This window comes from Nerophis lumbriciformis, linkage group LG11, assembly GCF_033978685.3.
Source record: "Nerophis lumbriciformis linkage group LG11, RoL_Nlum_v2.1, whole genome shotgun sequence".
In the NCBI taxonomy this organism is placed as follows: Eukaryota; Metazoa; Chordata; class Actinopteri; order Syngnathiformes; family Syngnathidae; genus Nerophis; species Nerophis lumbriciformis.
In genome coordinates, this window is record NC_084558.2 from 6998241 (window position 1) to 7130827 (window position 132587).

Consider the following 132587-nt stretch of genomic DNA (forward strand, 5'->3'; position numbering starts at 1 on the left):
TCCGATTGCAGATGTGTTTCCTCATTTCCCCGGTCTAGATTCCTGAAGAAGCGGACCATGTCCTGACTCAGAGACTGGAGCTGCACCAGCGTCAGGTGGGCGGCCACCTGAACCTCATATTCCCCAGGGAGGCGTAACTTCACACTGGGTAGTGATGTCTGCATTGCGTGCTCCGTCAGGAGCATTTTAAGCATCTGTAAGGGAAGCATACACAAGCCTATTAAAGAGACGCAACAAGGCAGAGCGGACACAGTACGCTATAGGTGTTGTTTGTTTCACCTTGTTAACTTGTATGGCAAGATCTCGGACGTCATCCATTAGGTTCGTCGCTGTTTGTGTGTTTTCTAGCCGAGGAGAGACGCAGCTCAGCAAGGCTCGATGCAGCTGGAGACCCTCGTGCATGTGCCTCAGGCTGTTCTCCTGCAAGAACGTCAGGTTAGGTTCATTAAGAACAAGGAACCATATTTGGTACAGTACCTCACCAAGGTGAGTACTCCAATGACATTTCTATTACAGTTTAAGGGACAATATTTTATATATATATATATATATATATATATATATATATATATATAAAATGTACTTTAGAGTAGTCCATGTACAGCTTATGTTGTTTTATAAATTAACTAACCAAAGGAGAGTATCAAATATGTCAACATTTTGAAGTTTATCAGGTTATCTGTGAAAGAGTCTAACCAATTGAAAACTCCAAACTTGGAGCAGGCTTCATCAGTCTGAGAGGATGGTGCTGGAGCACATGTTTAAATTCTATAAAAATGTAAACCTTCCCTGTCTGTACATGTACCCATTTTTACAGGATACACATGTTGGATCTAGCAACGTCCTCTCAGACTTGACCTGTCATGTCTAAGTCCGTGAGCATGCACTGATAAGGCCTGAGGGGTAATAAGTCTTCAAAGACCACCTGAACAGTCCGTTTAAGATCGATTCAATGATCTTGATGAATGGAAAATATTCCAAGGCATAACGTTGACGAGGGTGTTTTAGCACATCCAGTTCTATAGCCATGTATGATGATGCCGGAGTGTCTTTACATTCATGCAAGCATTTTATCTCATTTCTCTAGAAACATGCAAGACATGTTTAAGTCAAAGACCATCCCTGGGGGTCGTCTGCTGTCCCGTCTTGGACTCTGTTAACCACAGGTTAGTAGTGTAGTGTTTTAGAGCCCCTAATTTAGTGTAATAGAGGTCCACTGCTTACAGGACTGACGTGCGATCTAGCTTGCACAACATGGAGAACATTTTCTTCCTCAAATAATCAGATCCTACAAACAGCTGGCAGCCCTAGCGATGTGGTGGTATCGCCATAGCCTGGGGCTGCATGAACGCTGCTAGCATTTGGGAGCTGCAGTCCATTGAGGGAAACAAATTGGGGCATCCTCAAGAGTAAGGGCACTTTCTCATATCTACCAGCTCCACCAAGGATGTCATGTTCAAGAGGTTTAAAGCAATGCTAAATAACAATGGTGCTTGCAAACACAATTATGACGTGCAGTTCGACAATACTGACTGCGTACTGTATGCAGTCACTTCCTATAGATAGTACATCTATACTGCTATACGAGCTGGACACTGACTACTCTAAAGTATGTTCAGTTCTGTAGTATTGTCCCCATATAATGAGAAATGTTCCTCACTCACCAGTTTTTCCGACGTGATCCTCAGCACAGGAGTAGCAGGAATGTTGATGCTGGATGCTAATGTGCTGAACTTGGCGTTTTCAGAGGAGTTCAGCTGAAGAGACTGGAAGGTGAGGAAAAATTATTAGAAAAAGGTTACTACATTTTAAATATAATATTTGGCTCCAGCGACCCCAAAAGGGCCAAGCGGTAGAAATGGATGGATGGATGGGTATTATAATTGATTTCTTCATGACTCAATTATAGGCTGATACAAATTAATATAACAGAGTTTTAGGTTAGATTAACCTTTTGATTTTGATTGGGAATAAACTCAGTCAATGTGCTTTTTTATTGAGTACGACTGCAAAATAAGCCACAATGGGGCCAAAGAAAGTTGCAAGTGCCAGCACTTTGACTAAAAAAAGGTGAGAAACACTATTGAATTCAGGAACAAACTAAGTACTAAGTTGGTGTCTTTGTGGCTCTCACCTTTTTTCTCTGCTTTAAGTCTTCAATAAGGTAAAAGTAATTAATTATTCGTCATTCATATGTATGTTGCATTGTTTTCTGCATGTAAAACTAGAATGCTCTACAAAATAAGCTCTGGGTTCATATTTTTGGGTGTTTGGAATAAATTAATGAAATTTACATATGGGAAAAGTTACTTAAGTTTTGTACGATTAGTTTTTTTGTCGGACCTTTTGCAACGGATTGCTGACAAAAATCGAGTTATAACTCCTATTGTCTTTGCCACAGCTTATATTTAAAATATTTTTTCTCGAGCTGCTGCTGTGCTGTACCTCGCACTCGGCTTATATTACAACATGATTTTATACTTGGACACAAGCTGCGTATAAAATAAGCAAATAACTACAGTGGCACCTCAACTTAAAGGTGCCCCAATGTAAGAATGTTTTGAGAGAAGAGCTGCCTTTTCGGCTAATTAAGTTGCAAGCAAAAATTCGAGAGACTGTACAAGAATCCCCACCATTACTGGCTAGCATTAGCTTATAGCTAGAGATGGACGTAACTTTTTTTTCCAAACGTGGGAAGGAAGAAAATGAGTGCACAAGGCAGTGCTGAGAAGAACAAGTGAATGATATTCACTGAATTAAAAAATGAAATCAGCAAAAACATGACAGAGCGTAAAGCAAATTGAGCGTACCCCTGCCAGTCTGCACCTTATTAAAGCACAATGAGTGTCAAGCCAGCCAAGAATGTTAAAATTATATGTAAACGTCGAACATGTATTCATGAAAATATGGAAAAGCTGCTGATGGTGTGTTTGACGGATAATCAGCTGGAAAGCGATACAGTCTATTTTCCAAGGTAAATGTTGTATATTATTAATACATTACTTTGTAAAACTATCCATCCATCCATCCATTTTCTACCGCTTGTCCCTTTCGGGATCGCTGGAGCCTATCTCAGCTGCATTCGGGTGGAAGTCGGGGTACACCCTGGACAAGTCGCCACCTCATCACAGGGCCAACACAGATAGACAGACAACATTCACACTCACATTCACACACTAGGGCCCATTTAGTGTTGCCAATCAACCTATATGCGCATGTTTTTGGGAGGAAGCCGGATCGAGTACCCACGCAGTCACGGGAAGAACATGCAAACTCCACACAGAAATACCCCGAGCCCTGGGATCGAACCCAGGACCTTTGTATTGTGAGGCACATGCACTAACCCCTGTGTCACTGTGCTGCCCACTTTGTAAAACTACTGTAGTTATTTATACTACATTTCATTGTTAAGTTTTTTCATACAATATTCATTATCTAAAAGTTTTTTAAAGGCATTTTACAAGTTAAAACGGTGCTGCCTTTGGGGGTAAGCACCAATTAAATTAATTTCTATTGATTTCAGTCAGAGACGTTGATTTAAGATACGAGTGTTTTAAGTTAAGAGCTCTGTCACAGAACCGATTCCGCTCGTAAATTGAGGTAATACTGCATTTAAAAGCCACATTTATCATTTTAAACAAGTAACAGCAACATGCTTTTATTTTGAAACATTTGTTATCTGTCATTTTTGATGGTGGTAGTTTGCTGGCATCACTTGGATTAATCGATTGCGCTCGATTCTTATTGTTTAGCCCTATTATCCTGTGCTAAACCAATCAGACAATCTTTGAACAACAACAGTATACGTAAAGTAGGAAGAAAAGCTGACCTCGATGTGGATGCAGGACGTGTGCATGTAGGACACGGACAGCAGGATCTTCTCCGTTAAACTGCGGCTCCACCGGACCAAAGCTTGAAACTGCTGCTCGTCAACAAGTGCGCACTTGTCGGCGCACAGCTCCGGTACAGGCACGGCTCCCACAATGCTCGCCATGGAGAGGAAAGAGAAGGCAAAAACTGCGGGAAGATGGGAGAAAACGGGAGGATTAGCGACGGTATGCAGCACAGTGCTGAGCTAATCTCCACTGTGTCTAGACTGGACCTGCCTCCCTCCTCCGGGCAGAAATAGCTACTTAACTTGATCTTACATCACGTGAAGGAGATCGACTATTAAGACTTTGGGGACGTATTGTTAACCAAAAAAAAGGTACAGATATTCTCTTAAATAACGTGCTTCCCTCTTTTGTAAGACTTTTTTTGAGTTGAGAGAGATGAGAGCAGCATATTGCACCAGCATGACGTCACTACTCACCAATCAGGATGCTCATGGCCCCCACTGAATAGGAATGTCTTACAGTATTGACCTCAAGTGCACACTCACCATGATTGATTGAGCACAGCACTCATATATGTTTATGCCCCGTGTAGATATCCTGGGCTTTCCCAATACTTGACTGCTAAAGAGTGTGTCATGACTAGTTCCTTGTAATCGCGCCTCATTTTCAACGAACAAGCCCAATTCTAGAATTGATGAGCGTGCTCAGATTGACATATTTATTAAACAGTGTGGGTAATATTGCGCCATAAAATATACTGTACTCAATTTAACTCTGAGGGGACAAAGGCTGACTTTTTGTCTTTTCAGTATTTTTTTTTTCTGGATTTTGTTACTCCTTTATACATGATACATTGTTAAATTTAAAATGTTAATCTGTAAATCCTTTACAGGTGTATGATACTTTGGAAGTTATTCCACAATACCCTTAAGTCAAACGGGACATTAAAGTCCTTCATTTTTCATGATTTTTTTTTTTTTTTTTTGGCTCAAATCTCTCAATCAACTTCATTCCTAAAGAAAAATACCACTCATTTAATTGTTTTTTTTATTGATGTTGAATGAAACATTTTAATCAGATTAATCACGCTTTTGAATTTGGATTAATCATGATTAATCAAATCAAATCAAATCAAATCAACTTTATTTATAGAGCACATTTTAAATTTACCACAGGGGTAGCCAAAGTGCTGTACAATGAGCAGGTTAAAAGATAAAACGAGTACCAAGCAAACACAACACAACACAAACAGAACACGATAAAAAATAAATAATTAAAATAGAATTAATAAAAACATAAAAACAGGATCACAGCAGGTGTATTATGGGGCGCCATTGCAGGATGGATATCACTCAGTGTTAAAAGCCATGGAATAAAAGTATGTTTTTAAGAGAGATTTAAAAACAGGAAGAGAGGAGGCTTGTCTAACACTCAGGGGTAGGTCGTTCCAGAGCTTGGGAGCAGCAACGGCGAAAGCTCTGTCACCTCTAAGCTTCAGCCTTGTGTCAGGGACCGTCAACAGCAGCTGATCGGCTGATCTTAAGGATCGGGTGGGGCAGTAAGGCTGAAGGAGGTCGGAGAGATAGGTTGGCGCGAGGTTGTTTAGACATTTAAAAACAAATAAAAGGAGTTTAAAATGTATTCAGTAACGCACAGGGAGCCAGTGAAGGGACGCTAAAATAGGGGTGATGTGCTCACGTCTGCGGGTCTGTGTTAGCAGACGAGCAGCAGAGTTCTGCACGAGCTGCAGGCGGGCGAGGGAGGCCTGGCTAATGCCTACATACAAGGCATTACAGTAATCAAGACGAGTCGAGATAAAAGCGTGGATTAATTTCTCAAGATCATGTCTTGATAGAAGCGGTTTCACTTTCGCTATTTGGCGTAATTGATAAAAGCTTTTTTGAACGACGCTGCTGATTTGTTTTTCGAATTTAAAATCTGAGTCAAACTTTACCCCCAGGTTTGTGACAGAGTCGCTGAGATACGGGGTCAGAGTGCCGAGGTCAACGTTGGGGGAGGGAGAGCGACTTGGACCGAACAACATAACTTCTGTTTTATCTTCATTTAGGCTCAGGAAGTTAGCTGAAAGCCAGACTTTGATGTCGTGCAGGCAGTCAATAAGACGTTGAACCGTGTTATTTTGTGCCATGGGAAAATAAATCTGGCAATCATCGCAAAATCACAAGGTTTTACTCGTTTGCTTGATTTTATTTGTACACAAATGTGTTTATTTTATCACACAAAACCATTTTTTAAGTGGTTCACTTGAATGCACTACATTTATTGGCTCAAAACTTGTTTAATCTTGAATCCAGTTTATTTAGAAGTGAAATTCGCAAGCAATCACAGCAATGTCCTCTTTCCGTTAACAATGCACAGTTAATGCAAAACCAACTAGTGCTGTTGGGTATTTGAACATTCATAAGTCTTGAAAATTTGAAATCAAACCAAGTAGGCATTGTGGAGTTACTTACAAAACAATCTTGCAATCCTAATACTTTTCGCCAAATGAGCCTTTTAAAATTTGTGACGTTTTTTCCTGGTCAGGAGATTATCCATATATGTCGTAAATTTACTCAAAGTACTTTGCACGAGTCCGCCAATGCAGTCCAATGATGTAGTCAATAAGCTTTTTCTTTTTTGCTGTCCTCTGTTGTGGGGCAGACTGGCTCGTACATGCACATGCATCCTCCACTGTTGCCATTTCTAATACTAAGTAGTGCATAGTTTGAATTCATATCTGTCAGTAGACTTGATATGGAATTGGTAAAAACCACAACATGGCTGACGGGGAGAAGTCGAAGTGGAAGCACGCAATAAGACCGCCCACAAAAACGACGCATCCTAAAGAGACGGTTAGAAAGCGGCTTGAAGATGGTCTGCAAAACAAAATTTATGCAAAATTGTCACTAAGGAACCACCATTACGTGTTATGTAGACCACAAGGAAGTGTTTTAAATGTAGAAAAAGAATCTTAGTATGACCCTTTTAAGGTAAAGAAGCATGTGCGGTCAAAATTAATTGCATGATTACTCTGTGTATATACTCTACATAATTATTGCCTTATTTTTTTTGTGTTTAATCACATGAGTTGACTTATTTTAAAACTTGCACATTATCTGATCAAAAAACCTTCAAAAGTATCCAAACAGAAAAAAAAAAAAAAAAAAGTTTGGTATTTCAGAATGTCAAATATACATAAACTTAAGAAACATGTTATACCTTTAAATACCTAGGGACTTTTATGTTCTGTTCGGCTTTAAAGATAATTCAAATTAAATATATTGCAGTGGAACGGCCACATTTTGCCTTTAGAATGAATGTGAAGGGAACTGATTTGAACTTTTATGAATTGCACAGACAGCCATGGTGCTTTTGGTGTACACGGTTCGATTCCCAGCCAGGATCCCAACACTCCAGCTATAGGAGATGTCTGGTGTCGGTCCCAAGGCGTAAAAACAAAACCAAATAAAACGTGCGATTAACACGCTGTGGCGACCCCTGATGGGAAAAGCCCAAACAGTACAGACAATTTTAACATCTTAACAAGTGTAACAGTGTGCGTCGGTCGGCCTGCTCAGTCCAACACACGGGGCTCGAACTAGCGACCGCAACTTCCTGCAACGAATGGGAGTTAAGGGCAACAGTGCGAGGCTAGGCAATGAGTTTAAGGTGTCAGCTCATTGTCCAGCACGACTCTTAAGGTACATCCATTTGCGTTATAGCTGGCATTTGCTACAAGAATAAAGACAAGTTAAGTCATTCTTTTGTAACTGGTACAATCTGTTCCAGTGTCAAACTGGTGCTTTTATAAAGCCTAGTACAAACGCTCATACAAGTGTACAAATTAAATAAGCAATCGTTGCAAGTAAAGTTTCACTTTTCACCTTGTCTAATGTGATCGATTATTATTAAAATATTCCAGGTGTCAAACTATTGCCATTGTAAAGTTAAGTGTAAAATAGCTTTACAGTAATACAAGAGAAATTATGAAGAACATTGCTTTCTTTTTGACGACGGTCATATATTTTTTACACCACTATCTCCCACATTAAGTTCCATTTCCTCTTCTATGGTTATCATCACACATTTCGTTTTTGACTTTATTAATACTTGTTGGTCATGCTTTTTGACTTTTTATAAACTTAAACATTTTTCTGTGGTCTCATACGATTGAAATAGCCTGTTCCAGTGTCAAACTGTTGCCATTATAACATTTTTATGTAAAAAAAAAAAAAAAGTTAAATAAAAAATACAATTGAATAAATTAATAAAAAGATTAATAGAATAAAGCCTTTACAAACTGTACATTCATAGCTGCCCAACAAAAAACACAGCTTAACGATTGTACAATTATATTCATTAAACTTGCCCTTTGATGACAGCAACAAAAATGTCTGTTACTCATTGTTTTATAGCAAAAATAATCCATAAACTGTCATCATTGTGAAAACGTTTTTAACTATGAAGTAAAAATGTAACTGTCATCATTGTGAAAACGTTTTTAACTATGAAGTAAAAATGTTAGCTGTCATTACAAGTGTAAAAATAAGATTATCATTACCATGTATAATGAGACGAAGTGATGCATTAAAATGACAAAACTTTGAATGATGCGAACAAATATTTTATAATAACTTTTATTTCGGGTTTTATGGTTACGAAACATAAAAAAGAAAAATAATTTGGGGAAAAATCAACCTTTGTGCTTTTGTATGTATGCATCTATCTATCTGTATATATACTATATTCTGTATATATATATATATATATATATATATATATATATATATATATATATATATATATATATATATATATATATATATTCTGTATATATATATATTCTGTATATATACTATATTCTGTGTATGTATATAAATACATACTGTATATATATACTGTATATATTTTTAAATATTTTATTATTTTAAATATTTTGTTGCATAATGGTTAGCATGCCGGCCATACAGTCAGGAGATATTGTTTTATTAAACATTATTATGTACCCTACATATTATCATGTAATTTGTATTTCTGGATTATCTTCATCATCACCATTGTTCATTGAGAAATCACATGACTGCCTCCTTTAGAGTGAGAAAAATGTTTCCCAAATACATTATGTTTCCATTACCAATAAAAAAAAATACCGGTACACTTGGACATTTTCCAAAAGTTCCTCACAGCAGTAACAAGGAACAGGACAACTGAAAGTCAAACACAGTTTAGTTTAGTTTTTTCTTTCAGTGCGGAAGCTGTTGTTTCTGTTCTTGTGATGTCTGACTTTTGACCACTTGCCATGCAGGCCACACAGTTTTGCTATGTGTCAGACGTCTGGTGATACGGGTTTAAATCACTCCAGGGATAAAGACACTATTTTGGCATGAACATGTGTGCAAGTTACAGTACTTGCAGTCATACAAAAGTTAGGATGCACTTCTTCATTCTTCTTCATAAAATTAGAAATTATTAAACTTTTGACTTGTACTGTACAAACATTCACAAACTCGTTCATCCCAGCATCATTTGTGAAGTTAAATGATTTGATTATTCAATTTGAATGATAAATTATTTTATTATTCCAAAAAATAATTTGGTCTAACTGTTACAAGAGTGCCATCTAGTGGAATAACGTTTATTACATGCTGAAGTTCAGCTCAAACTGTATATTGTCATTTTAAAAACCTTTGCACTTGTAGTCATAATAACTTTATCAAATTCAAAAAAACATTTAAACTGTTTAACTCCATCCCCTTGAGGCACCTCCATCACCAGCTTTTATTGGGCTATACACACATCATGATGGACATTCAATTTATATTGAAAAAAAATGATTTATTTGCTATCAATATGACCATGTATGCTGTTGGGAGCATTTCTTATATGCTGTGTGACATCAGTGAAATATTGTAGGTCATGGGTGTCAAACTTATTTTCACTGAGGGCCACATTGCACCAATGGCTGCCTGAGTTCAATCCCGGTCTCAGGATCTTTCTGAGTGGAGTTTGTATGTTCTCCCCGTGACTGCGTGGGTTCCCTCCGGATACTCCGGCTTCCTCCCACCTCCAAAGACATGCACCTGGGGATAGGTTGATTGGCAACACTAAATTGGCCCTTGTGTGTGAATGTGAGTGTTGTCTGTCTATCTGTGTTGGCCCTGTGATGAGGTGGCGACTTGTCCAGGGTGGACCCCGCCTTCCGCCCATGTGCAGCTGAGATAGACTCCACCATCCCCCGCGACCCCGAAAGGGACAAGCGGTAGAAAATGGATGGATATATATATATATATATATATATATATAACTAAATATATATATATATAACTAAATAAGAGAAATACTTGAATTTCAGTGTTCATTTATTTACACATATACACACACATAACACTCATCTACTCAATGTTGAGTTAAGGGTTGAATTGTCCATCCTTGTTCTATTCTCTGTCACTATTTTTCTAACCATGCTGAACACCCTCTCTGATGATGCATTGTGCTTCGTCTCCTTGTTGTGTGCGCAGTTGTGCACTGCACTCTCTAAAAGCCTGAGATGTTATTGTACATGTTATGCATGTATAGTAGATGGCAGTATTTTCCTGTTTAAGAGTGTCACAACATTGCTGTTTACGGCAGACAAACTGCTTTACGGTAGACAAAAACGTGATTTCTGTTGTTGTGTGTTGTTGCCGCGCTGGGAGGACGTTAACTGCCTAACATTAAACCCACATAAGAAACCAAGAACTCGCCCTCGATCATTCTAAAGTTATAACGTGATTGGACAGGCACACTGTTTATATTGTGGGAAAGCGGACGTGAAAACAGGCTGTCGACACGTCACTCAGGTGCCCCTGAACTTCGGGAGATTTTCGGGAGAAAATTTATGCCGGGAGGTTTTCGAGAGAGGCGCTGAATTTCGGGAGTCTCCCGGAAAATCCGGTAGGGTTGGCAAGTATGTGTATGTGTGTAACTTATTTCTTGTGCTGAGCAATCATAAAACTGCTGCGAAGACGCACTGTGTGAGGCTCGCAGTAATCCCGCCTCCTGGTGCCGGTTAATGCACCCACGCCGCAGAATGCACCCCCCGACGGGAGCGCCACACCAACCAAAGCCCACACCCAAATCCTCCACGTGCAAGACCGAATCCACCCAAAAAAAGTCACTTAACAAGAAGCCAAAAAGTGCAAAAACAACAATGCTCGCGCCGGAGGAGCCGTGAACGACTGCTGGGACACAACATTAGGTACACCTGCAGACTGCAGCACGGATTTCATATTTCATTCATTCACAACTCCTCCAACACAAACACAGGGTTCATATGTTTGTAAATCTGACTGTGATGAAGTCAGTGCCTCACCAGCCATCAACCTCACCGCACGTCACTGATATATATATATATATATATATATATATATATATATATATATATATATATATATATATATATATATATATATATATATATATATATAATTATTTATATAGATAAGAGACAAGCAGTAGAAAATGGATGGATATATATAGATACTGTACATATGTGTATAATATATGTGTATATATATATATATATATATATATATATATACAGTGGGGCAAAAAAGTATTTAGTCAGCCACCGATTGTGCAAGTTCTCCCACTTAAAATGATGACAGAGGTCTGTAATTTTCATCATATGTACACTTCAACTGTGAGAGACAGAATGTGAAAAAAAATCCAGGAATTCACATTGTAGACATTTTAAAGAATTTATTTGTAAATTATGGTGGAAAATAAGTATTTGGTCACTTCAAACAAGGAAGATCTCTGGCTCTCACAGACCTGTAACTTCTTCTTTAAGAAGCTCTTCTGTCCTCCACTTGTTACCTGTATTAATGGCACCCGTTTGAACTTGTTATCTATAAAAGACACCTGTCCACAGCCTCAAACAGTCAGACTCCAAACTCCACTATGGCAAGACCAAAGAGCTGTCGAAGGACACCAGGAAAAGAATTGTAGACCTGCACCAGACTGTTAAGAGTGAATCTACAATAGGCAAGCAGCTTGGTGTGAAAAAAAACAACTGTGGGAGCAATTATCAGAAAATGGAAGACATAGAAGACCACTGATAATCTCCCTCGATCTGGGGCTCCACGCAAGATCTCATCCCGTGGGGTCAAAATGATCATGAGAACGGTGAGCAAAAATCCCAGAACCACACGGGGGGACCTGGTGAATGACCTGCAGAGAGCTGGGACCAAAGTAACAAAGGTTACCATCAGTAACACACTACGCCGACAGGGAATCAAATCCTGCAGTGCCAGACGTGTCCCCCTGCTTAAGCCAGTGCATGTCCAGGCCCGTCTGAAGTTTGCCAGAGAGCACATGGATGATACAGCAGAGGATTGGGAGAATGTCATGTGGTCAGATGAAACCAAAATAGAACTTTTTGGTATAAACTCAACTCCTCGTGTTTTGAGGAAGAAGAATACTGAGTTGCATCCCAAGAACACCATACCTACTGTGAAGCATGGGGGTGGAAACATCATGCTTTGGGGCTGTTTTTCTGCTAAGGGGACAGGCCGACTGATCCGTGTTAAGGAAAGAATGAATGGGGCCATGCATCGTGAGATTTTGAGCCAAAACCTCCTTCCATCAGTGAGAGCTTTGAAGATGAAACGTGGCTGGGTCTTCCAGCATGACAATGATCCCAAACACACCGCCCGGGCAACAAAGGACTGGCTCCGTAAGAAGCATTTGAAAGTCCTGGAGTGGCCTAGCCAGTCTCCAGACCTCAACCCCATAGAAAATCTGGGGAGGGAGTTGAAAGTCCGTGTTGCTCGGCGGCAGCCCCAAAACATCACTGCTCTCGAGAAGATCTGCATGGAGGAATGGGCCAAAATACCAGCTACTGTGTGTGCAAACCTGGTAAAGACCTATAGTAATCGTTTGACCTCTGTCATTGCCAACAAAGGTTATATTACAAAGAATCGAGTTGAATTTTTGTTATTGACCAAATACTTATTTTCCACCATAATTTACAAATAAATTCTTTAAAAATCCTACAATGTGAATTCCTGGATTTTCCCCCCACATTCTGTCTCTCACAGTTAAAGTGTACCTATGATGAAAATTACAGACCTCTGTCATCATTTTAAGTGGGAGAACTTGCACAATTGGTGGCTGGCTAAATACTTTTTTGCCCCACTGTATATATACAACACATATATATATATATGTATGTATACTGTGAAAATATATAATCTGAATTAGTGTCTTTGGTTGTAGCCTAGATAGTTTCGATATGTTTGACCTTTTTTTGAATTCTGAGATGCCACTGTGTGTGTATATATTAGTAAAATGCAGTCCAAATTAAATGAGTATCGTGACAATTTATATACAAATCTTGAATTGCATTTCATTCTCGGCTTTGCAGGTGTACCTAATAGAGAGTAAGACATTATCTATATATGTGTCTGTGTGTCTCCCTCAGTCCAAGGCTGATTGAAAAACCCTATCTGTCTCTTTGTGTATGCTTTCTTCCCCTGTCACTGTGAAGCTCTCCTCCTCCTCTTCAATCACACCTTGTTGACCTGCAGGTCCATGTTTTCGATACATGTCTAATCTGAGCTCGCCTTATTTAACAGTTCTGTCGGTCACACATTGCTATGGTCAAACAGTGCTGGGTAGGAATGAAGACCTACAGCACTGGTGTCTAACTCAAGACCCGGGGGCCAGATGATGTGGCCCACCTCTTCCTTTCATTTGGCATGTGAAAGCCTGGAAATAATGTCAGTCATTAAAGCGTTTCATCTGTATTGCTAAATGTTTTGGACAAAAAAAAGGTTTATATAAGGTGTGATTAATTGAAGGGGATGAGAAGAGCAGTAGAGGAGGAGAAGAGCAGTAGAGGAGGAGAGCTTCACAGTGACGGGCGGAGAAAGCATACACAAAGAGACAGACAGGGCTTTTTATTCAGCCTTGGACTGAGGGAGACTCACAAACACATACGGTACATATAATGTTACTCTCTATTAGGTACACCTGCACAGCCGAGAATGAGATGCAACTTATTGTAATTCCATGCTATTGACAGGACTATTAATTTTAATGAAGTTAGCTTACCATGTTTACAGTATGATAATTGTGATAGAAATGTGAATTTTAGGCACAGAATATTTTTTACAATTGAACAAGGCAGTAGATTATACAAGCTTGGACAGAAAGTTAATAATGACACCAATTATTTTTTTTATGGAATTGTTTAGTACTGTTTTACCATTTGTTTACTGTAAAAAGTGTTTATACTGTTTATACTTTCAATTAACAAATTGAAGTCTTGTGAAAGGTTGACAGGATAACTGGCATTAACTGTCAAAATAATTTCAAACTATTGAAGTTAGCTTACAGAATAAACATGTCAATCAACCCATATGATTTTTGCTGTAATATTTTTGTTTTGAAAAGTCACTGTGACTGATAGAAAAGTGATGGTTTTAGCAACATTTTAACCTGTCTGAATGCTAATAATCATTTTGCGTCTGGGGGGCGAAGCCTGAACCCCCCACCAGGACTTTGTCCTGGACCTACCGGGGCCTGCGGCCCCTGGACCCTGGCTACTAGGTTTTTCTGATTTCAAAAGTTGGCAGGTATGCTACGGCGCCAGTTGTCAGTTATTGATTAGTGTACCAGTTCTCAGCTAGCGATTGGCGTGGTAGGTGTCAGCTAGTAATTAGCGCGCTAGTTGTTAAGTGAAGTTTTATGCGCCAGATGTCAGTTAGTTATTAGCGTGCCAGTTGTCTGCTAAAAAATAGCGCGTATATTGTTAGCTGTCGATTACGGTGCCAGTTGTCAGCTAACGATGAGTGCGGCAATAGTTAGCTAACACTTAGTGCACTAGTCTTCAGCCAGCGACTAGCGTGCCATTTGTCAGCTAGAAATTAGCGCGTTAGTTAGCGATGACACCGCCCGTTGTCAGCAGTAGTCAGCTAACGATTAGTTTTCAGAAAGCGATTAGTGCGCCACTTGCCAGCTAGCTATTATCGATAATATACTAGACCAGGGGTCGGGAACCTTTTTGGCTGAGAGAGCCATGAAAGCCAAATATTTTAAAATGTATTTCCGTGAGAGCCATATAATATTTTTTTTAACACTGAATACAACTAAATGCGTGCATTTTTGAGTAAGCCCAACATTTTTAGAGTGTAATAGCATTGTTATTCTGAAGCTAACCAATAATAAATAAAATACTTATTAACAATAATGCGACTTCTTGAACAGGTGCGGTAGAAAACAGATGGATGGATTAAAATGCATGAGAATGTTTTATATTTTAAACACTGTGATTACCAGCGGAATTATTCATTACTTATCACGTTAAGCAATGTCAGCTAAGATTTATCTGAGAGCCAGATGCAGTCATCAAAAGAGCCACATCTGGCTCTAGAGCCATAGGTTCCCTACCCCTGTACTAGACCATATAATTTTAATATCTTAGGATTGATTCTGTTCATAACTTTTATGGACAGAATTTCTAGGCGCAGTCAAGGCGTTGAGGGGATCCGGTTTGGTGGCTGCAGGATTAGGTCTCTGCTTTTTGCAGATGATTTGGTCCTGATGGCTTCATCTGGCCAGGATCTTCAGCTCTCACTGGATCGGTTCGCAGCTGAGTGTGAAGCGACTGGGATGAGAATCAGCACCTCCAAGTCCGAGTCCATGGTTCTCGCCCGGAAAAGGGTGGAGTGCCATCTCCGGGTTGGGGAGGAGATCTTGCCCCAAGTGGAGGAGTTCAAGTACCTCGGAGTCTTGTTCACGAGTGAGGGAAGAGTGGATCGTGAGATCGACAGGCGGATCGGTGCGGCGTCTTCAGTAATGCGGACGCTGTATCGATCCGTTGTGGTGAAGAAGGAGCTGAGCCGGAAGGCAAAGCTCTCAATTTACCGGTCGATCTACGTTCCCATCCTCACCTATGGTCATGAGCTTTGGGTTATGACCGAAAGGACAAGATCACGGGTACAAGCGGCCGAAATGAGTTTCCTCCGCCGGGTGGCGGGGCTCTCCCTTAGAGATAGGGTGAGAAGCTCTGTCATCCGGGGGGAGCTCAAAGTAAAGCCGCTGCTCCTCCGCATCGAGAGGAGCCAGATGAGGTGGTTCGGGCATCTGGTCAGGATGCCACCCGAGCGCCTCCCTAAGGAGGTGTTTAGGGCATGTCCGACCGGTAGGAGGCCACGAGGAAGACCCAGGACACGTTGGGAAGACTATGTCTCCCGGCTGGCCTGGGAACGCCTCGGGATCCCCCGGGAGGAGCTGGACGAAGTGGCTGGGGAGAGGGAAGTCTGGGCTTCCCTGCTTAGGCTGCTGCCCCCGCGACCCGACCTCGGATAAGCGGAAGAAGATGGATGGATGGATGGATCTTAGTATTGAACAATAACAAGGTACTTTTAGGAGCAGTTTAATTTGAAACACAATTTTATACAACATATATAAGTAGGGGGTTCCCAGTTTGGGTGTCCTTGGCCTGGACATATTGAAACCCCCTGTCCTAGAATGTTTGTACTAGAGTGAACTCCATAAAGTCAGCTATGCGCCACAAACATGATATGGTGCTGCCTGTTTATTCATTTGTGTGCTGCAGTTAGAATTCCATTAGGCAAAAAGGAGAAGTGAGTTAGTGTTGTGATGCACACATCCACCAACAGAGGGTGCTGTGTTTTTGCTAAATGAACCAAGCAACATAGCATAGCCTACATCCTGTTTCAATGTGTTGGTTTATCTTCAGCCAAAAACACTTTCCATCATCCGCCTTCATGTCCAGAGCCATACAAAGGCAGTTAATCACAAGGCCCCCTCCAGTTCGCTTCAAACTGTAAGTCATAAACTATCACTAACACCTACCTACTGTAACTATTGGTAGTTTTTGTGTTGCTACCTGCAGATCAGCAGAATAGTACAAATGATGTAGTGATAGCCACAGAACAGAAAATAGCACCTTTTTGCAAAATAAAAAGTAGCACATAAGACACTGTCCTGGCTGCTCAGTACAATATGGCACACATGAAGAGACTCACCTCTCAGGCACCTGCAGTAGTTCCTCTGCACATATGTAGAGTGATGATATCATACAGCGGTTAACTTCTTTCTGGACGGTCCCGTGTCTCTGCTTTCTCATACGCTTTGTAGCCATCTCAATAATTGATTGTTTTATGGTTGGAAATCCAGCGGTAAACTTATTTTGACGCTTTTGGATCAGTTAGGACAGTTACGTTTCTCCACTTTCTTATGACACACGTCTGTCAGGTTAATGGTGAGTGCATCGTTTTTTGTTTGGGGTTTTTATATAACTTCTTTTCACACGTGTAATAATGCTAAAATGGTACTAAAACATTGCCTGTACAGTTATCCATGCTCCTTAGGTGGTGATAGTTTGACGCTGGAGCAGATACATATTGTTTTATGGTGGGGTGTCCAAACTTTTTCCCAGCGGGGGCCGCATAAATAAAAATGTAAGGATGCAGGGGCCACTTTGATACATTTTGCACATTAAAGATACTAAAACCAGTACATTATAGGTCAATAAATATATGCTAAACTATCTAAACCAGGGGTGTCAAACGAGGATCAGGCCCGTGAACAGGTTTCATCCAGCCCGCGGGATGAGTTTGTTAAGTATAAAAATGATCCTGAAATTTTGGAATGAAAGAAACAGCTGTTCTAAATGTGTCCACTAGATGTCGCAATAGCAATTCTTTGTATCTTTGTAGATGATTCCACATATGTACAAAATAAACCACGTTAGTGCACCAGTCGAGAAAAATTATCAAACTACATAAATAACATCCTGTAATTTGATTTTGATATCATTTTTTTTTATCTTGATAGACAACAATGAGTTGACTGATGAACAATATCACATCATTTATGTAGAAAATATAAATAACGACAAATAAATGATTAACCGCAACATGTAAGTGTAAAAAAAAAAACAACAACATTATGATTTGTACATTTTCAGAATGTGCTTGTTCTTTTTTTAAACAAAGAAAGCCATCTGAAGTTGTCTTTATTTTTAAGTTATCGTGCCGTGATTTTACCACTCCGGCCCACTTGGGAGTAGATTTTTCTCCATGTGGCCCCCCCCCATCTAAAATGAGTCTGACACACCTGATCTAAACACAACACCCATATCTTAGATTACCCAGCAGGCACAAGACATTGATTATACATACATGTTCATTAAAAATGACTTTGAAACAACTTTGCAAAATAGTTGTAATTGTAAATTGAGACAATGTTGGATCCACGTTGTTGGTTGGGAAATGACCAAATTTCAAATGTCAAATCAACGTCACAACTTGTCATTGAATAAACGTTGTTAAACAGCATGTTGTTTCAACAGCATGTTGTTTCAACGTTGTATTTGTGTTTTAAAATATTGTTTGGGAAATGACCAAAATTCAAAGGTCATATCAATGTCGGAACCCAACATTGATTAAACGTCGTCAAAAAGCATGTTGTTTCAACATTGTGTTTGAGTTGCTCAACGTCAGGACCTAATTCAACAAGTTCTCAACGTTGTTTTAATGTCTTGTGCCTGCTGGGATTGTGTTATCGCTAACAAATCTTATTCTACGTAATTCTGTCCTAAATTAAGCATTTTCAGCATAAAAATGGCTGAATTGACTAAAAATACCACTACTACAGTACCGTATTTTTCGGAGTATAAGTCGCTCCGGAGTATAAGTCGCACCAGCCGAAAACGCATAATAAAGAAGGAAAAAAACCATAAATAAGTCGCATTTTTTGGGGAAATTTATTTGATAAAACCCAACACCAAGAATAGACATTTGAAAGGGAATTTTAAATGAATAAAGAATAGTGAACAACAGGCTGAATAAGTGTACGTTATATGAGGCATAAATAACCAACTGAGAACGTGTTTGTTAGTTAACGTAACATATTATGGTAAGAGTCATTCAAATAACTATAACATATAGAACATGCTATACGTTTACCAAACAATCTGTCACTCCTAATCGCTAAATCCCATGAAATCTTATACGTCTAGTCTCTTACGTGAATGAGCTAAATAATATTATTTGATATTTTACGGTAATGTGTTAATAATTTCACACATAAGTCGCTCCTGAGTATAAGTCGCACCCCCGGCCAAACTATGAAAAATAATTGCGACTCATAGTCCGAAAAATACGGTAGTATTGGCCATTTGATGAGACCACAACAATCAGACTGTATCGTGGCCACTAATTGGCTCGGCCTCAGGCAGCATTACTGACATCAACGTGCAAACTTTTTTAGCCAATTTAGCAGACGAACGCCTCAGGCTCTTATGACTTGCTACTTGACACATGCTAACGTTAGCATTCTAGCACGCTCATTTTTTTTTAGCTGATTTTACAACCGAACACCTCAGAGTGACATAACTTGGTACTACACACGCTAACTGTTAGAATGCTAACATTTCATTTTAGCACACAAACATTAGGATGCTAACTTTTTAAGTACATTTTACAGCCATACACCTTAGAGCAGGGATGTCAAACTCGTTTTCATTGAGGGCCACATCGCAGTTTTGGCTGCCATCAGAGGGCCACTTGTAACAGCGAATAATGTATGATCTTGCCTCTGGATTTCATTATCAATTATATATACACACATTTTTTTTAAAGTAGACTTTTTAAGTACATTTACAGTAAAAACTTTACATTTACAAAATCCATCCATCCATCCATCTTCTTCCGCTTATCCGAGGTCGGGTCGCGGGTGCAGCAGCCTAAGCAGGGAAGCCCAGACTTCCCTCTCCCCAGCCACTTCGTCCAGCTCCTCCCGGGGGATCCGGAGGCGTTCCCAGGCCAGCCGGGAGAGATAGTCTTCCCAACGTGTCCTGGGTCTTCCCCGTGGCCTCCTACCGGTCGGACGTGCCCGAAACACCTCCCTAGGGAGGCGCTCGGGTGGCATCCTGACTAGATGCCCGAACCACCTCATCTGGCTCCTCTCGATGTGGAGGAGCAGCGGCTTTACTTTGAGCTCTCCCCGGATGACAGAGCTTCTCACCCTATCTCTAAGGGAGAGCCCCGCCACCCGGCGGAGGAAACTCATTTCGGCCGCTTGTACCCGTGATCTTGTCCTTTCGGTCATAACCCAAAGCTCATGACCATAGGTGAGGATGGGAACGTAGATCGACCGGTAAATTGAGAGCTTTGCCTTCCGGCTCAGCTCCTTCTTCACCACAACGGATCGATACAGCGTCCGCATTACTGAAGACGCCGCACCGATCCGCCTGTCGATCTCACGATCCACTCTTCCCTCACTCGTGAACAAGACTCCGAGGTACTTGAACTCCTCCACTTGGGGCAAGATCTCCTCCCCAACCCGGAGATGGCACTCCACCCTTTTCCGGGCGAGAACCATGGACTCGGACTTGGAGGTGCTGATTCTCATCCCAGTCGCTTCACACTCGGCTGCGAACCGATCCAGTGAGAGCTGAAGATCCTGGCTAGATGAAGCCATCAGGACCACATCATCTGCAAAAAGCAGAGACCTAATCCTGCAGCCACCAAACCGAATCCCCTCAACGCCTTGACTGCGCCTAGAAATTCTGTCCATAAAAGTTATGAACAGAATCGGTGACAAAGGGCAGCCTTGGCGGAGTCCAACCCTCACCGGAAACGTGTCCGACTTACTGCCGGCAATGCGAACCAAGCTCTGACACTGATCATACAGGGAGCGGACCGCCACAATCAGACAGTCCGAAACCCCATATTCTCTGAGCACTCCCCACAGGACTTCCCGAGGGACACGGTCGAATGCCTTCTCCAAGTCCACAAAGCACATGTAGACTGGTTGGGCAAACTCCCATGCACCCTCAAGGACCCTGCCGAGAGTATAGAGCTGGTCCACAGTTCCACGACCAGGACGAAAACCACACTGTTCCTCCTGAATCCGAGGTTCGACTATCCGGCGTAGCCTCCTCTCCAGTACACCTGAATAGACCTTACCGGGAAGGCTGAGGAGTGTGATCCCACGATAGTTAGAACACACCCTCCGGTTCCCCTTTTTAAAGAGAGGAACCACCACCCCGGTCTGCCAATCCAAAGGTACTGCCCCCGATGTCGACGCGATGCTGCAGAGTTTACAAAATGTTACTGTAAAATTGTGTTTTTTTGTTTCTTACAACATTTTACGGTAAATATACAAACAGTACCACTAGTTTTTTTGTTGTTTTTTTTTACAAAAAAAGCGAGCAGCTTAGTTGCCAGAATTGTACTATTACATTTACATTGTTTTTTACAACATTATATTGTTAATGGAGAAACAATCCAAGTTATTTTTTTATTCTGGCAACTTAGCTGCCAGTTTTTCTACCGTAAAAACTAATGTATCGTTTTTCCATCTATAGTAATAGACCGTTTAAAAACAAGATTTCACAGTAAAAATATGGCAGCTCAGTCAACAGAATTTTAACGCTAAAAAATTGTAGTTTTTTTCAATTTACAGTAATATGCTGTAAAGATATATATATCAATCAATCAATCAATCAATCAATGTTTATTTATATAGCCCTAAATCACAAGTGTCTCAAAGGGCTGCACAAGCCACAACGACATCCTCGGTACAAAGCTATATATACCGTAGTATATCAGTAAATATAATATACTGGACATATATTACGTAAAATATTACGTATATATGTTATATTTTATATTGCTATATTTAGTCTAGTTATACCTGCATTGTCCTTTCCATCCTTACACTTTGCATCATTGTAACTGAGCTACTGTGTGGAACAATTTCCCTTGTGGATCATTAAACTTTGTCTAAGTCTAAGTCTAAAGAACACCGTAAAATGTATTGACATTTTTATTAATTTGATGGGTAGTTTGCTGTAAAATCATAAGTCAAGCAGTTTTGTAAGTATTTATTTTTATTAACACAAAACATTTTTGGAAAGTATGATAATATACTGTAATATTTGTTGCAATAATGGATACTATTAAAGTTTAAAAGGCATGCAATTTCAAGCAGTACATATATTTTTTTCTTTCAAAGTGAAAAAAATCAATTACATTTAGTGAGAAAATATTAAGTGCTTTATTGACACGTAGACCCACTCGACATCCATTGCTTTCGGTCTCCCCTAGAGGGGGGGGGGGGGGGGTTACCCACATATGCGGTCCTCTCCAAGGTTTCTCATAGTCATTCACATCGACGTCCCACTGGGGTGAGTTTTTCCTTGCCCGTATGTGGGCTTTGTACCGAGGATGTCGTTGTGGCTTGTGCAGCCCTTTGAGACACTTGTGATTTAGGGCTATATAAATAAAGATTGATTGATTGATTGATGGTATCATTTCCAGGTGTTGCGGGCCAGATAAAATGATGTCGTAGGCCAGATGTGGCCCCTGTGCCTTGAGTTGGAGACCTGTGCCTTAGAGTTATATAATTTGGTACTTGATGCATGCTTACTCTTAGCCAGTGTTGGGACTAACGCGTTACAAAGTAACTAGTAATCTAACGCGTTATTTTTTTATATTCAGTAACTCCGTTACCGTTACTACATGATGCGTTACTGCGTTATTTTACGTTACTTTTTATGTAGTATAAAGTGTGTTTTATCGGAGGGCTGCTGTGTCGTTCTGATTCTTCTTGTGTCACAAGCCGGAGAAGAGAGAGAGACATGCGCTCTGTGTGGGTGTGTGTGAGTGTGAGTGTGGGGAGCGAGGGGGGGGGGGGGGGGGGGCGTGTCTGATCATGGCGGAGCCAGAAGTCGAGTTTGCTAACATGGAGATATTTTCACTACTTTTCTTTTGTCGAGCACAAAGAAAATAACATTTTAGTTAAATGTAAATTGTGCTTTGGATCAAAGATGCCATCTACTGCCCAAAACAGCAATTCAAATGTGCTGAAACAAGCTACATAGCAACATGCTTCGACGAAGCTAGTAAAGAGAGACAGAGACTCTGATGCCACTTCACCTCCACCACCACCACCATTCACCGCTGAAGGTACACACTCTGTCAATCAATGTTCCCTCTAATTGTTCATGTGTGAGCAAATGCAAAAAGTCCCTGAGCATTGAGTGGAGTCCATGTGAGCAACTTTAGACGTGCACACTGTGGCTACACCAGCAGCACACCTGTCCCAAACCTCACTAAATAACAACTTACATCTCCATCCATCCATCCATTTTCTACCGCTTGTCCCTTTCGGGGTCGCTGGAGCCTATCTCAGCTGCATTCGGGCGGAAGGCAGTGTACACCCTGGACAAGTCCCCACCTCATCACAGGGCCAACACAGATAGACAGACAACATTCTCTTATTATTATAATCAAATGACAGCAGTCATTTCCATTTCTAATATAAGTGTTTAGGCCCACTTATAATGACAATAACAACAAATATTGTTTTTCATGAACTGTGTACTTGTATTGTTTGTCTGGGTGGAGGTCCTGCTTTGGAAATAATTTGTACCCCTTTCAGACATTGCATTTAGTTCCCATTAAAACATTCACATGTTGCACAATGAGATGTAAGCAGGGGATCATGTGTACATTCCTGCAACTTCCTGTTTGTAAAAAATATATTTTTATTAGTATTTATTTAATATACTAACAGCATTTAATGATTAATATTTATAAATTAAGATTCCTAATAAATGACACTAGAATAAGCACACATTTGATTGGTAAATCATAGTGTAACGACCTGGAATGACACTTTATGTGTGGTTTTGGAGTTGTCCGACTTTTTGTGTGGCTGTAAACGCATCACTGGCTAAGTGCCATATGTGCAAGTGTTGGCGCACGTGAGAGAGCGAGCGGCTGCTGTTGATATAACAAAGTTGCTTTTGGTCTGGTTTGTACTGCAGAAAATGACCAGTTTTGCTAGATATCATTTTTTTTTACTAATGTTTTGGTGATGTGTTTATGGCCGACAGTAAAGAGTTTTGCTCAGTAAAGTGATGGATGGAATTCATGTCCTCAAAGCGTCTCGACAGACGTTACAATATTTGAACAATGATGACGAAAACGGTTTTCTCTGTCGTGTCCGTGTAGTGTCGAAAATTGTTATGCGCTTATTTTTTTATTTGATTTTGTGCGTGGCATAGATTTGCCGTGCGCAGAGGACGCTTGAGCAGTGCGCAATTGCACATGCGCGCTCCTGAGAGGGAACGTTGCTGTCAATTCTCTTACATACTCTTTCATTCTAGACTTCTAGAGTGTTTGATTATCACATCACTCTAAATGTATAGACTATAAAGTTCACAAACATAAAGAGGGATCCTAGTGGGCCAGGCCAATCTTTCCTTATCTCTAAACTAAAACTGGGGAAATGTGTAGAGTGTTCTGGGTTTCAGACATGATTTTGTATAAGAATTACTTGAGGAAGAAAATGCCTGGTTAGACTTTGTGTATGTAGTGTGTGGCTTTCTTGGTTTACATCTATGCTGTTATTATGCTGTTTGTTACTTATGTACGTTATGTTGCAGCTATTTAAAATAGTTTTGTCAATTTGTTCTGGCCAGAAACAAATTGGCCTTTGTAACATATCTTTGTCTTTGTGTGTTGTATGTAGACCACATTGCTTAGCAGAGTTGAGTGATGCAAATGCAAGTCAAGTTGATCAACAGATTGTATTATTCTCCAGTGCAATAACAGTACTGAAATGAAGGCTAAAAGGGCATTAATTGGAGCTTTAAAAAAAAAAGAAAAAAGAAGTAACTAAATAGTTACTTTTCGCAGTAACGCATTTTTGGTGTAAGTAACTGAGTTAGTAACTGAGTTACTTTTGAAATGAAGTAACTAGTAACTGTAACTAGTTACTGCTTTTCAGTAACTAACCCAACACTGCTCTTAGCATGCTAACTTTTTCATCACATTTTTCGTGCATGTGCTTCATAGCCATATGACTTGGTACTTGAGCCATTCCAACTGTTAGCATGCTGATTGATTGATTGATTGAAACTTTTATTAGTAGATTGCACAGTACAGTACATATTCCGTACAATTGACCACTAAATGGTAACACCCGAATACGTTTTTCAACTTGTTTAAGTCGGGGTCCACGTTAATCAATTCATGGTTGCTAACATGAGCATTTAAGTTTGGTTTGCGCATTTTAGCATTCACGTGCAATTCCTCCCAAAATAGCATAGTATTCTCTTTTTCGGGTGGGGTAAACTTCTTATTTTGTCTTTAGAATGTGTGCGGTTTCATAAAAATAAGCTGCGGGCCGCAAATGTATTGCATATTTATTCCCTTAAATGTGTGTCCTTTTGGGTTAGCAACATGGAGTTTTTAGGCTTGAGCCAAGTGCAATCCTCTGCTCGTGTCATGCAGGTGACTTGCACGCATTTTCGCCAGAAACCTAATCGCACGGCGCGGGATTTGACGTGTCACCTTATCCGCCACTTTGTGTGCCATTAGCCTGCAGGTGTAGTGCTCACACCAGTGCACCTCGTCTAAGGTAGCATCCGCTGCAAGCTGATAGGGGCCCGCGTTTTAAACGAACCCACCCCAGTGACATTTATGTCAGGGGTTACATTACCGACGCACACCTGTTGTGTGCAAAGACAACTGCAATGCACATTATTTGAAGTGCAGTGTATATTCCTTACATTAGAATACTCCTGGTACACGGGCTCCATCTAGTAGTACTCTGGAAATGTCTTTTTTAAATAGTTAATCGGAGATTTGCTAACAGTGTATTTAGAATATTTAGTATTTTAGAGATGGCACTAAAAAGTGTTGTTTTTAACGGAGCAAATGAGGCAATAATTGGCTCCCCCATGAAAGCGATTCGGTGATGTTGGTTCATCCTAAAGAAGTTAATTCTGTCTTAATGTCATGACTTGGACTATGGCTTGGTTTGTTCTCCCGTGGTGCAAATGAACTGGACTGGTCAAGGCTTGAAGGTGGGTACATGATTTATTTTAAACTATCAAAAAAGGAATAAACAAAAGGCGCGCACAGTGGCGGAGAATAAAACTAGACTTTAAACACAAAACTTGCACATTGGCAGAAACTATGAACAATCAAACAAAACACTAACTGTGGCTTAACAAACAAAAACTTACTTGGCATGGAACCGGCATGAAAAAAAGAGTAGCAAGGGTCATCAGGGTGTGGAGAGTGTGCAGGAGCATAAATGTGGTGATGTCGTCAGAACGAACAACAGAAAATGAATGAACTTAAATACTATGGACATGATTAGTGAAAGCAGGTGCGTGACTCGAAACGTGAAACAGGTGCGTGACGTGACAGGTGAAAACTAATGGTTGCTATGATGACAAGAGTGCACAATGAGTCCAAACGTGGAACAGGTGCGTGACGTGACAGGTGAAACTAATGGTTGCTATGGTGACAAAACAAAACAAAAGTGCACAAAAAGTCCAAAATTTAAACCGAACATTACTAAAACAAAACATGATCACACAGACATGACACTTAATGAGATGATGATTTCATCTCCTCCATAGTTTTTGAATCTAACTGTATATAATTGATTCATTCATGTAGTTATTATTTTTCTCTTTCTATTCATTCATGCAAAATTGTTAATGTACCGTATTTTTCGGACTATAAGTCGCAGTTTTTTTCATAGTTTGGCCGGGGGTACGACTTATGTGTGAAATTATTAACACATTACCGTAAAAGATCAAATAATATTATTTAGCTCATTCACGTAAGAGACTAGACGTATAAGATTTCATGGGATTTAGTGATTAGGAGTGACTGATTGTTTGGTAAACGTATAGCAGGTTCTATATGTTATAGTTATTTGAATGACTCTTACCATAATATGTTACGTTAACATACCAGTTGGTTATTTATGCCTCATATAACGTACACTTATTCAGCCTGTTGTTCACTATTCTTTATTTATTTTAAATTGCCTTTCAAATGTCTATTATTGGTGTTGGATTTAATCAAATAAATGTCCCCAAAAAATGCGACTTATATATGTTTTTTTCCTTCTTTATTATGCATTTTCGGCCGGTGCGACTTATACTCCGGAGCGACTTATACTTTGAAAAATACGGTAGTTGTTTTGATTAATAATTAAAATATTATTTATTTATTATTAATTACTACTGGTTATCATTTTATTTTTAATAAACCATCAGCCAATTGTTACACATTGTCTTTTTTTCCTCCCCCCGATTAGAAAAAATAAGTCGCATTTAAACCCAGAAAAGTGACCATTTATCAGTAATTGGGGTAGGATTGAATCAGCTCTACTTCTTCTTACTCCTTTTCGACATGCAAAATGTGATGTGATGTTCCTCTATGAAACTGTTTGACACAAACAATATCGATACGGAAATCTGCAAACATGATAATCTATTGACATCCAAAACAGGATCTATAGTCTAGACTTGTTATAATTAGGAGTGTCCTAGTACAACCTTTTTGCTTCCAATATGATACCGATATTGGTGCCTTGATTATTGGCCGATATCGATATTGATCTGATACAAGATCAGCACACATCATACATACTTTTATCATTTTGTTGTGTGGAATGTTAGAAAAGGTTTGATCAAATGAAATTAGTCAAACAGAGTACAATGGTCGGTATTAAAAACATTAAACCTTTTATTATTAATTATTATTATTATTATTATTATTATGACATCTTTACACCTGAAGTTGATGCAGTTAGTTGAATGATGCGGACACGTTTGTCACTGGATACTTTTTAATACGCTTCTGCCTTGGAGACTTTGTATATGTAAGTAATATGCAACTGTAATTATTAGTATTTGTAAATGGGGTGTTTTAGACTGCAATATTGTTCAATTATTACGTATGCCTGGCTTGTGTGCTATTGTGTGCTGAGGTGTTGTGTAGCTGCTGGCTCTTCGTAGCCTACAGCCTAGAATGTTTACCTTTTGTAAATGACGTCACTAAAATACAACTGTAGAACTGCTTGTATCTGAGATTTTGTATGCAAGACGATAAAATCCCATACTTGTTTATTTGCTGATATCGGACCGATATCAATATCTCACCGGGACACCCCATAATGACAGCTAGGTATAACTTTATATGTAATAATATATATGTCCATATAGGAAGAAGCAGCTTCAGTATCGATAACAACCGTTGTTAAATTAGAGCGACAGAAACTGAGCGGTGTTATGATTTTTAAAAAAAGCAAATTTTCAAAAACATAATTTTTATATTGGATACAATGGAAACACATGTTTGTTTCATTGACACAGTAAAGCCATTATTAGTATTGTACCCGAAAGGTGTTTTAGGGAGCTTTATCCCTAATAGCCAGTGTTGGGACTAACGCGTTACTGTAACGCCGTTAGTTTCGGCGGTAACTAGTAATCTAACGCGTTATTTTTTATATTCAGTAACTCAGTTACCGTTACTACATGATGCGTTACTGCGTTATTTTTCGTTACTTTTTATGTAGTATAAAGTGTGTTTTATCGGAGCGCTGCTGTGTCATCGTTCTGATTCTTCTTGTGTCACAAGCCGGAGAAGAGAGAGAGACATGCGCTCTGTGTGTGTGTGTGTGAGTGTGGGGAGGGGAGGGGCGTGTCTGATCATGGCGGAGCCAGAAGTCGAGTTTGCTAACATGGAGATATTTTCACTACTTTTCTTTTGTCGAGCACAAAGAAAATAACATTTTAGTTAAATGTAAATTGTGCTTTGGATCAAAGATCCCATCTACTGCCCAAAACAGCAATTCAAATCTGCTGAAACAAGCTACATAAGCAACATGCTTCAACAAAGCTAGTAAAGAGAGATAGAGACTCCAATGACACTTCACCTCCACCACCACTTAAGGATTAAGTCTGCCTCTGCTCATCATTCACCGCTGAAGGTACACACACTCTGTCAATCAATGTTCCCTCTAATTGTTCATGTGTGTGAGCAAACGCAAAAACTCCCTGAGCATTCAGTGGAGCCCATGTGAGCAACTTTAGACGTGCACACTGTGGCTACACCAGCAGCACACCTGTCCCAAACCTGACTAAATAACAAGTTCAATCTCCATCCATCCATCCATTTTCTACCGCTTGTCACTTTCGGGGTCGCTGGAGCCTATCTCAGCTGCATTCGGGCGGAAGGCAGGGTACACCCTGGACAAGTCCCCACCTCATCACAGGGCCAACACAGATAGACAGACAACATTCTCTTATTATTATAACCAAATGACAGCAGTCATTTCCATTTCTAATATAAGTGTTTAGGCCCACTTATAATGACAATAACAAAAAATATTGTTTTTCATGAACTGTGTACTTGTATTGTTTGTCTGGGTGGAGGTCCTGCTTTGGAAATAATTTGTACCCCTTTCAGACATTGCATTTAGTTCCCATTAAAACATTCACATGTTGCACAATGAGATGTAAGCAGGGGATCATGTGTACATTCCTGCAACTTCCTGTTTGTAAAAAATATATTTTTATTAGTATTTATTTAATATACTAACAGCATTTAATGATTAATATTTATAAATTAAGATTCCTAATAAATGACACTAGAATAAGCACACATTTGATTGGTAAATCATAGTGTAACGACCTGGAATGACACTTTATGTGTGGTGTTGGAGTTGTCCGACTTTTTGTGTGGCTGTAAACGCATCACTGGCTAAGTGCCATATGTGCAAGTGTTGGCGCACGTGAGAAAGAGCGAGTGGCTGCTGTTGATATAACAAAGTTGCTTTTGGTCTGGTTTGTACTGCAGAAAATGACCACTTTTGCTAGATATCATTTTTTTACTAATGTTTTGGTGATGTGTTTATGGCCGACAATAAAGAGTTTTGCTCAGTAAGGTGATGGATGGAATTCATGTCCTCAAAGCGTCTCGACAGACGTTACAATATTTGAACAATGATGACGAAAACGGTTTTCTCTGTCATGTCCGTGTAGTGTCGAAAATTGTTATGCGCTTATTTTTTTATTTGATTTTGTGCGTGGCATAGATTTGCCGTGCGCAGAGGACGCTTGAGCAGTGCGCAATTGCACAGGCGCGCACCTTAGAGGGAACTTTGCTGTCAATTCTCTTACATACTCTTTCATTCTAGACTTCTAGAGTGTTTGATTATCACATCACTCTAAATGTATAGACTATAAAGTTCACAAACATAAAGAGGGATCCTAGTGGGCCAGGCCGATCTTTCCTTATCTCTAAACTAAAACTGGGGAAATGTGTAGAGTGTTCTGGGCTTCAGACATGATTTTGTATCAGAATTACTTGAGGAAGAAAATGCCTGGTTAGGCTTTGTGTATGTAGTGTGTGGCTTTCTTGGTTTACATCTATGCTGTTATTATGCTGTTTGTTACTTATGTACGTTATGTTGCAGCTATTTAAAATAGTTTTGTCAATTTGTTCTGGCCAGAAACAAATTGGCCTTTGTAACATATCTTTGTCATTGTGTGTTGTATGTAGACCACATTGCTTAGCAGAGTTCAGTGATGCAAATGCATGTCAAGTTGATCAACAGATTGTATTATTCTCCAGTGCAATAACAGTACTGAAATGAAGGCTAAAAGGGCATTAATGGGAGCTTTAAAAAAAAAAAAGAAGAAAAAAAGAAGTAACTAAATAGTTACTTTTCACAGTAACGCATTACTTTTTGGTGTAAGTAACTGAGTTAGTAACTGAGTTACTTTTGAAATGAAGTAACTAGTAACTGTAACTAGTTACTGCTTTTCAGTAACTAACCCAACACTGCTAATAGCAATGTGTTGACAGCAGTGTATTTGCAATGAAGAAATCAGTGTGTGAATGTGTGTGTGAATGGGTGAATGTGGAAATAGTGTCAAAGGGCTTTGAGCACCTTGAAGGTAGAGAAGCGCTATACAAGTATAACCCATTTACCATTCATACACACACACACACACACACACACACACACACACACACACACACACACACATACATACACACACACACACACACACATTCTTGTATTTGTTACCTTCTTGAGACCTCTGAAAAATGCCAACCTCCTTTTCTAGATATATAAAGATTTGTATTTACAACATTAATAATATATACATACAATGCACATATAAACAAGGTAAGCTTTTAGTTAATTTATTTTGTTTTTTACTTTTTATTTGTAATTCTTTTTTAATCTTCATTATTTACTTCAAGTTATTACAGTATGTCTCTATATACATTTTTTTTAAATTAATTTTGGCCAAAGGGGGCGCATTTCAATTTCTTACACACACTTGTTATTTCATATGTTGGCCAGAGGGGGAGCACTTTTAAAACCGACATAGAGTCATTTTGAAAAATCCCTCCTTTTTGGGACCACCCTCATTTTGATAGATTTCACCACCAAGGGTGCAAATGAGATCTCTATTTTTTTGTTTTTTGAAACTTGCTTAAGGCCGATGACATACAAGTCACGTAGTGTGCCGCACTTTGGGCAACGCAGCTGTAGAAGCTAACTGTGTATTTGTTCATCCTATGGTCACATATTGTACGTGGGTTGTCTTATATCAGCACTGGAAGTCGTCAAATCAGCTGTTCACCTGGCGGGTTTTTTCAGGGATGAATAGGGAAGCCCTTCTTTAGCTGCCGTTTTGTTTTATCATATATTGCTGCCTTTGCACCAATGTCAATATTTACTTTTGTATGCACATTAAATCAATTTAAAAAATCCTGACTTTGGAGCAATGTTCACAGACTCTAGTATTTGGCTCTCTATTAGATGCAATGGTTTTCCGTATTTGGACCATGATTTCGGTCCTAACTTGTTCACTGGTCCTCATATGGAAGGTACTTTTCCTTGTTGCTGTCTCAAGAAGGGTAGAAATACAAGAAGAAGAAAAACCACACATACACATACGACCATGTGTGCATTCCCAAGTCTTTTAAGTGTTTTTTATGGTGGTCATGAATCATGTATCAGCCTTGCTTTGCACTGCGAGCGTTTTTGTGTGTGGGACACAGGGATACCCTTGTTGACAAACCATTTCCCACATCTCGAACAGCAAATTTCATTATTCAGCAGGGCCGTCGAGCTATTCTTACCGCCCCTTCTGTGGAAAAAAATAACATATCAACGCGGGAGGAAAAGGATATCACGACCAGGAAATATTTAGTCTTTATTCTGAAATCGGATATTCCTATTCACAGCTTTTTATTTTTTGAGGCAGACCTGCAGGTCACGGCGCCATGAATGATGTTTGGAAAGCACGGTGGGTGTTCCAGCATTCTGCTGTTTGCTAACAGGCATCCACAATGTACCCTACCAGGCATTCTCCAATTATTTTTAATGACACCGTGTCCGTGCGTGACAAAATCGTCTAACTGCAGGTAGAGCTTTGCTACAAGTATGACTAACCTGTGTTCTGCACACAATCAACACGGGTGGAATACAATAAAAAAAAACATCTTGCGCCTATATACACAGTATAACAAAGTCAGATGGTTTTGTGTGCTGCATAATTCCTTTCCCCATGCCAACATGACTATGGCATGACTGCCCGCATTAGCATTTTTATTGGAACGTTGAGGAATTCAGCTTGCATCATCATTCCATACAGGCAACAAAAAATGCAAGCACTTTTTAAAGCCAATATCTTTTGTAAACATGACCACAGCTCATATCAGCAGTGTTGCGTCACCAAAAACATCCCACAGCTTTTAAAATGCACCGACCCAATCATCAAGGCATCCCTTTTTAAAAGGTGTTAAGTGCAGAGATAAATAATTCATCAAGGACGTTTCCCATCTGCCTGTTTTTTCATGCCCAGCAACATGTCACCCACAATTAGCTCATTTAGCACAGCTGATCATTCTTAAATAGAGGGGATAGCTGCAGGTTTAAGATGATTGCTGCAGTTCCGGTCAGTAAAACACCCAGTGGCTACACTTTCTAAGATTTCATTCATAATAATTAATACAGAGAAATGTTTCCGTTATACAATTCGCAATAAAGTCCTGTTATACTTTAAGTGCAAGGCTGACTTTCCTGTTCCTGCGCACAGGCTTAATTTGGGATTAAAACAGCCTGGTGGTTTAAGTGCAATAATCTGCCTAGCAACAAGTGGTCACGCCATATTTGTGTATTTTAGTGGTCTCTGTGGAGTCATGTTGTCATAGTGTGGCCCTGCGATGAGGTGGCGACTTGTCCAGGGTGTACCTCCCCACCAGGGCCGGCCCGTGGCATAGGCCGTATAGGCAAATGCTAAGAGCGCCGTCCATCAGGGGGCGCCACGCCAGTGCCACAAATGTTGGAGAAAAAAAAAAAAAAAAAAAAAGTTGGTATTATTATTTCTAAATACAAAAAATAATCCCACGTTAATTAAAATGCAAAGTAAAGCCTACTTAATAGAAATATTATTTGTTACAACACCGCACGGTGCGCCCCCTCCCTTCCCGTATCATGACTCTTTTTGGACGTCACCACATCAAAAAATCAACACAAGATGTCAAAACGGCCAAAACTGTCAGGTGCCCAGGGAAGAAAAAAGAGAAAAGAAGAGGAGGAGAAACGAGAAAAGACAGAGTTAGCAGGTAGGTAACGTTAGCCTACATGAAATTATTTGTCTGTTACAGAATGTGATAGTAACCTGGCTTTTTAGCATTAAGCTAATGTTACATGATTCGGCAATTGCTAATCAATAAATAGCTAGTTCTGTTTTAACGTCGGGTTAATATTGTGGAGGGGGCTAAATTGTTATGGAAAATAATAATGTAACGTTAGGTAATTACAGTACTCACCTTACATTCCTCAGGGACATTTGTATTAGATCTTTTAAGCAGGTGTTTTTTGTTTACATTGTTATTGCCTTCTGGTTAGCTAATGTTTGCCCTGCAGGTAATAGTCACTTGTCCACCCCTTTATATATTAGGTATAGTTGTAAGTAAAAAAAAAAAAGGTCAAAGACAAAGCTATTCGGTTTCTTGTGAGTATATACACTTTACTGCCGGTGTGGGGGGGCGCCACCTAAAATCTTGCCTAGGGCGCCAGATTGGTTAGGGCCGGGCCTGCTCCCCACTCCTCGTCATTTACTTAGTGCGTTGAGTCCTGTTCCTGTGCACTGTAAGCATTTTCATTGTAAACTCACAAATTACTGGCTAATAATTGCATACTTTCACAGTAACATTCACAGTAATTGACTGTGAAATATCTTTACAGAAATGTTACAGCTGTGATTTTGCACCTAATTACAATAAAGTTACAACTACATGCTGTAACTTCACTTTTGTCATTTTATAGTTGATTACAAAAAACTACCATATTTTTTGGAATATAAACCGCTGCTATTTTCCTACGCTTTGCATCCTGCAGCATATAAAACGGCTTTTTCCATAATGTTTTGCATTCAACAAATAGTTTTCAACGCAAAGGTGTGTTATTATTTGCGCTATTGCGCCATCATTTGGACGAGTTGGCTCAATGCAGGTACTGCGGGTTAAAAGTATACTGTACTTCCTGTTTCGTGCCTTGAACCAGACATATATCCCGTTCTGTCTAGTATTTGTCTACGGCGTTTTCCAGTCGAGAGGATTCTTCATTCATCACTCCAAGCAACGTTTCTAAGTTTTGCAATATAACTAAAACAATTTTTACTTATTAAACCGTCCCATGTGTGATGTCTGTAGAAGCGTTTTAATGCGTATTTGTACGTCCTATCGTAATGTAATCAAGCTAGCGTCCTTAGCATTAGCGAATATGCTAATTCGTGCCTGTGTGAGTATTATTAACTTACAATAGAATTTTTTTTGTATTGTTTCATTTTCGTAAAATCACCAAAACTTATTGAGTCTGTTTCGCTGATTGGAGAGCTAGCTTCCGCAGCTCGTGGGCCCATGACCATGACTTCTGTTTTATTTAATCAGCCATTTTACTGCTGTGTGGCAGGCACTGTTTGGAAACAGTTAGGGTATGTAAATAAACATTTACAAAATCTTTCGTACTGCTTATAGTCGGGTGCGGCTAATATATGTAAAAATATTAATTCCTTCTAAAATTTAGAGGGTGCGGCTCAAAGACCGGTGTGCACTATAGCCCGGAAAGTACATTATATGTTGTAACAACACAGCTGTGATTTTACAGTTGATTACATTGTTTGAATGCAGAATTACAGTGCATGCACAGCTGTAGTTTGACATATAACATGATCAGCCTTATGGTCAGTCAGCCACGAGTGGACATTTTTTGTCATCGGCTAACGGGGTAGTTCTGATTAAGCCTGATGAGCTCTGCCTAGCAACAAGCGACTCCTCTATATATTGTACAGTTCTGTTTTCAAGACTAACTTGAGTCCTGTTCCTGCAGGATACTGTCAGTGGAACATCCATTTACAGACTTAATATGTTTTTGAACAGGGTTCGTAAATAGGAAAGTTTATATAATGACGCACATTTCTCCATAAGAAACAATGTAAATATGAATAATGGTTTCAGCCTTGACAAAAGTCCACATTTTAGTAAAGGTTTGTACACTTTGAACACAATATAAAGCGCTATAGAACACTATATATCAACTTTTTATTCAATACCAAAGCTAGAAACAGCAACAAATAGCTGAACTGTCCTCATTTTCAGCTGCCCTGCCGACACGCACACACACCGTTACTGGCCCTCTGGTGCACTCACAGTTTGAAATCACAGAACTTAACTTTAACAGCGAGGTCGCTACAATCATTGAGGAATAAAAACATCAAATCCAATTTACCTTCTTGGTTGATCATTGCATGCAGCAGAAGGGAAGTAGAGAAGGGAGGAAGTGTCAAAAACGCTGTGGATACTTCTCGAATGTTTCAAACCACACATCACTTGTCCATTACTTTCTTTGGACTCATAATGAGCTATCGAAACTAGGAAAATATTGTAAAAACGCTTAAAAACACTTTGAAAATGCACACAACCAAATCTCTACAGTAGTTAAAGGGGAACTGCACTTTTTTTTTTAAATTTTGCCTATCGTTCACAATCATTATGAGACAAGAAGACATTTTTTTTTTTTCCCTTTCTAACATATCCATCAATCAGTCAATCAATGTTTACTTATATAGCCCTAAATCACGAGTGTCACAAAGGGCTGCACAAGCCACAACGACATCCTCGGCTCAGATCCCACACCCGGGCAAGAAAAAACTCAACCCAATGGGATGACAATGAAAAACCTTGGACCCCAATCCCCCCCCATACCCCCCGTGTGTTCTTTTCTCTAGTAATGATTGTGGACGATAGGCAAAATTCCAAAAAAAAAGTGCAGTTCCCCTTTAACGACAGCACTGCTGTGCTGACTGAATGAGCACCAGAGATCGATCTGCCCGCCCACAATGGCTGTGCTGCCGGGCACAAGATGGATGGATAAAATGTTTGTACACTGAGACAAGTTCCGTCTACCAAAGCATATTTTTATTCGATCTGTGGTTCGTAAATCGAAAAGTTTATGCAATGAGAGGTTCGTAAATCAAGGTTCCACTGTACTTACTGTTTGGAGTTCTGTTTCCATATGGTCTGGACATGTTTTTTTTCATTTGGCTGGTGGGGCAGTTATGATTAAGCCTTATGAATTCTTCCGAGCAACAAGTGACTCTGCTATATTTCGTATAGTTTTAGGACTAATTTGAGTCCTGTTCCTGCAGGGTGCCGTCAGCCTTTTGGGCGTGACTTGACATTTTCTATCTTTTCATTGGCTAGTGGGGCAGTTATGATTAAGCCTGATAAACTCTGCCTCGCAACAAGTGACTCTCCAATATTTTGTATAGTTTTAAGACTCATTTCAGTCCTGTTCCTGCAGGGTACCAACTTGACAGTTGACATTGTTTTCATTGGCTGGTGGGGAAGTTATGGATGATCCTTATGAATTCTGCCTAGCAACAAGTGACTCTGCTATATTTCGTATAGTGTTGGGACTAATTTGAGTCCTGTTCCTGCAGGGTACCGTCAGCCTTTTGGGCGTGACTTGACATTTGCTATCTTTTCATTGGCTGGTGGGGCAGTTTTGATTGATCCTTATGAATTCTGCCTAGCAACAAGTGACTCTGCTATATTTCGTATAATTTTAGGACTAATTTGAGTCCTGTTCCTGCAGGGTACCGTCAGCCTTTTGGGCGTGACTTGACATTTGCTATCTTTTCATTGGCTGGTGGGGCAGTTATGATTAAGCCTGATAAACTCTGCCTAGCAACAAGTGACTCTGCAATATTTTGTATAGTTTTAAGACTAATTTCAGTCCTGTTCCTGCAGGCGACCAACTTGACAGTTGACATTGTTTTTATTGGCTGGTGGGGCAGTTATGAATGAGCCCAATGAACTCTGCCTAGCAACTAGTGGCCGTGCCAGCATGCATATGAACAGGAAGTAGAATCAGCCAGGCACTCTGAGTTGTGAAGTTTTCTAATGACTCGCAAATTATTTAAAATGTTGCTCTTGGAGATGAAAGTGGAATAGACAAGAAGCACATCAGTCAGAAGAGAGACAGTTTTCCTAGTATTTAGTCCACCCAAGTTTTTGTTGTCATATAAAAGAGCTTACACAACAGTACTTATGGTGGACGACTCCTCCGATTTTGCTTGCCTACTGGGCAAAGACTTTAGATACTCCAGGTGTCTGCGGGCGTCCTCTTGGTTGGCCCTGACGTAGTAGACCAGGTAAGAGATGACCATTGTGAACCATCCAAACATGACCACCAGCATGGCCACGTCTGTAGTCCTTTTCATCACCACACATAGGTCAACGTCCGGCTCCAGGAGGAATGCCAGGCCCTGTACGCTCATCTCTTCCGGGTCTGAAGTCAGGCACACGATGCCAGTCAGTGACACGGTCTCCAGGTCCACGTGGAGCATGGCCATCTGCAGGTTGCAGTCGCAATGCCAGGGATTGTTTGTCAGATTTGCACGAGCCCGCAAGCCCTCGAAGGCATCCGGATTAAAATGGACTAACTTGTTGGCAGAAAGGTCAAGGAACTGCAATGAGGACCCCAGACCTCTGAACGCTCCCGACTCCAGCTGGCTTATGTCATTGTGCGATAGGTCCAGCTCCACCAATTGGGACAGACCATTAAAAGCGTTCGCCGGGACTGAGGTGAGGAGGTTGAAGTCCAGGTAGACCCGCCGTGTGTCGTTGGGGATGTCCTGAGGGATCTCGGTGAGCTGCTGATTGCTGCAGCGTACCGTCTTGCCGCCGCCTTCGCTTTCCGAGCAGTAGCAGCGCTTGGAGCAACTGGTGGCGGCGTGGTGGAAGCAGAAGGTCATTAGCACCAGGCTGTGCAGCAGCAAACACATCACCACATAGTCAACCAGGATGGACATGTTGCGACGGATGCGGGCATGCTCTGAGAATGCATCAATCTCCCCGCTAACTGATGAGCCTGTGACATAAGAGCAGATATTAGTTGATGTACGCTCATTTAAGCACGTCGACTATCAGAAACTGTGCCTGTTGTATTTCTTTGGAAGTCTACGGATCAAACACTCTTTTTTCTTTTACCCAGCACAGTAAACAAGGCAAGATCATCCTTTGGTGTCACTGCGCATCGTCTGTAATTGACATACCCGCAGTGCAGCACGGCTATTTTGGTGCACGCACACTGCCATTAACACAGTGATTATGGCACCAATTGTTCACACTAAACAACTCATTAAACTGAGTGACATTGAAATTAGTGCCTATTGTTTTATGATAAAACTAATACAGTAGTAGAGTTGCATTGCAAATACATAGCATTTTATTTGTATATTATATTTTTATTAGTGTATGAGATTATTTAAAAAAAAAATACAAAAAAATAATAGAATTTGTTTTAATTATTAATTATTAAAAAATATATATATTTGTATTAATTAATTAATTATTATCATTTTCAGGTTATTACATGCTTGCATGATTGACGTTGATTTAAAAAAAGACCCCAATATTTTGACACCAATTTTCTAAAATGTTTTACTTGAATGCACGTCTCAAAACTTATGTCAGACCCACTCGACATCCATTGCATTCGGTCTCCCCTAGAGGGGAGGGGTTACCCACATATGCGGTCCTCTCCAAGGTTTCTCATAGTCATTCACATCGACGTCCCACTGGGGTGAGTTTTTCCTTGCCCTTTTGTGGGCTTTGTACCGAGGATGTCGTTGTGGCTTGTGCAGCCCTTTGAGACACTTGTGATTTAGGGCTATATAAATAAACATTGATTGATTGAGTGACATTGAAATTAGTGCCTATTGTTTTATGATAAAACTAATACAGTAGTAGAGTTGCATTGCAAATACATAGCATTTTATTTTTATATTATATTTTTATTAGTGTATGAGATTATTTAAAAAAAAATACAAAAAAATAATAGAATTTGTTTTAATTATTAATTATTAAAAAATGTATATATTTGTATTAATTAATTAATTATTATCATTTTCAGGTTATTACATGCTTGCATGATTGACGTTGATTTAAAAAAAGACCCCAATATTTTGACACCAATTTTCTAAAATGTTTTACTTGAATGCACGTCTCAAAACTTATGTCAGACCCACTCGACATCCATTGCATTCGGTCTCCCCTAGAGGGGGGGGGGTTACCCACATATGCGGTCCTCTCCAAGGTTTCTCATAGTCATTCACATCGACGTCCCACTGGGGTGAGTTTTTCCTTGCCCTTATGTGGGCTTTGTACCGAGGATGTCGTTGTGGCTTGTGCAGCCCTTTGAGACGCTTGTGATTTAGGGCTATATAAATAAACATTGATTGATTGATTGACTGATTGAAAACTTGGGAACAGTTTTATCTAAAGGCCTTCCACGGTTAATGTATAGGAGCTAAATAAATTGTGTGATTAATCTGCTTAGATACATGATTAATGCAATTTTTTTAATGAATTTATTACATTATTTAAGTCATTATTTTTGACAGGCCTGTACTCTTTTATTTTGTTTACTACACTTCTTTTTAAACATGTGTTTGAGTCTTGAAGCATGACTAATGTTAGTAGTGCAATCACATATCAAAAAAGAGACAGAAATAACAAAAACAAAAAGCAAATAAAAAAATGTGTTAACATACGACCACACACAACCATATTCAGTCACCTGATGCCCCCCAAAAAGGTAAAAATAATTTTAGAAAAGCTTATTAGAAGGCATTTTAATCTCTGTTGAAATGGAGATCAGTCTCTTTTACATATTTAACCCTTGGTCCCGGGAACCTGAAAGGGTTTCAGCCAAAAGTCTTAAAAGTAAGTCATGTATATTACAATTTTTTGTACTTTAAACGCTCACATCTCTAGAGCAACTTCGGATCCATCAATCGATATAATGTTTTAGTATTTTTTTTTAAATGTTTTATGCCCTTTTTGTTAAAGATTTTCTCTCATGGCAAAACCAGAAATTATGCAATATTCGTGCACACGTAGCAGTTCTGAGTTGTGTATCTGATCTTCCCGTACTTCCACCGCTCCGAACTGGAGGGTGAACCCACGTCGCCCGATTGAGAGGTAAGTGTGCTGGCCACTGGGCCAAAAACTCGAGTTGCCGATGCAGAGGTCAGCACACTATTTCAAAGGGAAATGCTTAAATTAATTCGGTTTTCATGGAAAACATATTATAAAATAACATGCAGGTTTACATCCCTCCATCCATTTTCTACCGCTTGCCTATCCCAGTTGCACTCGGGCAGAAGACAGTAAATGAAAAATGGTCATTATGAAAGGGAGTCATTTGGGGACAAAAGGGTCCCGGGGAAATCCAGTATACTCACTCAATAGTTTGTGCGGGGAAAAAAAATCTGGCAAAGAATGGACAGTGCAAATTTTGAGATGGATTCTGATACAACTCCTGTGGCCATATTTCATCCCGCTAACCTTTAAAATGAACATTCTGTTGCATGATGTCATCTTCAAAGGCAATAACAAGACCCGCATAGGTCCCAGATCTCTTAAGTAAAGGGCTCCATATTTCTTTCAATTCTGGAGAACAACTATTCAGTCTCAATCTTCAAAGTGATTAATCTCCATTTTTAAACACTTTTTTTTTTCTTCGTGTTTCTGTTTTTCTTTTTCTTTCATCACTGCATTTATTCCCCTGAATCTGTACCATTTGCATCCCCAGGAAATAAAATGCATAAATTCAGGATACAATTAACTTCTTTTTTTTATCAAGCAGTGAACTGATTAAATATTTAATAAGTACAATTTATAAAATAAATCTAAACTACCTTAAATGCTGGGAAAATAGCATGAGTTGCCTGTCTGTCGCGTCCTAAATTTGATCTTCCCTGTAAATTGTCATCAATCAATCAATCAATGTTTATTTATATAGCCCTAACTCACAAGTGTCTCAAAGGGCTGCACAAGCCACAACGACATCCTCGGTTCAGATCCCACATCACGGCAAGGAAAAACTCAACCCAGTGGGATGACAATGAGAAACCTTGGAGAGGACCCCCCCCACACACACACACACACACACACTCTTGTGGCTCTGCTCCGACGTTGCTGTGTAGTATTAACTGTTTCCTCTCCACAGCTTTTGTGTGCAATTTCTGTTTCTCTACACATTCTGTGTGCATCTTTGGTTATTTTCCCTCACTTCTTTTTAGGTGCGCTTTTTATTATTACTCCTCTTTATTTTTGCAATGCGCTAGTGACAGAAAAAGAATCATTTAAATCCTTCAGAAATGCTGCTTGTGTTACTTCTCACCACAACAACACCTTAAGTTAATTTTATTAAAACATTACAATTTTGTCAAAGTTAAGATTTTAGTTGTGTGCCTGGGTTTTCACTCAGTCCTGCTCTTCGGAAAAATGAAAGCCAGCAAATAGAAAAAAGTACAATAAGTTCAAAACATTTTCTGTATCTTTGATGCTATTTTTTAAAATATGACTTAGGGCAGTGTTTTTAAACCTTTTTTGAGCCAAAGCACATTTTTTTCACAAAAAAAAAAATACAGAGGCACACCACCAGCAGAAATCATTAAAAACTCAAACTCAGCAGCCGATATTGACAGTAAAAAGTTGTCGCAATTGTTGGATATGACTTTAGAGCATAACCAAGCATGTGTCAATATAGCTCTTGTCTCAAAGTAGGTGTACTGTCACCACCTGTCACATCACACCCTGACTTATTTGGGCTTTTTTTTGCTGTTTTCCTGTGTGTGGTGTTTTAGTTCTTGTCTTGCGCTCCTATTTTGGTGGCTTTTTCTCTTTTTTGGGGATTTTCCTGTAGCAGTTTCATGTCTTCCTTGACCGCTATTCCCCGCACCTGCTTTGTTTTAGCGATCAAGAATATTTCAGTTGTTATTATCCTTCTTTGTTGGGACATTGTTGATTGTCGTGTCATGTTCGGATGTATTTTGTGGACGCCGTCTTTGCTCCACAGTAAGTCTTTGCTGTTGTCCAGCATTCTGTTTTTGTTTACTTTGTAGCCAGTTCAGTTTTAGTTTCGTTCTGCATAGCCTTCCGTAAGTTTCAATGCCTTTTCTTAGGGGCACTCACCTTTTGTTTATTTTTGGTTTAAGCATTATACACCTTTTTTACCTGCACGTTGCCTCCCGCTGTTTCCGACATCTACGATGCAATTAGCTACCTGCTGCCACCTACTGATATGGAAGACTATAACGTGGTAAGTCTGCCGATCTCCAGACAGTACAGACACTCAACAACAACACATTATTTGCGGATTACTGGTTTGCAAAAAATATTTTTAACCCAAATAGGTGAAATTAGATCATCTCCCACGGCACACCAGACAATATCCCACGTGTGCCGCGGCACAGTGGTTGAAAAACACTGACTTAGGGCATGGTCGTGTTATGAATGGTATTTTTTATTTTATTTTTTTTGTTTATCCATTGCATCCATTGCAGGTGACCGGCTGCATCTGCGGCCCCTTTTCTTCTTTTTCCCATTTTGGGCTTTTGGAGTTTTTCCCTTGCCCTGATGTGGGTTCACATTAGGAAGCCCTTTGGGGTTCTTGTGATTAAGGTCTATACAAATAAATATTGATTGGTTGATTGTAGAAATACATTTTGTTTTCAATCATTGCCATGAGCTAAGTGTCATCTTGCTATTAGCATTGGTTATATTTACCTAAATGTTTACTTTTCAAATGTATTTTATTTATGTATATGTGTATATGTGTGTGTATTAAAACTTGCTGCTTTTACGTTCTGTCCTGTCACTCAAATGATTCAACTTCACCATAAAAACCTTGTAAAAAAAAAACCACGGTTGTTAAAATGGACCAATAAATATTTGAAATCTGATTTAGCTTGAAACATTTCAGTTAATTTTGAAATAATTAGAATTTGGCGAAAAGGCCCACAAGCATGATTTTCCTTTGTGTTAGAAACGTATCATATACACAGAAAGTGATTAAACATGTGACATTCCTCAATGAACCATATTCAAATAAAACCATTACTGTTACCGTTTTTGGCCGCCTAACCCAGTCGGGGTAAACTAATGCCAACTTGTTGAGGAACCACTACTCACCCGGGCGTCTTAATTCCTTTTAAAATGTACGGCCAATGAGCACAATCCACTTACAGAGATTAAAAAATGTCATCGATCTCTGTGTAAGTATCAAATAGCGTTTGGAGGGGGGTGGTGGTGGGCGGTAGAAGAGGCAGCAGTGGTGATACTGTGTCCTCCTCTGTGAGCAACAGCAAGGATTTCCGAAAACAAAATCCATTAGTAACGTTTAATTAGGAGCTATCTAATAATAAGTCCTGTTTCCATCAAGGTGAATACTCTTATTATAACCAGGGCATTTGTTCACTAACTAAACTGCAAAGAAGATATTAAGGGCCTCATCTACTAAAATCCCAAATAACGAGTACTAAATAGCGTGTGCAAACTATACATTTTGTGTGCTATAAGTGGGCATTTTGCGGGTGATCTACTAAGACTGCGTATACAAATGGCAACAAGTACAAAAGTGGTGAAATGAGGAGTTTGTGTGCATACTGGCTATCACCATGGAGACACTCATTTCCCTCCACATTCATGACAGCGTATGGTCCAATCTGTGTGTTTATGTACCTTCGTTTGTTATGTTGTTGACATGCACCACACAAAAATAGAATCACTACCACTTTTTCAAGGCTATATAAAAGCGTGATCCAGACAACAGAACCATGATCCAGATGCAAGAAAATGTACATTGCAAGAAAAGTTTCTCAAATATTTCCCGTATAAAAAAAACCCCGCCAGCAGCCGTATAAAAAACCCCGCCAGCAGACACCAAAACGAATCAATTGAATTTTCTTTAATCAGGAACGAAGTGCTGACCGCACAAATTAACACTAAGCACAGGAGAACTATGGCAAAACTAAAACGAGACATGACATACAACAACAGGCCATGACACCTCAAGTCACAGGTGTCAAACTTAAGGCCCAGGAGCCAGATCTGACCCGCCATGTGTCAATAAAGTGCTTCATCATTGTGTCAATAAAGTACTTCATCATTCTTACTAAATGAATTTGCTCTTTCCATTTTGACTTCAATATTGCTTTATTATATAATCATACATACCGTATTATATATTTGTTTGTGAAAAAAAAAAACTTAACTTAACTGCTTGTCATGCTGACTAATGATATATATTCATAATTACTAGTGGCCCTGCCATGACTGAGTGTGACACACCTGCCTTAAGTCATCCAGCAGCCAGAGGTGTGGACTCGAGTCACATGACTTGGACTCGAGTCAGACTCGAGTCATGAATTTGATGACTTTAGACTCGACTTGACAAAATGTAAAAAGACTTGCAACTCGACTTAGACTTTAACATCAATGACTTGTGACTTCACTTGGACTTGAGCCTTTTGAATTGACATGACTTGACATGACTTGCTACTTTCCCCAAAACCCAAAGATGAAAAAGTTATTCGGGAGCGCTCCGTATTTTTCATTGTGTACTTGTCTATCAGCGTTGCGTGTGTCAGCTGGTGTGCTCTCAGTACAACAGCCAATCAAATTAGATCTACTTTGTTTTCATCACACAGCATTCATCCAATCAAATTGCAGGACAACCAACGAAGAAGACATGTCCAAACCACACGCCAGTGAACAAAAAATGATACCTAAAATAATTTTGTTTGGGTATAAAAATTACGAGGTGGTCAACACAAAACGGTTTGCAGTATGCAACACATGCGGTTCGAAAATTACTGATGGAGAGGCAACAACTTCCAACTTCGTCCGGCATTTGAAGTTGCACAAAGAACGGTAAGTTTTGAATGTAAGATAACGTTTATTGGCTAAGTAACGTGACTTTTATTTGCTGTGTAGTTAAATCAGTGAGGCTGTAAACTCACTGCTAACGTTATAACGTTATTGCAAACACGGGAATCTGTTGCAGTTCACTACCTTATTCATACTTTTTGTTCAGTGATTTTTTTTAAGCAGGGTTACGTTAGTCAATATATCACACGTAACGTTAGACGGCGGTCAGCAGCACCGCGTATTTTAGCCACCTAAAAAAAGACAAAAATAGTAAAATAAAAGTCAGTTAAAATGTATACTATATTATGAATATGTGTACCATTTTAGCTAGCTTTCTGACATACTGTTGGTTGTTTACCTCAGTGGTCCCCAACCACCGGGCCGCGGCCCGGTACTGGTCCGTGGATCGATTGGTATCGGGCCGCACAAGAAAAAAAAAATTTCTTTTTCTTTTTTTAATTAAATCAACATAAAAAACACAAGATACACTTACAAGTAGTGCACCAACCCAAAACAACTCTCTCCCCCCTTTTGTTCTGGGCATTGAACATGAAGACTCTTCCTTCACTGTTCCGAGTGGCCATGAGAGTCTTGGCAGTGCCTGCCTCCAGTGCTCCAGTGGAGCGAGTTTTCAGCCATGGTGGCATCATACTACGCCCCCAACGTGCACAAATGACTGACAGACTCTTGGCTAATTTGGTCTTTTGCAAATGCAATGCAGCATAGGGCCCTGACATATAAAAAGTACAACTTTTTTGTTATGTTCACGTATATGTCATGTTTTTTCAATGTTAACACTTTTGTACAAATAAGTACATTTGCACTTTATTTTTCAATGTGTTTGTTCTGTAAATGAATGAGTTAATGTTTAAAATGACTGGTTAATAGTGCTATTATAAAGTGCAATGTCAGCACAATTTTCTTTCCTGCAATTTAAAATGCACTTGTTTTAATAAATAAATACAGCGTTTGAAAAGCATACACAATCTGTGTTAATATATTAGTCTGTGGTTAAAAGGACTTGAAAGGACTCGAAACTCAAAATGCAGGACTTAGGACTTGACTTGAGACTTTCCAGTCTTGACTTTGGACTTGACTCGGGGCTTGCCTGTCTTGATTCGGGACTTGACTCGGACTTGAGGGCAAAGACTTGAGACTTACTTGTGACTTGCAAAACAATGACTTGGTCCCACCTCTGCCAGCAGCTATAAAATGTAATTGCTGATGAGAAAATATGTCTAATATTTCTATTTCTGCCAGTCCAAATATGTTGACACGCACACAAACGGAATAATCTCTTTCAACTGTCTGTCATTGTGGCGCGATTGCCTCCTTTCTCATAGCCATTTGTGCGTAACTGTGCCAGTTCGCCCGAACATTCCAGAAGTGCTAAATATAGACGCAAAACAGCCTTAATCTTTTGTTAAATCGTTGCTCTGTTCAAAACGAATGGCCGCAACCTACACAGACCCAGAGTTTTAGAGTTGGTATAGCTCGGTTGGTAGAGCGGCCGTGCCAGCAACTTGAGGGTTGCAGGTTCGATCCCCGCTTTCGCCATCCTAGTCACTGTTGTTGTGTCCTTGGGCAAGACACTTTACCCACCTGCTCCCAGTGCCACCCACACTGGTTTAAATGTAACTTAGATATTACTATGTAAAGCGCTTTGAGTCACTAGAGAAAAGCGCTATATAAATATAATTCACTTCACTTTTGTATGAAGAGAGTATGGCCAACTCAGGCCCTGTCTACATTAAGCCGGATAACTCCTTAAACAAATAATTATTTATGTCAGCCACACTAAATCATCGTTTAAGGTTCCCCTCCTTGGATACATTTTTACACGGGTAAGTGCGCCGTGTATTTCTTGAATCTCCGGCACTTAGCTTTGTATGGACTCATCGATCATTTACAAACTGAGTTTGGTGAGGAAGTAAAGTCGGAAAGACCGCGCCCCACACCGTAAGTGACGTCAGAAGGAACGCGCCACAGCGAGCTTCATAACAAGCGGTTTCGTAACTCCGAGCTAACCACTGGAAATATGGAGGCGAGTCATCCAGACATGTCCGTGTTACTCCTTCCGTCTGTACAGACGTTTGTGGAAATCACACATGAATATCTTAAAAGAAGAAATCTCGTGATTGCAGCTATTTCGGATACAACACATCTCAGACGGCAAGATAACTTTCAAATGTCCAGGTCAGCTGTGATTCTACTTACCGAAAAACTTTGTCCATTTGTAGGAGGAGAGACAACGAGAAGGCAACCTCCAGTGCATGTGATATTCACGCGTTCGTTACGTCTCGTCTCGACTACTGTAACGTATTATTTTCGGGTCTCCCTATGTCTAGCATTAAAGAATTACAGTTGGTACAAAATGCGGCTGCTAGACTTTTGACAAGAACAAGAAAGTTTGATCATATTACGCCTATACTGGCTCACCTGCACTGGCTTCCTGTGCACTTAAGAAGTGACTTTAAGGTTTTACTACTTACGTATAAAATACTACACGGTCTAGCTCCGTCCTATCTTGTCGATTGCATTGTACCATATGTCCCGGCAAGAAATCTGCGTTCAAAGAACTCCGGCTTATTAGTGATTCCCAGAGCCCAAAAAAAGTCTGCGGGCTATAGAGCGTTTTCTATTCGGGCTCCAGTACTATGGAATGCCCTCCCGGTAACAATTAGAGATGCTACCTCAGTAGAAGCATTTAAGTCCCATCTTAAAACTCATTTGTATACTCTAGCCTTTAAATAGCCCCCCTGTTAGACCAGTTGATCTGCCGTTTCTTTTCTTTTCTCCTCTGCTCCCCTTTTCCTTGAGGGGGGGGGGGGGGGGGGGGGGGGGGCACAGGTCCGGTGGCCATGGATGAAGTGCTGGCTGTCCAGAGTCGGGACCCGGGGTGGACCGCTCGCCTGTGCATCGGCTGGGAACATCTCTACGCTGCTGACCCGTCTCCGCTCGGGATGGTGTCCTGCTGGCCCCACTATGGACTGGACTCTTACTATTATGTTGGATCCACTATGGACTGGACTCTCACAATATTATGTCAGACCCACTCGACATCCATTGCTTTCGGTCTCCCCTAGAGGGGGGGGGGGTTACCCACATATGCGGTCCTCTCCAAGGTTTCTCATAGTCATTCACATCGACGTCCCACTGGGGTGAGTTTTTCCTTGCCCGTATGTGGGCTTTGTACCGAGGATGTCGTTGTGGCTTGTTCAGCCCTTTGAGACACTTGTGATTTAGGGTTATATAAATAAAGATTGATTGATTGATGATTGATTGATTAAAAAAAGGGAGTGTGTGCTTTGTATTACCTGGCTGACGAGGGAAGACTACGGAAAACAGCGAATGCTTTTGGACTGGCAAAGCAGACTGTATCAGTTATTGTCCGCCATGTATGTCGTGGACTCAACGTCTAGGTCCAGAGTATACAACGTCACAAAAAACGAAGGGACAATGAAGGTGAAGGCAAAAGAGTGAGGAGTGTCCTGACCAGATATCTAGATCCCTAGATTGATTGATGTAAAACGTTCTTTATCACATTGTTTACATGTCTAATAAAGATTTGATTAATTTATGATGTCTCAGGTGTGATTCACTACAATAGGGCCCCACAGCACACTGGATTCCAGTTAATTGAAATATCACAACACTGGATATTGCTCAGATAAGTTCAATTTAATTTAAGAACTCATTCATCCAGGTCATTGTCATCTCAGAGCATTCAATCGATCGCAACTAGACTGCTTGGTTTGTCTTGGAAGACGTTTCATCCGAGTAGGCTTCATCAGTTCGTGCTCATAGACTTAGGTTTGTCAGATCTAGTCCAGCGGCTGGTGCCAAAACCCCAAATATTTATACTCCAAAAACAGGAGGGTGTGTCTGGGCAAGGATTCTTTTTCCCTATCGTAGTGAGAAAAACAACTGTTTTGATGCAAACGAGCAATCCTAAGTGTCAAAGCCAACGACAGTCGTTGAAGTGTAATTTTCCCTCGTTAGCTTTGAGGTAGAGGTGTCCGATAATATCGGCCTGCGAATATTATCGGCCGATAAATGCGTTAAAATGTAATATCGGAAATTATCGGTATCGTTTTTTTAATTATCGGTATCGTTTTTTTTTGTTTGTTTTTTTTTAATTAAATCAACATAAAAAACACAAGATACACTTACAATTAGTGCACCAACCCAAAAAACCTTCCTCCCCCACTCATTCACACAAAAGGGTTGTTTCTTTCTGTTATTAATATTCTGGTTCCTACATTATATATCAATATATATCAATACAGTCTGCAAGGGATACAGTCCGTAAGCACACATGATTGTGCGTGCTGCTGGTCCACTAATAGTACTAACCTTTAACAGTTAATTTTACTCATTTCCATTAATTACTAGTTTCTATGCAACTGTTTTTATATTGTTTTACTTTCTTTTTTATAATTCATCTTATTTTATTGTATTGATTTTTTTAAAAAGGACCTTATCTTCACCATACCTGGTTGTCCAAATTAGGCATAATAATGTGTTAATTCCACGACTGTATATATCGGTTGATATCGGTATCGGTTGATATCGGTATCGGTAATTAAAGAGTTGGACAATATCGGAATATCGGATATCGGCAAAAAAACATTATCGGACATCCCTACTTTGAGGTAATGTGGTATTGTGCAGTGCAGTAAAAACATACATTCAAAAAAATATGAAAAACCTAGCTAAAATTCGGACATAAAAATAGCTCAAATAAAATGATTTCAAACAAGCTAAAAAACTCCAATGAAGTCATCCTTCCTCATCTTATTCACATCTGTGTGCGAGTATTTTTTAGTAGAGTTACCACTGTTGGATAAAAGCTGTTTTTTAATCTGTTAGTCCTTGCTGTAGCGCCTCCCTGATGGTAGCAAATGAAACAGCGAGTGTGTTGTGTCTTTTAGGACGCATTGGGCTCTCTTAAGGCAGTGGGATCTGTGTAGCTCTTCCAGTGGGAGGAGAAGGGCAACCGATGGTTTTCTGGGCCGTCTTCATGACCCTCTGAAGTGCAGTCCTCTGAGCCACTGTGCACTCTAACCCTCTGGCAAAGAGTATCTGGACGTAATTCCCCCGCTGCTCCAGATGGGATAATGCGGCTTGAAGAGTTGTGGTTCCGGCATCCCCCGCGGATCTCTTACCACTGTAGGCAAACTGGTGGGAATCAAAACCAGGAGGCAGAAAAAATATAATGTGAGTCCGAACCAGTTTCTCAAAGCACTTCATAACCACTGCTGTGAGTGCTACCGCCGGTAGTCATTCAAACTGGAAATGTGGTTTTTTTTTTGGCAAAGGAATTGTAGTGAAAACAATTGGGGACTTGGCAAAGATTGCAGCCTAAAATAGAGTTCCTTCAGCTGCCTGACACTTTATACATAACTTGCTCTCTACTGTATTTTAACAACTGGGAGGGTGTAAAATACAGCCTATTCAAGATGTTATTTTAATTGATCTTATTGCCATTTTTCCAAATATCTTTCCATCATGTTTTTTTTCTACAATCTTTAAATTATTTATGATTTTCCAAACGCGCGTCATTTGCATTCCTAGTATGATGTTCATTTATTATTCCATTAAACCTTTAAAAAAAAATTACATTTATATCCTGGTTAAAAAAACATATCCTCCAGTTTGTGGCTATTCATCATCATCAATGTCCGGCCGTAGCCGAGAGACCTTGCACAACCCTCCGCCAGTAGTCGGGGTCACCCATGGCAGAGCCCAGCTCTGAAACAAGGATCCGAGTGTCCCGTGTGATTACTTCAGGGTATGTGAGGCGACCCCCTGGTAGATTGTTTCCAAAGGAGGAGCTGTGATATCAGTTCCGTCTTGGCAGGGAAGCAGTGAGCAGCAAACTGTGCCCGAAGTTGGCTCAGACGGGTGCTTGCTCGAGGTAGGTTGCCGTATATTAGGTCCAAGGTGGGATGGGACTACCACGATAAGCCTTGAACCCTTGGAAGCAGGTTGGTATAGCAACAGCAAGGCGTTTATGAAGGCGCGCATTGAGGGTCCAGGTCTCTGAGCCGTACATGAGGATGGGTTCGATGGTAGACTTGAAGAGGTCCAGCTTGAGTGAATTGGGCAGGTTGGAGTGCCATATGCTGTCCATTTTATTACATGCTTTCTCGGCTTGGGCTTTCCTGGTACGGAAGTCATTACCGGAATCCATGATCCAAGAACCAAGGTACACTATATTGCCAAAAGTATTTGGCCACCTGCCTTTACTCACATATGAACTTGAAGTGCCATCAAAGTCCCTTTCACTGGAACTAAGGGGCCAAGCCCAACCCCTGAAAATCAACCCCACACCATAATTCCTCCTCCACCAAATTTCACACTCGGCACAATGCAGTCCGAAATGTAGCGTTCTCCTGGCAACCTCCAAACCCAGACACGTCCATCAGATTGCCAGATGGAAAAGCGTGATTCATCATTCCAGAGAACACGTCTCCACTGCTCTAGAGTCCAGTGGAGAGGTGCTTTACACCACTGCATCCCACGCTTTGCATTGGACTTGGTGATGTATGGCTTAGATGCAGCTTCTCGGCCATGGAAACCCCTTCCATCAAGCTCTCTGTGTACTGTACGTTGGCTAATTGGAAGGTCACATGACGTTTGGAGCTCTGTAGCAACTGACTGTGCAGAAAGTCTTTGCACTAAGCACTTGGCCTACCTCTAGGTGGCTGACTTGCTGTTGTTCCCAAACTCTTCACTATTCCTGGCTAACTTTTCAAAACCTTGTTAAAGCCCGTGGATTGTAAACCCAGAGAGGCGTTCTGCAGCGTGTGCAAAAAGACCTCCAAACTTTGCTCAATGGCCATCGATGCAATGAAATCACCCGTGCTATTAGCTAATCACAAGACGGCGATTAAAGGCAGGCCGCAGTCAACGGTGCCAAATTTATTTGGCAAGACCAACGGAGTCACATGTGCTCTTGCCACCACAGCTGTCAGCTGCTGCAACCACTACAGAAAAATAAATAATTGCGAGCCAATTCCTATTCACTAGATATTTAACAGTCATTGTAGACTTTTCAGCTATTCAAGATTATCATTGTCAAAATGTTGTCAATTGTAAGCTTTTGACTATATTTAATAAACATATGGACAAGGGCGTTACTTTTTTTTAATGGCATTGCAAATGGCATTAAAAAGCATTAACTTAGATTTGTTGATTCTTGTAAAAACCCTGCTGTACATTGCTGCATTTTTTCCATTTGATACCCTTGGAGCACAAGAAATAGTGCCTGGTAGTAAACACTTTTGCCGATGGAAAAGCGCCAATCGAGAAATAGTGAATACCGTCCACGCAGACGAACAGGTACTCGTCGTAGGGAGTGTCTGGAATTTTTCCCGATGGACCGATCAATAATAAATTGGAAATGGTACAGTGAATGTATACCTGCCCTTTCTGCTCTATTGCTGTTAATAGGATATGAGGGAAATTGTCAGCCCTTTGGCGTTAATGTGTGGTGGTCAGAGGTGGGTAGTAACGCGCTACATTTACTCCGTTACATCTACTTGAGTAACTTTTGGGATAAATTGTACTTCTAAGAGTAGTTTTAATGCAACATACTTTTACTTTTACTTGAGTATATTTATAGAGAAGAAACGCTACTTTTACTCCGCTACTTTTATCTACATTCAGCTCGCTACTCGCTACTAATTTTTATCGATCTGTTAATGCACGCTTTGTTTGTTTTGGTCTGTCAGACAGACCTTCATAGTGCCTGCGTTTCAACAAATACAGTCACTGGAGACGTTCACTACGTTCCACCAATCAGATGCAGTCACTGGTGACGTTGGACCAATCAAACAGAGCCAGGGGTCACATGACCTGACTTAAACAAGTTGAAAAACGTATTCGGGTGTTACCATTTAGTGGTCAATCGTACGGAATATGTACTGTACTGTGCAATCTACTAATAAAAGTTTCAATCAATCAATCAATCAATGAAAAATGTAAAGGAAAAAAGACCCTTTTTTTATTTCAACCGTACATCCCGTCAAAAGCCTAAAGACTGACTGCACAGTTCCTGTCTTCACAATAAAAGTGCCGCTCCATCGCGCCTGCGCTTTCAAAATAAAAGTCTCCGAAAGCCAGCGCAAACAAGCTAGCAAGCTAGCAAGCGACGGAGTTTGCCGCCAATGTATTTCTTGTAAAGTGTATAAAAACGAATATGGAAGCTGGACAAATAAGAAGCCAAAAACCAACCACTTTCATGTGGTATTAGACAGAAAGGAGGAACTTTTTTTCTCCTCCATTTGAAAACGTGGAAGTTATCATCACTACTGTCTGATTCCAATCAATGCAAGTCATCAGAATCAGGTAATACACCAACTTATATTCTTGTCTTCATGAAAGAAAGGAATTTATATGTGTTAAACATTCATGTATATTCATTAAAACACCTTTAACATGTAAACACAAACGGCAAAATAAATAAATATAAATTATATACTGTATATATCAATGTATGTATATATATATATATGTATATATATATATATATATATATATATATATATATATATATATATATATATATATATATATATATATATATATATATATATATATGTGTGTATATATATATATATATATGTGTGTGTGTGTGTGTTTGTATATATATATATATATATATATATATATATATATATATATATATATATATATATATATATATATATATATATATATATATGTGTGACGATCTGTCACTTCATTTCGGTTTGTTTCCATGTTTTTGTATTTACTTCCTGTCAGTGCTCTTATTTTGTTATATTTCCTGTTGGTTCCGCTGAGCACTGTTTTCTCCTCACCTGCCGGTGATTGGCAGCCGGTCCACACCTGCTGCCAATCAGCAGATGCCTATTTATGTTTTCACTCGAGCACTCCTCAGTGCTCGACGATAGACTATGTTTGGAACTGTTGTATGCAAGACTGCTACAACAGTTGATTTGGACAACCAGGTATGGTGAAGATAAGGTCCTTTTTTTTAAAAACAATAAAATAAAATAAAAAGATAAATTAAAAACATTTTCTTGAATAAAAAAGAAAGTAAAACAATATAAAAACAGCTACATAGAAACTAGTAATTAATGACAATGAGTAAAATTAACTGTTAAAGGTTAGTACTATTAGTGGACCAGCAGCACGCACAATCATGTGTGCTTACGGACTGTATCCCTTGCAGACTGTATTGATATATATTGATATATAATGTAGGAACCAGAATATTAATAACAGAAAGAAACAACCCTTATGTGCGAATGAGTGTGAATGAGTTTAAATGGGGGAGGGGTTTTTTTTGGGTTGGTGCACTAATTGTAAGATACTCTTACAATTAGTCAGTTACACAAGGCGAATCAGTAAAGAATCTGGGTATTATCTTCGACCCAACTCTCTCGTTTGAATCACACATTAAGAGTGTTACTAAAACGGCCTTCTTTCATCTCCGTAATATCGCTAAAATTCGTTCTATTTTATCCACTAGCGACGCTGAGATCATTATTCATGCGTTCGTTACGTCTCGTCTCGACTACTGTAACGTATTATTTTCGGGTCTCCCTATGTCTAGCATTAAAAAATTACAGTTGGTACAAAATGCGGCTGCTAGACTTTTGACAAGAACAAGAAAGTTTGATCATATTACGCCTATACTGGCTCACCTGCACTGGCTTCCTGTGCACTTAAGAAGTGACTTTAAGGTTTTACTACTTACGTATAAAATACTACACGGTCTAGCTCCGTCCTATCTTGTCGATTGCATTGTACCATATGTCCCGGCAAGAAATCTGCGTTCAAAGAACTCCGGCTTATTAGTGATTCCCAGAGCCCAAAAAAAGTCTGCGGGCTATAGAGCGTTTTCTATTCGGGCTCCAGTACTATGGAATGCCCTCCCGGTAACAATTAGAGATGCTACCTCAGTAGAAGCATTTAAGTCCCATCTTAAAACTCATTTGTATACTCTAGCCTTTAAATAGCCCCCCTGTTAGACCAGTTGATCTGCCGTTTCTTTTCTTTTCTCCTCTGCTCCCCTTTTCCTTGAGGGGGGGGGGGGGGGGCACAGGTCCGGTGGCCATGGATGAAGTGCTGGCTGTCCAGAGTCGGGACCCGGGGTGGACCGCTCGCCTGTGCATCGGCTGGGAACATCTCTACGCTGCTGACCCGTCTCCGCTCAGGATGGTGTCCTGCTGGCCCCACTATGGACTGGACTCTTACTATTATGTTGGATCCACTATGGACTGGACTCTCACAATGTTATGTCAGACCCACTCGACATCCATTGCTTTCGGTCTCCCCTAGAGGGGGGGGGGTTACCCACATATGCGGTCCTCTCCAAGGTTTCTCATAGTCATTCACATCGACGTCCCACTGGGGTGAGTTTTTCCTTGCCCGTATGTGGGCTTTGTACCGAGGATGTCGTTGTGGCTTGTGCAGCCCTTTGAGACACTTGTGATTTAGGGCTATATAAATAAAGATTGATTGATTGATTGATCTTGTGTTTTTTTATGTTGATTTAATAAAAAAAAAACACAAACCCCCCCCCCTCAAAAAAAAACGATACCGATAATAAAAAAAACGATACCGATATTTTCCGGTATTACATTTTAAAGCATTTATCGACATCTCTAATTTTTACCATATTTTTTTGTTTGTTTTGTTTTATTCTTTTTTTTTTTATATATTCTTGTGATTTTGCACTAAAAATGAATTAACAAACAATGTGTTTCCCATGTATTTGTATTACTTGAAAACATGCATTGAAATAAATTCAGGTTAGGATTTGAAGAGTATTAAAAATCGGGGGTTTTCTGGGCATACAGTTTGGACCAAAACAGTTTGGGGACATATTTACAGCACAGGGTGGGAAAAGGACAAACATGATCCATACTGGTGAGGGATGATAGAGATGACATTAGTACACTAGTAGAGCATAAACACAAGCTGGGGTTTACCAATGGAATCAAAGTGAACCACTTCCAACACGAGTCGTAACCACAAGTTACATGTCCTATTTCCCTTGTGGCCCAGCCCGCCGTCTCTCTCCTCTCCCTTTGTCCCTCGGCCTAACGTCAGGCTGCCATGTCATGTGACAGGGAAATTAAAGGCTGGCTTTTTTCGTTTTTGTTTAATGCGCTATGTCGTTTGTCTGAGCTGTCCTCATATCTGTCATGTCGTCGTACTTTGTCACGCACCCCGCTGACACAAAGTGCCCCGCGAGTCAATGATAAGTTGTTTTTCTTGGGCTTGTAAACGTGTAAACAAATGAAAAACGGGACAATTGTGAGAAGGATGATGGCTTGATAGATAGATTTGCTTGATTTGAAGCTGAATAAATATTATTCAATTGATGGCTTTTTCCACTGCTATTTTCAAAAGCAGTGGAAGAAGTTGAACATTCTGAACTGTTTGTTAGAATAATTGTATCTAAGTTTGTGTTACATTGAGTTCAGACAAAAGCTGTCTTTGATCCTACCAAGAAGAAGGCTTGTAAAACTCCACTGTGTACGATGAGAAGCAACATGAAGGTGTTCTGTTTCTTTGATGTATTGTAATCCACAGAAAGATTTTGTCTTGACCCGAGAGCTACAAAGCAGAGAGAAAGCAGGACCTGCCCAAGCTCCAGGCACCTCTTCTTTGAACTGTTTAACAACCTTTTCTTTGAACCGTTTTTAATCAAAGGCACGGCTGTTTACGACCCCCCTCCCTTAGAAACAGCTGTTGCCATGTAATCAGGGAAAGTCCAAATAAAAGAGGAGGCGTACAATCCTTCGTCAGAGCGTGATGGGAGACTGTACAAGAGTACAGCCCAGACGTTTCTCCTCAATTGAGCCAAATTTAATTCTGTCTTTGTTTAATTCCTTGCTTCTTGTCTTGTTTAATAGATGTCATCAGTGTTTGAACCTGACACTGTTTCTATAGAAAAAGTGGCTGACGCTTAACTTTTGGCTTTTTTTTTTGTTATGTAAAAAGCAAAAATTCATGGCAGCTTTTTCAGAAAGTTGCTGCAAAAGTTGCTCTGTTTTGAGGCTTATTATTTACATATCATTGAATCAACTTGTGATTTTATGAATTTGCCGTCATTGTTTTAAGTGTTCCTTGTAACTTAAACCCAGGGGTCGGCAACGCGTGGCTCTAGAGCCACAAGCGGCTCTTTAGCGCCGCTCTAGTGGCTCCCTGGAACTTTTTCAAAAATGTATGAAAATGGAAAAAGATGAGGGAAAAAAAACAACGTTTGTTTTAATATGGTTTCTGTAGGAGGACAAACATGACACAAACCTTCCTAATTGTTAGAAATCCCACTGTTTACATTAAACATGCTTCACTGATGAGAGTACCTGGCGCGCGCCATTTTGTCCTCATTTTGGAAGTCCTTGAACGCACCGTAGTTTGTTTACATGTACAACTTTCCTTGACGCGGCCACAGAAAGACGTGTTTTATGCCACTCCTTCTTTGTCTCTATTTGTCCACCAAACGTTGTATGCTGTGCGGGAATCCACAAAGGTGAGCTTTGTTGATGCTATTGACTTGTGTGGAGTGCGAATCAGACATATTTGGTCACTGCATGACTGCAAGCTAATCGATGCTAACATGCTATTCATGCTAGCTGTATGTACATAATGCATCATTATGGTATATTTGAGCTCATTTTATTTGTAGTTTCCCTTTCCTTCAACTTGAACACACACATCTTCACCTTTGGCCATTCTAAGCCAGTCATTTCCAGGAGTTATCACACCCTCTGAAAAGCCTCCGTTTTAGTAATGCTTTCCAATGTTGTAAAAATGTGTAGAATAAATATCACATTTCAACATTTCTGTCAACGAAGATTTGCATCAGCCTGCGACACAGTCATTTTGATAGTAGGCTAATATAGCTAATATAGACACTTGCATCATGTGCTGCCTTCAATTAAAACACTTTTACAAGACTTTACATTTTTTGCGGGTCCAGACAGATAATTTTTTTGTATTTTTGGTCCAATATGGCTTATTCAACATTTTGGGTTGCCGACCCCTGACTTAACCCCAAAAGGCACATGATTTCAACAAAAATTGGAAAACAAATAACGTATTGATGTTTTACTCATTTTAAACCTAAAAAAGACACTAAATGGCTGTAAAAAGCACATACTCTGAGCTCATTGTCAATTTACTGTACTGTTATAATTACAGCTTATAATAGTAGTAATCAATTATAATTACAAAAAAAACCAACACCAAAGGCTTCTTTATTGCCCGCTGTCTGCTCTGTCGTCCACAACTTGCAGACATTTTCCGTGTATGTTTCGCACTTGAAACTTATTTGTCCATCTAAAACATTTATTTATAAAGTTCCAACACGTCTAACCCCGCACATTATGAGCATGCCTGCTTGTGAACTTTTGAGAGCAATTGAGAGCGGTGATTTTTTATTGGTAAATGAGAAACGATGAGAGATTATCATCACACTTCAACATCTCATATAGATGTTGCCTCTTTGCTGGGTCAGCGATGCAAACTAAAATATGTTCTTGATTGTCTTACCCTGGAAAAGTACAAGTAAAATAAATGTAAACTAGTAATAGAGGAGGCTGGCATGTTGCTAAATGTTGATATTTTATATTATGTTACTCTACATTATAATACGCTACATTACAAATGTTCTGAACTCCTGTTTCCATGACTGTCATACATCCAGCAAAATAATCCTAGTTAGAAATATGTATTAAAATGCATAGAAATAGTATTACTATTTACCGTTTAATTTTAAGCGGATTAGAAAATCTTTCGCTTTCTCTGAATATTCTGAACTCCTGTTTCCATGACTGTGCCGTATGTCCAGCAGTTTGAGCTGAATGAACTTGTACATACTGATACACATCTTTTAAAATGTACAGTATATGACTATTAATGCTACTTTATTTATTTTTTTAACTGAAGGAAAAATATTTCGCTTTCTCCAAATGTTCTGAACTCCTGTTTCTATGATTGTGTCATATATATACATCAGATTGATGTTGATTATACATATTTATACATAATCATATAATCATATATGTTAAAATGCATTTAATAATGATTGAAAATATATATATATATATATTTTGTATTTATTTTATTTTATTTTTTAACGGATAGAAAATGTTTTGCCTTCTCTCAAAGTTCTGAAATCCTGTTTCTATGACTGTGTCATATATCCATAAGATTGATCCCATTATATATCATTCGTACCTAATCATGTTATTATATATTTTAAAATGCAGATAAATGTTATTATTGCATTTAAAATTGTTTTATCTTTAAATGGATGGGAAAATATTTGGCATCCTCTGAATGTTCTGAACTCCTATTTCCATGACTGTGTTCTGCTGTACATCCATCAGATTGATCAGGACTATATATAAACGTATACGGTAGTATGAATATTAATTCTGTTTGGAATGTTTTATTTATTTATTAAAAGATTAATCATTTTACGGATAGGAAAATATTTCGCTTTCTTCTGAATGTTTCAAACTCTTGTTTTTATGACTGTGTCGTATATCCAGCAGATTTATCGGGATCATACATGAATGTTTCCATGTTAATATGTATTTTTAAATGCATATAAATATTATTGCTATTCATATTTTGTCTTAAATGGATGGGGAAACCGTTGCTCTGAATATTCTGAACTCCTGTTTCCACGACTGTGTCGTATATCCAACAGATTGCTATTTACATTTTTTTTTAAAGGATTGAAAAATCGTTTGCTTTCTCTGAATGTTCTGAACTCTTGTTTCCCTGACTGTTGTATTTTAAACAGATTATGTGGATGACATTCATATGATGAACAAATGTTGATGTATGTTTTAAATGGATACAATTTATCATTATATTTATTTGTATTTTTTTTTCTCTGAATATTCTGAACTCCTATTTTCCATAACTGCGTCATACATCATTTTGTCATAGTATACTATGACATATATTACGGTAGGTAACTATCTCATCATACAAATGTTGATTTTGTTCATCCATCCATTTTCTACCGCTTGTCCCTTTTGGAGCCTATCTCAGTTGCATTTGGGCGGAAGGCGGGGTACACCCTGGACAAGTCACCATCTCATCACAGGGCCAACACAGATAGACAGACAACATTCACACTCACATTCACACACTAGGGCCAATTTAGTGTTGCCAATCTTATTTTATAAGACAGTGATTCGCAAAGTGTGGTAGGTGGGCTCCATCTAGTGCAGGGGTGTCAAACTATTTTTAGATGAGGGGCCACATGGAGAAAAATCTACTCCCAAGTAGGCCGGAATGGTAAAATGACGGCACAATAACTTAAAAATAAAGACAAATTCAGATTGTTTTCTTTGTTTAAAAATAGAACAAGCACATTCTGAAATTGTACAAATCATAATAATCATATACTGTAATATTGTATATGGTAATTGTTATATATTGTATATATGATACAAACATATAATATAATATAATATATCAGTATATATCATATGCTGTACATATATTATGTAAATATTACATATATGTTATATTTTAAATTGCTACTATGGTACATTTTTAGTCTATTTTATACCTGCATTGTCCTTTCCATCCTTACACTTTCCATCCTTTGTAACTGAGCTACTGTGTGGAACAATTTCCCTTGTGGATCATCATGTTTGCCTGATCTTGAAAGGGATTGTGCTGAAAATTATTAATTTCCCCTCAGAGATTAATAAAGAATTTCTGATTCTGATTCTGATTAAAGTTTGTCTAAGTCTAAGTCTATAATGTTGTCGGGGTTTTTTTTACACTTACATGTTGCGGTTAATAAAGTTAAAGTAAAGTTAAAGTACCAATGATTGTCACACACACACTCGGTGTGGCAAAATTATTTTCTGCATTTGACCCATCACCCTTAATCACCCCCTGGGAGGTGAGGGGAGCAGTGGGCAGCAGCGGTGGCCGCGCCTGGGAATCATGTTTGGTGATTTAACCCCCAATTCCAACCCTTGATGTTGAGTGTCAAGCAGGGAGGTAATGGGTCCCATTTTTATAGTCTTTGGTATGACTCGGCCGGGGTTTGAACTCACAACCTACCGATCTCAGGGCGGACACTCTAACCACTAGGCCACTGAGTCGGTAGTATATTATTACCGATTATTATTATATAATAGTATTCTATCTTTATTTGTTGTTATTTATACTTTCTGAATAAATTATGTGATAATCAGAATCAGAATCAGAATCAGCTTTATTGTCATTACGCAAGGTAACGAGATTGAGGCCATTCCATACAGTGCGATGTGTGCATGCTAGAAAAACAATGTGCAAATATATAAAAATATAAAAAATGTAGAAGTGCAAAGAATATGGTGTGAAATGAATATATACATGAAAAAAAACCCCAACAAAAAACAGGGTAATTGGTGGAATGGGTTATTGCACCGAAGAGAAGGCAGTTATGAGGGACAATGGGGCAGTCCGTTCAGGATGGTTATGGCCCTGGGGAAGAAGCTGTTCTTTAGCCTGTTTGTTTTGGTTTTAATGCACCTGTAGCGCTTCCCAGAGGGCAGCAGGTGGAACAGGTCAGAGCCAGGGTGGGTGCTGTCCTTGATGATGGCACTGGCTCTGTTGAGGCAGCGGGAGGTGTAGATGTCCGTCAGAGAGGGGAGAGGGCGGCCGATGATTCTACCTACTCAGTGGCCTAGTGGTTAGAGTGTCCGCCCTGAGATCGGTAGGTTGTGAGTTCAAACCCCGGCCGAGTCATACCAAAGACTATAAAAATGGGACCCATTACCTCCCTGCTTGGCACTCAGCATCAAGGGTTGGAATTGGGGGTTAAATCACCAAAATGATTCCCGGGCGCGGCCACCGCTGCTGCCCACTGCTCCCCTCACCTCCCAGGGGGTGATCAAGGGTGATGGGTCAAATGCAGAGAATAATCTCGCCACACCTAGTGTGTGTGTGACAATCATTGGTACTTTAACTTTAACTTTAACTTTATGATCTTCTGAGCCGTCTTGACCACTCTTTGCAGCCTCTCCCTGTCTGCTGCAGTGCAGCTGCCGTACCATACCGTAATACAGTAGGTCAGCAGGCTCTCGATGGACGAGCGGTAGAAGGTCAGCAGCAGGTCAGGCTTCAGGTTGTACTTCCCGAGGACTCTAAGGAAGTGTAGCCGCTGCTGAGCCTTCTTGATGATTGATGTGGTGTTGACTGTCCAGGAGAAGTCATTAGAGATGTGGACTCCAAGGTACCTGAAGGTGTGGACCCTCTCTACACGCTCGCCGTTGATGTAGAGGGGGGCAGGGTCGGTGCTGCTCCTCCTGAAGTCGACGATGATCTCTCTGGTCTTGCTGGTGTTGAGAGCGAGGTTGTTCTCCGAAGACCAGGCCGTCAGCTTCAGGACCTCCTCTCTGTAGGCAGCCTCGTCACCCCTGGAGATGAGCCCGACCACTGTGGTATCGTCGGCGAACTTGACGGTAAGGTTGTCACTGTGGGCCGGACTGCAGTCATGGGTGTAAAGGCAGTAGAGGAGGGGGCTCAGCACACAGCCCTGTGGGGAGCCGATGCTCAGCGTGCGGGAGGATGAGAGGTGCGGGCCAAGTCTCACATTCTGGGGTCGGTCCGTTAGGAAGTCCCTTATCCAGGCGTTTGTGAGAGGGGGGAGGCCAAGAGTGTCCAGTTTATTGCAGAGTCTGTCCGGGATTATTGTATTGAAGGCAGAGCTATAGTAATGTAATAATAGTAATAATAATAATAATAATATCAAAATCAAATTACAGGATTTTATTTATGTAGTTTGCTCATTTTCCTCGACTGGTGCACTAAGATCATGTGGTTTATTTTGTACATATGTAGCATCATCTACAAAGATACAAAGAATTGCTATTGTGACATCCAGTGGACACATTTAGAACAGCAGTTTCTTTCATTCCAAAATTTCAGGTTCATTTTTATACTTAGCTAACTCATGCCGCGGGCCGGATAACACCTGTTCGCGGGCCTGATCCGGCCCTCGGGCCGTACGTTTGACACCCCCGATCTAGTGACTTGATTAAAGTACAGTTTTTTATTTTCCTATATTCCAACATAGTGTTACGGTAACATTGCAGTGGCCAACAATATTAAACATACCTCTACCTTGTTTTTAACGACTACTTAGGCCTACTACGCCAATATATTTTATTCTTGGTCATTATGGTGGCACTTGGAGAGCCACGTTGTTTTCTGAGGTGGTACTTTAGTTTTAAAACCCACTGTTGAGTTTGCACAAATCCACACTACATTCATTGACATGATCAATGATAAATCAATCTCACCGTTGCAAGTCTTTGCATTAAAAAGCGTGTTTATTGTCAACAAATGTTGTGTTTTCCATCGTGTCAAAGCCAACCCACAGCATCACAGCAAAGCGAGATATGTCCTGCACGAGCAGCATGGTTATATTTATCAATGGCAAGGATGAGACTGAGAGAAAAGGAAAAGAGCCTTTGACGTTCTGGAAGATTTACAGCTGCAATCTTATTTCAAAGCTTTTAGCTCCATCCGCTGACGTCAATTAGACGTCAGCTTCAATTTCGCGTGATTTTAACCACTCCAGTAGCGTCCACCATCCCATTATGGTGAACTTTTGGGAAGAAATTATAATTGACATGATCAATCTAAATCAATTCCAAAACGTGACTTACTTTTCAACACTATGCGTGGATGCTACACGCAACATTAGTGTAACAATTATTGACATCATGCGCAGTGAATTACACAATAAAACGCGAGGCTCATGAATAGTGAACGATTCCATTCATGCATCGTCACTATAGAAACCTGAATAGAAAATCCACGCAAAGATATTTAGATGAGTCCGACACACTCACGTTTGCAGCGCTCTCTCTCTCCTGCAGCCCGGCTTTAAATCGTCATGTTTCCGGTGAAACTTGTGCAGACGCGCTGCTGGAGATGCTTCCACAGCAGTTCAAGGCATAGCCATTTTTTTTTTTTGTGTTAGTTTCCACGCAACCAGAGGCGGCAACACTTTCAGCTGGCGCCAGTGTGCGCGGCCAACAACACGCGTGCTGATGTGGAGTGGACACAGCCGCCTTAATGTTGCTTCTTGCCGACCACTTTCGTGGCGTTCCATGGAGCTGAAAAACGCCACAGGCTGCGTGCATGCATCAGGTGGCTGCACACAGGCCACGCCCCTCGTGGGGCACCGCTATTTAAAGAACACCGGCGTAACGTGATGGACCTGCATGGACGAAAGCCTAAATATTACGGGTGTGGGGAAACAAATCAATTTGAATTCAAATCGCGATTCTCCCGTTGTACGATTCAGTATCGATTCTCATTTTTCAAAAATCGATTTTTTTATTTATTTATTTTTTTTTAGGGCCCGCAATGGCCCATTGCAAAAGGACTCCCACAGGGAGTCCTTATGCAATGGGACATAAGGACCTATTGTTCTTCTAAGGTTTTATTATTATTATTTATTATTCTTTCTTATTCCGCAGCTTTGCGCACTACTTTCACCTCCTTAACATGCTTCAAAACTCACCAAATTTGACGCACACATAAAAAAACTCGAACAAAACTCTTTGGTAAAAATACCAAACCCCAAAACTCAAAATTGCGCTCTAGCGCCCCCTACCAATGTCGTAGAGACATGAAACAAAAACCTCTATGTAGGTCTCACTTAGACTTAAATTTTATTAATTTATTTTCTCGGGCAAAAATCTACAGGAAGTTTACTATTCCCCCTTCAACACTAAATTTTAGTAAAATCAGTCACTTTTGCCTCTTTCAGCTGTAATTTGACCCCCTTAACATGCTTGAAAACTCACCAAACTGAACGCACACATCAGGACTGGCAAAAACTGTTATCTAATAAAAAAAACCTAACCCCAAATTCAAAAATTGCGCTCTACAGAATTTTTTGAATAAAACGGAGAAAAAACTGCTCCTCGGAAGAAAAAAATTACAAAACTGCCTGTAACTCCCACTGGGAAGGTTGGAGAGAGATTAAACAAAAACCTCTATGTAGGTCTCACTTAGACCTACATTTCATAAATTGACAACCCCCAGCAAAAATCTACAGGAAGTTTACTATTCCCCCTTCAACACTACATTTTAGTAAAATCAGTCACGTTTGCCTCTTTCAGCTGTAATTTGACCCCCTTAACATGCTTCAAAACTCACCAAACTGAACGCACACATCAGGATTGGCAAAAACTGTTATCTAATAAAAAAACCTAACCCCAAATTCAAAAATTGCGCTCTACAGAATTTTTTGAATAAAACGGAGAAAAAACTGCTCCTCGGAAGAAAAAAATTACAAAACTGCCTGTAACTCCCACTGGGAAGGTTGGAGAGAGATTAAACAAAAACCTCTATGTAGGTCTCACTTAGACCTACATTTCATAAATTGACAACCCCCAGCACAAATCAACAGGAAGTTTGCTATTCCCCCTTCAAAACAAAATTTTTGTAAAAACCGGTCACCTTTCTTCAAAATCTATCTCCTCTGAGCGCGTTTGTCGTTTCGCCTTCAAACTAACACAGGTGAGAGATAAAACCCTTGTGATTAAAAGTATAGAACAACTTTTTAATACCTGCTCTGGTTTTGATTTTATGACCCTTCTAAGACCCGCTGCACTGATGCTCCTGCGGTGCTGTTTTTTTAAGATGGCTGCTCAAAAGCAGGAAGCACCTATGTGCCCACACAATGCAGACAAGGTAGGTACACTAGACAAAAGTCTTGGGACACTTCAGACTAAAAGTAGACAAAAGTATTGGGACACTTAGGACTAGCACCTGCCAAATACGCGGGCCCGACCAACGCTGCTTGCAGCTTTAATTTATTTTATTTTTTATTTTATTAATCAATCCAACAAAAGAATACAAAGCAATACCATAACAATGCAATCCAATTCCAAAACCAAACCCGACTCAGCAACACTCAGAACTGCAATGAACAGAGCAATTGAGAGGAGACACAAACACGACACAGAACAAACCAAAAGTAGTGAAACAAAAGTGAATATTATCAACAACAGTATCAATATTAGTTACAATTTCAACATAGCAGTGATTAAAATCCCTCATTGACATTATCATTAGACATTTATAAAAATTAAAAAAAGAACAATATCAATCAATCAATCAATCAATCTTTATTTATATAGCCCTAAATCACAAGTGTCTCAAAGGGCTGCACAAGCCACAACGACATCCTCGGTACAAAGCCCACATACGGGCAAGGAAAAACTCACCCCAGTGGGACGTCGATGTGAATGACTATGAGAAACCTTGGAGAGGACCGCATATGTGGGTAACCCCCCCCCCCTCTAGGGGAGACCGAAAGCAATGGATGTCGAGTGGGTCTGACATAATATTGTGAGAGTCCAGTCCATAGTGGATCCAACATAATAGTAAGAGTCCAGTCCATAGTGGGGCCAGCAGGACACCATCCCCGAGCGGAGACGGGTCAGCAGCGCAGAGATGTTCCCAGCCGATGCACAGGCGAGCGGTCCACCCTGGGTCACGACTCTGGACAGCCAGCACTTCATCCATGGCCACCGGACCTGTGCCCCCCCTCCTCAAGGAAAAGGGGAGCAGAGGAGAAAAGAAAAGAAACGGCAGATCAACTGGTCTAACAGGGGGGCTATTTAAAGGCTAGAGTATACAAATGAGTTTTAAGATGGGACTTAAATGCTTCTACTGAGGTAGCATCTCTAATTGTTACCGGGAGGGCATTCCATAGTACTGGAGCCCGAATAGAAAACGCTCTATAGCCCGCAGACTTTTTTTGGGCTCTGGGAATCACTAATAAGCCGGAGTTCTTTGAACGCAGATTTCTTGCCGGGACATATGGTACAATGCAATCGACAAGATAGGACGGAGCTAGACCGTGTAGTATTTTATACGTAAGTAGTAAAACCTTAAAGTCACATCTTAAGTGCACAGGAAGCCAGTGCAGGTGAGCCAGTATAGGCGTAATATGATCAAACTTTCTTGTTCTTGTCAATAGTGTCACAGTGGCTTACACTTGCATCGCATCTCATAAGCTTGACAACACACTGTGTCCCATATTTTCACAAAGATAAAATAAGTCATATTTTTGGTTCATTTAATAGTTAAAACAAATGTACATTATTGCAATCAGTTGATAAAACATTGTCCTTTACAATTATAAAAGCTTTTTACAAAAATCTCCTACTCTCCTTGCATGTCAGCAGACTGAGGTAGATCCTGCGGAAATCCTATGTATTGAATGAACCGTTTTGAATCGGGAAAATATCGTTTTTGAATCGAGAATCGCGTTGAATCGAAAAAAAAATCGATTTATAATCGAATCGTGACCCCAAAAATCGATATTGAATCGAATCGTTGTTTACAGAGACTCTTTAATAGATAATTTAGGAATAAATTAATTGAAATGTATTTTTGTTTACAGATAAATCAAGTAAATAAAGAAAAAATAATAAATACCCGTTGTGTCCTGAGCAAGACACTTCACCCTTGCTCCTGATGGGTGCTGGTTAGCGCCTTGCATGGCAGCTCCCTCCATCAGTGTGTGAATGTGTGTGTGAATGGGTAAATGTGGAAGTAGTGTCAAAGCGCTTTGAGTACCTTGAAGGTAGAAAAGCGCTATACAAGTACAACCCATTTATCATTATTTATAAATAATTAATAATTATAATCAGAAATAAAATAATACAAACAGATAATAAATAATAATTACAAAATATATATATATATATATATATATATATATATATATATATATATATATATATATATATATTTATCTGTAAATATTATTATTTTGTTTTCCTGCTGTTTCTTTTTTTGGGGGGACAGGGGTGGCATCGTTGGGATATAAACCAAAAACCTTTTTTTTAATGTATTTATTTATTTTATTTTTTTAAATGTATCAATCCAACAAAACAATACACAACAATACCATAATAATGCAATTCCAATTCCAAACCCAAATCCCACCCAGCAACATTCAGCATAGCAATAAACAGAGCAACTGAGAGGACATACAAACATGACGCAAAACAATCCAAAAGCAGTCAGACAAAAATTAATATTATCAACAACAGAATCAATATTAATAACAATTTCAACATAGCACTGATTAAAAATCCCTCATTGACATTATCATTACATCCATCCATCCATCCATTTTCTACCGCTTGTCCCTTTTGGGGTCGCGGGGGGGAGGGGGGGGGGGGGGGTGCTGGAGCCTATCATTAAAAAAATTTAAAAAATGAGCAATAGTAAAAGTATTTTTACATTTACATTCATCTACGGAGCCCCTAAAGGGACATGGAGGGGAAAAAATGTTTTGCGAGTTTTCGCAAAAGGTTATTTTCCTATGTCAGTGAACCAGAAGTAAAACAGACACAGCGATGGAGGAGCCTACCCATCATCTGTGGGAGAAGTTTATTGATTTCTAGTTTAGTATTGACCTAACATATAAAGACATCAAATCGTATTATGGTCCCACAACAGAGCACAGATGATGGGTAGGCTCCCGCATGCTCCCGCTACTCCATCGCTGTGTCTGTTTTACTTCCAGTTCACTGACGTAGGAAAAAAAAACTTTTGTGAGATCTCGCAAAACATCCATGTCCTTTTAGGGGCTCCGTAGACAACAGCTATATGATGTATGTAAATATGATGCAATGGATAGGAATGTCTGATGTTGGATGTCAATAAAAATTAAATGTAAAATATTTTTTAATAATCCCATTCAAATGATTTAGGGGTGTCACACTCATTTTAGACCGGGGGCCACATGGAGAAAAAATCTACTCCCAAGTGGGCCGTACTGGTAAAATCACGGCACAATAACTTAAAAATAAAGACAACTTCAGATGGTTTTCTTTGTTTCGAAATACAACAAGCACATTTTGGAAATGCCATCCATCCATCCATCTTTTTCCGCTTATCCGAGGTCGGGTCGCGGGGACAGCAGCCTAAGCAGAGAAGCCCAGACTTTCCTCTCCCCAGCCACTTTGTCCAGCTCTTCCTGGGGGATCCCGAGGCGTTCCCAGGCCAGCCGGGAGACATAGTCTTCTCAACATCTCCTGGGTCTTCCTTGTGGGCTCCTACCGGTCGGACGTGCCCTAAACACCTCCCTAGAGAGGCGTCCGGGTGGCATCCTGACCAGATGTCCGAACCACCTCATCTGGCTCCTCTCAATGTGGAGGAGCAGCGGATTTACTTTGAACTCCTCCCGGATGACAGAGAAAGAGACCCTATCTCTAAGGGAGAGCCCCGCCACCCGTTGGAGGAAACTCATCTCGGCCACTTGTACCCGTGATCTTGTCCTTTCGGTCATAACCCAAAGCTCATGACCATAGATGAGGATGGGACCGTAGATCGACCGGTAAATTGAGAGCTTTGCCTATCCTGAAAATGTACACATCATAATGTTGTCCCCACCTATCTGTGTTCCTTTGTGTGTAGAGATTCCAGTCATTACAATCTACGCTCGCAGGATATCCTCCACATGTTGGATCCTGCAGCCAACACAGAACTTGGAAAAAAAGCATTCAGTTATGCTGCTCCCTGGTCATGGAATGCCATCCAGAAAGATCTGAGGCTACCAGAATTGATCACTTTGGGAGAGTTTAAGTCTATGTTAAAAGATCGAGAAACCAGTTCTCTTGGGAAATGTACTTGCTTTTAAATTGAATTATTTCTTCATTGTTTTAAATAATTTTTGACCTGTTGTGGTATGACTGCTGTTGTTCTGTTGTATTGTCTTGTTGTAATTATTATTATTATTATTATTATTATTATTACTTTGATTGTGCCGCCCTCTTTGTCAGGTCGCTCTTGAAAAAGAGATTTTAATCTCAATGAGTCTTTACCTGGTTAAATAAAGGAAATTGATTGATTGATTGTTGGTGTCACGGCGCAAGCGCATGCCTCAGTGCACTCTGCACACCTGAAGCTGATGAGACGCCACGCTTCTTAAGCCAGTGCAAACCTGCGTTCAGGGCCAGAACGTAGCTACTTGTACACGTACAATAAGCCTATGTGCTTGCTCGCTCTTTGTGTTTTTTCCCCCGTCGTGCTCACTGTGTCTTGTTTTGTGTCATCATCCAGCAGCTCGTCTTCCTTCCCCGGTCTCGAGCTGTGTGTCTCGTCTCCTCGGATCCCCTCTGGACTCTCTGCTGCGTCCCTGGATCTCGACCTCACGCCTGCCCTCTGACCACGACGCCTCGCTCCAGCCCTTGACCTCCCGCCTGTCTCTAGACCTTCCAGCCTGCCTTGCCCTATCTGGCCTTCCGCCTCGATTTCAACACGCACCTTCAACACCACCTGGTAACAACCCTCATTTACTTACTACACACAGTCACACCATATTCATTTGGATTAAGTACACACTTCACATACATTTGATTATTTCAATAAACAAGCTGCAAGCTAACGACGTCACTGTCTCCGTGCCGTCTCCTTTTACCGCTGTACCGTTACATTTGGGTTTTTTTACCCTTACATGTTGCGGTTAATAGTATTCTATCTTTATTTGTCGTCATATATACTTTCTGAATAAATGATGTGATAATGTTGATCAGTCAACTCATTGGTGTTAATTTTCAATCCATCAAGATACAAAAATAATATCAAAATCAAATTACAGAATATTATTTATGTTCGGTTCAGTTCAGTTTCACTTTATTTCGAACATGCATACGACACAATGTAATGCATCACACAATTCCAGTTGTTTCATTACAGCACGTCCGAAAAGTAGTAGGAAGAAGCAGAGCTTATTTAATCCTACCCCTTTTCATACCATAGCAATTTTATCCAATTTCCTTGTTCTCTGGAACAGAACAGTGAACACATAAATACTATACAATAGTAAGCAAACAAATATTAAATACAAACATCTTTGTTTCAATTAAAAAAAAAGGAAAAAATTAAAAAGGAAAAACATTTATGTAATTTGCTAATTTTCCTCGACTGGTGCACTAACATCATGTTTATTTTTTTGACATATGTAGCATCATCTACAAAGATACAAAGTATTGCTATTGCAACATCCAGTGGACACATTTAGAACAGCAGTTTCTTTCATTCAAAAATTTCTGCTCATTTTATACTGAGCAAACTCATCCCGCGGGCTGGCTAAAACCTTTTCCTGGGCCTGATCCGGCCCACAGGCCGTAAGTTTGACACCCCTAGTTTAGTCTTTATTTGAAGGGACAATGCACAGAGACATTAAGCTCAAAGACAGATATGTTCTGCACCAGATTACAGCTAAATAGCTCGTTTCCATCTGCAGTCCCTGGCTACCTAAATTAAAGAGATACAAAGGACATGCAATCATAACAATACAATTATACTATAGCATGTCATCAAATTAAACAAGTCATAAAATGCCCTTTCATTGACAGATACTTATACATTACAGCCACCCCTCCTTCACATCATAACACATAGACAATACATGCTCTTGTTCACATCTGTCATCTTTTATTTATTATTATAAAGACTATTTACTGATATTTTCCTATTTACATACATTAATATAAATAAAAACTTCTTAAAGTAATAACATACTATAATGTATTTTATATATTAATGTTACTATAATCTGAATATAAATTCATAGTTTTGATTATGGTTGGGCAATTACAGAAATGATCTCACACATTTCATCTTACTCATATTTCAATTATCTCTTTAACTATCTTCATATTTATTAAACCTCATAGCCTGCTATACAATCATAGGTGCCGATCTACATTTCTGCCAGTGGGTGCTCGGTGTGTGTTTATTAAAAACAAATTATTTTGTAAATGTAAATAAATACATTAAAATTAAAAAATATTTTATTCAATAATCAATATGTTTATTTTCTGTATCATTGATTTATTGTACTCTTATTTTATATAAATGACAACCATTGATCACAATTTTGTCTTATTACAGCAACCATATTTTACTTTTGTTTAATTATTATCCATATTATTATTATTATTATGAATAGGCAATTTTATATTTTTTTCCCAGTTTAATAAATATTTTAATTAGTACTAACTTAATATATATATATATATATATATATATATATATTGACTTATATTTATATATAATGTATACATATATATTTATATATTTAATATATTTATAACACATTGGTTCGTATAAACTACTACAAAGTGTTTTGCATTTTAACTGATATAATTTTTATGGAAACTTTATTACTTTATTATTATGACCGAAAGGACAAGATCACGGGTACAAGCGGCCGAAATGAGTTTCCTCCGCCGAGTGGCGGGGCTCTCCCTTAGAGATAGGGTGAGAAGCTCTGTCATTCGGGGGGAGCTCAAAGTAAAGCCGCTGCTCCTCCACATCGAGAGGAGCCAGATGAGGTGGTTCGGGCATCTGGTCAGGATGCCACCCGAACGCCTCCCTAGGAAGGTGTTTCGGGCACGTCCGACCGGTAGGAGGCCACGGGGAAGACCCAGGACACGCTGGGAAGACTATCTCTCCCGGCTGGCCTGGGAACGCCTCGGGATCCCCCGGGAGGAGCTGGACGAAGTGGCTGGGGAGAGGGAAGTCTGGGCTTCCCTGCTTAAGCTGCTGCCCCCGCGACCCGACCTCGGATAAGCGGAAGAAGATGGATGGATGGATGGAACTTTATTTTATCAAATAAATAATATTTTTTTATGTGTCTATAAAGTTAAAGTGGTACTTTAACTTTATTACCATATTGATCTGAGTATAAGATTTTTTTTTCCTCCAAGAAACATAGTCTAAAAAAGACGGCTTGTTCACACCTGCACACTGGGAGGTGGCGCCAAACAAATTCTATCCAAGCGAGTCAGAGCTTTTCTTCCAGTCACTCACACACACCCGAGATGAAATACAGCCACAACACAGAGAACAGCTGGGGAAGACTTGTTTTAAATGTCGTTACAACAGAGGAGGAAATATGATGCTGATTTTAAAAACTGACCAAAGAACTGTTGTTTGTGGTTCTCTGGAAACTCTCCACACTCAGCTGCCAGCAGATAAGGAAGTCCAATCAATAAACAGCTGGTCACTGACCATCAGAGAGTCTGCCAAGCATCAGCTATAATGGTATTAATGGAATTATAATCAATACAGTAGGTTTCTCCACACGGTGGCGGACTTACTTTGGTTGATTAAGTGCAGCTATGTAAGATCATACAGTTTCTGGATAGCTGGTGTAAAATTTAAAATGCTAAGACTAATAAGACCATGCTTAGAAGACCATGCCTTTGTCTCCAGTAGGTTAGACTACTGTAAAGGCCTTCTCACTGGGCTCTCTAAACATGCTGTGGAGCAGCTGCAGTACATCCAGAATGCTGCTGCTCGAGTCCCAACAAGAACCAGGAACTACGACCATATTAGTCCAGTGCTTATGTCACTGCACTGGCTTCCTGCTGCTCAGAGAATAGACTTAAAAACAGCTCTGCTTTTGTACAAGTCTTCATGGTCTTGTGCCAAAGTATATCTCTGACATGTTAGAGCCGTATGAACCGTCTTCAGCTCTGAGAACGTCAGGGAGTGGTCTCCTGCTGTTGCCCAGAGTCAGGACCAAACATGGTGAAACTGCATTTCAGTTTTATGCTCTTAAAATCTGGAATAGTCTTCCTGAAGATGTACGATGGTCGTCAATGTAGGCAATGTTCAAATCCAGCCTGAAAATACTTTTATTTAATTATGCATGTGACAACTAAACATGTTTCATTTACACTGTTTGATTGATTTTAATTTGAATTAATTATGATTGTTTTTATGATGATTGTATTTTCTGATTTTAATTTTAAATATGATTTAATGTTTTTATTTGTACCCTCTTTTAATTTTCTGTAAAGCACTTTGGACCTCTCTGGTTAAATTGACTTGTGCAAAATGTGCCTGACCAAGCGAGAGAAGTGTAATTTGAAGCTATCATTTGAATATTTCTGACTTTGAAGAAGAAGGGTTTTGGTTGGAGTTCGGACTTAAGCCAAATGTGATCCTGCATATCAGGAGCACCCTTGAAGGGAGAAAGACAGAGTCAGAACCTGCAGAAAATCAAAAGAAAGAAGAGCAGCTTGACGCTCAAAATCAAGACAAAAAGAGGTATTTTATTTTGCGTCCTCATCTACTGATGTTTTCCTCAAGACGCTTGAGAAAATGCTACAGAAACTTGTACAGGTATATGCTTTTTTTGCCTCATAATGTTAACCATATCAGTTTTGAAGTAAGCATGTACCAGGGCGACAAAAACGTGCAATTGATCCAAATAATACATTTACATTTGTTTATCCACATTGTCTCAGAGGGCAAATGGGCTCCAGTTCTGTAGATGATGTCACACCAGGAGACGAGTCTGGCGATGGAAAGGGGGCGTTCCAAATGCAGTTAGTTATTTAATCATAACTCAAAAACGAATTGATATAATGGGAAATGACTGACAAACTCCTTTTCAGGGGCAAAAAAAACATGCTATTTTGACTACATGGCGATATGGACGCTATTTCGGGGGGGAAGACATGGAAAACAAAATAGGTCTGTCATGCAAAACACAAATATCCACTTCAGAGGACGCTGACTCTCAGGAGGTTAGACCAGGCAGGCTCATCCAGCTGGAAGCGGGTCAGAGGCAGCGTCATGGCCTCCCAAACTGGTTTAAATGTAACTTAAAGATGTAGATTATGGATTTTACTATGTAAAGTGCTTTGAGTCTCTAGAATAAAGCGCTATATAAACATAATTCCCTTCACTTCACTAGGAAGACCTCCACGATGTCACTAAAATCTGGAACTTTTTATGTTGTTTGTATTTATCTATTTAATTATAATTGTAATTGTAATTTTTTATGTAATTAGATTTTCTAATTAATTAAATTATTTTGAAAAATATATTAATATTATTATTATAAATTATAATGTATTAGTTTTTTTTAACTCAAAAGCGACCATTTGAGACTCCTATTTCAAAAACGGTATCACTGTTACGACATAATTAAAAACTCTTAACTTGTACAATGGAGGAGCTTCAAAACATTCTTACCTGTCACTTTTTTTTAAAAAGCCAAAGAAAAAGCAACTTCTGAGGCGCATTTTCTTGAACACGCCGTGCGTGCTGTTTCATTTCCAAGAAGATGAGATAGTAGAACATCACAAACAGGATTAGTTGGGCTGGGCTGCAGAGGGGAGAGAGTACAGGCAGTCAATCTTCTTCATTTTTATCAGATTACTTCAAAGGCGTCTGCATGCGCGAGTGAGCCCGCATTAGTTCTGATAGGCTGCACTCTCAAGTCAATTAAACGTCTCTCGTTATGGTTTCTTCTCCACCATTCTGCAGTCTCGATAAAGGTGCAGACTTGGTGTACCTGTAATCCTCAGCGTGAGGGCTTACATAAGAACCCCTGCAGTGGCTCAGTGCTGCAGCACAACCCGAGAAGTCATTATTAATATCTCGAGTTCATTGTCATTTTTCATTTTCCCACCAGCATGCATATATTTGAGAGGCGAACACACACACACACACACACACACACACACACACACACACACACACACACACACACACACACACACTTATTGAGACCTTTGAAAAATGCCTACCTCTTTAGGACCACCCTTTCTAGATATATGAAGATTTGTATTTACAACATTAATAATATATTACATACTATGCAAATATAAAAAAGCTTGTTGTGAAAAATGAGTTGGAATTTCACAAGAAAAAGGTCACAATTTCACAAGAAAAACTTAGAATTTTGGCAGTATTATAATAAAAGTTGTAATTTTACCCAAAGCAAGTCAAAATTTTGCATGGAAAAAATGAACTTTTGTGCAATATTATGATAAAAGTTGGAATTTTACTCAATAACATTCCCAATTTGACAAGTAATCTTTCAAATGTTGGCAATATTATAGTAATAATCTGAATTTCACTTGGCAAAATTATGACAAAAGTCCTAATTTTACTCAAAAAATGTCACTGTTTTACAAGAACAACAAAAACATTGGAAATATTGTGATAAAAGTAAAAATTTTATATGACAAATGTCACCATTTTGCATAAAAAAGTAATAATTTTACATAAAAAAAAGTAATAATTTTACAAGAAAATATTGCAATATTACAGAAAACAGAAATAATATGGGAAATTGTTCCCAATTTTATAAGAAAAAAGTCGACACATTGTGAGAAAAAGACTGCTTTTAGTTAAAAAAATTGTTTGTTTAATTTTTTGTTGGTAATTGGTTTTTAATCTTCATTATTTACTTCAAGTTATTACAGTATGTCCCTTTATACATATTTATTTATTTGTTTTAATTAATTTTGGCCAAAGAAGGGGTATTTCAATGTCTTACACACACTTGTTATGTCATATGTTGACCAGAGGGAGAGCACTTTTAAAACCGAGACACACCCAATTTGAAAAATCCCACTTTTTTGGGACCACCCTCAGGGGTGCAAATGAATTCTCTATTTTTTGTTTTTTGTAATGTGCTTAAGGCTGATGACAAAGGAGTCACGGACCACAGATGACCCCTGTGCCGCACTTTGGGCAACCCAGCTGTAGAAGCTAACTGTTAATGGCCACTATAGTTTTAGTACCATAGTGTATTTGTTCATCCGGTGGTCACATATGGGACGCGGGTTGTCTTACGTCAGCACCGGAAGCCGTAAAATCAGCTGTTCACCTGGCGGGTTTTTTCGGGGATGAATAGGGAAGTCCTTCTTTAGCTGTCGTCTTGTTTTGTCCTATATTTCTGCCTTTGCACCTGTCAGTCTTTACTTTTGTATGCACATTAAATCAACAAAAAAAATCCTGATTTTGGAGCAATGTTCACGGACTCTAGTATTTGGCTCTCTATTAGATGCAATGGTTTTCCGTATTGGGACCATGATTTCAGTCCTAGCTTATTCACTGGTCCTCATATGGAAGGTACTTTTCCGTGTTGATGTCTCAAGAAGGGTAGAAATACAAGAACACACACACACACACACACACACACACGCACACACCGGCGTGCACTCCTTGTACCCAAGAACGAGATCAAAGTCCCGTTTGCTCTTTTGTTAAAAAAAACTTTATTTATTTCCTTGCATGTCTTCACTCCACACAAAAGGTGTATCCAAAAATATACAGTCAGTAAAAAGGTCTCACCTCACCTCATCTGGGACCACCTGCAAGTCTTTGATGGGCTTTGATTTCAGTAATGTTTTAAAAGTCTTGGGAGATGTTGGTTAAAAGGCTCTCTAAACACAGACTAGGACCATTTATGTCCATAAATCACATAATAATGCTGTTAGAGCAGGGCTTTGCAAAGTATGGCCTGTGGACCATTTACGTATATTTACATACATATACGTACATATATTTACATACATATACGTACATATATTTACATACATATACGTACATATATTTACATACATATACGTACATATATTTACATACATATGCACACCCTTTAGATATTACTGTTTTCCAATGAGGTCTATGTCTTTTTTTTTTCTTTTTTTTTACTTTAAATCAGGGGTGTCAAACGTACGGCCCGCGGGCCTGCACAGGTTTGATCCGGCCCGCGGGATGAGTTTGCTAAGTATAAAAATGAGCCGAAATTTTTTAATGAAAGAAACTGCTGTTCTAAATGTGTCCACTAGATGTCGCAATAGCAATTCTTTGTATCTTTGTAGATGATGCTACATACTGTATGTACAAAATATAAACCACATGATGTTAGTGCACCAGTGGATGAAAATGATCAAACTACATAAATAACATCCTGTAATTTGATTTTGATATTAATTTTTTATCTTGATAGATTGAAAATGAACACCAATGAATTGAATGATGAACACTATCACATAATTTATTCAGAAAGTATAAATAACAACAAATAGAGATAGAATCCTATTAACCGCAACATGTAAGTGTAAAAAAACAACAACGCTATTGTCATGTCTGTATTATCATGTTTTGTTTTAAGTCATGTTTTGTTTAGTTTCTGTCTTTTCACTCCCTTGTCTGGTCACCATAGCAACCATTAGTTTTCACCTGTCACGTCACGCACCTGTTTCACGTCTTGAGTCACGCACCTGTTTTCGCTAATCATGTCTAGTATTTAAGTTCAGTGTTTTTCAGTTTGTTTTTCTGACGACCTCGCACCCCATACCACACCCCATATATGCTTCTGCACACCCTTATGATGCTTGCTGCTCTTTTTTCATGCCGGTTCCATGCCAAGTAAGTTTTTGTTTTTCAAGCCACAGTTAATGTTTTTGTTTAATTGTTCATAGTTTATTCTCCGCCACTGTGCGCGCTTTTTGTTTGATCCTTTTTTTTGTATTTATAGTTAGTTCTAGTGTTTCAATAAAAAATGTACCTTAATTCCCGTCTCGCCCGTGCCAACTTTCCGTTGCATCCCGGAAAAGCAAACTCCCCAGACCAAGTCCTGACAGTTATGATTTGTACATTTTCAGAATGTGCTTGTTCTATTTTTAAACAAAGAAAACAATCTGAAGTTGTCTTTATTTTTAAGTTATCGTGCCGTGATTTTACCAGTCCGGCCCACTTGGGAGTAGATTTTTCTCCATGTGGCCCCCCATCTATGATGAGTTTGACGCCCCTGCTTTAAATTATTGTGCTCTAATCACTGTTAATACATGTTGGTAATTAACCTCTTAATTTGATCACAAATGTTATTTTGTGCATTGAAACTGGAAATATTTAAATAGGCACTTGTGCTCATTCACAAAAAAAAAAAAAAAACAGTGTTCCGTTTTGTAAAAAAAAAGGTGTAACATACCAACATATGGAAAAAGTGAACCACTGTGAATACTTTGCGATTACACTTTGCATCGCAAGGGACTGGCCAACATGACCAGGTTCTTTCTGATTTAGCTATGTTTGCTGCAGCGTGTTTTTATTACACGTCCAGTACGACGGACAATCAACCTTGAATTGGACCTGTAACGTCTTGAACGTTTCCGGCACAGGACAGACGATGTCATCTCCCCACACCCCACTGCCCTTTAAAGCCATACATAAGGATTCGTATCACTTTATTGTGTCTGCCAGGCGTAGTCACTATAATAGCCAGGGGGAGGAGAGTTCATCTTAAAGGTCATGCTTTGTCCCTCGGAGGAAGTAGAAATAGTCTATAAAACTCTTCAATGCACAGTGTATGTACTGCAGCATTAAAGTAAATGCATCATTTTTAATGTGCAGCATTTTTTTTGCCTGGGCAGGGCCGTCCAAAATGCAACCCGGGAGCTATTTGTGGCCCGCAGCTTGTTTTTTATTGGCCCAAGACAAAATAAAAACAATTGCACAAAAAAAATAGAAAATGCAATTTTGGGAGAAACTACCTGCCAATGCTTAAATGTATAAGCCGCTTAAATGTGCGAGCCAAACTTAAATGCTAACGTTTGCATGCTAACACTTAAAATGTGTCAAGTGCAAGTCATATGACTATGAAGCGTACATATGTACAATTAGCTAAAATTGTTAGCATGCTAGAAGGACCATCATGCTAGTTGTTAGCAAGTATCATGTTCTATGACTCTGAGGTGTTCAGCTACAAAATTGACCAAAAAAAAGTTAGCATGTTAGAATGCTAACGTAAACATGTGTCGAGTACCAAGTCATATGACTCTGGGGTGTTCCTCTACAAAATTGGCAAAACAAAAAGTTAGCATGTTAGAATGCTAACGTTAACATGTGTCATGTACCAAGTCATATGACTCTGTGCTGTTCAGCTACAAAATTAGCTAAAAAAAACAATTAAAATGCTAGAATGCTAACGTTAACATGTGTCAAGTACCAAGTTATATGACTCTGTAGTGTTCAGTTGCAAAATTGGCTAAAAAAAAAAAAGTTAGCATGCTTGAATGCTAACGTTAACTTGTGTCAAGTACCAAGTTATACGACTGTGTGGTGTTCAGCTGCAAAATTGGCTAAAAAAATGTAGCATGCTAGAATGCTTATGTTAACATGTGTCAAGTACTAAGTTATATGACTCTGTGGTGTTCAGCTGCTAAATTGGCTAAAAATTTAGCATGCTAGAATGCTAACGTTAACATGTGTCATGTACCAAGTTATATGACTCTGTGGTGTTCAGTTGCAAAATTGGATTAAAAAAAAGTTAGCATGCTTGAATGCTAACGTTAACTTGTGTCAAGTACCAAGTTATACGACTGTGTGGTGATCAGCTGCAAAATTGGCTAAACAAAGTTAGCATGCTAGAATGCTAATGTTAACATGTGTCAAGTACCAAGTTATATGACTCTGTGGTGTTAAGCTGCAAAATTGGCTAAAAGAAAAAGTTAACATGCTAGAATGCTAACGTTATCATGTATCAAGTAGTGAAGTGAAGTGAATTATATTTATATAGCGCTTTTCTCTAGTGACTCAAAGCGCTTTACATAGTGAAACTCAATATCTAAGTTACATTTAAACCAGTGTGGGTGGCACTGGGAGCAGGTGGGTAAAGTGTCTTGTCCAAGGACACAACGGCAGTGACTAGGATGGCAGAAGCGGGGATCGAACCTGCAACCCTCAAGTTGCTGGCACGGCCACTCTACCAACCGAGCTATACCGCCCCAAGTACCAAGTACCAAGTCACATGACTCTGTGGTGTTCAGCTGCAAAAATTGGCAAAAAAAAAGTTAGCATGCTAGAATGCTAGCGTTAACATGTGTCAATTAGCAAGGCATACGACTCTGTGATGTTCAGCTGCAAAATTGGCACAAAAAAAAGATGCTAATAACGTTAATATGTGTCAAGTACCAAGTCACATGACACTGTGGTGTTCAGCTGCAAAATTGGCTAAAAAAAAGTTAGCATGCTAGAATGCTAACGTTAACATGTGTCAAGTACCAAGTTATATGACTCCGTGGTGTTCAGCTGCAGAATTGGCAAAAAAAAGTTAGCCGGCTAGAATGCTAACGTTTACATGTGCCAAGTACCAAGTTATATGACTATGTGGTGTTAAGCTGCAAAATTGGCCCAAAAAAAAAACCTTAGCATGTTAGAATGCTAACGTTATCATGTGTCAAGTTCCAAGTCACATGACTCTGTGGTGTTCAGCCGCAAAAATTGGCAAAAGAAAGTTAGCATGCTAGAATGCTAACATTAACATGTGTCAATTAGCAAGGCATACGACTCTGTGATGTTCAGCTGCAAAATTGGCAAAAAAAAAGATGCTAATAACGTTAATATGTGTCAAGTACCAAGTCACATGACACTGTGGTGTTCAGCTGCAAAATTGGCAAAAAAAAAAGTTAGCATGCTAGAATGCTAACGTTAACATGTGTCAAGTACCAAGTTATATGACTATGTGGTGTTAAGCTGCAAAATTGGCCCCCCAAAAAAACGTTAGCATGTTAGAATGCTAACGTTATCATGTGTCAAGTGCCAAGTCACATGACTCTGTGGTGTTCAGCCGCAAAAATTGGCAAAAGAAAGTTAGCATGCTGGAATGCTAACATTAACATGTGTCAATTAGCAAGGCATATGACTCTGTTATGTTCAGCTGCAAAATTGGCAAAAAAAAAAAGATGCTAATAACGTTAATATGTGCCCTGCGATGAGATGGCGACTTGTCCAGGGTGTACCCCGCCTTCCGCCCGATTGTAGCTGAGATAGGCTCCAGCGCCCCCCGCGACCCCAAATGGGAATAAGCGGTAGAAAATGGATGGATGGATGTGTCAAGTACCAAGTCACATGACACTGTGATGTTCAGCTGCAAAATTGGCTAGAAAAAAGTTAGCATGCTAGAATGCTAGCGTTAACATGTGTCAAGTACCAAGTTATATGACTCTGTGGTGTTCAGCTGCAGAATTGGCAAAAAAAAGTTAGCCTGCTAGAATGCTAACGTTAACATGTGTCAAGTATCAAGTCACATGACTCTGTGGTGTTAAGCTACAAAATTGGCACAAAAAAAAGTTAACATGTTAGAATGCTAACGTAAGCATCTATCAAGTACCAAGTCATATGACTCTGTGGTGTTCCCTTACAAAATTGACCAAAAAAAAAGTTAGCATGTTAAGAATGCTAACGTTAGCATGTGTCATGTACCAAGTCATATGACTCTGTGGTGTCCCTCTACAAAATTGGCACAAAAAAAAAAGTTTGCATGTTAGAATGCTAACGTTAACATGTGTCAAGTACCAAGTTATATGACTCTGTGGTGTTAAGCTGCAAAATTGGCTAAAAAAAAAAAAGTTAGCATGCTAGAATGCTAACATAAACATGTGTCAAGTAGCAAGTCATATGACTCTGTGGTGTTCAGCTGCAAAATTGGCTAAAAACAAGTTAGCATGCTAGAATGCGGCATGGAAAATGGATGAATGAAAGCCATATCCTTCATATGCTTTTTTTGTTATTGTCTGCAAAAATTATGCTTTTTAGCTATCAAGATGCAGTTGCAGACTGAACACACTGGAATGCACAATTTAAAAAAGCAAAACAAGGAACTGTTGTTGAAAATTTTATGTTCAGTTGTCCATTTAAAAAAAAAGGGTGGAATTGTCTCCTTGTTTGACATCAATGTTTATAAAACGACACATTCTACCCAGCATGGACGCTCGCTTTCCCCCCTCAGAAAACACAGCTTCGTCAATAAATAAACAGCAGAACAGGTGGCACTGAGAGCGCGGCTATCCATCTAACGTCTTCACCATGTCACATGGGTGTTTATTTTGGGATGGAAAGTACTTTGTTTTCCTCCCCTCTTTTGAAAATGGCCTCAGTTTTGAAAAAATATAAGTTACTGTGATGTAAAAGAATGTTTCACAGTGTTTGTTTAATCTTTGATCATAAACACAATTTAATGCATGTTATTTTCCTTAAATAACACGAGGGCTCTATTTCTGGACCATGGCCTAGCATCCTTTAGTCACTTCGCTGCAATAATAGCGACATAGTGTAATGACATACTAGATAAGCAAAATATGTGTTGGTGCACACTCATGTCAGGAAGAGATTGTTTTTACGGAGACTTCCAACATAATTGAAAAAATCCTGTCTTGTCTCTGCAGCTTATTTAAAATCTTGCACTTCTCTCTTAGCTGTCCATCGAAGTATGATGATGACGCTTGCTCCAAAGAGGGGAGGGTGGGTTTCAGCGATGTTGCCGCTGATGTGGCTGTCGAGGCCGATGCGTGAGCTCCATGTTGCGCTCACCCAGTCTTCCTCTCAGGGAAAACACACTGGTCAATTCCAAGTTCTTTCAGATGACATATATGTTGAGTAAGAAGGACCACCGAGACAGAATAGCAATATTACCAACATTTACTAAAGCTTTAGGAGACCAGCCCTTACAATGCGATAATAGCAGCATCAAGAAGCGGTCTATACTCAAACGAAAAAAGTCAGCTTATTTAGTGCGAAAACAGCCCCTCCCGCCCAGAAAGAAATACAGCTTTTGTTCTAAACCAGGGGTCGGGAACCTTTTTGGCTAAGAGAGCCATGAAAGCCAAATATTTTAAAATGTATTTCCGTGAGAGACATTTTTTTTTTTAAACACTGAATACAACTAAATGCGTGCATTTTTAAGTAAGACCAACATTTTTAGAGTATAATAAGTCTCTCATTCTTTTTAATAACATTGTTATTCTGAAGCTAACCAATAATAAATCAAATACTTTTTACCATTAATGCGACTTCTTGAACAGGTGCGGTAGAAAACGGATGGATTAATTAAAAGGCATGAGAATGTTTTGTATTTTGAACGTTATTTTTAACACTGTGATTACCAGCGGAATTATTCAGTACTTATCCTGTTAAGCAATGTCAGCTAAGATTTATCTGAGAGCCAGATGCAGTCATCAAAAGAGCCACATCTGGCTCTAGAGCCATAGGTTCCCTACCCCTGTTCTAAACAGATAAGGCTTTCTCCACAGAAAGGGAGTACCGGTACATTATACTCCCAGTAGACATTCCAGCGCCTTCAAGGTGAAACAAAGAGTTTACTAGCTGACATAAGATAAAAGCACGGAGATCACGAGAAGACACAGTACATAGGAAAATACTAGCTGATTTAAACATGACTATGGATTAAAAGAGAACACTTAATAATATCTTATTCTCCACACGCACTTCCGTTGGGGGAATGCCGGCTGTCCTCTGATGTCGCTGGGAAAGTCTCTCAGACCTTCTTTGATGGTTACTGTGGTTTATTTGGGACGATACTCTGGCACAAGTGGCCCGCCAAGCTAAGCGGTCACATGCCAGGGTTTCAAGCTGCATGGAGTTGATGGAAGTGTGCTTCAGAAGGTCCTTGGTGTAGTCCTTGTAGCGCCCTTTTGCTTCGCTTTGTATAGTTGGCCGTAGAGGACTTGGCGGGGCAGGCGGTGATCAGGCGTATGATGTGTCCTAACCACCGCAGGTGTCTTTTGGCCATGGCTGCTTCCATACTGCTGGATTTGGTGCTCCCCAGCATCTCATTGTAGGGGACTCTGTCTTCCCAGGATAAACCAAGGATCTTCTGAAGGCAGCGGGTGTGGAAGGCTTCCAAGTTTGCATTGTGCCGCCTGTATGGAGTCCATGTTTCTGCCCCATAAAGCAAAGTGGACACAACTACAGCGTTGTAGACCTTCAGGTTGCGGTTCTCAAAAACCCTGCTGCGCAGGCGTCCAAAGGCTGATGAAGCTTTATTGATGCGGGAATGTATATCTATGTTGAGGGAGCAGTGGGAGGACAATGTGGAGCCAAGGTAAGTGAAGTGATCAACTGTTTTGAGTGGGACACCATTTATATGGGTAAAGAAGGTTGGGTAATGAGTTGGGACATGAATTCAGTTTTTTTAATGTTGACCGAGAGACCAAAGGACAGGTACAGAGTGGAAATTGTGTTGAGGGTATGCTGCATGAACTGAGGGTTGTGCACTGAAACTGCACAATCATCCGCTTATTGTAGCTCGCAGATTTGGCAGACGGCTTGGAGACGGCGAATGTTAAAAAGACTCCAGTCATGGCGGTATTTGAGGTGAACACCGTCTTTGTGATCCAGGCCACAATGGAAGAGGTAAGTGATGGCAGAAAGGAGGAGATTGAACAATACTACCCCAAAATTTACCTTGAAGAACTCTGACTGCATCCCATCATGCAGTTGCATGAGGTATATATATATATATATATATATATATATATATATATATATATATATATGTATATATATATATATATATATATATGTATATATATATTTATATAGGTATATATATATATATATATATATATATATGTATACATATATATAGGTATATATATATATATATATATATATATATATATATATATATATATATATATATACCTACCTATTACCTTGTGGTTAGAGTGTCCGCCCTGAGATCGGTAGGTTGTGAGTTCAGACCCCGGCCAGGTCATACCAAAGACTATAAAACTGGGACCCATTACCTCCCTGCTTGGCACTCAGCATTAAGGGTTGGAATTGGGGGTTAAATCACCAAAAATCATTACCGGGCGCGGCCACCGCTGCTGCCCACTGCTCCCCTCACCTCCTAGGGTAGGGGTGTCAAACTCAAATACAGAGTGGGCCAAAATGTAATACTGAACAAAGCCGCGGGCCAAGGTTCAACAAATTAACCTTTAACGTACTCTACGAGCTATCCTCACGTCCGCTTTTCATCCATTCTAACATCGTTCAGACCCAGTCACAAGATATGTGCGGCTTCTGTACGCACACACGAGCGAATGCAACGCATACTTCATCAACAGCGATACAGGTTACACTGAGGGTGCCAGTTTAAAAAAACTTTAACACTGTTAAAAATATACGCCACACTGTGAATCCACACCAAACAAGAATGGCAAACACATTTTGGGAGAACATCCGCACCGTAACACAACATAAATACAACAGAACAAATACCAAGAATTCTTTGCAGCACTAACTCTTCCAGGACGCTACAAAATACACTCCCGCTACCACCAAGCCCCCCCCCCCCCACACACACACACACACACCGTGTAGCGTCCCGGAAGAGTTAGTGCTGCAAAGGGTTCTGGTTTGGTGTGGATTCACAGTGTGGCGTATATTTCTAACAGTGTTAAAGTTTTTTATTCGGCTACCCTCAGTGTAACCTGTATCACTGTTGATAAAGTATGCGTTGCATTCTAATGTGTGTGCGTGCAGAAGCCGCACATGTTATGTGACTGGGCCAGCGCTGGCTGGCTGGCTGGCTGGCTGGCTGGCGTTTGGAAGACTCCCGGGAGGATCGGCGGGCCAGCTTTAGTGTTTATTTGATATCGCCTCAAGGGCCAAGTGAAATTACACGGCGGGCCCAATCTGGCCTGCGGGCCAGAGTTTGACACCCATGTCCTAGGGGGTGATCAAGGGTGATGGGTCAAATGCAGAGAATAAACATCTAGTTTGTGTGTGACAATCATTGGTACTTACTTTTACTTTACGGCTCATTTGCAATTGTTTTGTTGTGGTTTGAGATGATTTGTCGTATATTGTTCATGCAGCTGTAGCTTGTCAATCAGATTGACAAACACTTTCCCAAAGACAACATCCTAAGAAAAGTATTCAATAAGAACAACATTAAATTGAGCTACAGCTGCATGAACAATATACGACAAATCATCTCAAACCACAACAAAACAATTGCAAATGAGCCGTCGGCCCTCAGACAGAGCGACTCCAAAACCAACAAAGGATGTAATTGTCGAAAGAAACCTGATTGCCCCCTCAACGGGGGGTGCTTACAAACATCAGTTGTCTACCAATCTAAGGTAATACGCAAGGACATTAACACATCCGACACATATGTAGGATTAACCGAGGGAGAATTCAAAACCAGATGGAACAATCACAAGGCTTCTTTCAGGAACAAAAACCTGCGAAATACCACAGAACTCAGCAAACACATTTGGGACCTCAAAGACAATAATGTTGAATATTCAATAACATGGCAAATTCTTGCATCCAGCACACCTTACAATAGTGGTAATAAAAGATGCAACCTATGCTTGAAAGAGAAACTGTTTATTATTTACCGTCCAGACCTGTCATCCCTCAACAAGCGCAGCGAAATTGTAACAGCATGCCGCCATAGACGGAAACACCTCCTAGGTAACACATGAGCCAATCACCACGCCCCTACGCCAGCCTGTACCCACCCACTCTGTGCCCTATATAAACCATGGTATGCGAATGCTCCCATTAAAATCTCCTGATGATTGAGGGTACCCCCCCTCATGAAACAGGCCTGTAGAGATGAAATAGTCTTGTGATTTTTTTTCCCACACATACATATATATATATATATATATATATATATATATATATATATATATATATATATATATATATATATATATACATACATATATATATATATATATATATATATATATATATATATATATCCATCCATCCATCCATCCATTTTCTACCACTTATTCCCTTTTGGGGTCGCGGGGGGCTACAAATATATATATATATATATATATATATATATATATATATATATATATATATATATATATATATATATATATATATATATATATATATATATATATATAGCCCAGCCCCAAGCCAAATTCAAAAAGTTTGGGGACCCCCTCAACTGAATCATTGAGATCTTGTCTAAATGGTAAGTGCGAGGTAAGTGCAAATTGCGCATGCGCAGCGGTACACGGCGGGAGAAGACTCTGTTCCGCCCACAAAACGGTGCATCCTGATCAGAAAGCGGATTTGAAGATGGTGTGAAAAACATAATGTATGCAAAATTCGGACCAAATAACCACCATTACATGTTATCTAGACCATAAGAAATAGTTTTAAGTGTAAAAAAAAAAAAAAGGTAATATAACCCTTTTAAGGGATTTTCTTCACAGAGACTCCTGTATACCCTTAGGCAAACCTGATTGGGCAGTTTAAGTAAAAGGGCGGGTTTAAAACATGTAGCAAAGTTGATTGGCGAGTTTAAAAAAAAGGCGGGCTTAAAGTGTATACGGTCTTGCTGATTGGTCACACCAGTGTTTCCAAACGTCCCATTGATTGGTTGTAAAAACTGGCGCCAGGCAAACGCTACATTTTCAAACGGAGTTACCGTTCCTTGCTGGCAGCGCTCTTTTAGTGTTGTGTGTTCCGAAAAATACTCGTCTTTTATCAGGAGTTAGTTTATTAGTTTTAATCGTCGTGAACATTGAACGAAAGAAAAAGACAATGGCTGAACCGTTGAAAGTAAGTGTCTGTTAGGTATTAAACGACGTCGCTTGTCCGTTACTACAATTTTGTTGTTAGCTAACGTTAGCTAGTTAGCTTTTATCGCATTTCAAAAACATTGCATGCTACAGTATTACAATATTTGTTCAGAGAATGACTGCCAAACACAACCGTTGCTCATCACGGAAACGCTCATTAAAGTTGATTATGTGAGCTATCCGCCTCAGGTTTAATCGAATAACGTTTTGAACCCACCTCGTCCCACATCTTGGGTTTAGGCACAAAATGGCGTTGCATTGGGTCAGTGATACTTGAATTAAAATATGTTAATCGACCCAAAAATTAATCACTTTATATGTAACCTCGCGTATGAATGACATTTTGTTTGAATAAACCCGGATAACATTTATATTTCATAATTCAAGTTGACTACAATTTTGCACAAAATACAACTAAAAAACCTCTGTGACATAACCGATTGTTGTTGTTATCCCAAGCAATTTAAAAACAGAACATATTTGGCTTCCACAGCAGAATTTCTTTGAGAACAGGCCACTGGGAAAGACCAAGAAAGATCCCAAACGTGTGTCGGTGGAAAGGATTTATCAGAAGAAGACTCAGTTGGAGCACATCTTGCTCCGACCTGACTCTTACATTGGCTCTGTTGAACCTGTCACCCAGGTAAAACTGCTGGCCCAAAATAATGTTTGTATCAGTCTTAAAAGTTGTTGTCTTACTTATTGTTTCCCTTTTTCTATAGCAAATGTGGGTGTACGATGAAGATGTTGGATTGAACTGCCGGGATGTGACATTTGTGCCAGGGCTGTACAAGATTTTTGATGAGATTCTTGGTAAGCAGCAGCAGTAGTGCTTTGAATTTCTCTACATGCTCATGCAGGTATTTCACCACTCTTTTCAGTGAATGCTTCTGACAACAAGCAGAGGGATAAAAGCATGTCCTGCATCAAAATCACAATCGATGTGTGAGTATAATATTTCTACACAACAATATTAGGATCTCCCCCATTTGATTTACAGCAAACTGAACTTGCACATGTTTTTTCTCTTTTCAGTGAAAACACCACCATTAGTGTATGGAATAATGGCAAAGGTATCCCGGTGGTGCAGCACAAAGTGGAGAAAGTGTATGTGCCTGCCCTCATCTTTGGACAGCTCCTCACCTCCAGTAACTATGATGACGATGAGAAAAAAGTCACTGGTAAGATACTTTTTAGAATAAGATACCTATTATGTTTTGTTGTAATAATTTACTCTTTATTTGTACCTCGGTGTCACACAAATACTGTTTTGACCTTAATATAAGACAATCACTCTTTTTCCCAAAACCGTTTCGGGAAAATGATTTTGTCGAGGCAAAAACTCATGTCTTCAACATCAGTGAAATTAAAAATGGTAGTTTCAATTAAAAAAAAGCTTATGCTGTTACAGCTCAACACTTGTTTGACTCTTCATTCTCAAAATGAGTGTCATAACAATGACTCCAGTCTCATTTTCCCAACTTTTGAGGCACTTTTTCCCCAATGGGTCTCTGTCGCGGCTGCATCTTCCCCAATGGGTCTCTGTCGCGGCTGCATCTTTCAATGTCACTAGCGTGAGAGTGACAGAAAGAAAATCTCTGACTCTCCTGGGGAGAAGTTGTATGGTGCCACCAGTATCTCTATGTAACATCTCTAGACCCTGAATATAAAACCTACTAACCTTTTCTTTTCAGACCTGTTTCTTGGGGGAAAACATTCTGGTCAACATGGTAACTAGGGGCTGGGAATCTCAGGGCACCTCATATGTTAGGGGTGAAGTATAAACTAACCAAACAAAGTTTATATTTCATCATAAGTAAATGGAGTCTAGATTAATGGGAACTGCAGTGCAGTTACATTTGTAGTAATTAGTTAAAATTAATGTGACAATATTAGATCCATCCCATGTTTATGTGGCTTTCTGTTAAGACAGAAATGGACATTACTGTCTCTTCAAGAGAATGTGTTCCTTCAGCACAACAGGGCAAATGAACACTAATAAAAGATTTTGTGTTTGCGGTTTATTAAAAAAGTCTTAAGAATATTCCTGCAAGAGAAATATAAAGAACTCGATTAAAACCACTTCTATTCATTTACACATTGGAGTCTTGTGTAAGTTTCCCTGCATAAATTAAACACAATTGTAAGCAATGCATTTTGTGGCTCTTGTCCTCCACAACGGTGGCATAAATTAAGCACAAGAGTAATCAATGCATTTCGTGGCTTAAATATGATGATAGTTTGATATCGTCACACTTCTAATGTTAATACAGCTCTGCAAAGATTGTCGCTGTCAGATTCATTTATTTTCTAAATATGTTCCGATGCATACAGTCAAATGTGTGGTAATCCTGTAAAAACAAAATCTCATTTTTTATTAGATTTAAAGTGATAATGGTATGAGTGGAAGGGTTCACAAGGTGTATTGTGTGTTTTTCACCTATAGGTGGACGTAATGGATATGGTGCCAAGCTGTGCAACATTTTCAGCATACAGTTCACGGTTGAGACTGCCTGTCGAGAATCAAAGAAGTGCTTCAAACAGGTAAAGAGCAAAAGTAACACAACTGGCCTGATCAATTAAAGGTTTATATGTATTAAAACACGTGCAAATTTGATAGCGCATACAGAGCTGATCTAAAAACCTTGTGCGCAGAGGATTGCATCTGTTAAATAGCTCATTTAATATGTTTGCCTTCATCTACATGCAGAATATACATCGGAACCTTGATTTACAAACTTGATTGGTTCTTGAACAGGGTTTGTAAATGGAAAAGTTTGCATAATGAAGCAACTTTCTCCATAAGAAACAAAACAAACGTCCCATTTAATTAAGTTTTGTACACTTTGAACACAATTTAAAATGCTAAACAGTACTGCATATCTAACAAACATACCGGAGTTGATGAATCCACTGTATTAACAAGCCAAAACAATGACTACGACGAGCACAGCGCATACAGAGAATACACACATAAGTCTGTTTGGTGCTCTCATAAATCACACAAATCCTTCACTTTAACAACCATTTTACTACAACAATAAACATTAAAAAATAAATATCAATTCAAAGTTGTTCATCACAGATTGAGAAATGCCCCAAAGGGGATGGGCTGTGCGCGCTGCTTTGTGCTGAGTGGAGCACTGAGCATACAGAGAGAGAGAGAGAAAGGGAGTGAAGTCTGTGTGTGCGCTTGGATTGTTCTAATACCAATATTTTAGTACTGGTACCAAAATGTATATACCGTATTTTTCGGACTATAAGTCCGTTTTTTTAATAGTTTGGCCAGGGGTGCGACTTATACTCAGGAGCGATTTATGTGTGAAATTATTAACACATTACCGTAAAATATAAAATAATATTATTTAGCTCATTCACCAAAGAGACTAGACGTATAAGATTTCATCGGATTTAGCGATTAGGAGTGACAGATTGTTTGGTAAACGTATAGCATGTTCTATATGTTATAGTTATTTGAATGACTCTTAGCATTATATGTTACGTTAACATAACCAGGCACGTTCTCAGTTGGCCTCCAAAAAATGTCAATATTGGCTACCGTATTTTCCGCACTATAAGGCGCACCTAAAAACCACAAATTTTCTCAAAAGCTAACAGTGCGCCTTATAACCCGGTGCGCTTTATTACGATTAATTTTCATAAAGTTTCGATCTCGCAACTTCGGTAAACAGCCGCCATCTTTTTTCCCGGTAGAACAGGAAGCGCTTCTTCTTCTACGCAAGCAACCGCCAAGGAAAGCACCCGCCCCCATAGAACAGGAAGCGCTTTAAGCAACCACCCGCCCCCGGAAGAAGAAGAAAAAACGCGCGGATATCACCGTACGTTTCATTTCCTGTTTACATCTGTAAAGACCACAAAATGGCTCCTACAAAGGACAAGGATCCGGTTCATAAAAAGACGCAATCTCTCCATCCGCACACGGATTACTACCGTATTTCACAGCAACTGATATTCCTGTGGAACGGGAGCACGTACGGTGAATATTCGCACCACAGGGAATGAGAAGTCATCCTTCACTGTGGTTCTAGCTTGCCATGCTAACTTCCACCCATGGTGATATTCAAAAGGAAGACCTTGCCAAAAGAGACCTTTCCAGCCGGCGTCATCATAAAAGCTAACTCGAAGGGATGGATGGATGAAGAAAAGATGAGCGAGTGGTTAAGGGAAGTTTACGCGAAGAGGCCGGGTGGCTTTTTTCACACAGCTCCGAAGGCGAACACACCTTCACTAAGACGGGCAGACAGCTCCGGACGACATACGCCAACATTTGCCAGTGGATCGTAAATGCCTGGGCAGATATTCGACGAGACGGAACCGGCCATTTTGGATACCACGCTTGCGCAACTTTTCAATTCGGACACCGAAGACGAAGAATTCGAAGGATTTACGAATGAAGAATAACTTCAGAAGGTGAGCGCTATGTTTATTTTGTGTGTTGTGACATTAACGTTCGAGCAACATTATGTTACTATTGCTCTACACCATTTTGAATTTTACTATGTTTGTGATTGCACATTTGCGTACATTTTGGGACAGAGTTGTTAGAACGCTGGTTTTCAATATATTATTAAAGTTTGACTGAACTATCTGACTGTTTTTTTGACATTCACTTTAGCGCAGCGTTTTTTTGACATTCACTTTAGCGCAGCGTAGGCGCGGCTTATAGTCCGGGGCGGCTTATTGGTGGACAAAATTATGAAATATGTAATTCATAGAAGGTGCGGCTAATAATCCGGTGCGCCTTATAGTGCGGAAAATACGGTACATTTTAACAGAAAATTTTACCATATCATACCAACTGTATTTGTAACATAGGCCTGGGCTGATAACAAATTTTGCTTGACGATATAGTGACCTACAAATTATTTCTGATAAATGATATGATTGCCATTATTTTTATGGGACCAAATTAACTATTGATAATACATAATAATAATAATGCATGTATATCCTTTCAAATGTAATGAACTTGTTTTTCTTGTATATTTTAACATTGTAATTGGAATGTACACTTTTAAATCTCAAAGTTAAATAAAACAAATATTAACAATAAAAAACACTTATCAACATTTTGCAGTTCAATAAAAATCACAACTAAAAGCAATACAATATATTAATGAGGGTGTGGAGGGGCCTCAAATATATACTACCAAAACAATAAATAGAATGGCTAAATAAAGTTTTGACAAATAAAGTTGCACAGACATATTGAACATGTAGGCAGCTGTAAAGTTTTACATAACAGGGCCGATATATTGTCAAGGGTAACACCCTTCACTTTACCCGGCAGTGGGTCCCTACAGTTCCGCTCTTGGGTCGGAATGATGAGGCAGTCGATTCGTTACAACACTTTAAGTTTTCCACAAAGCCAAGACATCCACGATGCTACGAGCGCTCCTGCACACAAACTGCTAACGCTCCCTCTCCTCTCTCTCGCCCACTCACTTACACACGTCATTCACCCCACATACTGCCATTCTTAAAGGAGCACACACATAAATATGCTACTCTCACAACAATCAGTTCACAAGATGGCCGAATCGGCTGGGAAAAGAGCAGAGGAGGCAAGTCAAGACAGTGTTATTAGCCAGCTGCGGACTGTGTATTACTTGGCAAAAGAGAACATTCCCATGTCGAAGTTCCCAAGCCTGATTGAGCTGCAAAAGTCCAATGGTGCCAGCTTACCGGCAGTTTATGGCCATCACAAAGCCAGAGATGAAATGCTAGAAGTATTGAGTGGCACTGTATTAAACGACGTTGAACTAACTTGCAAAATTCTTAGTTTGTTGGCATTATTTGCCATGAAAGTGTAGATATGGCGGTTTTTAAACGACTGATGATCTACATACAGGTGAGAATAGTCAACTAAATTTGTCATATGCATGTATGCCCTGGCACACAATTATCATAATTTCCTGACCAAAGCAAAAAACTTTTTACACTTTTATACTGAAGTAAATACAAATATTGAAACAAATACCGGCAGCGGTAAAGTTTAAATCCATGAAGGAAAGAAGAAAGTGAATGAATGTTTATAACTGAATACATTTACATATGCATAAAAAATTGTTTTCTTTTGTAATATTTTTTTAATGAAATAAGTAACGTTAATGACAACCTTTTTCCAAAACACCATATAGAATGTGAGGTATAACAGGATAATGCATACATTTTATCATTTGTTTTCAAAACGGTTACAAAAAAGTGGGACCCCAAATATTTACTGTTGGACCCCATTTGTATGACTTGATGGGGTCCCTTGGACCCCATTTTGAAAATTCTTAGCGCCAACACTGTATACTATGTAGGAGTTTGTTACAAAATTCTGTCATTTCACTTTCATTCGTTTGCACTACGTGGGAGGTTTTGACTGCGCTAATAATTAACAAGCCGACCAGCTGTGTGCGCGTCTACGCATCTATATGTGTACAGCAGGTGAGCTTAGGGCTGGGCGATATATTGCGGGTTTGTTTCTGTGCGATATAGAAAATGACTATCGTGATATCGAGTACCGGTATACGTTCTCACGCAGTTGTTTTTAGCTGCGGGCATTACACTACAGGCTCTCTTCGCTCTTTCTTGTCTCTCCTTCTCACAGACAGACAAGTGCACCTTCTTACACACGTCACATACTGTCACGACATACGTCACATACGTATACGCCCTCCCCGAGCAGAGAGGTAGCAGCATGGCTAACGTTAGCTGTGCTGCTAGCGGAGTGGTTCGAGCGGTAATACAAGAGAATGAAGGTGAGAAACTGGTAACAAATGGAGGAATAATTAATTCCCAAGAAAAACAGCAGGGGGTCCATCGTCTGGCGGTGGTTTGGCTTCAAGTGGGAATATGTCGAACAGACAACCGTAATTTGTCAAGAGTGGGGCAAAAGCGTTGCTATAAAAAGTAGCATTACTTCTGTAACAAACAGTTCAGGGTGTCCCAAGTTACGGGAGTGTTAGGTAAGGAGGAGGAGTTTTGTCCCTCCAGAGTTGTTGCCGTAGGGCTGTGACGTAGGGTGTGTGTGGTTGTAGAAGGAGGTGTGTGATGTTGACATTAAAGAAGCGATGGCTACCGAACATGCTCTAATGTCTCACGTTTATTATTTTATTAGATAAGTACACTGCATAGGCGAACCCAGGACACTCGGCTACACTGCTAATATGTAGCATCATTTCAAAAGTCACCCGCTAGACAATGAAGAGTGCTTACTCTGCACGTCAATATCTCCGTTTGGTGCCACGCGCCCACACCATCAAAATGCAGAGGCAAACATTTCCAGATCAACACCGTATGACAAAAATAGTGATTTTTTTAGTTGTGATTTCCTTCTCTGCATGAAAGTTTAAAAGTAGCATATATTAATGCAGTATGAAGAAGAATGTTTTAATGTAGACACATAGAATCATACTGCTGTGATTATATGCATCAAGTGTTCATTCAAGGCTAAGGCAAAATATTGAGATATATATTGTGTATCGCGATATGGCCTTAAAATATCGCGATATTAAAAAAAGGCCAAATCGCCCAGCCCTAGGTGAGCTAGTTAACTACATTAACTGCCACTCTTTAAATTCCTTGTACAGGTCCAACTGTGTATTTAAATGTTTACCTTAATTTGAAGCAAATGTGTTAATACTAATCGCCACCTTTGGCTAGCCGTGTTTTAAAGCAGAGCGGTACTTCAGAGTTTTAAGTGTCACCTTTATCTTGAGTTTTGAAGTAGAGGGCTTTTACGTTTGCTTCTCTGATGCTTCGGTGAGTGACTATAGCTTTACTTACACACACCAATTTGCTTGAAAACTTAAATCTCTTTTTGTAGCGACTTTTATCACTACTCCAGTTTTGTTAGCGACTTAGCACAGTAGCTAGAGATAGCTCCTCTGCTGCTTGCTAGGTGTCAAATGTTTAGCTACTCCTTGGCTTGAAAGTGACTCTCCCCATAGCTTGTGTCGACTAACTTAGTATAGCGGCTGGGTGTCTGAAGAGTAGTTTCAAACTAAATAGCCTGCAGCCTTCACCGCAGTAAGCGAGTAGACGCTCCATCTATCCCCGTGCACAAGCGTGAGGCTATAAATAGAATTTACGAAAACTTTGTTGACATAGTATGAGGGGAGACAAGGTTGTTTTATAAGTATCTCCGCCATGCCTCAATGGTTTGATTTCAAATATATGGGGCTTATGCAGATCCCAAATACACACAAACGGGTACCAAAAGGTAAGAAAAGTTTGTTTAGCATAATAGTTCCTCTTTAAGAGGTGATTTGCAGCCAACAGGCTCAAAAATGAGTCACTATAGCTCATATAAGAGTATTTTTTGCAAAACTGCATTGTACATGCAATTTTTTTTACTTCGTACTTATTTGGATCTTAGTAGCTTAGTCTCAATGTGTCTGTGATGAAAAATGATCCTAACAGCATGTGCATGTTTTTTCGTAGACCTGGTATGACAACATGGGCAGGACAGGGGATGCTACCATCAAACCATTTGACGGAGATGAGTACACCTGCATCACCTTTAAGCCAGATCTGACAAAGTTTAAGATGAGTGTCCTGGACAAAGACACAGTGGCCCTGATGACCAGGAGGGCCTATGACATTGCTGGATGCACCAAGGGTGTCCGTGTGTTCTTCAACAGCAAGAGACTGCCTGTACGCTAACTTGATGTCTCTTATTTATGTATCTATTGTTCCGCTATCATGCTATAAGAAATAGTTTTGTTTTCCACTTAATCTTCTCATCAAATCTTATTTCTTCACCTTGCACCCTAGGTCACAAATTTCCGCGGCTATGTGGGCTTGTATCTGAAGGACAAAGTCACCGAGACAGACCATGAGCTTGTGGTGGTTCACGAGGTTGTCAACGACCGCTGGGAAGTCTGTCTCACTGTGAGCGAGAAGGGATTCCAGCAAGTCAGCTTTGTCAACAGCATTGCCACAACCAAGGTAATGTTACACTGGATTAGATAACCTCTAAATCCATTTATATACATGTACGTTACAGACTGTTTTGTAAGTTTTGATTGTGTCATAAAGCAGCACTGTTTCCTCTGGGCTTTAGGGTGGAAGGCACATTGACTATGTGGGTGAACAGGTGGTTAGCAAGCTAATTGATATTGTGAAGAAGAAGAATAAGGCTGGCGTAGCTGTTAAGCCCTTCCAGGTCTGTCACACAAACACACGTCCACATTCCAAAGTGATTGTTTTTTGTGTGAACAAATCTCAAGACTCTCCTCCATCCCTCATTCAGGTGAAAACCCACATGTGGCTGTTTGTCAACTGTCTGATTGAGAATCCCACATTTGACTCCCAGACCAAAGAGAACATGACTCTGCAGCAGAAGAGCTTTGGCTCCACTTGCCCTCTCAGTGACAAGTTCATTAAACAGGTGTTTGCTGTGAATCTGCAGCACTGCTCTATTTTCCTTGGTGCTCCAACTCATCTTTGTTCCGTGTTCTCCATAACAGATCACCACATGCGGAATTGTGGAAAATATCATGAACTGGGTGAAGTTCAAAGCTCAGTTGCAGCTCAACAAGAAGTGCTCGGCAGTCAAATGCACCAAAATCAAAGGGGTACCCAAGCTGGATGATGCCAACGATGCAGGTATACATTTTCTTGCTGTGTAGACAGACGAGCCAAAATCATGCAACACCTGTGCCATCTGACAGGTGGCAAGAACTCCATGGGCTGCACGCTGATCCTTACAGAGGGAGACTCGGCCAAGACGCTTGCTGTGTCTGGGCTGGGTGTGGTTGGCAGGGACCGCTATGGAGTCTTTCCTCTTCGAGGAAAAATGCTCAACGTTCGGGAGGCCTCACATAAGCAGGTCAAACCTCAGTTGTGACTTAACGGCAGTTGCTGCCCTTAGCACGTCTTTATTTTCTGGGCTTAGTGTCCGTGACTTGGTCGTTCATTGCATATCGTCCTTCACAGATCATGGAGAATGTTGAGATCAACAACGTCATCAAGATCCTTGGTCTCCAGTACAAAAAGAACTACAGTGACCCAGAGTCCCTCAAGTCACTGCGCTATGGCAAGATCATGATCATGACAGATCAGGTTTGTGTTTAGCCTTAGCCCTCATCAAAACATGCATAAAAACAACACTCATCTTGATTTATTATTTGTGTCGCAGGATCAAGATGGCTCTCACATTAAAGGCTTGCTGATCAACTTCATCCACCACAACTGGCCCTCTTTGCTGCACCACAACTTCCTGGAAGAATTCATCACCCCCATCATCAAGGTATGAAGATCACTTTCTGCCTCAGGCTTAATTTGGAAGGAATATACAATTGGAACCAAGGTGTATCTCTCATCCCTCATAGTTGCAACAACACTGCCATCTGGTGTGTAAATCTTGGAAACCCACCAATCATTTTGACATAAAAGTTTTTTTCAACGTCTGTGTTTAGGCATCTTTAAAGAAATCCCAGCTGTCATTCTACAGTATTCCTGAGTTCAACGAATGGAAAGAGAGCCAGTCCAACTACAAATCTTGGAGAGTCAAATACTACAAAGGTTTGTTATAAACCCCTGTGTGGTAGTAAACACAACCAAGTAAGCATCCCCTCTATACCTGACTGATGTCATGGTTAGTGTTTTTTTTTCTGTTGCACTTTCTTACTGGATGTTTTCTTTTTCTCTTTCCACTCAGGTTTGGGAACCAGCACCGCTCAGGAAGCCAAGGAGTATTTCTCTGACATGCAGAAACACCGTATTCCATTCAAGTACTCCGGGCCTGAAGACGATGAAGCTATCACCCTTGTAAGTCACACTTTATTTTCTTACCCTTGCTAAGTATGATTGCACCATTAGTGCTCCAACGCTTGCATTTACAAAATAGAAGAGTAAGCTTAAAGTTTCATGTGGACACCCCTCTCTTGGTTAGGCCTTTAGCAAGAAAAAAATAGAGGAGCGCAAAGAGTGGCTCACCAATTTCATGACCAACAGACGTCAGCGAAAGGAGCACAACCTGCCTGAGGTAAACTGCCTTTTAATGATTATTTTCAGTTGCTTTACAAGCCAACTCTTTAATTGTCAAGTTTCTTGTGTTTAGGACTATTTATATGGTCAGTCCACCAAGCATCTCTCCTACAACGACTTTGTCAACAAGGAGTTGGTGCTTTTCTCCAACTCTGACAATGAGAGATCCATTCCCTGCATGGTGGATGGTACGCTACAACAAACCTCAGTCACCTGAAAGTGTCTGATAGTTAAAAAAACATCCCTTTTGTGTGTGTTTTTTTTGGACTACGTCAGGGCTAAAGCCAGGCCAGAGGAAGGTACTGTACAGTTGCTTCAAGAGAAATGACAAACGGGAAGTGAAGGTGGCCCAGTTGGCTGGTTCTGTGGCAGAAATGTCAGCATATCATCATGGAGAGGTTGGAAATTGGTTTATTCACATTGGTTTTACACATTTTAAAAATAGTATGTTTATCAGAAATGTACATATTGAGCCACAAACATATATGCCAAATGTCTATATATGTAATGTTAAAATCATAAGAAACAAAGTGCACCGTCTATGGATTTGTTGTAAATGTGTCCTGTCAAAATGTTTACTGTGGTAATTTATCGATATAGTCGAGTTTTTTGTGGCAGACGGTTTAAAAAAATCTTTTTTTTCTCTCTCTCTTCTTGCTCCGCCATACTTTTCGCCTTTCGGCTTTACTTATTTATTATTAAATTTACTTATTATTTATTTAAATAATTACTTATTTAGCCGAACACATAGCAAAACATGGCTAACGCTGTCTTGAGTGAGACGTTTGTTCCCAAGAAAAGAAAAGTGTTGTCAGTACTTAAGTTTTGCGACAACAGGCGTGGAACAAGTGACTGCACTGTGCAAAAAGTGTTTCAAAAATGCATCAGCATAACTAACTTATTTCAGCATCTGAAACTGAAGCCTCCAGGCGAGTGCGTGAAATAAGTATTTACGAGACGAACAAGACGCAACAACAAACAAACTACGGGCTAAAAATCAGCTTGCTATAGTGGAATCATTTACACCAGGTACCGGTATGTATGAAGAGAAAGAAGCACAATGTGTAGAGCGATCACTAAAGCAGACTTTGTACACTGCCAAGATGTGTGAATGAAAAAGGCTGCGTTTATGTTATTTACTTACTGTAACAAACTATAGTCCTCAATGTTTTACATCAATATTTATTTGGATACAATGTTTAACAACATGATATGTATGTTATTCAAGACAGAAGTTTGAAGTGTGCACTTTATTGATTTCAATGTTGGAGATTGTTTTTTGCATGCAAAATGTGCAATGCTACATTTATGTTAAAAGTATTTTATTCAAGCAGAGACGCTCTTAATTAAATTGACAATGATTCCATAAAAAGTGAAATTTGTATCCGGTCTAAAAAGAACAACATAATACAAATTAGAATTTTTCCATGAGTAAGATGCAGTATCATTTCAAACTACTTGTTTTTGGTTAAATATAAGAAACATGTATTTTGAATTATTTCTGTCATTTGGATTCAATGTTGTTGTTTTTTTGGTTGGGGAAAAAATCGTACATTGAATTTTTGTGTGAAAAAAGAGGATTTTATTTTTAGGCCATATCGCCCAGGCCTACTGTGGCAGTTACAGTCATTTTTATCAAAATGGGACAGGCTCTGACTCCCTAATTTTTCAGATCTCTTTGATGATGACCATTGTTGGGTTGGCCCAGAACTTTGTGGGTAGCAACAACTTGAACCTGTTGCAGCCTCTTGGTCAGTTTGGAACAAGGCTGCATGGTGGCAAGGACTCTGCCAGCCCACGTTACATCTTCACCATGCTCAGGTCAGCACTCCCATTTAAATTTTTAGTTTTTAAAAAGATATCTTAAAGGGGAACTGCACTTTTTTGTAATGTTGCCTATCATTCACAATCCTCATGAGGGACAGGAATACATGTCTTTGTTTATGTATTCTAACTCGCAAATCAAAATCGGCTAACAATAGAGGTTATAAGAGCCATGACATCATTGCGCCTATTCTGTCCAACAAACTCATTAAAAACATCAAAAAAGTGCCAACAATACTCCATTTACATGTTGTAACCTGAATATTAACCAAGTATTAGCCATATTGTTATTATAAGTGCTAATGTTAAGGACCTAGTTTTAGCGGCGCATTGAACACCGAAAGCTTACTAGCTTATGCTGCTATATTGATCAGCTGGTGAGCTGCTATATCGCCTCTGGGCAGGTGAAAGTTAATTCTAGGCTATAAATCATGCCTCTCACCTGGACGGTAGAAGGATGTGGCTATAAACCGAGAAGTTGGTAAACTTTGACAGCCAACTTAGACCTGTTGATGGCAAAAAAGAGGCTCTTTTGCAATCACATTTTTTTTCCTGCTTTCTTTTTACCCTTCCCGAGAACTATGATTAATTCTTTATCTAAACGGGAAAATAGGAACATTCCATCAATCGTCATCTCCGTGAAAGCAGACATTGTACAGTGTTTATGTTCGTTGTCTCTCATGGAGTGTGCCGTGAGTAGTATTCAGTGTTGAAGGAAAACGCAAACATCGAGATTTGTTTGTGAAATTAATGCGCCATCGTATGCCTAAAATGAGCAAATTACATAAATATTACATGTTATTATGAATGTGCATGTTACTACATTACATATAAAACCTTGATTGAGGTGTTTGAATGTTTTTTAAAGGGCGTAATAGAGCGACTCCCTTTGACTCCATTGTTAGCTGACTTTTGCTTGAATTTATTTACTGGTTAGAGTGCAAAGAAAAGAAAAATGTGTGCTTATCTTACAAAGGATTGTGAATGATTGGCAAATTTCCCCCCAAAAAGTGAGGTTTACGTTTTAGTAGACAAATGTAGTAATGACACAATAATTTGCATGTACTGCAAGTTTTTGAAATTATATCGAGGACATTTTATAATTGTATATTTATGCTTCATCCCTTTTAGCACTTTGACCCGTCTTGTTTTCTCGGTGGCGGATGACAACTTGCTTAAATACAACTACGATGACAACCAGCGTGTCGAACCAGAGTGGTACATTCCCATCATCCCTATTGTATTAATAAATGGCACAGAGGGTATCGGCACAGGCTGGGCGAGCAAAATTCCCAACTTCAACGTCCGAGAGATCGTCTCCAACATTCTGCGGATGCTCAATGGAGAGGAGCCGCTTCCCATGGTGAATAAGTCACTCTTGGTTGGGGCCCTTTTGAACGTTCAAAGGATAATGAGGATCATTTTTTCCCTGCTCTTAGCTCCCTAATTACAAAGGCTACAAAGGCACAATTAATCAGCTAACAGAGAACCAGTATATTATCAACGGAGAGGTGGCCATCATTGATTCCACCACCATTGAGATCTCTGAATTGCCTGTAAAAACTTGGACGCAGGTTAGTTGCCATTTAAACATGATGATCATACTCTCACCTACTACACAATTAAGGTACTTGCAAGATTAGAAATGGTTATGTAAATTGTTTCATAATCTAGTGTACCGTATTTTCCGCATCATAAGGCGCCCTGGGTTAAAAGCCGCGCCTTCAATGAACAGCATATTTCAAAACTTTGTCCACCAATAAGCCGCCCCGTGTTGTAAGCCGCATCTAACTGCGCTAAAGGAATGTCAAAAAAACAGTCAGATAGGTCAGTCAAACTTTAATAATATATTAAAAACCAGCGTTCTAACAACTCTGTTCACTCCCAAAATGTACGCAAATGTGCAATCACAAACATACGTATATCAACATGGACAGAGCTGCGTGAAAAAAGCCACCCGGCCTCTTCGCGTAAACTTAAACTTACCTTAACCACTCGCTCATCTTTTCTTCATCCATCCCTTCGAGTTAGCTTTTATGATGACGCCGGCTGGAAAGGTCTCTTTTGGCAAGGTCTTCCTTTTGAATATCACCATGGGTGGAAGTTAGCATGGCAAGCTAGAACCACAGTGAAGGATGACTTCTCATTCCCTGTGGTGCGAATATTCACCGTACGTGCTCCCGTTCCACAGTGCGGTTCACAGGAATATCAGTTGCTGTGAAATACGGTAGTAATCCGTGTGCGGATGGAGAGATTGCGTCTTTTCATGAACCGGATCCTTGTCGCTTAGTAGGAGCCATTTTGTGGTCTTTACAGATGTAAACAGGAAATGAAACGTACGGTGATATCCGCGCGTTTTTTCTTCTTCTTCCGGGGGCGGGTGGTTGCTTACAGTAGAAGAAGAAGCGCTTCCTGTTCTATGGGGGCGGGTGCTTACCTTGGCGGTTGCTTGCGTAGAAGAAGAAGCGCTTCCTGTTCTACCGGGAAAAAAGATGGCGGCTGTTTACCTAAGTTGCGAGATCGAAACTTTATGAAAATGAATCTTAATATTTATCCATATATAAAGCGCACCGGGTTAAAAGCCGCACTGTCAGCTTTTGAGTAAATTTGTGGTTTTTAGGTGCGGCTAATGGTGCGGAAAATACGGTAGTTCTACATTATTTCTACCATTATACAGTTTGCAAATGTATCTAATGTTCTGTCTGCAGCAACCAACTTTTTATTCACTTTGAACATCTTCACTTGATTTGTCTCTGATCCAGTCTTACAAGGAGAACGTTCTGGAGCCAATGCTGAATGGCACAGATAAGGTCCCTGCGCTGATCACAGACTATAAGGAGTACCACACAGACACCACTGTGCGATTTGTAGTCAAGATGACGGAGGAGAAGCTACGGGAGGTGGAGGCCGCTGGCCTCCATAAAGTCTTCAAGCTGCAGAATCCTCTCACCTGCAATTCCATGGTACATTTCTTATCATGGGCCTGCCTCATGATATCAGTAACCATTAATTCTCTTAATTTCAGGTTCTCTTTGACCACGTGGGCAGCCTGAAAAAGTATGAATCGGTGCAGCAAATTCTCAAAGACTTCTTTGAGTTGAGGATGAAATACTACGATCTGAGAAAAGACTGGCTGGTGGGCATGATGGGGGCGGAGTCCGCCAAGCTCACCAACCAGGCTCGCTTTATCCTGGAGAAGATCCAGGGCATCTTAGTGATAGGTGAGTTAGTTTCTTGTTACAGGGTGTCAGGTGCCACTTCGACTTAAATTCTAACTAATTTGGGTCTTGCGTATAGAGAACAAAGCAAAGAAGGAACTGATTCGCATGCTGCAGGAGATGGGCTATGACTCCGACCCAGTCAAAGCCTGGAAACAGTCTCAAGAGAAGGTAACTTGATAGTCTTTTCAGTTTAATTTATATAGTCGGCTTCCTCTTGCTCTAATTATAATGTTTATATATAATGCTTTAAGTATAAAGTATACCCTCACCCTGATGTTTGATCGTTAGAATGAGGTGGAAGAAGAGGAGCAGGAGGAAGCTGGAGAGGGTGACACTAGTGGCCCGGACTACAACTATCTGCTGAGCATGCCCATGTGGTTCTTGACCAAGGAGAAGAAGGAAGAGCTGTGTAAGCAGAGAGATGCCAAGGTGTGATGCACTTTTTTGCAATATTTAGTTGCTTTTTTTATATTGTTGCTTGTTTTTTAACGTTTCCTTCTCTATTGTTGATTTGCAGGTTACAGAGCTGAATACTCTAAAAAAGAAGACTCCATCTGACTTGTGGAAGGAAGACCTTACAGTTTTCTCTGAAGAACTGGCGGTAACCACATGACTTCAGATAATTAAGTCCTAAAACTAGACCTTTTCATTTGACTTAACCCCTGCTTCTTCTTTTTGCTCAGCGCATTGAGGCCAAAGAGAAGGAAGAAGACCAGTTGCCTGCCATGAAGACCTCTGTGAAAGGGAAGAAGGTTAAGGTAAAACAGGAGACTATGCCCACGCCTCAGGGTCGCCGTGTCATCCCATGCATCACCAGTGCCATGAAAGCAGATGCTTATAAGAAGGCTGACCTTTTGAAAGGAGATCGCAAGAAGGGCAGAAAAGTCAAGGTCTGGTCTAGTGATGGTTTCAATGAAAAGTAGTGCGATTGTGCACCATTATGTCACATTGACATTATGTTTTGCCAATTGTGCATTTATAGACTGAAGATTTGGTCATGAAGATGGAGTTTGGAGAAGATGGGGAGGGCGCACAGCCAGTGGAGGAAGTTTGCTTGGCGTCCCGATTGAGCAAAAAAAGCAAAACATCCCAAAGAGGTTAGTGACTGACAGTGACGGCTTAAATTCACATCTGAATTGTGATTCTTATTTATTCTAATTACCGTAATCGATACATAATTTACAAGAAGCAATTTTTTTAAAGAATAAATGCTTTAAAAATCATTTTTAGACCATCTCTGAGCTTACTTGCTGCATGTACACGTCAAGAGGAACTTTTGTAACTATGTTGTGTTGAAAGGTTTTATTGTAATTTCTCTTTTAAATAATATATTGCGAGAATCGACTGTGAATCGGATTGTGAGTTGAAAGATTCTCATCCTCAGGTTCAGAATTGAAAAGATGCGTGTAAGGCCATGTCCACACGAACACAGATACTTAAACGCATACTTATCTCTGCGTTTAGGCCTTTTGTCCACACGCATTCTTTTGTCTTGAAAAACGCTGGCCAAAGTGGAGAGTTCCAAAACTCACGCTTAGCTTATGCGTGTACACGACCCAAACGGAGACTTGAGATGACATCACGGTTGTGGGCGGTCCTTTCCAAAGCTCAACACCATGCCTTGCTGGCTTTAAACACACTATAAGAGGACTTACTGCATGTTTGAACGTAAACATGCTGCTATTTTCACGCTACATTAGTAAAAAAGACACATAATTTGCGACACTCCCACCAGCGCTCATGACAGTCAGCTGTTTTGGATACGATCGCTGTCGAACCTCCACCTGATGGGACAACTTCGGCTTGCAAAACATTTTTCTCTGTGTCATAAGAAAGGTGCAATATGAAGTTAACTTACGTGTGTGACTTCCATTTTTGTAGAAAAAGCCAGGCGCGACCGTGCACGCACGTAAAAAGCGACCAAGCAACTAAAAAAACATGATTTAGCGTCCTTGTAGTGTGCACTGATGTTAAAGACAACATACATTTCATTGCAAATATAATATATCCCTGTATCGGTGATTAAATGCTTTATAATTCCACGAGAGTTTTGCAGTGGCACACGCACGTCTGCGTGATTTAGGCACTTAAACGTGCAAAAGGGTTTCCTTGGCTCGTTAGTGCGTGCTGATTTCCACAAAAAAAAGTACACTTCACTGCACATGTAATATCACCATGTTGCTGAACATGTTATAATTCTATGAGCGTTGGGTTGTGTACGTGCATGCTGGTTTTAAATATAATGTATATGTCCTTGTACGTCTAGTACATCAAAATAAACATAATAGAAGGTATAATGCCGCCAAGTCAGCTATTGCTGCTTTTTTCAGGCTTCCGATTGGACAAAACCTGCATGACAGCAGATGTATGTGTTTGTGTGTAGACATAGACAGTTTTGAAACTACACTTGATGGGTGGAGATCGTTTTAACCCGAAATATTTGTTTTTGAAAATGTTCCTGTTTGTGTTGACATGGCCTAAAATAAGACCTGATTAGACTTTGTATGTGAAACACTAGATTACCAGGAGTGTAATGATTACCGTTTGTAAAACTCCCGATAGTTTTGATTTGAAACAGTAATACTATATATAACTATCGTAAAACTGTGATTGATAACCACACTGTGATAAACTCACAAACCTGAATGCTCTCTCGGGACAGAGAGGTCTAGAGTGATGTGGTGCGTCTGTGTATGTGGCAAACTTACCAGTAGACAAACACTGGGCCACCTGAGATTTCTAGAAGCCCTCAAACATTTCATAAGATATTATTATTAATATTTTCTTCTAATCAAAACAATGATTTAGTTTTCTGTCTTTAGTTCGTCCGCTTAAAAAAATACATCAAAATACTGAATCAATTATGATCGTTTTGACAGCACCCACTCTCTTCCTATGCAATGGACTATTTCAAGTGCATGTGGAGACTTAAATGTTTTCTTCTGCCAGGAGTGTTTTCCTCTTCCCCTAACACAGCTGGAAGTGCAGCCCAGAAGAACAAAATAAAGAAATATGACTAACACTAACATAGAAGTTGAAACACAACCTTTAGAAGGAGCATCGACTTCAGTGACACACTTTAGTTTCACTGTCTGCTGCAGCTCACCAGTAATGCTGCCCTGAATGAAGGCTTGCAGGCACAGAATATATTTCTGACTAAACTACTGTATTGGTCTTGACTGAGAAAATAAACACACCGACTAATTTAATCAGAAAAAAGCATTTTTTTATATTGAATTTTTTGTTTGTCTGCAAAGATTCAACTCTGATGTAACATGTCCTAAAAAAAACTCATCATTTCCGAGTTTGTGGATAAAACATTTTGTTCCTGAAATGTATTTTACCGTACGGTACCTTAAATACAAACTGCTCTTGAATGTACTTTTATTAAATATAAACTAAAGAATTTGAGTTTTAAAAGAATTCCACAATCTGGGTGACTACTTGCCGTTTGCCAAAGCACAAATGTAAACAAGTAATTTAAGAATACAAATGATTTACCATTTAAAAGTGTTGTTGCTGAAAGAAAAGTCCGATAGTATTTAGTACACCAATGATACTTTGTTTACTGCAGAATCTTTGTGATGACAAGCAAAAAAGCTAAATATCTTTTGAGAGGGAAATAAAGTTCTCTTTACCCCACAAAATGTACAGAAAAAGTAGCAAAACTGAGGTACGGTCTGTTGCGTGGGTTACCTGCACCATTGCACCTCTTGTAAACAATATCATAGATATTAACAACAAAATGTTAGCATATATTACCTAAAGCAAACGTAGCGTAAATGTCTGTTAAAAGACACTGCGATAGTACCGTATTTTCCGCACTATAAGGCGCACCTAAAAACCACAAATTTTCTCAAAAGCTGACAGTGCGCCTTATAATCCGGTGCGCCTTATATATGGGTTAATATTAATATTAATTTTCATAAAGTTTCGGTCTCGCAACTACGGTAAACAGCCGCCATCTTTTTTCCCCGTAGAAGAAGAAGAAGCGCGCGGTGCATGCTGGGATATGTGACGTTTCATTTCCATTTGTGTGTTTATGTAAAGACCCCAAAATGGCTCCTATTAAGTGTGTTGTCTGTCTAATTATAAATAATGCAGACGAGGCGTGTTAACTGAGTTCTCAACGTTTACTCACAGCGTGCTCATAACCACATTCTAACTGCCAGCATACAACAACGCTTCTCAGGGCTACCGCGCATGCTCGTCACTATCGTTGCATGCTGGGTAGTGTAGTTGTTATATTTGCTAGCTCATAACATCACATTAAGAGACACGCTTACGCGCTTAATTCAATACTCGCCGTCATTCCGGGTGGATTGACAAAAGACCTCCAGCCGCTAGATATTGGTGTCAACAGGGCATTCGAAGCTAGACTGCTAACTGCGTGGGAACAGTGGATGACAGAAGGCGAACACTCGTGACGTTCACCAAGACAGGGAGACACTATCTGCCAGTGGATCGTAAATGCCTGGGCTGATTCAGTCTCATCTGTGGTCCGAGCTTTCAGGAAGGCAGGAATTGTCACTGAACTTATAAACGGCAACGACACTGACTCCATTAATGACGACTTCGACGAGACGGAGCCGGCCATGTTGGATGCCGTATTCGCTCAACTGTTTAATTCGGACACTGAAGAGGAAGAATTCGAGTGATTTGTGAATGAGCTATAACTTCATAAAGTGAGCTTTACATTTTTATTTAGTGTGTTGTGTTGTGTGACATTAACGTTTGAGCAACGTTGAGTTATTGATATATTGTTATTGCTCTGCACTATTTCACGTGTTACTATATTGTGATTGCACGTTTGATTTACGTAACACGAGTAAATCAGCTGTTTATTCATTTTGGGAGTGAACAGAGTTGTCAGAACGCTGGTTTGTTATCTATTAATAAAATTTGACTGACCTATCTGACTGTTTTGTTGACATAGGTGCGCCTTATAATCCGGTGCGCCTTATATATGAACAAAGTTTTGAAATATGCCATTCATTGAAGGTGCGCCTTATAATCCGATGCGCCTTATAGTGCGGAAAATACGGTAAATAGTAGGGATGCAACATTACATGCTATAATCCTGCACAGGACAATCAATCCCCTTTTTAATAAAAAAAAAAAAAAAAAAGTTTTATTAAACAAGATCAGATGATATGAAAAAAATAAAAAATAATCGTGATTATTTTGTTTGCCATATCGCCCGGCCCTAAGCACAATCAACAGTACTGTGATCATTTTGGTCACAAGAAAAGTGATGACATTTTTATGTTTTTGCATCCCTAATTGCAGGTTAGTTAACATGTTAGCTTTTGTTATAATGTTACAGCATCAAATATGGGCAAACAGACCACCCTTCAGTTTAAGCCAGCAGCCAAAACCAAGAAGAGTCTGGAGTCCGAAGAGGAGTGCAGCAGTCTGTCTCACAGCGACCTGGAGTCAGTCGAGGTCGCTGCCCCCAGAGAAAAGACCCAACGCAAAACTAAAGGTAAATGCTAGTGGACTATTACAACACAAGAGAAGACTTCAACACCCTGTCCTTAATGGTTTCTCCAGCGGCCATCAAGTACATCGTGTCAGATGATAGTGAGGATGAGTTTGATGACAGGGCCAAGAACCACGCTCTAAAAGGGGAAGCAGTCGTCAGCGAAGACGACTCCATCTTTTCCCCAGACAGCAGCATCATGTCGGGTGGTAACATGGACTCTCCAGCCCCAGAGCGAGTGTGAGTGTACAACATAAAAAAAATGTCTGCTGCCTGTTGGTGTCCAAAGCCAACATTTTTTTCTATCCTCACACAGGAAAAAACCGACGAAGGCAAAATCAACCGCTAAGAAACAACTTGGAAGCAAATCGAGCTGTGAGTATTTTTGTTGGTTCTTGTATGCAACAAGCTTGAGAAATGTGGGTCTGAAATGGATTTTTCTTGATGAATTTTGACAGCTCAGTCAGAAGAGCAGGAGGCTGCACCGAAGGCTCCAGTTCAACGTAAGGGCAAACCGGCTGCACCCAAGAAAGCTGCTGCCCCTAAGAAAGCAACCACCTCCAAGAAAACTGAAGGTGATAAGACTGTTTAAGATAACAAACACAAAAAGTCACTGCATTTATCTTGCACTTTAATTGTTGTTTTAGCTGTGAAGCAGCCGTCCATCCTGGATGCTCTGACCAAATCCAAAGCATTGTCCAGCACCGTGTCCAAGATAATCCCTTCGTTTAACTCCAGTGACTCAGAGGCCGAAGTCAAACCTCCAAAGCCAAAGCCCGCCCCTAAACGGAAACAGGTCGTAAGTGACGACTCTGACAGTGACTCGGACAACCTCATGTCACGCCTCAAGGCTAAATTAACTACAGGGGCAAAGGTTTGTTTATTTTATTAACGGAGGGGCTCCATGCTTTTTCAGTTGATTTCATTTTGTATTTTTCTTCATGAGTCCTCACAGACATCCTCTGTAATGTCAATGTTTTTTTTTCCTGCAGAAGACAAAGTTGAATGAGGATGAAAGCTTCCACATTTCGGACCAGGAATTGACAGCTCCAAAATCTGTGGCCACACTTAAAAAGCCCAGCAGAGCCAAGAAGCCTGTGACCTACTTCGACTCTGACTCTGAATAGACCACTGTGCCAATTGTTGACTTTTTTAAAAGTTGTGTATGTAAATATATATATTTCAGCTGTAATTCTTAGTGTTAACATTTGAAGTACTGTTAAGATTTAACCACATGTTTTGTTCTGTTCCAATCTTTTTCTTGTTTTACCCAAAATATATCTTGTAAATATGTCAGTGTTTTTTGTACTAAAATAAAGTTCTTGTGATTTCATATTTTTTGCTCTTCTGTTTCTGGGTTGAATATTTTAATGCTTTAACATATTATGATGTATAAATGCATAAGGTCTGTTCGCTGACCTTTTCTCTTTTCTAATGCTTTTTCCTGGTGCGGCTCCATAATGGACCCTGAGCTTTCTGTTCAGTCAGAACCCTGAGGAAGACCCAGTGACTAATCTTGGTTTATCACCTCATCTTTTACGACATAACCGCATACCTGCCAACTACTCCGGTTTTCCCGTAATTAGTACGGTTTTCATCAACCTATTCCGGGTTACGGTTGCAGTGATAAAAAATACGTTTTTTCATTAATTTAAAAAAAAAAAACATTTTTTAAATGCGCGAGGCTATTTATAGCACCGCTGCCAAGCACGAGGCACCTGTTGCCATTGTTTCCAAACGAGCGAACGATCATGGAATCAGCCGGAGAAACATCGCAAACGAGTCTTAAACCGAAAAGAAAACTGCAGTCATTCCGTGAAGAATAATTATCCGTTCCAAAAAGGGTGAAAACTACGCGAATTGCACCTTGTGCAGACAAGATTTTTCGATTGGACACGGAGGAATTAGCGATGTAAAAGACCACGTTGGGACAAAAAAACACAAGTCTAATGCCGTTGCTAGCGATACAAGTGGAAAACTTTCAACGTTTTTCGGATTTTAGCCACAAAAAGGTAATGACACCAATGTTATCTATTGGAATTGTTTAGTACTGTTATACTGTTAAAAGTGTTTATACTATTTATGCTTTCAAGTCCAAGTTGAAGAAATCTTGTTAAATGTTGACAGCATAACTACCAAAATACAGAAATATGTCCTTAATATTTTTGCAGTGCTATTTCTGTTGAAAAGTTAAAATGATTACATTAGAGATGTGATGTGCCACTTTTCAAGTGTCTGATGGCTTAAATTAATTTTCATTAATTTTTCACATTTTGAATTCTTTTGAAAGGCTTACAAAAAAACTACATTTGAATTGTAATTCCATGCTATTGACAGGACCAGGGCCGGCCCGTGGCATAGGCCGTATAGGCAAATGCTAAGGGCGCCGTCCATCAGGGGGCGCCACGCCAGTTCCACAAATGTTGGAGAAAAAAAAAAAAAAGTTGGTACTATTATTTCTAAATACAAAAAATAATCCCACGTTAATTAAAATGCAAAGTAAAGCCTATTTAATAGAAATATTATTTGTTACAACACTACGCCCCCTCCCCCCGCACGGTGCGCCCCCTCCCTTCCCATATCATGACTCTTTTTGGACGTCACCACATCAAAAAATCAACACAAGATGTCAAAACGGCCAAAACTGTCAGGTGCCCAGGGAAGAAAAAAGAGAAAAGAAGAGGAGGAGAAACGAGAAAAGACAGAGGTAGCAGGTATGCCTACTTGAAATTATTTGTCTGTTACAGAATGTGATAGTAACCTGGCTTTTTAGCATTAAGCTAATGTTACATGATTCGGCAATTGCTAATCAATAAATAGCTAGTTCTGTTTTAACGTCGGGTTAATATTGTGGAGGGGGCTAAATTGTTATGGAAAATAATAATGTAACGTTAGGTAATTACAGTACTCCCACCTTACATTCCTCAGGGACATTTGTATTAGATCTTTTAAGCAGGTGTTTTTTGTTTACATTGTTATTGCCTTCTGGTTAGCTAATGTTTTCCCTGCAGGTAATAGTCACTTTTCCACCCCTTTATATATTAGGTATAGTTGTAAGTAAAAAAAAAAGGTCAAAGACAAAGCTATTCGGTTTCTTGTGAGTATATACACTTCACTGCCGATGTGGGGGGGCGCCACCTAAAATCTTGCCTAGGGCGCCAGATTGGTTAGGGCCGGGCCTGGACAGGACTATTCATTTTAATGAAGTTAGCTTACCATGTTTACAGTATGATAATTGTGATAGAAATGTGAATTTTAGGCACAGAATATTTTATACAATTGAACAAGGCAGTAGATTATACAAGCTTGGACAGAAAGTTAATAATGACACCAATTTTTTTTTAAATGGAATTGTTTAGTACTGTTTTACCATTTGTTTACTGTAAAAAGTGTTTATACTGTTTATACTTTCAATTAACAAATTGAAGTCTTGTGAAAGGTTGACAGGATAACTGGCATTAACTGTCAAAATAATTTCAAACTATTGAAGTTAGCTTACAGAATAAACATGTCAATCAACCCATATGATTTTTGCTGTAATATTTTTGTTTTGAAAAGTCACTGTGACTGATAGAAAAGTGATGGTTTTAGCAACATTTTAACCTGTCTGAATGCTAATAATCATTTTGCGTCTGGGGGGCGAAGCCTGAACCCCCCACCAGGACTTTGTCCTGGACCTACCGGGGCCTGCGGCCCCTGGACCCTGGCTACTAGGTTTTTCTGATTTCAAAAGTTGGCAGGTATGTAACCGGTATGATTGACTTACTGTACTAAACTGTCATTTGATGAAAATGTTTACAATCCAACTAAGAATGCGCTTTTACTGCTGGAACTGTTGTAGTTAGACCAGGGCAGTGGTTCTGAACCTTGTTGGAGGTACCGAACCCCACCAGTTTCATATGCGCATTCACTGAACCCTTCTTTAGTGAAAAATAAAATGTTTTTTTTTCTTCAAATTCAAGACAAAGTTATATGTTTTTGGTAACACTTTAGTATGGGGAACATATTCTAACTAACAAAGACTTAATTTAGAGTTATTTGGACACTCTGGGAACATATTCTAAGTATTAAAGACTTAGAGTTATTTGGTTAGGGTTATAATAAGGCCATGCCGAATAAGACAATAAGTACTTAATAATGACTAGTTAAGAGCCAATATGTTACTAATTTGCATGTTAATAGGCAACTAATTAATGGTGAATATGTTCCCCATACTAAGTGTTACCATGTTTTATTACTGGTTACCTTGTTCAAAGAACAAAACCAACACAGTGCATAAACTCACAACGAATTACACACCTGCAAACCAGTCAGCTATTGCCGTATCCGTAATACGTCGATAGGGAGAAGATTGTATTTACACGATGAGTCGGGTGTGTCTTGACCTCCGCCGAACCCCTAGGGTTCCATCGAACCCAGGTTAAGAACCACTGGACTAGGGTTACATTAGTCTTAACAGTAACAAACTCAAACTTGGTTTCAAAAACTAGCAAACACACTGGTATTTTACCAATTAAAACATCATTTTATCATCTGAAAGATTGTGCACAATAAAAGGAGAAACCTTTTTTTATTTATTTAAAATTGCTGTGTTGACTGTACTAATCATTCAATAGTATGAGCCCAGATTGACCTTGTGATTAGAGAACAGCCCCAGCAAGAATGTTTAAAATAAAAAAGAAAGAGTTGAGGCTAAAGCTTCATGCAATTCTGCTCAAAGTACTTGTTTCCCTTTCAATGAAAACCTTAGAGTAAGAAAATCCTTTGTGTCAAATGTTTTATTTATAACCTGATAAGAAAAATCAAAAGTTTTGCCGCGCATCCCTCTAAACAGGCTTTTCCTGCTTTGAGGAATGCCTCATCATCAATTCTTTATAAACATCTCTAGTGTGTGACGCTTGATGAGTGGAGATAAGTAGCAAACAGGAACTTGGGAAACCGTCAGCCCTCTCAATTACTAAAAGCCTTTGCAAACCTCAACCCTATCTACGCCATTCTCTGAAGATGTTGGAAGAACGCACTGTGAAGTGTGGCTTTAATCTTGTAGAGGAAGAAGTCACCAGCCAGAAATTGGGTTTCTCAGCTTGAAGTGGCGAGGACAAATTCCACAAGGTATTTAAAACTATCTAATTTTGGATTTGATGCTGGTAAATGACGGATGGCTGCCACGGTGCTGTGTTCTCTTGTAGTTGTTACATTTTACTTTGTTTCTTACATTGAACAAGAGCACAGGCTACCAAGTCAAATTCATTGTTAAATATACTTGACCAATAGTTAGGATTCTAAACAGTTTCGAAGTACTTTGCCCTGCAATGTGTGTGTATCGTTAATCTATTTGCGCTTTTATTGTTTTATTCCTTTAGTGCTTTCTGACATAACAAGTTTCATTTTTCCTTGTAGATCCGTGGAATATGAACAGTTGTAAAGTGAAAAACAAAGGCATTCGTTCATCCTCGATAGATGCCTTTCAGTTTCTCCCCCGCAATCGGTGGCAAGGTTGTGCGTGAGACGGCGGTGCAGTCATGGGAGAATGGAGCTTGCTGGGCGGCCTCTTCGACCACCTCCAGGCCCACTCGCCCATGCTGGGTCGCTTCTGGCTCCTGCTCATGCTCGTCTTTCGGATCTTGATCCTGGGAACGGTGGCCAGCGACCTGTTTGAAGATGAGCAAGAGGAGTTTTCTTGTAACACCCTGCAGCCGGGATGCAAGCAGGTTTGCTACGATGAGGCCTTTCCCATCTCCCAGTACCGCTTCTGGGTCTTTCACATCGTCCTCATTGCCACGCCGTCAATGCTCTTTCTCGTGTATGCCATGCATCATCACAGCAAGAGGACAAGTGGCTCCAAGTCCTTTCCAGACTACAAGGAAACTCGGCAGTTAAGGAGGCTGTACATCGTCAACGTTGCCTTCCGCATTGTCGCAGAAGTCGGCTTTCTTGTCGGACAGTGGTGGCTGTACGGCTTCAAGGTGGACGCCCAGTATCCCTGCAGCCGCTTCCCTTGTCCCTACACCGTAGACTGCTTCACCTCGCGTCCAGCAGAGAAAACGGTCTTCCTTTGCTTCTACTTTGCCATAGGAGTCTTGGCGGCCATCTCCAGCTGCATGGAACTTCTCTACAGCTCCGTTAAGTTGTTCTGCTCCACTCGAGTGAAATACGCCTCAGAGAGCCCCCACAGCTACAAGCCAGGGGAGCTTGTGAAGAAGGTTTCGGAAAAGGCTGGGACCGAGGCCACGGCCAGCAGCGGGAGGATGAAGCTCGGGTCGCAGAAGAGCAGAAAGAAGCTCAACAGGACGAAGCACGAAAAATACAACAGCAGGAAGACTTTTGTGGTGTGAAATCATTCTTGCGTGCTGACTGAGATATTAATCCTGCTCAGTCATAAGTGCTTGTCGTGCCAGTCCTAAGATAAGGAAAAGGGCCATGAGATCAGTTGATAAAGGTGGTGATGACTATCCAGATGAGCTGTCGACAAGCAACGGGGACATTTTCTTACACCAATCCTTGTGGGCCGTTCACTTAACTCACATATTGTCCTGAGTCGCGGTGTAACTGTAGCAATAATGTGTAACACCACCTACAAAAATCAGAAAAAGGGTAGCGCTGCTTCTTCCTACTCCTTTTCAGACATGTCATTAGAAATTGGAAATATGTAATGTATGACGTTGTAACTCTGTGCATGTTTGAGATCAACTCTAACCAAAAACACTTAGGTTCTAGTATGTTCCATGTCTTGTGTACGTTTGTACTACTATACTGGATATGTAACTTCACAGCATGCCTTCGCCCAAATAAATCATACTTTTAATACACATTTTCCATAGGGGTTTCTGCTCATAATTGTGCACCATTTTAACTGCTATCGTTTATTATACAAGAAAGGAAAACAACTTATAGATCCACACCAGTGGTTCTTAACCTGGGTTCGATCGAACCCTAGGGGTTCGGTGAGTCTGGCTCAGGGGTTCGGCGCAGGTCAAGACACACCCGACTCATCGTGTAAATAAAAACTTCTCCCTATCGGCGTATTACGGATACGGCAACAGCAGAAGTCACACTGATTTGCAGGTGTGGAATTTGTTGTGAGTTTATGCACTGTGTTGGTTTTGTTCTTTGAACAAGGTGATGTTCATGCACGGTTCATTTTGTGCACCAGTCTTCTTCCGCTTATCCGAGGTCGGGTCGCGGGGGCAGCAGCCTAAGCAGGGAAGCCCAGACTTTCCTCTCCCCAGCCACTTCGTCCAGCTCTTCCTGTGGACCCTGAGGCGTTCCCAGGCCAGCCGGGAGACATAGTCTTCCCAACGTGTCCTGGGTCTTCCCCGCGGCCTCCTACCGGTCGGACGTGCCCTAAACACCTCCCTAGGGAGGCGTTCGGGTGGCATCCTGACCAGATGCCCGAACCACCTCATCTGGCTCCTCTCGATGTGGAGGAGCAGCGGCTTTACCTTGAGCTCCCCCCGGATGGCAGAGCTTCTCACCCTATCTCTAAGGGAGAGCCCCGCCACCCGGCGGAGGAAACTCATTTCGGCCGCTTGTACCCGTGATCTTGTCCTTTCGGTCATAACCCAAAGCTCATGACCATAGGTGAGGATGGGAACGTAGATCGACCGGTAAATTGAGAGCTTTGCCTTCCGGCTCAGCTCCTTCTTCACCACAACGGATCGATACAGCGTCCGCATTACTGAAGACGCCGCACCGATCCGCCTGTCGATCTCACGATCCATTCTTCCCTCACTCGTGAACAAGACTCCGAGGTACTTGAACTCCTCCACTTGGGGCAAGATCTCCTCCCCAACCCGTAGATGGCACTCCACCCTTTTCCGGGCGAGAACCATGGACTCGGACTTGGAGGTGCTGATTCTCATCCCAGTCGCTTCACACTCAGCTGCGAACCGATATATATTCATATTTCATATTCATCATTAATTAGTTGCTTATTAACATGCAAATTAGTTGGCTCTTAACTAGTCATTATTAAGTACTTATTAATGCCTTAAACGGCATGGCCTTATTATAACCCTAACCCTAACCAAATAACTCTAAATCAAGTCTTTGTTACTTAGAATATGTTCCCCTAGTGTCCAAAAAAACTCTAAATTAAGTCTTTGTTACTTAGAACAGTGGTTCTCAAATGGGGGTACGCGTACCCCTGGGGGTACTTGAAGGTATGCCAAGGGTACGTGAGATTTTTTTTAAATATTCTAAAAATAGCAAAAATTCAAAAATCCTTTATAAATATATTTATTGAATAATACTTCAACAAAATATGAATGTAAGTTCATAAAGTGAACATCAAATCAAGTAGGTTATTCCATTCATTACAATGCAACAATGCAATATTCAGTGTTGACAGCTAGATTTTTTTGTGGTCATGTTCCATAAATATTGATGTTAAAGATTTCTTTTTTTGTGAAGAAATGTTTAGAATTAAGTTCATGAATCCAGGTGGATCTCTATAACAATCCCCAAAGAGGGCACTTTAAGTTGATGATTACTACTATGTGTAGAAATCTTTATTTATAATTGAATCACTTGTTTGTTTTTCAACAAGTTTTTAGTTATTTCCACATCTTTTTTTCCCCCAAATAGTTCAAGAAAGACCACTACAAATGAGCAATATTTTTGCACTGTTATACAATTTAATAAATCAGAAACTGATGACATAGTGCGTTATTTTACTTCTTTATCTTTTTTTTTCAACCAAAAATGCTTTGCTCTGATTAGGGGGTACTTGAATTTAAAAAAAAAAAAATCACAGGGGGTACATCACTGAAAAAAGGTTGAGAACCACTGATATAGAATATGTTCCCCATACTAAAGTGTTACCAAAAACATATAACTTTGTCTTGAATTTGAAAACAAAAAAAAACATCATTTTATTTTTCACTAAAGAAGGGTTCGGTGAATGCATATGAAACTGGTGGGGTTCGGTACCTCCAACAAGGTTAAGAACCACCGATCCACACTAAATTAAATTAAAACAATCATGCAATAATTTATTTATATTCAACATGAAAAAAAACTGACTACAGCAATATTGTCAAATGTAATTATTGCAACAAAATATATTATGTAGGAATGTTAGGGCTGTGCATGAAAAGTATGAGGGGTAAAACATATTTAAAACATCTGTAAATTTTGATGACTAACATTTCCTCTTGTATTGTTACTATTGTTTCGTTGAATGTTTTGAAGAAAAACCGCTTCCCTGGTAGTCATTGTATATAAGCTTATTATAGTCTGCCAATGAATACTGACAATGGTTGGATTATGTCTCTCAGTAGAAAACCAGCCTTACAAGCTTCATGATTGTCAACTGCAGGTGGCAGCATTGTAGCAGACATGCATCTTCCAGTCTGATGACTTCATTAGGAGCCATGAAATCTTTAGAGCACAGCATGATAGTGACAGCACCTACATGATGTCTTGAGAAGCACTTTTATTTAATTTCTCCATCATATTTTAAACGCTTATTTTGATGCCACATCTGCAATGGGGACAATCATCACCGGGGACTTGAGCAGTGACACATCCAAAGAAGTCAAAATACACTCCAAAGGAGCTTATTTCCCTCCCAGAAATGCACACATCTGCTGTTCCCAGGATGCATCATATATGCAGATTTGCAAAGCTTTGATGTGCATGGAGCAGAATAGAAGATGTGCGTTATATAAACACCAGTGGAGGATTAGCGTCAAAACTTTCTCCTTGCCTCATTTCCTCCACTACCTTTTTACTTAAAAATAGCTTGCTTCCTTTTTTTCTTCATCTGTGCCATACTTGAACATCTTTATTTTCTGCATGTGGGCAGGCCTCCTCTGCAGGAGCCCGCCTCGAAAAGCAAATGTAGGTCATCTGTCGTCGGCTTCTCTCACACCGACACTGACAAGGAGATGGGAGTGATATATAAAAAAAGAAAAAAAATATCCTTCTTGACGTGTCTACCCTCACACACTTCACTCTTCTTGCGGCTTGAGTGAGACGTTAATAAGAAGCTCCCTGTGCTTGCTGCACACCTGCCTTCCCCCAAGCTCCCGTTCTGCTCAGTCATACATGGTTAGTTAGGTCTTATTTCTGTGCAAGCGTTGCAAAGACTGAGATATTGTTCAACAGTGGTTGTCAAACTTTTTCCGGCAAGTACCACCTCAGAAAATTTTTTCTGCCCGCACGGGTTGTGGTCTCTCGCTGGCTTGGGGGCTGTCCCCTGCTTCTCCCGTGCCTTGTCTTTGGGGTCATTGTCCTGTTGGCCCAAGACCCAACCTCCGGGCTGATGATTTTAGGTTGTCCTAAAGAATTTGACGGTAATCCTCCTTTTTCATTGTCCCATTTACTGTCTGTAAAGCACCAGTTCCATTGGCAGCCAAACAGTCCCAGAGCATAATACTACCACCACCATGCTTGATGGTAGGAATTGGTGTTCCTGGGATTAAAGGCCTCACCTTTTCTCCTCCAAACATATTGCTGGGTATTGTGGCCAAACAGCTCAATTTTTGTTTCATCTGACATCACATGGACAAAGATAAGACCTTCTGGAGGAAAGTTCTGTGGTCAGAGGAAACAAAAATTGAGCTGTTTGACCACGACTGTATTTTAGGGGTGTAACGGTACACAAAAATTTCGGTTCGGTACGTACCTCGGGTTTAGAGGTCACGGTTCGGTTCATTTTCGGTACAGTAAGAAAACAACAAAATATACATTTTTTGGTTATTTATTTACCAAATTTGTAAACAATGACATAACATACATATACACACAGGGTCCATTGCCAGGGTTAATGTGGTCAACATATATAAAATAAAAACTAAATAAGATAAGGCTCAGAATTGGTTTCTTAACAAAACCTTTCTAGATATAAAGTACTTTTTTTGATTGATTGATTGATTGAGATTTATATTAGTAGATTGCACAGTACAGTACATATTCTGTACAATTGACCACTAAATGGTAACACCCCAATAAGTTTTTCAACTTGTTTAAGTCGGGGTCCACGTTAATCAACATTAAACTGCCTCAAGTTGTTGCTCAGATTAAATAAAATGACAACACTTTTCTTCTACATATAAAAAGTGCAACATTAAACAGTTTCAAGTCAACTCAGCCTCAGATTAAGTCGGGGTCCCCAGCCTGGCTCACTTGGCAGTAAGAGGATCTATGGGCTCTTTGTTCTTCCACCATAGAAGTGGGTCAAAATCTAGTTTTTAATGCAATATGGTCTTAAATGTGCTGCTATAAAAACATTTGTTATTGTCAAAACTTGGACTTTGGCGTGGTTTGTTTTCCCATGGTGCAAAGGAAAGTTGACGCGGGCAAGGCGTGAATGTAAGTACATCTTTATTTTAAACACTAACAGACTACAAAAAAGAAGCAAACAAAAGGCGCGCACAATGGCGGAGAACAAACTAGACTAATGAAACAAAACTTGCACAAAGGCAGAAACTATGAACAATAAACAAAAACTTACTTGGCATGGAACTATGGTAGCAGGGGTGTCAGAAGTAGCATGGTGTGAAAGGATAGATAATGTCACCATGCAGGACGATCAACTGAAACAGACGGGCTTAAATAGCAGTGACATGATCAGTGACAGGTGTGCGAGTTCAAAGCGTGAGAGGGTGCGTGACATGAGGACAGGTGAAAACTAATGGGTTGCTATGGTGACAAAACAAACAAGAGTGCACAAAGAGTCCAAAAACAAAACCGAACATAACTAAAACAAAACATGATCACACAGACATGACAGTTATTGCTTTAGCCCTGCCTGACTCGCCGAGGAGAGGCTGCTTGAATGCGGCGGTGACGCTTCAAATGGGTTAGCATGTTTGACGTGTTGTCAGAAGCATACCTGCTGCTGCTGAACAATGTCGGCGAACCTCAGTCCTCCATTGTTGTATCGCACCGAAGTGTTCCCAAACGGGAGATCTTAACGAGGCAGTCTTCCAGCTCTGGCTTTTACATGTTGTCGTAGCCCGGTCGTTGGTAGCATGCCGTGTGTTGTGCCTCGGTGTGCATTGTTTACACAACGTGTGGTACGCTACTTAATATGGTCATGTGGAAACTCGTTCGGTACACCTCCAAACCGAACCGAAACCCCCGTACCGAAACGGTTCAATACAAATACACGTACCGTTACACCCCTACTGTATATATATATATATATATATATATATATCAGTGCGGTGAGGTTGATGGTGAGGCACTGACTTCATCACAGTCAGATTTACAAACATATGAACCCTAAAGAGTATCTTATTCACCATTTGATTGGCAGCAGTTAACGGGTTATGTTTAAAAGCTCATACCAGCATTCTTCCCTGCTTGGCACTCAGCATCAAGGCTTGGAATTGGGGGTTAAATCACCAAAAAATGATTCCTGGGCGCGGCGCCGCTGCTGCCCACTGCTCCCCTCACCTCCCAGGGGTGATCAAGGGGATGGGTCAAATGCAGAGGACAAATTTCACCACACCTAGTGTGTGTGTGTGTGTGACAATCATTGGTACTTTAACTTAACTTTAACTTTACACATACAAACTGTAGCACACAACAAAGCACATTTAATAAAAAAAAACCTTATTATGGTCTTACCTTTACTTATAAATGAAGTCCATGCGCTGCTCCTTTTGAACAAAAGCATTGATAACTTGTTTATAGAAGTCTTCCTTATCTTTCTTCAGTTTTAAAAGTCTCTCTGTCTCGATGGAGACCTTCCTTTAATTATTCCCTCCTGCTTCGATTGAAAGTTCAGTTTAGAAAACTGTTTTATTTTAGATATGTAATCCTCCATGTTAATAGTCCAGGCAAGAGGAAAAAATAAACGATCGCTGCTAACTGTTGCTGCTTGTTGTCACTTCTTCTGCAGCCGAGTAGTCGCAGAAATGCTCCTTGGGATCACTACCGCCCTCTACCACCAGGAGGCGGGATTACTGCGAGCTTCACACAGTGCGTCTTTGCAGCAGTTTTATGATTGCTCAGCACAAGAAATACGTTACACACATACAGTTGTTGACAAAATACACTGTACATTATATACATCAGCTAACTAAACTATGGAAATGTATAATATAATTCATATAGCAATACGGTCTCACTGCACAGCAAACCAGCAGTTAGCCGAGTCATTGCGCAATCCATGTTGAGGCACTGGAGTGACGTGCCTCAACTGGCTGCTGTTCACCGCACCGTCTCTTCTCAGTATTTGAACGGCAAATGTGAAAATTCAGCGATTTTGAATAAAAATAATCTAAAACTGGTGAAGTTAAATGGAAAATAACTTTATAGTATAATCACTGGATACATATAACAATTTAATTTTTTTTTTTTTTCTTTTTACATTTTTTTTCTTTCCATGATGGCAGGTGAGGCACGTCACTGATATATATATATATATATATATATATATATATATATATATATATATATATATATATATATATATATATATATATATATATATATATATATATATACAGTGGGGCAAAAAAGTATTTAGCCAGCCACCAATTGTGCAAGTTCTCCCACTTAAAATGATGACAGAGGTCTGTAATTTTCATCATAGGTACACTTTAACTGTGAAATCCAGGAATTCACATTGTAGGACTTTTAAAGAATTTATTTGTAAATTATGGTGGAAAATAAGTATTTGGTCAATAACAAAAATTCAACTCGATTCTTTGTAATATAACCTTTGTTGGCAATGACAGAGGTCAAACGATTACTATAGGTCTTTACCAGGTTTGCACACACAGTAGCTGGTATTTTGGCCCATTCCTCCATGCAGATCTTCTCGAGAGCAGTGATGTTTTGGGGCTGCCGCCGAGCAACACGGACTTTCAACTCCCTCCCCAGATTTTCTATGGGGTTGAGGTCTGGAGACTGGCTAGGCCACTCCAGGACTTTCAAATGCTTCTTACGGAGCCACTCCTTTGTTGCCCGGGCGGTGTGTTTGGGATCATTGTCATGCTGGAAGACCCAGCCACGTTTCATCTTAGCTCTCACTGATGGAAGGAGGTTTTGGCTCAAAATCTCACGATACATGGCCCCATTCATTCTTTCCTTAACACGGATCAGTCGGCCTGTCCCCTTAGCAGAAAAACAGCCCCAAAGCATGATGTTTCCACCCCCATGCTTCACAGTAGGTATGGTGTTCTTGGGATGCAACTCAGTATTCTTCTTCCTCAAAACACGAGGAGTTGAGTTTATACCAAAAAGTTCTATTTTGGTTTCATCTGACCACATGACATTCTCCCAATCCTCTGCTGTATCATCCATGTGCTCTCTGGCAAACTTCAGAGGGGCCTGGACATGCACTGGCTTAAGCAGGGGGACACGTCTGGCACTGCAGGATTTGATTCCCTGTCGGCGTAGTGTGTTACTGATGGTAACCTTTGTTACTTTGGTCCCAGCTCTCTGCAGGTCATTCACCAGGTCCCCCCGTGTGGTTCTGGGATTTTTGCTCACCGTTCTCATGATCATTTTGACCCCACGAGATGAGATCTTGCGTGGAGCCCCAGATCGAGGGAGATTATCAGTGGTCTTCTATGTCTTCCATTTTCTGATAATTGCTCCCACAGTTGTTTTTTTTCACACCAAGCTGCTTGCCTATTGTAGATTCACTCTTAACAGTCTGGTGCAGGTCTACAATTCTTTTCCTGGTGTCCTTCGACAGCTCTTTGGTCTTGCCATAGTGGAGTTTGGAGTCTGACTGTTTGAGGCTGTGGACAGGTGTCTTTTATAGATAACAAGTTCAAACGGGTGCCATTAATACAGGTAACAAGTGGAGGACAGAAGAGCTTCTTAAAGAAGAAGTTACAGGTCTGTGAGAGCCAGAGATCTTCCTTGTTTGAAGTGACCAAATACTTATTTTCCACCATAATTTACAAATAAATTCTTTAAAATTTCTACAATGTGAATTCCTGGATTTTTTTTCACATTCTGTCTCTCACAGTTGAAGTGTACCTATGATGAAAATTACAGACCTCTGTCATCATTTTAAGTGGGAGAACTTGCACAATCGGTGGCTGACTAAATACTTTTTTGCCCCACTGTATATAGGCCCTTTTTATGTGTGTCCTTTATTTGTGGTTTTTCACCATTTGTTGGGGGTTTTGGAATATAATAGGACTGTAGTGTGTACGACAAAAGAAAGACATATTTACCTTACCAGCATATGCTATTAGTAACCCCGCTTTACACGGTGTAAATAGCACAAGTAAAAAGGTGTCACCAGAAGGAGACATCTGTCATTGCAATCACCGATAAAAATACTGAGGCCTTGTTGTGTAAGAGTAGCCCCGATGACCCCGTGTGTTGCTGACAGTGCCCGATGCATTTCGGAGTAACCTTTGACCCACAAAGCAGCCAGCATGGGAGTCAGTGGCTAAGGTCAACTTGCACCTCGCCCCTCCCTCACTCTCTCTCTCTCTCTCTCTCTCTCTCTCTCCCCTTTGCTCAAAGCTGCTTGGAGTCTCGCCTCTTAAGTGTGTGGCGTCACCGAACATCACACCTCCCCCCACTTCCCTCCGCCTCGTCTCCCTTTCTCTTGCCACGGGGTGCGCTTTGTGATGGCAGCATTTACAGTGACATATTGCCACTGCCTCCCCTTCTGTCTACCTCCATTTCTCAAGAAAAATATTGCATAAAGCCTCCAGGCTGGGCCCACTAAGCCACTAACTCGTGTGTGTGTGTGTGTGTGTGTGTGTGTGTGTGTGTGTGTGTGTGTGTGTGTGTGTGTGTGTGTGAGACAGGACAGCGGATAAACACAATGGCCAAACAATACTTCTTGGCCGCTTCTCCTGGCTCCACTTTTTGAACGTGTCCATAAAGTAAATTGTTATGATTCCTGCGTTGCCTTGTGCACATTTTGTGTTTAAAGAGTTTCTTTTCATAACACGAGATTTCCTGTTATTCCCACAAATACAGAGCCAAGAACATCGGCTTATGAACATAATACGGCTCCAACATTAAGTACGCAGCGGAATTATTATGGGATGGACAGAATTGGGTGCGAGTTGTCTTTTTTTTTTTTTTTTTTTTTTTTTCCTCAATCGTTCCAAGTTGAGTGCTTGAAAATGTGTGTCTGAATAGTGAAACAAAACTAGAAAAGTGTGATGATGACCAGAAATGGAACTTATGGCAACATGTACAACAGGGGTGCCAAACGTGGGGCCCGAGGGCCGCATCAGGCCCGCAGACAGGTTTTATCCGGCCCGCGGGATGAGTTTGCTAAGTATAAAAATTAAGCTGAAATTTTTGAATGAAAGAAACTGCTGTTCTAAATGTGTCCACTGGATGTCGCAATAGCAATTCTTTGTATCTTTGTAGATGATGCTACATATGTACAAAATAAACCACATGATTAAATTATGTCATGTCTGTGTGACCATGTTTTGTATTAGTCGTGTTTTGTTTTGTTTAGTTATCGGACTCTTTAGTTTCTGGCTTTTCACTCCCTTGTCTTGTTTCCATGGTTACCCATTAGTTTCACCTGTTTCACGTTTGGACTTGTGCACTCTTGTTTGTCACCATAGCAACCCATTAGTTTTCACCTGTCACGTCACGCACCTGTTTCACGTTTTGAGTCACGCACCTGTTTTCGTTAATCATGTCTGTAGTATTTAAGTTCATTGTTTTCAGTTTGTCTTTCTGGTGACATCCCACATTTATGCTTCTGCACACTCTCCACACACCCTTAAGACCCTTGCTGCTCTTTTTTCATGCCGGTTTCTCGTCCAAGTAAGTTTTCTTTATTCATGCCATAGTTTGCAAGTTTTGTTTAATTGTTCATAGTTTCTGCCTTTGTGCAAGTTTTGTGTTTATAGTCAAGTTTTGTACTTCCGCCCCTGTGCGCGCCTTTTGTTTGATCCTTTTTTTTTGTAGTTATAGTGTTTAAATAAATCATGTACTCCCCTTCACGCCACGTATGGTCCAAATCTTTTGCACCTCGGGAGAACAAACCACGCCACAGTCCTAGTCGTGACAAGTTAAAGTTAAAGTACCAATGATTGTCACACACACACTAGGTGTGGCGAAATTATTCTCTGCAATTGACCCATCACCCTTGATCACCCCCTGGGAGGTGAGAGGAGCAGTGGGCAGCAGTGGTGGCCGCGCCCGGGAATCATTTTTAGTGATTTAACCACCAATTCCAACCCTTGATGCTGAGTGCCAAGCAGGGAGGTAATGGGTCCCATTTTTATAGTCTTTGGTATGACTCGGCCGGGGTTTGAACTCACAACCTACCGTTCTCAGGGCGGATGTTAGTACACCAGTCGAGGAAAATGATCAAACTACATAAATAACATCCTGTAATTTGATTTTGATATATTTTTTATATCTTGATAAATCAGAAAATTAACACCAATGAGTTGATTGATGAACATTATCACATAATTTATTCAGAAAATACAAATAAAGATAGAATAAATATTAGCTGCAACATGTAAGTGTAAAAAAACAACAACATTATGATTTGTACATTTTCAGAATGTGTTTGTTCTATTTTTAAACAAAGAAAACAATCTGAAGTTGTCTTTATTTTTAAGTTATCGTGTCGTGATTATACCAGTCCGGCCCACTTGGGAGTGGATTTTTCTCCGTGTGGCCCCCGATCTAAAATGAGTTTGACACCCTTGATGTACAATGTAACAAAACGATAAAATACCGTTATAATCATTTATTTTAACAACAGTTCCTAATGTATATATGTTAGCTTAAAGCATAATTGCTCATGACCTAGTTTGACTTTCTTTTAGATTCACTATAGAGCGGTTGGCTTCTCTTAATTCTTAAGACGGATAGGAACGTTAAGCCTAAGGATGTAACGATAGGAAAATTCATTGTGACCGAAATAACTGCTGTTATCATTATTATCGCGCAATTGTGGAATGCACTCAAAAAGTACTTTGTTGTGGTGTCCTAATCTGTTCATTGGTCCTAGATAGGGATGTCCGATTATGGCTTTTTGCCGATATTCCGATATTGTCCAACTCTTTAATTACCGATACCGATATCAACCGATATGTACAGTCGTGGAATTAACACATTATTATGCCTAATTTGGACAACCAGGTATGGTGAAGATAAGGAACTTTAAAAAAAAATAATTATAAAATAAGATAAATAAATTAAAAACATTTTCTTGAATAAGGGAATAAGTGGTAGAAAATGGATGGATGGAAAAAAAGAAAGTAAAACAATATAAAACAGTTACAAAATGAGTAAAATTAACTGTTAAAGGTTAGTACTATTAGTGGACCAGCAGCACGCACAATCATGTGTGCTTACGGACTGTATCCCTTGCAGACTGTATTGATATATATTGATATATAATGTAGGAACCAGAATATTAATAACAGAAAGAAACAACCCTTTTGTGTGAATGAGTGTAAATGGGGGAGGGAGGTTTTTTGGGTTGGTGCACTAATTGTAAGTGTATCTTGTGTTTTTTATGTTGATTTAATAAAAAATAAAAAACGATGCCGATAAAAAAAACAAAAAACGATACCGATAATTTCCGATATTACATTTTAACGCATTTATCGGCCGATAATATCGGCCACATCTCTAATCCTAAAACACACCTTAAAAACTAGGGCTGTTAAGTGATTTTTTTTTTTTTTTTAAATGACATTAATCACACTCTTGAGCTGGGATTAATCGTGAGTGGGTCTTATGAATCCCCTTTCTACCGTAGCATGTCTAGTCTTTTTTTTATATCGCTCACATCAAAGTCTCACCAATGTGGAGATGTGATATTGATGAGGCAGGTGTCGAAGATGAAGTCCGTCACAAAGTTGCTCTGCCAAAAGATGGTCAACTAGATTGTCGCGGTGAAGATACAGTAGCGCCAAGATTTGCCGCCATGTTGTTCACCCTCTTTATCAATCACCATGACATAATAATAGGAAATAAGACAAATAGTACACTGTGATACATCCATCCATCCATTTTAACACTTAAATTAGGCCAAAAACAAGTACAATATATCCATCCATCCATTTTCTACCGCTTGTCCCTTTCGGGGTTGCGGGGGAAGCTAGAGCCTATCTCAGCTGCATTCGAGCAGAAGGCAGGGTACACCCTGGACAAGTCACCACATATTTTTTTTAAATTGTGATGTTGTGAATCCATAATATTTGGCTCAATATGGCGAGTGATGGCTGTATTTTGGTTTATTATGTAGCTGAATTCTCTTACACTTAGGAAGGTTGAGTTGATTTCATTTGAAATGATTTCCATCCGTCCATCCCTTTTCTACCGCTTGTCCCTCTTGGGGTCACGGGGGTGGCTGGAGCCTATGCCAGCTGCATTCCGGCGGAAGGCGGAGTACACCCTAGACAAGTCGCCACCTGCTTTCCACTATTATTAAATGTCATTTACATACAAAAATTCATATTTAACGTACTGTATAAAGCATGGCCGCATGCAGAAATGTTGAAGGGGGTGCATTTTCATACATTTTGTACATTGAAAATGCTAAAACCAATCCAGTGTAGGTTAAATATAGACTTAGACTTCCTTTTTATTGTCATTCAAATTTGAACTTTACAGTACAGATAAGAACGGAATTTTGTTACATCAGCTCATGGTAGTGCAGAATAAAAAAGCAATAAGGTGCATATATAAATAAATAAATCAATAGGTTACTGTACAGATAAATATAATGCACTTTTACATATGCATCCACGTTTATGGGTGTATGTTATATTGTCTTTTTTATTCTATGGTAGTTGAAAATAAATCCACACTGTGAAGGTGACAAAGCAAATTAGGTCAAAAATAGTTTTACAACATGCTAAGGGCCAATATAAAAACACCTGCTGGCCTAAAGTTAAAGTTAAAGTACCACTGATAGTGAAATTTGTCCTCTGCATTTGACCCATCCCCTTGTTCACCCCCTGAGAGTTGAGGGGAGCAGTGAGCAGCAGCGTGGGTCGCGCTCGGGAATAATCTTTTAGTGCTTTAACCCCCAATTCCAAGCCTTGCTGCTGAGTGCCAAGCATGGAGGCAATGGGTCCCATTTTTTTTGTAATCTTTGGTATGACTCGGCCTGGGGTTTGAACTCACAACCTCCCAGTCTCAGGGCAGAAACTCTAACCACAAGGCCACTGAGCCGACACACATTTTAGACGCTTCTTATTAAAAAGCAAAATGGCTAATGACTGGCTTGACAATGACCCAAGACGCTTGGCGATCAATTATAAATATTTTTAAATGTATTTAGTTTTATTACACTGCGATTGACTAACCTTTATTTGCTCATGTCGTACAAAAGATCTTTGACTGGCGTTTTCTAGAACGCTCCATTCACTTTGCATTGTCCAATGAGTAGCGTTGTTTTACAATGAGAACAACCTGGAAGTCAACCAGCCTCACTGGTGTGCCTTTCAGGTCGCCACTGTTTGCATGTGACTTGAGACACAAGTGCATCATGGGACAGGTCATTATGGGATGCCCTATTGATGGGTAAATGGATCGGGATGTCGGTGCTCAGTTGGATTTGATGTCCTTGTGGTACACCACAGTGTTATGTGTGTGTGTGTGTGTGTCAGTTGTGCATGGCTGCACACTAACACGATGTGACAGGGCAGAAATACCAGTAGTGGCCACACTTGCCCACCCACAGTCACACACACACACACACACACACACACACATGCATGAGGAACACACTACCCCCCTCTGCAGTGCCGCGCCCTCACCCTATTGGCTGTCTACTTTCCGTCACTACACATCTTCTGCTCGGAGACAGAACTCTCCATTTTTCTGCCCCCACCCCTATTTGGTCTTCTCGCGTGGGGTACTAACGTGCATCAGTGAGTGACGTGCTAAAGAAGTGGGACGCATTATGCAACATCCCGTTACGCAAGACTTCTTTTTTTCCCCCCGCTTCTTTCTCCCCATATCTTCATCCGCCCAGCCTCTTGAGATGTCTTTTGCCTTCACTTTTTCTTCCCTTTGCTACACTTCCCAACAGTTGACATTTGGGGCTGTCCCGGTTTGCTCTTTGACCTCTTGTGCCTTCCCAGTGCAAGCGGATCTCTTCTCTATGCCGCATATTCATGCCAGAGAATGCAAAGACGTGTCTTAGCAACTTTTTAAGCTGGAGGCCAAACAATCTGGACAAAGCTGAGTGATGGTGCAATACTACGCCTCTTATTGCGCCGCTCTGATAAAGAGTGGAGCTTACTCAACAAAATACTCGTATTACTTGGAGCTTGTTATGCACAACAGTCCCCGTTTGGTTTTTGCAGCACCCCGCAGGGAAAACTTGTATGGAAAACAATCTATTCTTGTTTTTTTGTGTTTGCTTATTCTTTTGTGGCAATACACAAAGACTGGCCACAACATTAAGTACACCTGCTCCATCTATTGGCATTTACCTTTTACAATGTTTTAATAAAGCTCGGTTTTTTTTTTCATTAAAATGTTCAAAAATAATACAATCATTCTAAAAAGTGTTTTCAGTAAAAAAAAACATATTATTTTTACAAAAATATTTTATTTTATATATATATTATTTTATATATATATATATATATATATATATATATATATATATATATATATATATATATATATATATATATATATATATATTATATATACATACAGTGGGGCAAAAAAGTATTTAGTCAGCCACCAATTGTGCAAGTTCTCCCACTTAAAGTGATGACAGAGGTCTGTCATTTTCATCATAGGTACACTTCAACTGTGAGAGACAGAATGTGAAAAAAAAATCCAGGAATTCACATTGTAGGATTTTTAAAGAATTTATTTGTAAATTATGGTGGAAAATAAGTATTTGGTCAATAACAAAAATTCAACTCAATACTTTGTAATATAACCTTTGTTGGCAATAACAGATGTCAAACGATTACTATAGGTCTTTACCAGGTTTGCACACACAGTAGCTGGTATTTTGGCCCATTCCTCCATGCAGATCTTCTCGAGAGCAGTGATGTTTTGGGGCTGTCGCCGAGCAACACGGACTTTCAACTCCCTGCTATTAATACAGGTAACGAGTGGAGGACAGAAGAGCTTCTTAACGAAGAAGTTACAGGTCTGTGAGAGCCAGAGATCTTCCTTGTTTGAAGTGACCAAATACTTATTTTCCACCATGATTTACAAAGAAATTCTTTAAAATTCCTACAATGTGAATTCCTGGATTTTTTTTCACATTCTGTCTCTCACAGTTGAAGTGTACCTATGATGAAAATTAGAGACCTCTGTCATCATTTTAAGTGGGAGAACTTGCACAATCGGTGGCTGACTAAATACTTTTTTGCCCCACTTTATATTTTTTTAACCATAGTATAGATAACGCTCAGGTTGGATTGACCCTGTTGAAGAGGTATTCATTTAGCATTGTGATTATAGTAAAAATAAACAATTAATTATTTTAGAATAATAGTGCTCACTTTAGATCAGTGGTTTTTTTTTTCAACCTTTTTCACCTCGGGGCCCAACTTTTCTACTACGGAGGGGCCCGGGACCCGCTCAAATATTCACGCTGAATTAGTCATCTTGCTCTGAAATTGTATTCAATAGTTATATCTAATTTACTTGCAGTTTAACAAGAGAAACCTAGTCAAATACAAAACCCAAAACCAGTAAAGTTGGCACGTTGTGTAATTCGTAAAAAAAAAATAAACAGAATACAATGATTTGCAAATCTTTTTCAACCTACAATCAATTAAATAGACTGCAAAGACAAGATACTTAATGTTCGAACTGAGAAGCTTAATTTTTTTTGCAAATAAACATTAACTTGGAATTTAATGGCAGCAACACATTGTAAAAAAGTTGGCACA

At 39.8% G+C, this 132587-nt stretch overlaps 4 protein-coding genes across 6 annotated transcripts in view; 2 read left to right on the forward strand and 2 right to left on the reverse strand.

Annotated features, from left to right (window-relative positions):
* LOC133610853 (uncharacterized) overlaps positions 1–4336 on the reverse strand; it is a 4690-nt gene extending 354 nt beyond the window's left edge. Inside the window, exons 1-5 of one of the 2 annotated variants that reach the window (XM_061967544.1) lie at positions 4313–4336; positions 3830–4017; positions 1665–1766; positions 280–420; positions 1–194 (exon numbers count right to left, since the gene is read on the reverse strand). The exon at positions 1–194 is cut by the window's left edge and continues 354 nt beyond it. In XM_061967544.1, coding sequence (XP_061823528.1) covers positions 1–194; positions 280–420; positions 1665–1766; positions 3830–4017; positions 4313–4328 — 641 coding nt within the window. In that variant the 5' untranslated portion in view covers positions 4329–4336. Of the gene's footprint in view, positions 195–279; positions 421–1664; positions 1767–3829; positions 4018–4138; positions 4262–4312 lie in introns of those variants that run through there. The other variant, XM_061967545.1, reaches the window with a different exon arrangement.
* A 31844-nt stretch (positions 4337–36180) lies between these two features.
* Positions 36181–64112, reverse strand: lrrc3ca (leucine rich repeat containing 3Ca). Its single transcript, XM_061966199.1, has 2 exons — positions 63877–64112; positions 36181–38141 (listed from the first exon to the last, which is right to left on the reverse strand). Exon 2 carries the CDS (start codon positions 38080–38082, stop codon positions 37303–37305), a length of 780 nt encoding a protein of 259 aa, XP_061822183.1. The 5' UTR covers positions 38083–38141; positions 63877–64112; the 3' UTR covers positions 36181–37302.
* A 23960-nt stretch (positions 64113–88072) lies between these two features.
* On the forward strand, positions 88073–111117 carry top2a (DNA topoisomerase II alpha). 2 transcript variants are annotated; one of them, XM_061967533.2, is made up of 35 exons: positions 88073–88231; positions 88745–88894; positions 88974–89064; positions 89133–89196; positions 89287–89432; positions 90698–90795; positions 96706–96918; positions 97039–97212; positions 97328–97429; positions 97517–97654; positions 97734–97872; positions 97938–98095; positions 98203–98328; positions 98405–98515; positions 98685–98790; positions 98927–99036; positions 99161–99253; positions 99329–99443; positions 99532–99653; positions 100928–101076; positions 102211–102442; positions 102519–102653; positions 103842–104042; positions 104105–104300; positions 104377–104468; positions 104589–104729; positions 104818–104901; positions 104984–105190; positions 105283–105397; positions 109627–109785; positions 109854–110022; positions 110099–110157; positions 110241–110357; positions 110430–110656; positions 110775–111117. In XM_061967533.2, exons 1-35 carry the CDS (start codon positions 88214–88216, stop codon positions 110907–110909), a joined length of 4692 nt encoding a protein of 1563 aa, XP_061823517.1. In that variant the 5' UTR covers positions 88073–88213; the 3' UTR covers positions 110910–111117. The 2 variants fall into 2 exon arrangements, with proteins under 2 accessions (XP_061823517.1, XP_072770168.1); XM_072914067.1 differs by having other exon boundaries at positions 88081–88231; positions 88748–88894.
* A 3640-nt stretch (positions 111118–114757) lies between these two features.
* LOC133610121 (gap junction delta-3 protein-like) lies at positions 114758–116511 on the forward strand. Its single transcript, XM_061966198.1, has 2 exons — positions 114758–114894; positions 115183–116511. The coding sequence occupies exon 2, from the start codon at positions 115305–115307 to the stop codon at positions 116115–116117; it is 813 nt and encodes a 270-aa protein (XP_061822182.1). The 5' UTR covers positions 114758–114894; positions 115183–115304; the 3' UTR covers positions 116118–116511.
* Positions 116512–132587: the final 16076 nt, after the last annotated feature.

Bases quoted from the DNA above. Each gene is read 5' to 3' on its own strand.
- LOC133610121 (XM_061966198.1), top strand. From the start codon at position 115,305: ATGGGAGAATGGAGCTTGCTGGGCGGCCTCTTCGACCACCTCCAGGCC.
- lrrc3ca (XM_061966199.1), bottom strand. From the start codon at position 38,082: ATGTCCATCCTGGTTGACTATGTGGTGATGTGTTTGCTGCTGCACAGC.
- top2a (XM_061967533.2), top strand. The intron at 104,043-104,104 runs GTACATTTCTTA...TCTTAATTTCAG, and splicing joins CTCTCACCTGCAATTCCATG to GTTCTCTTTGACCACGTGGG. The intron at 105,191-105,282 runs GTCTGGTCTAGT...GTGCATTTATAG, and splicing joins AGAAGGGCAGAAAAGTCAAG to ACTGAAGATTTGGTCATGAA.